Source organism: Pelecanus crispus, chromosome 1 (genome assembly GCF_030463565.1).
Source record: "Pelecanus crispus isolate bPelCri1 chromosome 1, bPelCri1.pri, whole genome shotgun sequence".
NCBI classification, from domain to species: Eukaryota; Metazoa; Chordata; class Aves; order Pelecaniformes; family Pelecanidae; genus Pelecanus; species Pelecanus crispus.
Window position 1 is genome coordinate 128021806 of NC_134643.1, and position 142724 is coordinate 128164529.

The following is a 142724-nucleotide window of genomic DNA, read 5'->3' on the forward strand; positions in this document are numbered from 1 at the left end:
ACAGCTAACCATAGCAACTATATTCAGTGTGTGCTGAATTTAAGTGGAAGGGGTTTTTTTAAGAGGAAAAAAGGGGAGGTAGAAAATAAGAAAATTGGGTAACGAAGGAAATGTTCACGGTGAAGTAAGAGAGATGCTGGAATACTGAAAAGCTGGAGAAGACAAAGGAGAAAGGGCTCATTCTTTCTTTTGCAGTAAGAGAAAGACACAGTTTACCATTCCTGGCTTTGCCCAGCTATTTTGATAAATTAGTGATAAATTAGCTTGATTCTCTGCTGCTTCTGACTCTGTGTTGATGACCATAATATAGAATGATTAGAGTCCTGTGTTCTAATATTAAAAGCTATTGCAGAAGATCTATGGCACTGTATCCCTTTAGTTAAAAGCCTTTATTGGTCTGTTTACCTCTATAAAGCTTGCTTCATGTTGAGTAAAAGCATTAGGCTGCACCTATGCATAATTTGTCTTCCACCTGGGAGACAATGTATTCATTTAATGGAGCAATCAACGGCTCAGCTGTCTGGTTTCAGGCACAAAGTTTTGGGTTTTTTTCCAGTGATCATGACATTTCACATCCATAATATGATGCTAATACTTGTCACTGTTAAAAACTTGTTAAATTATCCATAATGCATATATCTAGTGCCCTAAATACTGCTTAAGGATGGTCATGTTGTTTGGTCTATACCTGTTTAAGCTCTCATTTCATCTCTACTGGGTTCTATTGAAAAGGTGACAGTGTTGTTCGGAGTCGGAAGAAACTAGGCACTGAATGGGGCTGGAAACGAAATGCTAAACGCTTTCTGTAAGCAGCACCCCTAACTCCTCTCTCCATCTTCATCATGTTTGTCAGAGCTGGTAATGCTGCTGGAATGGTGGTCAGGCACAGAGTGCACCTTGTTCTCAGACGAGGCCACGGTGAACACGTTTGGGAAAGAACACGTCATCATCATCTTGAATCACAACTTTGAAATCGACTTCTTGTGCGGCTGGACTATGACAGAGCGCTTCGGAGTGTTAGGGGTACGTGGGGCCATGAGCTTTCCCTTCATCTGGAGGACTAGAGGTCTATTTAAAACCCATGAACATACAGGTTTTTTGCATTTGAGTTTCCAGATATAACTCCATCAACTCTTTGTCATCTTAACTTTAATGTCTTTGATCTCATTGTACAAATTGGCAAATGACATTTTTTAATTGTTATTTTTTTGGTTTTCTCCAAGAGTTCCAAAGTTCTTGCTAAGAGAGAGCTACTGTATGTGCCCCTAATTGGCTGGACGTGGTACTTCCTTGAGATTGTTTTCTGCAAAAGGAAATGGGAAGAAGACAGAGATACGGTTATTGAAGGATTAAAACGTTTGGCTGATTATCCTGAATATATGTGGGTAAGTGTCAAGTTCCTCCTCTAGTATTGACTGCTTAGAAGTGAAATGGTGGTGGAGACACTCATGTGGTACTGTAGCCTTACATACTGGGAGAAGTTCTGCTCACTACATTCTTCAAGTGTCATCAAGGAAAACCTGTGCTCTGTTTCAGGAGGTCTTTTGGGATATGCTGGTAAAGTGTTGCTCTGTTTGCCTGTTGGTAAGGGAAGTGATTTGGGAAGCAGTTCAGAAGCTTGCATAGATGATTAGAAGCTTGATGATAATTTATAAATCAGGCTTGTGTAATACTTGTAAATTTTATCTAAACTTATTTTTACCTTTAAAAAAAATAACAGCCCATATTTGACTACTGAATCTATATAACCTTAAGCTACATTTTCTGAGGGAGGCTAAAAAGACACCTAACCAAAAAAGTTTTTTCTGGAGAAGTGAGTGATTTTGGGTGAGAGGGATGCACAGACCATGGATTTTGATAGGAAGTTCTTATTAGTATGTTCATTGATCTGTGAAATGACAGGTTTCCCAAAAAGTCTCTATGAGAACATATGGCAAGCTTACATCTGCTTTTGCAGTTATGCTTTTCCTTTTTATTTTGACATTATTTGAAGTCAAGGGCGAAACATCTATGTTATGTGCAATGTTAAGATTTTACTGCAACAACACAGTGGTATAATAAAACTATTAACTTTCTTTTAACTCTGAATGCAAACCTTTTGGTAAATTTACTGGTTTGCTTTTATAGCAGCACATGTAATATACAGTTATTTGGGTCATAAAACGTTTTAAGAGGCTTTTTGTGCATTTTAAGTGATTTTTCAATATTATCCAGTAGAGCTTGTTAAAATGAATAGTGAAATAGTACTAGTATATTGTGAATGCATCATTCGTGATTTTCTATCACTACAAAGATAAATAAAAATCTGGAGAATGTATTTTAAACTACTTCATTGCTTGAATATATGGATATGAACTATATATATTCTCCTGATTAGTGTTGGGGGGAAAAAAACAAAAAACCCTACCAATTAAAAAATCTCAAGACTGTACTTTAGTTGCAAATCTATACATTTTAATGATTCTGCAATTGGGAACCAAGGACTAGCCTCTAGGGAAAACAACTAGAAAATATAAATGCAAAATGTAGTTAGCATTGATCATTTAAATCAAGACTTCCTGCTTGGTAATTTAAATCATGATTAAAATTGACTTGAGTAAATCAATTTCCTAATTTTTGAGCATTCTAAATGCCACAATTAGGGCTGCCTGCGCAACCTTCCTTCATGAGGTCTTTCTCACACGTGCGCTGCAGCCCACTCTGTACCTGGCTCGCATACTTGGTCCAGAAGGATCACTGCACCGTTGAGTAGAAGAGGGTGATAATTTGCTATAGAGGAAAGAGCTTGCATTGCAGACTGGGGTTGAGATTGCGGTGTTACACTCTGTACCTTGTGCTGTCCTCACCACTTGGTGGTGATGGTTGGTCAGATTTTCATAATGAACGTGCCTTCAAGGGCCAAATGAAGATTGCAGGACCAGCTCCTGTTCTCTCGCTGCACTCTGGCAGGTCTAACTCTGGTGTCTATGGCTTTGCAATTTTAACATTCATTTGACTTACCTTTTGTGGTGCACAGTATGTAGATACACTACAGAGAAAAAGTCAACCACAGTACTGACAAATAGCAGATGTATAGTGATGCATTTGACAAGTCTTTCTTTTGAATTGCAACATTACAGTGTTGCATGATACTGCTGTGGGAGAGCAGTAGCAACCTGCCCTTCTCCCTCTCCATCGCTTGCCAAGGTTGCAGAGGTTTGTGCCTTCAAATGCAGCAGTGTTTTCCATTGCTGGCACAATGGGAATGATGTCCACCTTTCAAAAAGGCCAGGGATAACAGAAATTCACCCTAGGACCCTCAGAACGGCTTTGTCTGCTCTTGGCTTTGCATTGCTTCTGGTCTCTCTCTCTCTCAACCAGAGCAGAGGCAGTATAGAGGCTGGAGAAGGACAGATCGATGTTTTGTGCTGCTTGAAGTCAGTGTGGGAGGATTTCAGTCTTTAATAGTTACTCAGGATACCACAGTCAGAATGGTGCCTTACAAGATGAACGAGGTAAAGGTTTTAGGGAGAGGTACCAGTTTTTATGAACACAACTGACACAAATGGAAAAAAAAAAAATGGGAAAAGCTTTCAGACAAGTCTGTCTTCAGATGAGTAATTCTGGTTGTACAGTGCAAATTTGAAATGGGGTAGCTAGTGATTAATATGCTTTTTCCTTAGGTGGTCGTGTACTGATGTTTGGATTGCTTTTTCTGATTTGTAGATTAGTCCATCACCAGCCAGCCAAAGCCTTCAGGGACTTTTCTTTTTTTAAGTAAATGTTTCAGGTACAACCTTTTAGACTTTTTGTTGCCTTAAATTTGGTACCAGTGTTGTTAAACATAATTGTAAATGAGTTGTGAGGTGGTGCTTATGCCTGATACTTGATCAAATGAGACAACTGAAGTGTGTGCCATAGAATCATAGAATCGTTTAGGTTGGAAAAGACCTTTAAGATCATCCAGTCCAACCATTAACCTACACTACCAAGTCTACTCTAAACCCATCAAGGGTAGACTAGACTAAACCATGTCCCAAAGTGCCACATCTACCCGTTTTTTGAACACTTCCAGGGATGGTGACTCCACCACCTCTCTGGGCAGCCTGTTCCAATGCTTGACCACCCTTTCCATAAAGAAATTTTTCCTAATTTGCAACCTAAACGTCCCCTGGTGCAGCTTAAGCCCATTTCCTCTCATCCTATCGCTAACTACATGGGAGAAGAGACCAACACCCACCTCAGTACAACCTCCTTTCAGGTAGTTGTAGAGAGCGATAAGGTCTCCCCTCAGCCTCCTCTTCTCCAGACTAAACAACCCTAGTTCCCTCAGCCGCTCCTCATAAGGCCTGTGCTCCAGACCCTTCACCAGCTTCGTTGCCCTTCTCTGAACACGCTCCAGCACCTCAATGTCTTTCTTGTATTGAGGGGCCCAAAACTGGACACAGTATTCCAGGTGTGGCCTCACCAGCGCTGAGTACAGGGGAACAATCACTTCCCTGCTATGGATGTATATTTATATTACACGCATTTTCAGTATTCTGCTTGGTTTCTTGTCTTCACAAGATGTCCTTGTTTTTTGCTTTTTGTCTCATACTAGTTTCTCCTGTACTGTGAAGGAACTCGTTTTACAGAGACCAAGCATCGTATCAGCATGGAGGTAGCTGAATCCAAGGGGTTGCCTAAGCTGAAATACCACCTGTTGCCCAGAACCAAAGGTTTCACCACTGCTGTCCAGTGTCTCAGGGGAACAGGTATTGACAAGCTGCTACTGGTTTGCATTAATTGTAATGTTTTGTTCAGTACACTCTGTGTAGCACAGCGTAGCATATGCTATTGTTCGTTACGGCCATTACAATTAGTGAGTTGGCAGCAATAAGCATTCAGCATGTCAGCCGTTGCTTTGTGCAACACAACTCTGATACCAGTCTTAAAAAATAATAAACCTTTCATATATGTCATTGTTGCTTGGTTCATCAAGTTGTCTTGTGTTTTGATAACACACATGGTATGTAGGTGGGAATGTCAGGTGGCTGATACAGATAAATACAACATGTAAACACAAAGTAGTGAAGGACTCTGCTACCTGACATCATTAATGCAATGCTTGCACAAGGCCCTGTTGCTGTCTAATGCAAGGTTGCTGGCAACGTGAATTGCTGATATAACAGCCATATTTTCTGTTTTGTAACAGTTTCAGCAGTGTATGATGTAACACTAAATTTCAGAGGAAACAAGAACCCGTCTTTATTAGGAATTCTTTATGGAAAGAAATATGAAGCAGATATGTGTGTAAGGTGAGCATATAATGATGGAGGTGAGCCCTAAGATGCATGCTTTGGCATGTTGAAGTGTATTCGGATTTTACAGGGTAATGTCATTTGCTGTAGTCCCCTTTTCCTTGCCCTTCGAGGTTCTCTGCAGGTTACAAAGACCTCCCCATTTCCCCCCCGCTTTAGTTTGCTTTCACATGTGACATCATGTGATATCACCCAGCAAGTCAGAGAGTGCTGGGCAGACTTTTTAAGCCTGGGTATGAGCACATTGTCATTACGGGGTTTCCCCAGGTTTTGTGCAGTGAGGGCACTAGTCCACATTTTTCCTTTCTCTGCTGGGAACAGAAAACCAACTGTTCTGCCCCGCTTCCCAGTCCCTTGCGAGTACATGCATAGTATAAATAGCCTGTCCAACATGAGTAGTCTCTTGTAGTAAATGTAAATGGTGTAAAGCTCCTTACTGTGCCAGTTTCTCTGCTTCTCTCACATGGTTTGATTAGCAGATTAGAAGTTAAATAATGCTGAAATTCAGACATTGTATGAATGAGGTGGTACATTCCTTGCATTCCTCATTATTCTTTTGCCTGAAAGAGTAACTGTAACACCTAACTCCATGTGAGACACACACACATGCTTTTTCTTTCTTGCTTTCTCCTCGTTGCCTTCTGCTTTAAAGGCTTCCTTGTGATCATAAAAACTACCAACCCTTTCCTGCTGAATTTCTTCTTTTCCCTTTTATGTTTGGACCTGACAAATGATCTGGTTGTTCTTTCCACAGTTCTTTTGACAGTTCACTTCTGCTCCCCTGGGGACTTCACCCACACTTTGGAAAACATTGCTACATTCTGGTGATGAGGTTGATGTTTGGTTTTCAAAAGGGGGGGGGGGGGTGGGGGTGGGGGAAGCCTTGCTACTTCCCCCCACACCTTTCCCCTCTGGCCATGGGTCTGTGCATTGCAGATGCATGGCACTGGCTCTGTACATTGTCCTTCTACAGGACAGGTGTGTCTTGCCGGAACCTCCAAGGGTGAAAGACTTTGTAGGGAATCACACTGATTATCCATTGTGTTCAAGGTATAGCAGCAACAGTTTTGTGGAAGAAACGCTATCCCAGGGGAGGCAGAGTGCTGCAGCCCTAATGGGGAAGGAAGAAAATGCATTCCAGTTCTGTTCTCAGATACTGCAACTTCCACAACTTTTCAGTCTTTTGGTGGGAAAGAAGGCTGCAGAGGTTATGGGGAGAGAGATGGGAGCACTCATTTGCAAGGGGTTTCATTTTGACTATTTACACTTGCCGGACATATTCTTGACAAGGAAAGTGGACAGACAACTTACCAGCTAGCGAAACAGCTGGTCAGGCAGTTGCCACCTGTAATTCCATACTGATGGCAGATGCATGTAGCGTATCTAGCTAGATCTGGGGTACACATGCATCGATGTACGTCTGTATAATTATACATTGAAGAGCAGCTGCATTCAGTTAGATATCCTATGGCTTACTGATGGAGGTGCAAGTTGGTTTTATTTATTGGTGAGGTAGTAGGAGGAAAGAAGGGAAATGTAGTTTTCAATAGTCATTAGAAGAGGTTTGGGTTCATAAAATTCTGTTGAGGATAATGTTGCCAGGTAAAATCACTAATTGTACCCTATTAAAGAAACTAATGACTATGCTCAGATAATTTTGGTTTAAAATATGTTTGTGGACTGAATCAACGTTCTCAAGATGCTTTTCTATACTTGAAGCTTTTTCTCTGTTTTGGAGAGGAAGCTATGAGAGTAAGGAAACTATTTTTACAGTTTTTTTGCTGAAAATTGAATGTCTCCTTAATGTGCCAGCAGACTTGGCTTAGCTCAGAGAAAGGAAGCACATAAGCTCTTGTTCTTGGTATATGTGTATGCAGTTACCTGTGCACAGGTAAGAAGCTTAGCTCTCTGCAGAGGATCCAGTCTTTCTCCTGACTGGCTCCAGAGAAAATAATCAGCTAAATTACCAAATGTTATTGCTGTGAGTACCCTCTAGTGATGATAGCAATACAGGGACAACTTTACCAGAGAGCTTTCAGCAAATGACTTTTTACCGAGCTTTTATTGAGCATTGTTTATATTAGTTGAGCAGCTCCTCCTGTTAGAGCTAGTGAAAGTAAATCTGTAAAATCTGGTGTTCAATTTGTTTATGGGATGCAGAAATTATTAGAAATGCATTATATATTTTCCTGCTGCTGCAGACTTAAAGGCTTTAGTTCATACTGTGGAAGTATATTCCCTGGTTGAACTGCAGCAAATAAGTTGTGTCTAGGATCACTGTGTCTAGAGCCCTCCCAGAGGTCACCCTTCTGTTCTTACTGTGCCCTGCTGTGAGAGGGCCTTGATACAGTTCAAGTGTTGCCAAAATATGTTAGAGATGAGGGTAAGGTGTGTGCCTGCCCTCTACAAACTGAGCAACTTCTTCCTGAATTGATCTAGGACCAAGATTTGTTCCACTGAGAAAGGAGATGATACATTTGTGAGCGTGTTAGTGGGCTATCTTGGCAAATAAAAGAATGCAGAAAAATGGTTGGCTCCTCACCACTAGAAAGAGGCCCTTAAGGTGCCTGTTCTTGGTGAGGTCAGGTCAGTACCTGGAGCTGGGCAGAATTTTAGTATGCACCCAGAACTGCATACCTTGATCTGTAGGGCTGGAGAGGCAAGGAGAGAGAAGTGCAGTCACTGGAGAAGATCTTTTCCTTAGAATTGGTACAAAGTGAATTTTTAACCATCCCTCCCATTCCTTCCAAAATAAAGTTTTCACTAACATTAATTGTTAATTGTAAATGTAATGAACAATTATGCTGGGATTTGCCACTTTCTTGTCTTTTTCCAGCTCTGGGTGCCTCAGTCTGAGCTCACTGGGAATCAAATGGTGGTGAAGGAAGAACAGTGTGTGAATGGGAAATGCTTGTTTTACTAATGTGCTCTGAAATTGATAGGAGCTTGTGCAGTTTCTTTTGTCTTAGGAATCCAAGTTTTAGGTGGACAATCAAGTGTTATTTAAGTCCCAGTTATTCTCTGCATTTAACACCTCTGCCATCAGTGACGGTATAACCTGTAGCTTATGCCCTTCATTGAATGGAAGATCTTCCCTAGAGGTCAAAATACCTGGATTTTCCTTTAATTCTTTTTTTTTTTTTTTTTTTTTTTCCTTCTCCCCGCCTTTTTTAATCTCTCTACTAAACTAGGAGATTTCCTCTGGAAGATATCCCTCAAGATGAAAAGGAAGCTGCAAACTGGCTTCATAAGCTTTACCAGGAAAAGGTAAACAGCTTTCCTTTCTTTTCTCTCTTTTGGGACTTTCACTGGGGTAGTGTGTTAAGGCACTGAGTAATACGCGCTCTTCCACTGGATGGAGAGAAGAGATGGAAATATTATGTATAATTTGGCAGCCATCCCTCAAACTGCTGAAAGGAGCAGTACAGAAGGAGCCCCTTGGCCGCAGAGAGCTGACTAGTGAATAGGTCTCAAATTGCTGGGAAGCACAATGGGATTCGGAGATACAGCTGAGTTGCAGAAGACTAATGGCAATCCACTGTCTTTTTATATTCTTCAGCTCTCGCATCTCTGTCATACATTTCTAAAAGCTCAATTTTTCCTGTGGGTGTTTTTAGGCACTCAAGAGTGATAACTGTATGCGAGGGACAGGTGGTCCCAGCTCTTAGCTGCAATTGTCCTTGGCTTTCATGTTTCTTCCACTGTCACCTTCCTTCTGCCTCCTGGTAACACCCCTGCAGTGGTGTGTGACATGGTACAGACAGTCCCTGGGATCTGCTGCCGGGGACTGAAGTAGCACATGGCCGGCATGCCTTCAAACAGCTCAAAGCTTTTCTTCGTGTCCTCTCTTTTTTTACCTTAGATGGTTCATTTCTTGACCACAGATTTAACAGTTCTGTGGGGAGGAGGAAAGAACTGTAATTAATGTTGCCCAGCCCTAATTGGTGGATTGTTGAACTTGAAATGTGTATCTTGATTTTTGCGTTGCTTATCTTTGTGGGAAAATGGAGGAGCACAGAAATTTTAACTATCTTGGGCTTTCTTCTGCTATGATGACCTGTGCTGCAGCATTTCTAAGCTTACCCTTAGTCTGTAGGTAGGCAGCAGATTGTTTGTAAGGGTCTTGGAAGTCGCCTTCTGAGTTTCATTTTGTTCATTTTGAACTAATTTGTTTCAATACCTAAGCTCTAATTCACGTAAGGGGAGGGAAGTTATCTTACAAACAGCAGTAGCTATCACCTTCTCCTCCCACCTCCCATTAGCAAGTGTATCAAACTAGCTTGTGCGTCAGCGTAATACAGCATTCAAGAGCTTTAAAAATAAATAAATAAATAAAAATTTTGGGATCCTTGGATCCCACTTCCTGTTATCAGGGACATGCCATCATGTAATTCCCTTGCAAAGAGGCTCTTAGATGGAAGAATTCCTTCTGACATTGCCTGGCTGGAGGATCAGACGTTAAGGTGTATGTTACAGGGGTGGTCTTTCTCTGCTTGGCTCCTGCTTTGTTAAACAGTAAGTGCAGAGCTATGCAGATGCAGCGCAGAGGAGCATTCACTCTGCTTGGCACCATTTCTTGGGCAGAATGCTCTGCTTTCCTTGCAGATGGAGGGCTTGGAGTTCTTGCTGCTGTTGGCTGTACCTCTGTTCAACTTTGGTGTGAGATGTTGCTGGGGAGGGATTACTTATATATGTGGGTATTTTATATATTGATCTTATGGTAGTAGCAATATGTTGTAACTGGAATCCTTAAAGTGCTCTTCCCGCACAAAGGATATGTCCTCAAAAGACTGTTATTGGCAAGGAACACGTTGTGCTTCTCAGCCCTTTATAAGGGAAGCTAAAAGAAAAACAGCTTAAGTGGGGAAAAATAAGCAATAGCCAAACTTGAGCCACCCTTGGTAATGGCTTGAAACCTTACAGAACATTCTTACAAACTGAGGGAAGGCTGTGGGCATGCTGCTCCTTTGAGTGATGTGTTTCATGATTGCATCTCTCCGCAGGCTCAGCTCAGGATGCAAGTGCTCTGTTGAAGTCTTGGGGTTATGGCTAGCACAGTGCTGTCTCTGCTGGTTAGCTTGTGATTTGCCTTCCTCTTCTGGCTCTATATATAGCATTTTTCTGCTGTGCTTTGCTAAATCATGTTGACCTTTGTGGAAGTAAAAACAGGAGGAAAAATAATCCAGCAAAGAGGCAGGTAGTGTCTGAATTGGCCTCTGGCCTGACTCTGCCCTAAATTCCTAGGCAATTAAGGAAAGTGATGAAGGTATTTGGTAGTGGAGAGGCTGGTATGGTTTCAGTTTCTGATGGTGGCCAAGATTGCCTTCAGAGGGCTAATATGGTAGGCTCGGTGGTCAACAGAAATGCCCAAATAAATGACAGCAGATGGAAATGGATGCTGTGTACTCTTCATGGGTATTTACCACAGATGCTGTCCTTGATGTTGACCTAGAGTTGACTAGTCTTGGATTGCTTGGTGCAAACATTATGAACATGTTTTCTTCAATCTTCTCTTTCTCCCAGGATGCTTTGCAAGAGATGTATAATCAGGAAGGCATATTTCCTGGCCAGCAGTTTAAACCTCCTAGGAGACCATGGACTCTCCTAAACTTTCTTTTTTGGGCCACGGTTCTCCTCTCTCCTCTCTTCACATTTGGCTTTGGAGTTTTTGCAAGTGGATCACCTCTCCTTATCCTTGCATTCCTGGGACTTGTTGGAGCAGGTAATAAAAGCAGAGAAGATGCTAAGCCCAGAGTGACATGTAGCAGGATCCATTACCTCCAATAAGTACTGTGTATTATTAATATGAATGAGGCTTGCAGAAGAGTACTTGGAGCTCACTCTGTAGTCTTTATATTGTGTAGCATTTTTATTATTTCAAAAGCTTTAATCCGGGCAGGCTTGCCTTCATATCTTAAGCAGTGTCTATAGAAATCAATAGCAAGTGTGTCTTGTAGCCCATTATTATGGTGCCTGAAGGAGAAAATACTCTTACTGCACACCTTGTCTGTGAATTAAAAAAAAAAAAAAGCAAAACCAGCCAAACAAACAAATACGAAAACCCCAAAACCCCACACCTCCCCAAAGAAAAAACCCTAACACCACCCCACCCCACCCTGCCAAATGGGAGCTGGCAGGGGGGAGGATATGCTTTAGTGTTCATACTACCTGTCCTGTTAATCAGCATAGAAGCATTCATTATACTTTTAAGTCTGGATTGTCCTCCTCTTTTAGTGACACCTGACCTGTGATCCATGTGCAACCTCATACAGTGCACTGCTGGTCTGTAGTCACTGCTGTCTTCAGGATTGGGTTAACTCATGTGGTTCTGCTTGTGTGTTTACGTGTAACTTCCAAAATCCTTGAACTGGTTTTAATATGTGTCCCATTTCTCTGTTATATTTTAAAGCTTCCTTTGGAGTTCGTAGACTGATAGGAGTAACTGAAATAGAAAAAGGCTCCAGCTATGGCAACCAAGAATTCAAGAAAAAGGAATAACTGACAGCTGCAGTTCAGCACATATAACCAGACTATGGTATCTGATTAACTTCAGTTAAAAAACAACAACAGACACTTAGAAACTATCTTTTTCTTAATAACTGATGACTAATATTAAAGAATAAAACTTGAGCCAAGAATGAAGAAGTCGGAGGCATCAACTGAAGAGAACACATCAACTTTCCGCCTGTTTAAGGTTTACTGTAGTCAAACTATGGGAGAAAAATCTGGGGTGGGGTGGAAGAAGAAACTAATTTTTCTTGCTTTGTTGGGGGACTTGGGGGTGGGGGGAGAAAAGAGGGCATTGGCCATGGCCACGTGCATCTTCAGATGACTGAATACACTGGTTTCTGTCAAGAGCACTAAACTCACTTTTACAACAGGAGCCATTGAATGTTTCCTCTTGCTAAAGCCAATGTAATGTTTGATTTCCAACTTTTTTTATTAATGAGCCAGGCAAAAACAACCCTTCTTAAATTAATTGACAGATGTTCATTGGGTTAGAGTCATTTTGGAAAGGCTGTGTTGTCATGGCTACAGATGAAATCCTATTTGTATGTTACACTGATAGTTTTTATTTTCAGGCAATGTCTTAAAACTTCTGTAATGTGAGAGAACAGATAGTGGAGTTTGGAAGCAGTGCGTTATTGATCAGCACATACCATAGAACAGATCCACTAGTATTAAAACAGTATAAAATTCTCATATTTCCTGCTAACTGCTCAAGGCTGTTTAATTTCAAAACATTACTTCAGTCTTGAGTGTTGTTTGTCCTGTTTCACAGCATACATGTATGATAATCTTGAGTCTGTTTGGGCTTGTTTTGTTTTCTGAATTAATGGTGACCGTGGGATTTGGAGTTGTGCAAAGAAGGCAATTTATTGAATTGTCCTGACATTTTCTCCTTTTATTTCTGTTCGCATCTCTCATCACCAAAGTCCAGTTCAGCCAACCTCTCTCAGTAAACTGGGAGGCAGCAGCAGAAATCAGCACAACATTTTTCAAAATGTCTTCTTTTACAAAAACTTGAAAAGGAGAGGTCTGTAGCAATGAGATTTCACATACTAGCATCTCTTGAACTTTTAATGAGAGTTTCGACATTGATTCAAATGGGGCCAGGATCTTACCCTGTGTTCTGTAATGATAGGGTGTGCTGCACTTTCTACTTGGTTGTGCTTTAGATGTTGATGTGAAGTATATTGCAAGGTGAGCTGTGCTGTTAAGCATTAGAAGGAGTATGGGGTCTCTTCAGGGATTTTAAATATCTTTAGTTTTGCTTGTTGACCTTTGGGTTTTTTCACTGAAAATTAGAGATCAGAACCATGGCTGTACCTGTGTCTCTTTTTTTGTTTTTCCCTCTTTTTTACAAACGCACATTCTGAGATTTTTGTAGATTGCTGCTGTATGCATAGCTAGAGAATTACATGTAAACAGGTCGAAACTACCGTATGTTCAAGTCTGGAGGCCACAATATGCATTTGGCTATGCTCAGAAATTGGTGAAATGGGTTGCAGATCTACAGCTGAGGACAGAAGCTGACCCTCAGGGTCTGTATTTTTAACCCAGCTTCCATTAGAATATTTATCTCACTTTTGTAAAGAGCGGATCTTATCAAAGCACTGGTTGTTATTTTCATCTTTGCTTTAGTAACCAAGATAAGAGAGTAAATAATCTACCTTCTTTTTGTTTTTACTCTAGCTGTTGGAACGTAACCTCTTCTCCCACAGGTTTTGCTGTTTTCAAACACTGGAAGAGCAATTTTGTAACTTAGAAAAATATTTTACTTGAGGTCATTAATCACTGTTCTGTCATGCACTTGATTTTTATTTGTGGTCTTTTCAACAAGAGGATTTGAAGGATGACCTACGTTGTCTGTCTCCTGTTCGACTCATCCTCACTGAATCATTGTACCCATAGCCCCAGCATTAGTATGTCATCTTTGTCCCCTCAATAAATCTTCCCTAAGATAGGGGATGCAAAGCTGTTGTAATGTTAGTGGAATTCAGAATATGCTTTGGGAATTGAGGAGAACAGAGCCTAGCCATGACTGTTTTCCTTGCTGGATGTTTTTGTACTCTGTCTTTAAATAGGGTTAGACTTCCAAAAGCTGACAAATATAACTCTCTGACTTTTCCCTGTTTTTTAAGCAGAGGACTAAAAGCAGTGGGCTTTTTTTTTTCTTTTCTTTATTCTTTTCTTAAGTAATTCAGTAATGGATATAATTCTTGCTTCTTAGAAGGATGTTACAAATGCTGTATACTTGCTTCCTGAAGATGATACTGAGTATATATAAATTGTACTGGCTTAGCAGAGTGGGGCTTGCAAAGCAGGCTGACCATTGGCTATGTTTTATAATTATATTTTGAGCAGTGTACTAATGGACATGACAAGAATTTCACAAAATAAATCCCTTCTTAGTGCTGAGAAGAGGGGAAATACTTAAAGGAGAAGGGAATTAATAGCCTTTCTCTTTACGGGAGTCTTTTCTCCTCTTAATGCATGTAACTCCCTATTAGGAATTGTGGGATTAATGCATGTACATCAAGGGGAGAATAATCAGCATTTCATATTTTCTTATCATAACTTATTGGTCATGCTTTATTTCTGAAAATATAATAAATACATCAGTTACTTAAATTTTGCTCTTCGAAACAGACATATCAGTGACCATTTAGAAAATTGAAATATACAGCAATGCACAAAACGGTATAAAACCAACACAAATTTCTTCATTTGGAATTTTATCTCCTCAAATAGGGGTTTTTATACACGCGCGCGTGCACACGTACAGAGAGTATGTATAAATTAAAATGACTGGAAATAGCTGAAGTTAATGTCACTAATGAAGATTAGCAGGTGGCTTGGATTGGAAAAGTAAGCATAGATTTTATATCTTATTTTCTTCTGGTTTAATAGAACATAGCTTGTATATTTGACTACCAAGCCCTTTAAGAGCAATAATAAACAAAAATATATCATGTTTTTTGTCTTTTGCTTTTCAACCATGCTAGGTTTAATAAACTTAAAGCTATAGGAGTGTTTTTGCTCTCCACCTTTCAAAACTTTCATTTATTGCTTGATTGTTTAGACTAAATATCATGTTCTCCAGTATGGACTTGCAAGCTGATTGCCATGGAGTTTAGCATTGACTCCGAAGATGAATGGTTCTCAGACTAATATGGACAGATGCTGCGCTCTTGGCCTTGGCAGCGCTTGTCATTGTCGTGAAGAACAATGAAGTTGCTCTCAAAGTGGGATTTGCAGTTCCACGGTAGCATCATGTTGACCTACGTCTAAGAACCCGGTGGGAGAGCTCGGAGACTGCTGGCATTGTGGCATCTCTCAGTTAGGAAGGCACAAAAAGCTGATGCTGAAGAAGGACCAGATAACTGGTATCCAGAGGTCTTAGCTTGGTAGGGATTACAGTTCTCTGTTGCTCATTGTGGGCCGAACGTGCTCTTGCCATCGACTTCACGTCACTGAGCAAAATATCTGTCTCCAGCACAAAGAGTATGGGCAATGTTCCTTTGTTCTGCTTTAACTTATCTTGAAGGGCTCTACACTTAATTGCTGACCAATGAATACGACTACTACCTTTGTCCTAATTGCCTCGTATTCACAGAAAAAGTGAATGTGTCTGCTCACTTCCACGTGATACCACTTGTCTCCATCTGCTGATGTCTGTATATTTGCTTGCCTGTATTTTCTGCAGATGGTTCAGTTACGACCTCTTAGCTGGAACTTGGACCTTTCTAGTTGAACCAGTGCTACAGAAATCATCTCACATAGCTGGGGTTTTGTTATCCTGCATTTTGGCACTGGTTGATGTGCTCAGTAGGTCTGAAGTGATGCAGTTGTGTTTCAGTTGTGTTAAGCGATAATACAACTTTGCTGCTTCAGGGCAAAACTTTTATTAGGGAAGAGAAATGCTTCCCAGGCCACTTCCCCATCGCTGCTTGGTAACAGGTCCCTCTGGCATTGATGAAACCAAGAGAAGGGAGTTGGGACAAGGTCTTCATTAACAGCAAGTGGGGGTCACTGTACATCTGATAATTGCTAAAGGTACAGTTTCTGTCTGGGACTACCCCAAAATCTGGTTTTGCCTCATGTACATTTTGATTAAAGAAATGTGGGGTTGGAGGCTTTTAATAATGCTGAGTTCACACTGTGCAGAGTGTTTCAGATTGAAGACAGGTAACATTCACATGTTTTGGCATCTTAGAGAAGTCCGTATTAAGAAGTCTAAGGCCAAGGTTGGACAGACCTAGCCCAACTGTGTTTCATTCAGATGCTGGAGGGCAACGCAGATAAAAGTGAAAAATCCATTCCTAGATTTCCTTTGAAAATTGGGTACACTGGTGTAGCTCACAGTGTCTCCTGGATGCCTGTGCACTTATGTCACTTGATGTGAAGTTTCTGGTTCACAGCAGACGATTACTACACATTCTGGTTTTTGCCAGTGGAGAGAAGCCCGTCCCCCTAATAGTAACGCTGAATTTGTACTTTGACCCAGTTTGTCACAGCTACTTGTTTCCATATTTCTGAACTTTTTGATCTGTAATGGGCTGCTCCAGAGCTGAGTGAAGCCGGGATTTGAAGCGGGTAACGGTCATGCTGAGAGCTGCAAGGTGCATCGCTGGAAGGAGGAGCAACACCGCGAGGTGCATCGCTGAAGGGAGGAGGAACGCCGACAGACCTGGCCAGATTCTTGCCCTGAGAGAATGGCGTGATAGCCAGGAGCTTTGCAAACCAGGGATAAGCATGTATGTGGGCAGGCAAACTCTGACTCCAATACGAATGTGAAACCTCCCTGTGACAACTTACGAGGTAATCCTTGCCATGTTCACATGCTTGGGGTCAGAATTTGTCTTGAAGGACTTATCTCCTTGTTACAGATGGCAACTCTTACTCTGCCACGCTTCCCCCTGTTTATCTTGAAGACTAGTTTATCTGATTGTCTCGGCAATCTCTGCATTGAGATCCTTGCAGATTGTTGGGTTTTTGTTTTGGTGGGGGTTTTTTGTTTGTTTGGTTGGTTGGTTTTTTTAAACCTGCTATGGTTTTGAGGGAAAGCTTTCTGGAAGTCAGTGTTACAGGGTCTGTACCACATTTGATAGCCACCAGAAAATGTCATGAAAATATTTCACACTTTGGAATTGGGAAGACAGTGGATTGGCATCTGTAAGCCAAAGGTGTCATGTTTTTCCTATCCTCAGCCTCTTCTAGTTTATCAGAAGCTGCCTGTATTTCTTAATGTTATACCTGTAGTTACAAGACACTCTTCAGTTTTCAAAACTGGGAAGAAAGTTAATTTGTTCATTTTCACTTTTGAGAGTACTTGACTGCGGCTGATTGTCTACTTTTAAAAAGCTTTACATTAGCAGAAGCAGCATTTTATCTTTTCCAGAGGAAATGTATCTTAAAAATAGACCCTTTAGCAGAAACTAGACTATAATAGTACTTTTAAAATATAAATTGGAAGTATTCTGTAGTGGGGGGGCTACCACTACCAATCTGCAGTCACAAGTTTGGTTGTTTTTGTTTGGTTGTTTTGGCTGAGGTGTATATTTTCAAGAAAAACACACTGATTTACTAATCTCACTAAGATCTAATTTGCGAAGGGAGGAAGAGTGGGCAGCAGAGGCTAATTAGGAATAAATTTTTTTTTTTCTCCCCTCCAAGTCATGAACTGGTTCTGTGGACCTCCTTTATAAGGTGCATGCGCATCTGTGCAGCGAGCCAAGCTGTGCCCCTTCGTCTTTTGCTTCAGCTTTGTCCGAGCTGTACCTTGTGACGACTGACTGCTGCTTGCCTCAGCGCCAGGCAGCCACTGTCTGCTGGCGTGTTGCTCGCTCCTAAAGATCACCAGCAAGTACTGTAGCTTTAATGAAAACCTTCTCTCTGAGAAAACTCACCATCCTTAACCTGACTGATTTGTTACAAACTTGTCATTTGGAGGGAAGTGTAAGTACCAGATGATCATTATTAGCCAAATCTAATGAGTAATAAAACTGTATACAGGGTACGCATTTACTGTGCATGTATATATATTTTTGTACATTTTTACAGTTATTTCCTACGCTTGATTTTATGACGTTCAGAAGAGATGCGTCTGAATCTGGTTAAAAACAAGAAGCTATTAAGAAAACCCAACCCTGTCACCTACTGTAGTTTCTACTAAGAACTGTGCCCAAACAACCACGCAGATTTACAGTGCTATGCAAATATTACTTTGTATGTTGTCTCTTAAATTTTGCTTGAGTAGTTCATGCTGTTTTTACTGGGCTTTCAGAAAAAGATTAACGCAAAAGACTCATCTTGTAAAATAAAATAGCTTTGGCTGTGTGAAAGTACTGTATGTTAGAATCTCATTCACGCTTTCAGTTGCTTATTTTAACTGTACGTGATTTTGTACATAATATGCTCGCATAGAGGGTTTTTTAATTGTGCTTGAATGAAAAAGGGTGACTGCCCAGCATCTGGTTTTTTTGCAATGTTACTGAGTAAGTAGCCGATGATGTAACTGGGAGATCTGTGTATTTTTCCTGTTTGCCAGTCTAGTTTTTGTAACTAAACATGCACTAAGGGCTATTTTCTTTTTGTTTTGATTTGGTTTATTTCTATTTAAGCTTTTTGGTCTCAGCCCTGCAAACCGATCCGTGTGAAGGCCACGTCTCTGCAGCAGTAATCTGGGTGGATCGTTTTGTGGGGGCTGGGAGCCTGGGAGTAAAGAACAAGCTTAACCCTGTGGCCATTCCCTGCACTAAGCCCGTCATTGAGAACTGCAGACGGACGGTGCGTTACCGTAGCATTTACAGAGGCAGTACGTAAAGTTTTGCACGGTTCCCCCAAATGACCAGGATGATGGGGAGGGATGTTCCTTTCCTGAAGAATCCTCCAAAATAAACCTAAAGCTGTGCGATCCGAGAAGTTGCGACCCCACCACGATAAACTGGCTGTGTGGATAGATGCTGTTGATGAAACCAATTTTTCGTATCTGACATCTTTCAGGTTTCTATTTTTCACTGGAAGATAAAGACTTTCCCTCTTCCTCAGCTGTATGCCACATCATACACTCCCACCTGAAAGCAAATTGAGACCCACTGGAAGATCACTTGGCATTTTTGCTCCCTGCCCCGTATTTTTATCAGAAGACCGCCCAACAGAAGTAGATCTCTACAATTTCTACCTCTAGTATATCCCTGGCCTGCTTCTGTACCTTCATGGTCCCCTAAGGCATTAGCTCTTCATTATGGTATTTGTGCCTGCAACAACTGATACGCGTATAATATGTTCCTCTGTCATCTTTTTGCTAGACTGTGCAAGTGCTGAGTTCTTGGTTTCTCCTATAGGTTTTCCCTTCCCTGATCCTTTGCTCCTTTGAATATTCCTGGTTGTGCTGAGCTGCCTTAAAATGCCAGATTGGTTGCACTGTGTGTCCCTGTATGGGCAGACCTTTTTTTGGGGAGAGGATGGGCTCCGATTCTAGGATTACACAAGCAGAAACTATCTTTTTTTTTTTTTTTTTCACTTTCCTAGTTTGCACAAATACAGCTTTTCTTATCTCTGTGCCTCCATTGAATCTCAATTCATTTTTAAAGGCCATTGATTTTGGTCTGGAATTTCATAGAATCATAGAATCGTTTAGGTTGGAAAAGATCTTTAATGCTCTATTCCAGAACTACTTTTTTCAGCTTTACGGTGAAAAACACGGGTTGAGTTTTTATCAGTACAGTATAATAAAGAATTCATTTGATTAAGATGGTATGATCCTCAGTACATGTGTGCAAAAGCCAAGCCATGAAAAGCAAAGCCCCAGCTGATGGCAGAGCTCTGTTCCTTAGTATGTGTTGTCTTGCTGTGTGCTACAGAAGGGACATTCCTGTTCTTAATTCTTGTCCCCGGAGGTACCTGCCTTCCCTCATTGCCTATCTAACTGCCCTTCTGCGGGTCCTCTTTCCTGAGCTGCTTTCTCTTGTTGAACCAGCCAGCGTCAGAGATCACAGTTGCACGTACTGGAGAAGCAGAAGCAGTCGGGCAGTGGGGTGTAAGGACAAGGGTGGGTTAATGGGGCAGCATGTCACCACAGTGTTTGATGGGCAGCACTGTGTAAGGTGGCTGTGGAAATGGAAGAAACCTTTGCTACTTGGATGAAGGCACAGGGAATGTTGTTAGGCGGTTTGTTTCTTTACTAAGCTCTCCATGTCGCAGTGACCTTTAGTTTGTGGGAGCTTCTTACATGTCCTGTCTTTAAATTGCAAACACGGTAGGAAGTTGACTGTGGTGGTGGCAGCACTTTCTTGGTGTAGCTCTTCTAGATTCCTTAATTTCATTTATTCCACCCTCTTTCTTCCAATGCTGCATTAATGTATTTTGGAAGACAGCCTGGAATTCCATAAAAGCAATGCCGTGTCCTCAACACCGGACACAACCAGGTGCCGCACTGGGAGCGAGTTCATGTTTTAGATGTGCTGCATTCCTGACTGCAGTTATGTTGGGCAGAGTGCTTTTTGCGGGGACGAACAGGTGTGTGCACTTTCTACATACTTCTAAAACTGGAATCTCTTCCCGAGAGGCTTGACAGACTGAGTGCATCTATGAAATAAAACTTTTAAGTATAACAGATTTTTATAGGTAGATAGAAGATAAGTAACTGTGGTATGTGTTAATTAAATATCTTCTGGATTTTGCCACCCTATGGATTCACATCCATGAACCTGTAATAGTTTGTTTATATAAATATATATATGTGTCAGAGTCCGATACTCTCTGACTGGGTTCTTCTAGATACCTCACATGTGGAGGAGGTAATGTTTATTAACTTTACTTATTTGAAGATAGTTGTTACACAGGTTTTCTGATTTAGCAGCGTGATCAAAATGATACTGAAAACACAACACGATACAAATGTAAGCTACACTTGGCAAAATACAGTCATTGCAGTACACAGTTTGAGCACAATGCCAACGTGATCTCCATTACCGATCTCTGTAATATCTCAACCATCATGATGCTGGGCATCCCCAGTCACCAGTGAGGAGGAGTACATGGGTTGAAGCCAGCTCAAGCCCGTTGCTTTCTTTGAAATTCTTTTGTCAGTTATTTAGTTTTTATATTCTGTGTGGTGCTGAGCTATGGATTCATTCCCCCTATGCTGGTCTGGCTAACTCAGGGAGATCTTTACCAGTTAATCCACTCAACTGTTGATAGCTGTTTATCTAAAACAAAGGCTGTCTGCTGGTCCTCTTTGTGTTGAGCTAAACTCAGCTTGTTTTGCAACAGCTGTGGTCAGTTGCACCCTGCATTATTCACTCAGCTTCATGGGTGCATCGCCCTTGCCCATCTCCACTGAGCCTTCTTTCCATCTAGGGGTTTATTGGTCAGCCACAATAATATCATATCTGATATTGGTATATGATATATGGTGTGATATCAATATATTGTGTGATTGATAGATTCAAGGTCCTTGAATGCATCCAGAGGAGGCCAACAAAGCTGGTGGAAGGGCTGGAAGGCATGTCCTCTGAGGAGCGGCTAAGGACTTTGGGCTTTTCTAGTTTGGAGGAAAGGAGGCTGAAGGGTGAGCTCATTGCTCTCTACAGCTTCCTGAGGAGGGGAGATGGAGAGGGAGGTGCTGAGCTCTTCTCCCCGGTATCCAGTGATGAGATGCATGGGAATCATAGAATCGTTTAGGTTGGAAAAGACCTTTAATGGTTCAAAGCTGCACCAGGGGAGGTTTAGACTGGACGTTAGGAAACATTTCTTTACCAAGAGGGTGGTTCAACACTGGAACAGGCTTCCTAGGGAGGTCATTGATGCCCCAAGCCTGTCAGTCTGGGAGATATTTGGACAATGCCCTTCATAACATGCTTTAACTTTTGGTCAGCCCTGAATTGGTCAGGCAGTTGACTAGGTGATCATTGTAGGTCCCTGTCATGGTTTAACCTCAGGTGCCAACTAAGCACCACACAGCTGCTCGCTCACCCTCCCCCCACCCCTGTGAGATGGGGGGGAGAATGGGAAAAAACAAAAGTAAAACCCATGGGTTGAGATAAAGACAGTTTAATAGGACAGCAGAGGAAGAGAAAATAATGATAAAAGATTATACAAAGCAAGTGATGCACAATGTGATTGCTCACCACCTGCCAAACAATGCCCAGCCAGTCCCCAAGCAGCGATCGCTGCCCCCCAGCCAACTCCCCCCAGTTTCTATACTGAGCATGACATCACATGGTATGGAATAGCCCTTTGGGCAGTTTGGGTCAGCTGTCCTGGCTGTGCCCCCTCCCAGCCTCTTGTGCACCTGGCAGAGCATGGGAAGCTGAAAAGTCCTTGACTGGTGTAAGCACTGCTCAGCAACAACTAAACCATCAGTGTGTTATCAACATTATTCTCGTACTAAATCCAAAACACAGCACTATGCCAGCTACTAGGAAGAAAATTAACTGTGTGGTACAGAGCACAGTTGACTGAGTACGGGTGGTTTTGCTTTGCTGTGACTTGTGCTGTGAACTGCCTTTATTTTTCATCTTGCTGATGTAGGGCAACATTTGCAAAACCCGAATTCAGCGGTGGCTGAGTTGTCTTATGACATCTCTTTTATTTACTTGTCCAATGAATTTACAAGCGGCCACGCTTAGTTGCTCCATTTATGAGGAAAAGCAGTAGAAGAGAGAAACTAGGCAGGGTTTAAGAATGTGTATAAATCTCCTCCTACCTTGGCTGCAATGAAGTACAAACTCTACAAGTATTTTCAGGAAAATGCTATTTCTTGTATGCTCCCCATCAGCTCAGAGCTCCTTGTCAAAGGTGGGAAAGTGCTACGCTCTCCTTTCTTCCCATCTTTTAATTCAGCTGTAGCAAAGTTATATAGACAAGATTAGGGCTGGAAGCTGCATCTTTTAATTGTAGATCTCTACCATGCAGGTACATTTAAAGTATGCTGTTACGGGATGCTGCTTCCAGTCCATGGAGAGAAGGCTCTCGTGGCAGTGGTTCGGGCTCTCCCCTGGCATTTGTGTTTCCCCCATCACACGGGGGAAGCATGAGCCCTTTTCGTGGTGGTTTCCAGAAAGGAGGACAACACTGTGCCTTATTCCATGTGGTCAAAGCTCTCCACTTTATAATCCAGCCATGCAGGACTCGTGGAGCAGAATATGGGCCCTGGAGCTTGTTTGGCCATCAAACATTTCCATTTATGTGGTGACATTTAAGATGATGAGTTTATTTAAGCTGAATCCTGTTTAGACCATTGCAGTGACTGGAGCATGTACAATTGTCTCCTTAGGGATTAGCAGTCAGAAAATAACCCCGTACAGCTGATACGGTTACTCTTACCACTTTGGAGGCAACAGCCAACAGTAGACGGAGGGCTGCAGACCTAACGACCACCCTCTTCTGCACTTTGCCTCTGTAGAGCAAAGCTGGTTTGCAGGTTGCAGAAGTGGGGTCTGCTGTGCCACAGAGCTGAGCCGATCTCCTGAGGCTTCCCGGGGGAAAATCCTTCCCGTTGCGGTTACTCCTCTCTTCACAGCCTCTGCAAGTGTCATGTTTGAGCAAACGAGGCCAACTCTTTTTATGCATAAGTGGGCTTTCTTCTAGCTGTAAGGCATTACTTTAAGCAGTTGTACAAAAATGAGACATAAGGAAAATGCAATTGATGCCAAATGGGCGGACTAAGATCTCCCTCTTTGTTAGGTCTTTTTCCCCGCTTTGCGGCTTTGTTCCTCCCATGTTACACCCAGCACATAATCATGTAATTCCCATCATTTACAAAGCTTTATTCCAACTCCCCCATATTTTAAAGGTCTATATTAAGTTGGTTTTTTTTAAGACATTGAAGGTTTTCAGTACAGAGCATCCATTGGGGTTATAATGGCATAATCTGCCTCTTCTGCAGTATGGGAAGGATGGGGAAACATTGCTTGCTGTCTCTGCCAGCATGCAGGTTCAGAGCAAGACTCACTAACTGAACATGATAAATGAGTTTGCCTGACAAAACCCCTGTTTCTTAGCTGATGAATTTAACGTTAACAGCTCACTAAAGGATGGAGAAGACCTTCTCAAACTGCGAAGAAATGCTCCCGTGAAAGGGCTTTTGAATCTTCTGCTGCTGCGAGGTGCGGACAAGACACAGCCAGGCGCTGCAGAGTGGAGCCCTGTATTTTTGGGGAGGGAAATTTGCTCAGACCAGGGTTAGTTTCCTGTCAGATAGGAACAAACAAACAACATCCCCCCACTACCCCTGGCCCAGAACCGCAGCAAGACGGGAAACCTGCAAACTTGTTATTTCCTGAGACTATGCACTCTTTTGCTGGCAACCGTACAAGAAGGCAGTTGGCCTCTCTAAATTAAGTACTGCACATAATGGAACATAAATTATTCCTGTTAACTCCAATGCGATAACGTGGTTAGGGAGAACAAATTGCACTGAAGCAATATTTTTCTTTTCTTGCTCTCAGAGGGATCTCTCAGTGAAGCAGGCTCTGGAGCTAATATGAGGTCTGGGAATTTCACAGGCACTAATAGGATTAGGCACATGACTTCCTTTTCAGTCTGATGGGAGCCAAGCGTTTAATTCCCTTGGGCTTCTCTGAGATTTCAGCACGGATTCAGAAGCAGCACCCAAACTGCCAGCACACCCAGATTTGTCTCTCTGGCTGTCCCCCAGGCAAGGAGAGATTTGCTAATCCGCCCATCAGAAGGGTAAATGGCCTTTCCAAGGAAGAGAGCTTGGTGTGCAACCTGGGACAAAACAGTAATCGCTCCCACTCAAGATGCAAAACAAAACAAAATATTGTAACTTTGTATAGTACCTTTACAAAAATGAAATAATAGGATTGTGCTCTTCCACTCGCAAGAAGAAACCTGTTCTCATTTACCAACAACTCATTTGGCGGGGGGGTTCAAGCTCAGTCTTACTCAGCTTCAGTTTGGTGCTTAGGGCAAGCTTCACGGTGCCTTTCCGTCTTCAGACACAGCTGAAAAAGACTAACAGAGGATGGTAAAAGTAGTGAACACTTGATTGCAGTGCTACTAGAAGATTGTGGATGTAAGTAGCATCATCCATTAGAAATATTTACTGCCTTATTATTTGGGGGCAGCAGCGGTTAGAGCAAGAATCGATGAGAGATCTCATTGTCCTTTCTCGCCCGTCAATGATACCTTTTGTTTTACAGCTGTCTCAGTAGCTTTACTAAGAGCACCAATGTCTAATAGGATCAAACCCCGAAATAGGAATCTGTGGTGGAAAAAGCCCGTGCTGCCTAGATGTCTTTGTGATCTCAAAACTTATGGTACTGTTGCTTAGTCCCTCTCCTTCTCTGTGAAATCACATATACACTGAAATTAAGAGGTGGCAACTGTCAGTTTAACCCTCTGTGAGGTGTACTGTTATCATGGTAATTAGGGTACCAAGCCTTTTCTTCAAAAGTGAAGGCTAATGCTAACAGAGCAACTTACCATTTGATGGTGGTGTAAGAAAAAAGTCTCCTCCTAATGGGACTCACTCCTATGAATGCTTCAGATACCAAAAACCACCTTCCACCCCCTGGTCCCGTGCATGAAAACATCTGCCGTCTTCATGACGACATTCCAGTGCACACATAAAAGCTGTCCTCTCTCCATCCAAACTCAGGATGATGAGTTTGATTATACCTGTCGTGTCACTGGAGAACGCAGTTCTACTGATCCAGAGCAGGGAAAAAAATAAGGACTCTAATGTGGAGGATTCTTACTCGAATGTTTACTTCTAGGCTTATCGTGATGGCTTTCTGGGCTTCTTCTTCAGACTTCATTATTCTTGTAGTACTTCCATTTTGCCACCCAGGGAGGACCTGCCTAAGGTAAGCTTGCAAGGGAATCTCATTTCTAATTAATATTGTATTTTAATTTAATAACTAATAGCTTTTGACATGCTAATTTTGAAATGAGCTTTCCCTTGATGAATTCAGTGAACAGTATTTAAATAATGGTGTAACTCACTTTAAGATTCCCTTCTCCCATTAATTTTTAATTATACCTTGGACATATGAGCTCTGCCCCAGGCTGGTGTGATGGACAATCAGAGACCCTTATTGCCTAGAAAATCAAATTAGAAATTTTATGGTCTAGCTCTTACCAACTTCATCTGTACTCTTCAGAAGCTAGTCCTTAGCAGGAGGATAAACAAAGAGAAGTAACAACCCACAACTACTCTGTTATGATACACTTGTGCAAAAACCATAATTAGTTTGTAAAGGTTTATTTTATTAATATTTCCTTTAACATGTTTTCTAAAGTGACTTTTAGAAATGACCACGCATCTATGTTTCTAATAGTGTATTAAGAGAGTGTATTGGGTTTGCGTGGCAAGGTTTGGGGTGGGGGGGGCTACAGGGGTGGTTTCTGTGAGAAGCTGCTAGAAGCTTCCCCCATGTTCAATAGAGCCAATGACAGCCAGCTACAAGCTGGACCCACCGCTGGCCAAGGCCAAGACAAACAGTGACAGTGGTAGCACCTCTGTGATAACGTATTTAAAAAGGCGGGGGGGAAACCCAAACCCAAAAAACCACTGGGACACACAATGCAGCTGGAGAGAGGAGTGAGAATATGTGAGAGGAACGACTCTGCAGACCCCCAGGTCAGTGCAGAAGGAGGGGCAGGAGGTGCTCCAGGCGCGGAGCAGAGATTCCCCTGCAGCCCCTGGTGCAGCCCATGGTGAGGCAGCTGTGCCCCTGCACCCATGGAGGCCCACGGGGGAGCAGATACCCACCTGCAGCCCGGGGAGGACCCCACGCTGGAGCAGGGGGATGTGCCCGAAGGAGGCTGTGACCCTGTGGGAAGCCCACACTGGAGCAGGCTCCTGGCAGGACCTGTGGGCCCACGGAGAGAGAGGAGCCCACGCTGGAGCAGTCTGCTCCTGAAGGACTGCACCCTGTGGAAAGGACCCACGCTGGAGCAGTTCGTGAAGAACTGCAGCCTGTGGGAAGGACCCATGTTGGAGAAGTTTGTGGAGGACTGTCTCCCGTGGGAGGGACCCCACGCTGGAGCAGAAGAGTGTGAGGAGTCCTCCCCCTGAGGAGGAAGGAGTGGCAGAGATGATTTGTGATGAACTGACCGCAATCCCCATTCCCCATCCCCATGTGCTGCTCGGCGGGGAGGAGGCAGAGAAAACTGGGAGTGAAGTTGAGCCCAGGAAGAAGGGAGGGGTGGGGGGAGGGTGTTTTAAGATTTGGGTTTATTTCTCATTATCCTACTCTGATTTGATTGGTAATAAATTAAACTGATTTTCCCCAACTCCAGTCTGTTTTGCCTGTGATGGTAATTGCTGAGTGATCTCCCTGTCCTTATCTCGACCCACGAGCTTTTCATTACATTTTCTCTCCTCTGTCCAGTTGAGAAGGGGACCGATAGAGCGGCTTTGGTGGGCACTTGACATCCAGCCAGGGTCAACCCACCACAGTGAGAATGAATAAAGTCATGAATATATGCTGGAGGAAAGGGTTGTCTTTTGACCGGTCTGTACAGTTCCCAGCTGAGAGTGTACAGGTGCACGGACCACAGTGTATAGCTGTTAAAAAACTTAAGTAACAGTGATTTATCTCCTGAATTGTGAACAGGGACCTCTCTGTGACCCAGGTTAAATAAATCACGGTTTCTCCAAGCCTTCATGGCAGGTCATGACAGGTTGCTCATATCTGGCAATGCAGTCACCTTGCTAGCAGTGATACCAAAGCCCCAGTACTTGAGTTGTGCATGGAAACATCCCGTGGTGGTGTCTTACCTCCCCCTTTTCCAAGTATGGCCAGTGTTCAAATTTTTATCTTTCTATGCTTCTAACTCCTTCTCTCAGGATAGTATAACTTTTCTTCTAAGGTCTTTGGTCTCAAAAGGAAGCCCAAAACCACCTTAGGGTGTGACTGCCCTTGGACTCTGCCTTGGACTCTCTCCCACTTGTACTCTTGGCATAAATGAGAAGGAAACTCCTCATACAAGCCTTCTCTCTCTTGAGGTAGGATACTCGCTTTCAATTTTCATGCAGTAAGACCTGACTGTCTAGCAATAGCTACTATGGCTGCACACTCGGCAGGGCTGGATAATATGAAAAAGGGGTCTGCTAAAGGAGCAGGTTCAGAGGTGGGTGATACAGAGAAGTGGCACCCATGAAATGCTGGAGAGCATGCTGGATGCTATCAGTTTGGATCTTGCCATTTAAGACCAGCTAATTTGCCTTAGTGCCTCCCTGCTGGCCATTCTATCGTTCCTCTTTTACAGCTCAGGTCCGGGATTGACATTCTGAAAATACGCCAGAGCTACAAGAGCTCCTGGGGTTTGAGGGCCTTCTCTATCTGCTGGCACCTGACCTCATTTCTGCCCATGCTGGAAGTGTGCTCGTTGAAAAGTTGTTTGGCTTTCAGCAGAGCTGTAAAAGGCTCTACGATCACTGCACTATTACTAGTTAGTTTCTAAATAAGTTTAAGTGACTTGGGAAATGGATATAGATGACCTGCTAGAGGAGAAGAAAAGCAGGCAAGTGATGGCTCAGCTACAAACATGACCAGGTTGAATTCCTCTGGTCTTCAGGATTAGCTTGGAGTCAGAGCTGTCGCATCTACTTTTTCTTCTTCTTTCTTTTATTTTGTTTGTGCGGCAGAGGGGAAGAAAGCACAGTTGTTTGTACCATTAGACACCTAACATAATCATCCTGATAATGATGTTCATACTTTCACACTCAAAGTCCATGCTTAAAATTTCATACTTTGAACTTGTTGTTCTTTGCCAAGGTACATAAGTATACTTGTAACACACTAAGCATTTGATCTGTGAGTTCAAATGCCCTTCTTGTACCTGCAAGGTGAAGCTGCCTCTGATAACTCAAACACACTGCTATTTTGTAGCATCTTCCTTGGATGAGAAGGATTTTTGAGACCTATTCAAAGCAAGCTGTTTGGGAGAGGAGGGAAGTCTGTCTTAAGGAGTACTAGGAAGCGAGGCATTGCCAGGAAAGGAGGTTTCTTTGAGTCCTAGAAGATGAAGACTGATGTTGAAAAGATTATGAAGCTTATGTTCGAGAAACAGCATTCTACTGATCCTTCCTTCCAGGCTAGGTAGCATCTCCCCCTCCTTGCTCCAGCTGCTCTGCCCTGGCTTCCTGGCCAGTTTTTCTGTAGACTCCTTCCTTAAATGATTTCTCTTTTCTTTTCTCGCCACTTCTTCAGGCTGTTAGCTTTTCCTGACCCTTCTTGAAGGTCTTTCATCCACATTGCAACCTTGTCCCTCTGGTTTGTCTTGGTGGTCATTTAGGGTTTCAGAGGAAGGACACATGCAGCTCTTCAGTAAAGTTACTATCATTTCCTCTGCATTCCCTGTATTTTCATAACTCTGGTGATGGGGGTCAGTTCACACAACACAGCATTTTCGGCTGCAGAAACACAGACAGACATCTGTGGATGGAATGAAAATGCTCTTGAAAAGAGCTGGTATGGATATGGATTCCCAATATTGGCCTTGCTGCTATTAAATACATTTCAGTCAATGATTCTTTCCCAATGATATGAGACGAAAAGCCAAAATTCTGATTCTTATGTACAGCTAATAATTTGTGGCTGACATACCAATTTAAAAAGACAAGGTGGCTTTTAAAGTGTTCATTTTGAAAAAATAATTCACTTTACAATATTATAATAGAATTTTCCCAAATGTAAAAATCTTAATTTTTTTTCTGTGTTTCTGCAGGTGGCTGTGAATTTGTGAAATTAGTTAATTAAACCCAGAGTTTCCTACGGAAAACTCATTTGGTTACAAATAATTAACTGACTGCATTCAGAAGTGTTTTATTGGTTATGACCCAGAGATGACAAAAAGTATGCCTCCAGCATTAGTTTTTACTTGCCTTCATACACATATTCGTTAATCATAGAGTGAATCAACTGTATTTTTTTCTCTCGTAATACAATAATGTGAAAAAACATTGCTAAGCTAATATCAAATGCATATGTCAATAACTTCTGGTTTCAATGTTAGGATCACCTTAAAATCTCAAAGTCTAGGCAAAGAAACGAAAGTACTTAAAGTGTAGAGGAATGACTTCAATCAGTTATTTAATGGGCAAACACATTGTGTCTCATTTTTACAGGAATTTGATGAACAGGAACTATCTGAAAATACATCTAAAATCACTGTCTGTTAACACACGTTCGTGCCTATGTGCAAAAGCGCTGTTCACTCATAGGCCACAAGCTGGCGGCACAAGACTACGCAGTTTGGTGCCAGTTTTCTGACTGCTGTCTGCAAATTGAAATGAAAACATAAAACTATACATCTGCTTCTAGATCTGACTCCTCAAGTAATTCTTCCTTTGGGCTAAGGCTTCCTTCATTACTTGTATAAAACTTAGTTACAGTTAATAAGTAGGTTTTTTAAATCCCGAACACTGTACAGAGTGAATGAGAAGAGCAACTGCAGGCCATCTCACTGGAAGTCCACAAATTCCAGTATCAGTTTCTCCCAAAACGTTCATTACCGAGGAAAAGGAAAGAAATCCCTACTAGCAAGGACTTCTGTTCTAACCTAATCATTGGAAAAAATATCTTTAAACTTTTCCCATAGGTAAAAGTTGATGCTCATCTTGAAGAAGGAGGGTTTCTATGGAAATTCCTTCTGATTTTTTTCTGTCCAAACCTTGCTACTGTCCAGCTAATGATAAAGTTGAACATTCAAATATTCATTCTGCCTACGAAGTTTCTCTTCTGTAACCATTTTCAGGTCAGACACGATTTGAACTTTTGGTAAAATACCAGATCTGTAAGCTGTCTCCTGCCATTTCACCCAGAACTGTTCATCTGCCTGCAGGCTCTGTTTTAAGTAGTGGTGATAATATGTCAAACTCAGGGTATTGTTTCATTACTACCTCTGGCATAATCCTACACTAAGCCATCTTAGGGAAACCAACCCAACCAGTTAAATGACTGGTTGTTGTAAAAACAAGAAGAGTTGGGCATGGTGTAACTGGTACTAATTTTTGTACCTACATTAAAAAGCTCTGGGAAGACCTCTTGAAGACCCTCCATGTAATTGAAAGTTGGCATAATGACAATCTAAACGATTTAGATATTGCACTGTGCCTGGCTGGGATAGAGTTAACTTTCTTCATAGCAGCTCATATAGCACTGTGTTTCAAATTTGCGGCTAAAATGGTGTTGCTAACACACTAAAGTTTTGGCTGTTGCTGAACAGAGCTTGCACAGCATCAGGGCTTTCTCTTTTTTCCCACTCTTCTCCAGTGAGTAGGTTGGGGTGGGCAAGAGATAGGGAGGGTACACCGGTGGGACAGCTGACCCCAGTTGGCCAAAGGGCTTTTCCATACCATGTAATGCCATAATGTCACGCTCAGCAGTAAAAAGAAGAAGGAGGGAGATTTTTGCCTTCCAAGGTGGCTGCTGTTCAGAATGGCTGGGCATTGCTCTGCTTGTGGGAGGTGGTCACTGATTTCCTTTGCTTCATTTTCTGTCTCTTTCCTCCACCTATTAGACTGTCTTTATCTCAACCCACATATTTCACTTTTATTCTTCCTCTTTTCTCCCCCTGTTCGGCTGGGGGAGCGAGTGAGTGGTTGTGTGGCTGCTGGCCAGAGTCAACCCACCTGTTGTGGTTCAACTTGGCAGGCAGCTAAACACCACAAAGCCGCTTGCTCACCCTCCCCCCACCCCGTGGGATGGGGGGGAGAATGGGAAAAAACAAAAGTAAAACCCATGGGTTGAGATAAAGACAGTTTAATAGGACAGCAGAGGAAGAGGAAATAATGATAAAAGATTATACAAAGCAAGTGATGCACAATGTGATTGCTCACCACCTGCCAAACAATGCCCAGCCAGTCCCCAAGCAGCGATCGCTGCCCCCAAGCCAAGTCCCCCCCAGCTTCTATACTGAGCATGACATCACATGGTATGGAATAGCCCTTTGGGCAGTTTGGGTCAGCTGTCTTGGCTGTGCTCCCTCCCAGCTTCTTGTGCACCTGGCAGAGCATGGGCAGCTGAAAAGTCCTTGACTGGTGTAAGCACTGCTCAGCAACAACTAAACCACCAGTGTGTTATCAATGTTATTCTCCTACTAAATCCAAAACACAGCACTATGCCAGCTATGAGGAAGAAAATTAACTCTATCCCAGCCAAAACCAGGATACCACCACACGAAACAGAAAGAAATGTTATAGTGTGGTCAGATGTAGAGAATAAAGATACGCTTTTTCATGAAAAAATCCTTAGTTGGGGGTCATCAAATAGGAGCAGTGGGATATGTGGATTAGAGGGAACAAGGAATTTTACATTCACGACTGTTACTGCTAGCAAATACTGGGATCCTAGCATCTACCATGATACTCCTGGGCCTCCATTATCTTAAAGGCTATCAGGCAGTCAGAAAAAACCGGAGAGAGGGAATCCAATCACACCATGGACATTGCTGGTTTTGTCTTCATCCTGATCAAAGCCTGGCATAGGAATTATATTTTCCTCCGATCACACCCTTGCCTGCTGGGGATCATTTCCCTTCCTCAACACCATTCTCCTTCTGTTTGTCTTCTTTTCTCTCTCTGCCTCCCCACAATAGGGCAGCTGATATCATCTTCAGACTCAGCAGGAAGATTTTCAAACGTGCATTTCCCCCTGCAACAGTCTTTCCATCAAAACATAAGGCAATTAGGGATACAATTTAACTGCTTTCCTTCCTTTTTCCTCCTTCTTAAATATTTGAAAGAATTTCAGCACAGGTTGTCCCAGTAGGGACCTGAAGACTGACATCATATTTTAGGATTTAGTGTTATAACAATGAGCCGGGGTTTAATTAACCTTCTAGCCCTTTGGGAGACCTGAGACAGAGGATCCAGTTCCTCACAAAACCACTGCTGCTTCTCTTGCAGTTATTGAGCTCATTAATCTTTCTGATACTGTACTTCAGACTATAGTTATATTTTACTTTGGTCAAGTTGAAGTGCTAAATATTTTACAGAGATAATGAAATTCCTCATCCTGCCTTGCAGAGAATATAATTTAAACAAACCAGAAACAGAAGAGCTGAGGGAAAAAGAAGGAAATGGAAATTGAGGAGCAGAAAAAGGTGTGGGATATGTTGCCTTCCCATGTTTGCCCGACACCTGCACCATGTGGGTTTGTACTTCAAAACATATGGAATATGATAGAAGGGGGCAATGAGAAATTTAACCCTTTAATTGTTTACATTAACCACTGTACAATATACACATATGGCACATGTGAAACCAGTTTCTTTCTCTGGAACAATCCCCACCTTTCAAGCCAGACTTCATTCCTCCTCCAGGAGGGAGAGTTCCCAAAAGCCACAGAACCTGCCCATGAAACTAGCCTAACCCAAAATGAGCCATGTAACATGATTCATGTTGTACTGATGGGATTGCCTGATGGCAGTGACTACTGGGTGTATAAATCTTTTAAGTAATCAGTAAGAACAAACATTACAGCAGAACTAACAGTTAACAACTGCAACCATGCAAAATTTTGATGGAGAAAAATTTAAATTCTCTACGACACCTTATAAATCCTATTGCGGAGAGAAGTTGTGAAATGAGGGCAAAGTGACCTGGCTGCAAGATCAGAGTGCATCTAGAAAGTAGGAAGAATAAACACCAGCTATTGCTATTGAAACAGTTAACAAAGTGCAATTAAACAAGGTTAGCATGAAGAGCAGCATCTGCATTTTCAGAAGTAATGTGAGTTTGTGCGCCTTCTTTTCAGAGAGAGTCCATTTTTTCCCAAGGTGTTTTTTTCCTGCTAGTGTGTTCTCATGCACCCAGAGCCCTGTTCCTGTAAATATCCATCTAAGGGAATCGATGGCATGTGCTACAGCCCTGTTCAGCCAGCACGACTCCGCTGCCTTCGCACAGAAGCCGGACTGTGGAGTAAAGAGGAAAGGAAAGGCCAGTGAGCACTTCTGTCCACACCAACTTGAAATTTGGAGGAAGGTGAGGTGCACGCGGAGTTGGAAACCAGAAATCTCTTCTTGATCTAGTAACATATTGTCCTGGTTTCAGCTGGGATAGAGTTAATTTTCTTCCTTGTAGCTGGCATAGTGCTGTGTTTTGGGTTTAGTATGAGAATAATGTTGATAACACACTGATGGTTTAGTTGTTGCTGAGCAGTGCTTACACCAGTCAAGGACCTTTCAGCTTCCCATGCTCTGCCAGGTGCACAAGAAGCTGGGAGGGGGCACAGCCAGGACAGCTGACCCAAACTGGCCAAGGGGATATTCCATACCATGTGATGTCATGCTCAGTATATAAACTGGGGGGGGTTGGCCGGCAGGCAGCAATCACGGCTTGGGAACTGGCTGGGCATTGTTTGGCAGGTGGTGAGCAATCACATTGTGCATCACTTGCTTTGTATATTATTATTATATTGTTATTATTATCATTACTATTTTACTTTATTTCAATTATTAAACTGTTCTTATCTCAACCCAGGAGTGTTTCTCACTCTTACTCCTCCGACTCTGTCCCCCATCCCATCGGGGTAGGGGGAGTGAGCGAGCAGCTGCGTGGTGCTTAGTTGCTGGCTGGGGCTAAACCACGACACATATATGCAATCTTTTCATCCAGTCATACGGATGCCCCCTAGATTAATTTGCTCCTTTATACTGCACCTCCAAGTCAAGACCTGTCCCAGTGGTGACCTCCTTAGGCACTGAGCCTACTGCGGTAATAGCAATGACGCTGCTGATACTTAGGAGGAACACTTGCACGGGCTCTGGCTGGCTATAAACTACCTCAAGTTCAGCTCCTCCTCACCGATTCATCATTTATAGTGCAGGTATAATTCTGCTCTGCTAAGGTGACTAGGGAAAAGTTTCAGGCACCTGATACCCAACAAACTAAAACAGTGAAGAAAATTTGCCGATTGCTTTGCTAAAGAGAACATTTTGTATGTGTGAAGGTAATTTTATCTTGCCCAGCACTTAACGTTGAAAAATTGGAGAGAACTGTAGCACCGTGATGGCCTCGTGTCTACAATACAATCGGGTTTGGTGGATACAAAATCAATGTTCACTTAAGACATGCATGATTTCCAGTAGAGACAGATAGTATTTTAGACAGACAGAGGAAAATTCTAATTGCAAGTTAAGTGATCCCTTTTTCCCTTTTCCACATTTCCCCCCCAAAGGAAAAATTCATCCACTCATTTCAAAATGCACGGTGTAAGCACATGGTTTTCAAACTCCTGATTTCCAGATGCTTTAATTTTTCTCTGTATAGTTTGCTATTAAAGATCTAATTTTTATTTCAGAGACTAGTCAACAAATTAACTTTCCAATATTTTTTGGCAATTAAACACCTGAGAACACAGTGAAGTTATTTTCCTTAGTCTTCTAAATCTTCTTGCCTTGATTAATGTCTCTCTTTTGTCTGTTTCTTTTTTTTGTGGCGGGAGAAGGTGTGGGAATAAACCACAAATGCAGACATATTTACTTCACTTGTTATCAAAAACAGCTAGCGAAGCTAGGAGAGGTTTGATGGGTTTGTTTGTTTGTTTTAAGAGAAACAGCTATACTGCAGCTATACAAACTAGAGAAAGGAGATTGAATATATGTGAAATTCTGTGGTGATTAAAACTTTAATCCAATGAACTCCTGACCTTAGCTCTAATCTCTGAGAAAAGGGGACAAGCACTCTACGGTAAGGGGAGATTGTTGGAAGAGATTCCTGCTTATTTGACTTGGGTTTGCCTGTTTTCCTACCTGCATTGTTTAGGACTGTGCAGGATGGACTATTTGACAGATGCATGAAATGAGTTGCTTTGGAGCCTACTGGAAGGAATTTATCAGTTTTTGCACATGCATATAACAGTGTTTTCTGTTTCAGTAAATCACATATTTGCCACATACTTATTACTTATCCTGTAAAATTATGTATAAGTGCTGTCAATTTTAAAATAAAATTGTGCCATGAGACATCTTGACTCTTGCAGCACAAAAAAAAAAAAAAAAAAGAAGAAAAAATGTAACATTTTATTGTGCTCTGTGAGATTCTTAAAACTTTTGGCCTTGTAAAGAATTTTGTATTTGTCTGTGCCAAGGAAACAAGTCTTGCTATAACCCAGGTGAAAGAGAAGTTCTATGCAAATGCTGATGAAAATACTCAAAGAATTGGAAACAACCATTAATCCCCAAAGCAAAACAGGAGAGGTAAACCTGGGAGTATTCATCTGCAGTATGGGATGAAACATGTTACAAGGATGCTGTAATTATTTTTGAAACGACATTATAAGCCCAGGAAATAGGGTTAAGGTTTTACTGAAAGTAAGTTCTAAACAAATCGCCTTCTGGAAATACTTGGACAGAACACCCAAACCACCTCAGCACAACATCTCTGTACAATAAACAGTTACGATTAATACACAGATTATTTATAGTCCTACCTTACCTTACATTTGGCTTTACACAGGTACGCAGCGTCTTTCATTTTTTACCCCTCATGGCAGACTACTTTCAGTATGCTGTTTTATACCTTATTTACTTCTATTTGAAATAGTAAGTCTAAATCCTCTAAGTTTAGGGTTCTTGATTCTGAAGAAATGGCACATGACCAAGGTGAACAGTGGGTTTATTAAAAATGCATCAAAAACATAGGATCTCAGTCTACAGTAAAACAAGAGTCAATGAGTACTATAGTCTAGTACAAACCAATTAGATCCAACAGAATTGTAACAGCGTATTATTTCTACACATTTAAAAAACCTACAGTATAAACCCTTAAACTTTAAGGGTCATATTCACCGATATACTCTAACTGCTATGCATTGCTCTGGAACAGAAATATACTTATGATTGCACCTCTTTTGCATGAGCCAGTTTTGCACTTGCATCTCATTCACCTCCACTTATTCACCTGCCCACGCTATGTGCTCTTTTCCGTTCCCTATAATCCTCCCCGACTCACACTCCATACACACAACCCCTCGCCCTTTCTCCCTCATGATTCCATGCTCAAAGAACGCACCTAGTGAATTATAAGACCAGGCATCTGTTGCCTGATTCACTACGATCCGTAAAGCACATCTTCAAGACGGCCTGCAACAAAAGTGCTTAAAGTATTTGAAAATATGATCCCTGATGCAATTACTCCCATTTAACCAGCCGAGCTGTAGGCTCTAACAGACCTAGGCTCTGAAGCATGAAGCATGTGCTACAGAGTCCTGCGAGTATGTCCCTTTTCTTTTCCTTACCTGGGCAGAAAAGGACAAACCATAGCTCTCCATGCTGCCACAGGGGATTATTCGAAGGTGGTGAGCAGAAGCTTAAATCCATTTGTGAAAATTGGCAGCGCACCTGTGACACGAAACGCCCCCCCCCCGGTTTCTTCTAGGCCCAGAGCAACCAACGCCACCATTTTGCCCTCCACCGCAGGGACGGCCCAGCCAGGGCAGGGCCCGGCAGGCCCCTCTCTCCCTGCCTCCCGTCCGGCGGGCTTACAGGCCTTGGGCCGCTGCTCACGAAGTCCACCGGAGCCTGACGTTAAGTCCTGGAATAAATTTAAAAAGATTCACCTCCTTCACGCCGGCTGTCAGTGAACGGGGCAGACGGGGCGGCGGGGGGGGGTGTCTCTTTCCCGCAGTCGCCTCAGGGCACCCGGCAGCGGGGCCGGCCCCGGGGGCGGCCAGGTAACCCCTGCCTCCGGGCCACCTGTGCCTTCGAGCAGCTCAGACCGACCCTGACGACTCCGCCCGCCCCAAGCCCGGAGCGGCGGCCAGCCCCCACCCCGCCGCCCCTTCCCCGGCGCTCCCCACCCCCGCGTTTACCCTTTTTTTTTTTTGTTTCCACCCCGTTTTGCGGGTGGTTACCCCCCGCACGGCCGCGCTGGGCCCGGGCGGCCTCGCCCCTCACCGGCGGGCCGCGGCGCTCCCCGGAAGCGGTAATGCTGAGCCGGTGATCCAGGAAGCGGATGAGCTCGCCCGCCTTCCCCTCCGGAGCGGCGCTGCGGGGACGCGGGGAAGGGGGTGGGGGGAGGCGGGGGGGGGGGTGCTGCCAGCAGGCCCCGAGGCGGAGCGGCCCGTCCCAGCTTCCCGGCGGGGCGGGGAGGGGAGGCGGGGAGCGGCGGGGAAAGCGGCGGCGGCGGCGTTTCCATGGCGCCGAGCGGGCGGGGGAGCCGGGGCTGAGGACCCCGCCCGCTCATGGACCCCGCCGCGGCGGCGGCCGCCGAGGAGGAGGGCAGGGAGAAGCCCCCGGTGATCTACACCATGGAGAACAAGCCCATCGTCACCTGTGAGTGCGCACCGCGCCCCCGGACGGGCGTGAGCGGCCGGGGGGGGGGTAGCCATGGCCGTCCGGAGCGGTGCAGGGGGGCCCTGGCCGGCGCTGCCCCTCCGGGCCCGGGTGCAGGGCGGCCCGGGGCGGGGTCCGGCGGTGAGCCGGCGGCGGAGCCCGGGGGCTGTGCGGGGCGCTGGCACGGCGCGGGGGGCGGGAGCGGGGCCGCTGTGGAGGTGCCGGCGCTCGGGGCCGAGGGGCAGGGCGCCTGCGAGGGGCTCTGGTGGCGGGTTTTGCCTCTTTACTGGTGATTCCCCCGCGTTGTAATGGCAGTGGACAAACTGGGGTTTGTTTCTGTGTGTTTCAGGGCCGTAGTAAATAATAAAAACGAATGTCATGCTCACAGGTGCTTAGGGGAAGAGATTGATACATGGCAATAAATCTCAAGCCCCAAACTCCTTGCCAGCGAGCTTTGTGTAGTTCTGCTCTGGGTAAGAGAAGTCAGGAGGAGTAAGACACCCTCTGTGTTGAGGAGAGATCCCCGCTGATGGATTCCTGCTGATGGATTCCCGCTGACATTATAATTTAATGTTTAACTACTGTGCTTTGGTTTCATCTCTGAGACAAGTTTATTTAACAAACCGGACTGTGGGGTTTCCAGCGATGAATTGGTTCTTTTCAGGTGTCAGAGGCAGGCAGCTGGGACGTGTGCACCCTGGTCCCGATGTAAAGCGTGAGCTCCTGTGCTCTTACAGGTGTAGAGGGTCGCACACAAAGTTCGCTTAAAACAAGCACGTGAACTACATCCATAGTGCTCTTAGTAAAAAAAGGTGAATGAGATCAGCGTAGAGAATTCGGCTTTTTTTTTTAAATAAGAAAAGGTAACCAGTGGCTGTTCGTTCTTAGTCAGAAGTATCTATGTCAATGACATAACAAACTACATATTTGCACTTTATCAGTAAAACACTGGGAATGCTTTATGTGCGTGTGAAATAGAAACTGTTTCACAGGTTTGTGTTGTCTTACTACAAAGTACGCATCTATTGAGGATTAAGGTCTTAGACTAATATTGGTATTTAGAAAAAATATCCAACTGTAACCTCATAACTATATAATTATGGAACTCTGTGCATGTATATTTTCTTCAAACTATTTTATAAATGTGCTTTTTTTCTTTCTTAAACTTTTTTTTTTTTTGGATGCGGTTCATAAACTGAAGTCAGTGGTATCTATGTTGAATCTTCTGTACTTGCCTACTTCAAGACTTCTGAAATCCATTTCACTTAAGGTTTAAAGTCAGAAAAATGTAAATATTGGAAACATCTGAAGGATATTGTTGCCTTCCTTGGTGGTGTTATGCTACTGTTCAGGCTGAGATGGATTGTTTTTTAGATTTTCTGGCTTTATTTTGTATTCAGAATTGGAGAGTCCCTTTGGGGGGGGGGGCGGGGTGCATGTCAGTCCTTATCGCTCCTGTATGATTTGAGTAAGTAATATATCTTTCAGTCTGTTGAAGTACATGGAGTTTTACTTCAGGCTTGCTTTTTTGTTTGTAAATGCCGAACAGAACTCTGGCCTCTTTGTGCAAGGAAATTTTCAAAATTCCAAGTATTCCTTTTCATCAGATTTCAGTCAAGCCCAATTATCTGGTATTGAAAATAACATTAATTTCATGTAGTGAGTGAGCGTACTTTATGGTTGCAAAATGTTTTGGACTTATCACCATACAGTATGGTAGCAGCACACTTACAAATGAGATATGAGGTGAACATTATGTATCATTTGCATGTCCTGCTCCTGGACTAAAGGAAACATTTCTGGTGCTGTGAACAAGTGTGACAATAGTATCTTACTGGTATGGACTAGAATGGCTTGGTCGGAGACAAACTAATTCAGAAAATAAGGCTAATTGAGCAAAAGTGCTCAGAGATGACCTCTCTGGTGAATGTAGTAAGGGTGATTTGCTACCATTTTTAAAAGAAAACATTTGCTTTTAGTGGGGAATGCGTTTTGCTTTAGCTCTTTTAGTTTCCTTTTTTCTCTGTCCAGAGAAGTGGAGTACTTAGAGGCTGTAGTATTTCAAACAAATACATTGAACAGAAATTACTTACTTGAAGGAAAGCTCTTCTAAGCATTATATTGCCGGTGATTTATGAGGAGGTGAAGCTTGGTCTTACAGGGAAAGAATTGTTGGCTCGGTATTGGTTTGTTGGAAAATGCATTCAAAGCCACGATATTAGAAGCTGTTCAGCAACTCCAGTTTATCTTTTGTGGTTCCGATTTCAGGCAGTTGGAGTTGTCTGGGATAACTGGCCCACCTAGCAGGTGCGCGTGAGGAGAAAACAGACCTGCAAGGGGATGATGAGTTTTTGATTATATGAAGGAAGAGTGAAGATTAAGTCAGGTTGTGTCTCAGAACATAAGTATTTCCTTTTGCTGCAAGATTTAGATTAATGTCTGTCAGGTAAACATTTGTATCATGAAATACTCCTGTTAACTCTTAGGGATTACTCTTAATAAGGGAGAACCGAAGAGAGTTCTGTTTGGAATGAAACTTATTTTTAACACTGCACATATCAGAGATGTTTTGTAAACAAATGTTTTTATCTGCTTGGAATAAATTTGACAGCACTCTGAAAGGAATGCTTCTTTGGTAAAGAGAGTTATGCTTTCAAATCTGTGAGTTAGTCTGTGTTGTAACAGTGGTTATTTGCTGTACTGGTACAATCCTGAACTCGGTACTTTATTACTCTGTGTACGTACAGGCCTCAGCCCATAGAATAAAAGTGGCAGTTTCCACGTGGCTTTGGCAGTTTTTGTCACTACTCTTTTCATGTTAGTACTGTAACTTAATAGTGTTGTCCTCAGGATTTGTTTGTAGATGCATTGGCCTTTACTGGCAAAACCTCACAGTTTTAATAGAGGTTTAGATTAATAGAGTTCAGCTAGGCAAACTGTCTAACCGAAAACTTCTAAAGACATTTTCTCTAGGCAAACAGACAACCATGTTTCTAAGTGTGGAAAAAGTAGTATATTCACGGAAGGATGCTCTTCCTTTATGTTTTTTTCCCTTTTCTCAAGATGGCACCATCCCATGTAGTATTAAATCATTCTTGTCAGTTAGGACCGAGTACCATGATGACTCCTTTCCTAATTAGTTTGAATCAAGTTTTCATACTGTCGGTCTTACTAGATTGCAAACCCATTGGGGAGCTTCACTGTTCAGCTGTGGTTATGCTCGCTCTGGCACGTTACCTTGCAAACTCTCAATTCAAGTTTGTAGCAGTTTATCTTCATTGCTGCCAGGCCTTGTATGTTTACAAGTCATTTTGAGTCAGCTTTAGTTTTCTTACTGCTGTAGAAATACTATTTTTAGCATCATAAATTGTTTTTTATTTGAAGAGGCAAGCTGAGCGTTTGCATCAGACATTTTGAACTTGGGTAGTTTCTTTGCAATGTTGATTTGACATAATCTTTAAAACAATGCAGATTACTCTCCTAGGAAAGTAAACAATATTGCTTCCTTCTCATGAGTCCTATTTGAAATTTTAATTTGAGAAAGTCTTTGGAGCTTTAATAGAATGTTCTTGCACATATATATCAACCAAGTGTTCTGAGAAAGAACTCACCCTTTTGTAGCTGGTTTGCACTTAAATTATTAGCTCTATCTATATGAATAGGAAGTTGAAGACTGAAGACACTCCTGCTAAATTAAGTAATTAATAGGTTTTTCAGAGCTTTCCTACCAAGCTGTTCTTTTGTAATTATCTTGATGCAGTTGTTGAGTATTTCTTATCAGCTTGTAGTATCTGTTTATATATTGTGTGTGTGCATATTTGTTCTCACTGTCAATACTTTTAGTACAATGAACTTGTATATAATCTTTGGAGAGTATGGGATGCGTTGCTTTCATCTGGTCTGTGTTCAGAATGTGCTGTGATACAGCAAGAGCAAAACCATCAGCAAAATCATTGTAGGCCTGAGAATGGAAAACGATTGCAAATATCTGCAAGAGCAGCATAAACTGGAAAGGTTAATAAAAGTAAAGGGGGGGCGGGTCTGGGAAGAATTTTACATCTTTTTGGAGTGAAAATAAGTACTTGCAGTTAAGAATATTGTTCTGGGACCGGAAGAACTTAATTCAAAAGTTGTTCTGTTACTAGTAGGTAGATGTAATAAAAAATGTGTCAACAAGAAGTGGCGTGTAGCCCAGGTGATTAGAATGATTTGCTGCTAGTGAGACCCTTTAAACAACTATATCCTATAAATGCATTTTCCCTGTTCTCAAACAGGACTTCTGTCTGCATTGTAAGTCATCACTATCGTGTAGTTGATCAAATATTATTCTGTACTTCAGTATCTGATTACATAAGTCATGAGAAGAGGCAGCATATTCTTGTTAGTGTTAACCCATTTTTTACAGATTTAGTAGTGCAACAGCAAGTAAAAATGCAAAGTTTCACTAAAAGCATTTTCTTCTACAGGCTACTAGGGAATCAGCTAAGGCTTTTATATAGCAATTAAGCTGTCTTGTGTTTTGGTTTTTAGACCTCTTTTGAACATGAATCTGGGTTGGGGGGGAGGAGGAGCTTTAAAAGAAACAAATACAAAAACCCCACCAGCCTTCCAAAACTTCAGGTGGATCCACTTATGATAGGCTAGTGAATTATGAAAAAAGATTTACAGCAGAACTTTTTACCAGTAGAAAAATAAGTGGGATCAGAAGGGTTAGCTGTGACTGATATTTGGGCATAAAAACTAAACAAAACCACACCGAAGTGTAGTCTTTACACTGAGCTGTTTTAAAGGTAATTGAACTGTTTTATCTCAATTGACTGGGTTTGTCATGGGTATCAAAGAAAAATATTTGTCTGCTGTAGTCACTTGACTGCAGGAGTTTTTGTTTTACACTGCCTGTGTAGTTACTGGGTTGGGATAATTTCCTCTAGAGGAAAAAAATTGTGGGATATTCAGAAACTGCAGTAACAAAGCCTGTAAGCTTCTAAGAAACTTGGAAAGTGTTAGAAAAAAATAGATTCTTGGGGATTTTAGGCAGGCATCAAACTAAAAAAATGTCAATATTTTATGGTTCTTTTGTATCAGACAGCTGCCACAAAAGGCACGTGTTCCTCTTGGGAGTCCTGGTAAAGTGGTCATTCTGGTTCTCATATCATTCCTGTACAGATTTGCAGCAGAACAAGTGTCCTAGACAGGGATAGAGGGATGGCAGGATGGCTGCGTTGACTTGATCTACCAAAATGTCAGGGAAAAAGACAAGGAGGAAAGAAGAGAGAAGAGAAAAATATGGGACCAATAGCATAAAATTTTAAAAATTAGTAGTTTGAACATTCATGTTTTCTTCTGGAGTTGTAATGACTAGGATACTCGGTCACCTTTGCATTACGCTATAACCTAAACAAAGGGTGTTTCGGTATTACGTGTCCATTTCAGTTCTCAGTTATTTTCAGGATTTTTCCCCAGGAGTAGGTTTATGGTTATGAGCTGCTGTATAGCAACACAGTCTGTCCTTGAACAAACGATACAGACGTTCTTTACTTGGTTTACCTAACAAGTTTTTGCAGCCAGGTTCACAGTCGAGATTCATTTGAATAAGTTTTGTTCCTCGTTTGCCCGACCTGGCTGTCTTAACGTTTTGGATGTCAATTTGGTGAACATCAAGTCTTTGAAGGTCATAGAAATGTTTTTAACTTACACTGTCTGATTCGGTGTTTGGTTTAGGCTTATCGTAAAACCCTTTTAAGGTTCTGCTGCTTTATTTGTATTTGATTCCTGGACAGATACCTGTTTGTCTTAATTTGTTTCCGAGGCATTTAAATAAGTGGCAAAGGGCGTGCCTTCTGAACTTTGTAATGTGGAAAGAAAGGAAACATGTGCTTTCTCCTTTCTTCCCTTTCTCCACAAGTGTTTCTGTTTAGTGTCTATCATTGGAGCATTACTGCTTTCTATTATTTTGCTAATTAAAATAAGTTTTACCACTTCGTATACAGAACCACCCTGTAATTGGAGTGGCATCGCTTAAAGAATTACTGTGTTTTTTCTGAATTTGCTGTGCGTGGTGACATCCAGATGGGAAATAGATTAATACAGTGTCATGGTTTAGCCCCAGCCAGCAACTCAGCACCACGCAGCTGCTCACTCCCTCCCCCTACCCTGATGGGACAGGGGAGAGAATCGGAGGAGTAAGAGTGAGAAAAACTCCTGGGTTGAGATAAGAACAGTTTAATAATTGAAATAAAGTAAAGTAAAATAGTAGTAGTAATAGTAACAATATAATAATAATAGTAACAAGGCAAGTGATGCACAATGCAATTGCTCACCACCCACCGACCGATACCCAGACAGTCCCTGAGCAGCGATCGCTGCCCCTCGGCCAGCTCCCCCAGTTTCTATACTGAGCATGACGTCATATGGTATGGAATAGCCCTTTGGTCAGTTTGGGTCAGCTGTTCTGGCTGTGCCCCCTCCCAGTTTCTTGTGCACCTGGCAGAGCATGGGAAGCTGAAAAGTCCTTGACTAGCACAAGCAGTACTTAGCAACAACTAAAAACATCAGTGTGTTATCAACATTCTTCTCCTACTAAATCCAAAACACAGTACTATGCCTGCTACTAGGAAGAAAATTAACTCTATCCCAGCTGAAACCAGGACATACAGACATACACAATATAAAAGCTGAGATGGGTGCTCCAGAGGCTATGGATTAACAGTTTTTTCTGTTTAAAAAGGGGGAGGGCAAGTATTTTAATAAAACGATCAAAAAGACTTATAAGATTTATAATACAAATTAGAGAAGTTGTAGAATACATTTTAAAATTGTACATAAATATGTATAAATTTGAAATATTATAAATCTAATTAGATTGATATTATTTATAAAATATTTGTATTAGACAAACTTAAAATGATAAAACAAAAGATGCACACTTCTTATTGTGTTTTAAGTGATAAAGGATGACTGCTTAATGTTACTCCTTAGTTATCATCTCTATTGGGATATTTAGGTCTTACTTAATTCTGTTGATTCTAAAAAGAAAAAAACCCTTCTCCAGAGGGCTGCATGCTTTTAGTAATGATAGGATTCCAAAATTACTTTTCTTTCCCATTTACGCACATCCTTCCTTCTCCTTTTCAGCTGTATCTGATCATCCTTTACACTTTGGCTAGGAGTGTCTTTCCTCCATTACTGAGGATCCTTTGAGTGAGGGCTTAGCGTTGAGATCCATCCTATGAAATGAATTTGCTGTGATACAGTTGTGCTTAGGCATCCAGCCACATTAGTCTGTTTTGTGGTTTTTGTTGTTGTTTTGGGTTTTTTTAAACCCCCAAAACAACCACCCAACCAAAAAAACCCAACCAAAACAAACACACAACCTCCCCCCCCCAAAAAAAAAAAAACCAACCAAAAAAACAAAAACCCAAAACCCAGCAAAATCTTTGAAGCAATTCTCAAACCTTTGTGCAGACTTTTGGGATTTGCTGTATGTTTGAATTCCAGGGTTACTTGTGTTTGTAGAATATTTCATTCAAATTCATAGAATTCAGTCAGATAGAAGCAAGAATTCCTGTAGTGGTTTTGATTTGTTTGTTTGGGGTTTTTTTTTTTTTTTTTTTTATTTTGGAAAGTAGATCATGGATGCAGCAACTACTAATGCTTCAGAGGCATATATAGAGAACAAAATGAGACTTCTACCATGCTCAAAGTCTCTTGAGTCATAGGAATCTTGCACAACACCATTCCAAAACTAGAGTGATCTTTCAGGATTTTTTGTTCTGTTATTTGGGAAGGTTATGCTCTTACTTGTCTACTTGCTGTGAGGTGGTCCAGTCCCTCCCCACAGTCCAGTAGCAAGCAGTTAACAATTTAATGTGCATCTTGCCAATCTTAATGGTCCTTAAAAGTCCTTACTACTAACTAGTCTTGATGTTTCTCCTGTGTCAGTGCTGTGCTAGTGTTGCCTGCCAATAACTTCATTTTAGTGTTCATTTTTTTAGGGTCTAGGTGAGCAGAACCTGAAATGTTTTAGCCCTTTGGGTGTTTGTAAGATGTGGTAGCAGTGTTTGGTCTGTGTTCAAAAGATAGCCAATATATTTTGCATTGAAGGTCTGTTCTCCCTTTTCTTCTAATCCTAGAGGATAGTCTTGCCTTGATCATAAAACACACTCTTAGGTGTATTTTATATGCCCTCAAAACCAATGCAGGAGGAAAAATTGACTGGTTTTAAAATGAATATACCTTTCTTAAGCTGATAATATGATGTGGTTGTCTGGAATAGCAGGGTGCTTGAACATCATTTAGGAGTTTCCCTCTGTTCTGGAGCAGACCTTTGTACTCAGGATGTTGAATTCTGAAACTTTTTTGTGGCATACATTGGATTTTTAGGTGCAGTATAGAAAGAGCACTTCGTTATGCTCCAGAGGTAAAATATGTAGTTCGTTCTTTCAGTCAGGCTCCAAGCTTCGTGGGCTATCATTTTGATGTGGTCATCATGCTGTTGCTAAATCACTAAGCCTTATTTCCCTTTCTATGGGCAGTAATGAGTTGCAAATCAATAAACTGTTCTCCATGGCCTAGCTCATAGAGATGTTGTAACTCAGTATGAGACAGCATTAACAGTATGGCTAACACTTGCTTCCGTGTTCATTATAGACATTTGTTTATAGTCTTAAATAAGATTTGGTATGGTACACTTAATTCAGACAGAACAGGATGAAGATGAAGAGTCAAGAATAAAGTGTTTAGTAGCTTTCTGGAGACTTAAGGCTAAAGCACTAATAGTAGAGTGGGTTTTTTTTGTTTGTATTTTGTTTTTTAACTGTGCTAGTAAATGGTATCACTGAATAACAGCTATTGTGGTCAGACATCAGAAGAGCTGGTTTTGCTTGTTCTGGCATTTAATCAGACTTTTACAATTTTTTTATTTTTATTGTGTGGTGGTAGAAGTATGGTAGTGGCTGGTAATCAAAATAGTATATATGAGAAAATTGGGAAAAGGTGAGCGGACTAGAAAAGGGTTCCCAAGATAAACTAAAGCATGCTAAGCTACAGTGGAGGTAATGCCTGGCTGTGTGTCAGGAGATGCGATTGAGCGGTGGGAGGGAGAAGAAAGGATGTCAGGTTCTTCTCCAGCCTTAGCTCCCTATTCCAGAAGAAGGTAAGAAGGTCTTTCTGTTTAGATTGGGCTGTACAATGGCAGATGATTGTAAAACGGAAATAGGTGGAAAACTACCAGGAAATAGCAGAATTGCCTATATGCCTGTTAAAATCTTAATTGGAAAATGTAGCTCTTTGGCTCAAGAGATCCTGGGGAAGGGCAGGAGGAGGGGCAAGAGTCTCTGTAGGAGGAAATAAAGGATTTCTTATGCAGCCAGCCAAAGATGAGGAAGTACAGGGAAAGGAACAATAGCTGTGATAACTCAGGGCAACATGCAAATGAGAGATTTAATAAGCAATACCATTAAACTAGTATGGGCCAGCTCATTCTCCCAAATTTAGAGAGTGCACATGACTTAACAGATTTTAGAGCTATGATCAAATGCAGTGGCAAATGTATTTTTGACCTTACTCCCTTCTCGTATGGATGTGTCTGTTTGCCAGACGTCAAATACCATGTCTTCTGTTCAAGTATCATGAAAGACTGTTTGGACATTATGTATGGTCCATATGGTCCATGGGCTAGTATGGTCAACTGGTCAGTTTGGATTCAAACATTTCTGACAACGTACCTTGTTCCAGAGTTTACAGTCTCCTTGCTTGAAGATGCTGATAACCATCAGAAGTTGGAAGAACTTACTTTAAGCCTATCTTTTCCTTGTCATGTCCTCCCTGTACCCAAAGAAAAAGAACAGAATTTAAGAACTGATATTCATAGGCTACTGATAATATATTTTTTCAATATGGTAAACCCTACTTTTTGTTCCATCTTGTATATAAGTAGCTACTGCAGTGGTGTTGCATTTAATGCAGTTCTTCAAAGCCCAAGTAATTAAAGCTTAACCACAAACCTGTGTGTCAGCGTAAGGCCAGCTCCAGCAGACCTGCACCATGTTAACAGACACGTTTCTGAAGGCAGCAAGAACAGCGTGGAAGGCAGAGCGCTGCTTTGTGTTAACAGCAGCCCCAGAATAATGGGGAGAGAGGAATGAAACCCAGTAAAGCACAGAACATGTGCTAATGCTAATTTTCTCATGGTAGGCCCAGCTACAGAAGGGATGTGAACCACTGTCCAACGGGTCTTGTGGTTTGTGAAGGCCAAATTCTTGAGGTTTTTTAAGTATACTTTGTTTAGCCAATGAGTCCGGCTTGTTTAGTTTTTAGAGTTGGTCCAGCTATATGGATGATACTCTCTTTGGTATATGGATTGTGTAGCTATGTGGAAAATCGTAGTAGGAAGTTATAACAGTATACATATTATGTGCCTTGTTGAAGTGTTGTATTAAGTCGCAAGAGCATGTGATTTAAAAAAGTCTAGTTCGGTGCTAGACTCCAGTTTCCACAGAGCAGACAAAACTAAATATTTTTATTGAAACAACAAGCCGTCAATGGTATGGCTTATTCATCTCTCTTCTATAATTTGCACACGATAATAGATTAATGTCTTTCACTTTTAGGTGCTGGAGATCAGAATTTATTTACTTCCTTATATCCTACACTTTCTCAGCAGCTTCCTAGAGAACCCATGGAATGGAGGAGGTAAACTTATATTTTATTTTTTGATACTATTTCAGTGTCTGTTCTTAGACTTGGAAAGGTGTGTGTGTGTTGTGCTCTGAGGACCTTTAACCATAAATTGAGTTGAATATAGCAACTGGCTTGAGGAAGGGAGAACTTAGATAATCAAGGTAAATGTTGTTCAGGATGATCATTTCCACTCATCTATGTTGAACTTTGCCTTAAGAAAAATGATAGTAATGCTGTGTTTTTCTTTTTGGTTTTGTGGTTTGTGGGTTTGTCTTGGTGTGTGCTTTGATATGCTTTGGCAGCCATGTTCTGAAAGTGACATGCTTGCTTCTTAATGAGAATATAGGTGGAACTTATGTGGAATTAGATGTACTTTCCTGCAGAAAGTTTGGTATGGCACACTGTTTTCTGATTGGAAAAAAATATTTTGGGAGTTTTCTTATTTGGAATTTCTTACTTTTGGAGGTAACAGAAATACAGAAAATCTTTTAATGAAAGCTGAAAAGCTTCTGGCTCCTGTTCTTGCAAAAAGGAGCCTCTGTCTCATTTCAGGTGATACCAAATTTTAGATAACTTTATACAAACTGCAGTAAGCATAGTTTGTGAGTTTCCAGTACCAGAATATTTCAGTTTATTCCTCTTCTCCAAAATACATGTTCATTTTTGTATTCTGCTATGTATGTCTTGTCCACTAATTTCAGTTTTTAAACTTTGTAGGTCTTATGGCCGTGCTCCGAAGATGATTCATCTAGAATCTAACTTTGTTCAGTTTAAAGAGGAGCTACTACCCAAAGAGGGGAATAAGGCCCTTTTGACTTTTCCCTTTCTTCATATTTATTGGACAGAATGTTGTGTAAGTATTAGGAAAACATCATGAAAACCTGAATACTCAGATTTAGAAATGAAATTGTTTTGACTTTCTGCTTATGCACTCTGGTATTTTTCATTTGCTTTTCATGCTTATTTGAACAATTAAGTCTGCACTACATAAGCATACATACCCAATATTATTGGAAGCAAAACTTAGTCAGCTTGAGTACTTTCTACCATAAGCAGTATTTCCTTGTAATGATGCTTGACGCTAAAAGGACAGGCTTTTGAGTAACCTATTTTCAGTACTTTGTCACAAAAAAGCGCAGGATCTAACAGTGTTACTGCAGTAGTACAGCACACTTGCTTCATGATAGAGAAATGTGGCCAGAGTATTTCAGTTATGATTATTAACAAGGTTAAATCTTAAGATATGTATTTTTTCTTTAGGTCATTTTCCATATGTCGGGTATTAGTACATGTCAGCAATCTAAACTGGGCAAGATTTGGAATGTCTTAATCCTGTTTATCTACAGTTCACTGCTTTTTGGTTGGCCTCTGTTATGAATTAATTATCCAGTCGAAGGACAAAGGTGACATCTGATCTGTGACCAGTCAAAAAGTATTCAGAACAGCCTTAAGAGTTGTCTGAACTGATCTGTTTAAAATGAACCCAGAAGCCAGAAAAGCACCAAACAACGCTTCTGTGTTTTTTTTGATTTTTATGAAAAAGCTTTTAAACAGATTAAGATTTGAACAGTGCTAGAAGGCACAAATATCACCCTTATGTTACTATGTGAGCTTTGTAATTGCAAACATGTTTTTGTTGTAAAGTTCAAGAACGTGTAAAATGAGTTTAAATTATGTTTTAAAAAGTCTTAATTTCAGTAATCTAAAGAATGATAATATACCAAATACTAAGATTTATTTACTGTTAACCAAGATACCAGAAAGAAATTAAATTCAAAGACCAAAACCTTATTATACTTTACCTCATTTGATTTCTTTCAGTAAATGAACTTGTTGTCACTAATTCTATTTGATATGTATTTCTGTTTGTCTTCTGTTGGAACAAAATTTGCCTTTTGAAATTGTTCAGAATGTCTGTTTGATATGATGATTCACCACTTCTCATCCCAGGACACGGAAGTGTACAAAACTACGGTCAAGGATGACATCACCAAGTGGCAGAATGTTCTCAAAGCTCACAACTCAGTGGACTGGCTAATTGTGGTAGTTGAGAGTGATGCCAAGAAAAAGAACAAAACAAATATCCTTCCCCGAACCTCCATAGTAGATAAAATAAGAAATGACTTCTGTAACAAGCAAAGTGACAGGTAAGCATTCTTTTACTTGCAAACATTTTAACCTTTTGACTAGTGTGCTAGTTTAAAAACCCAACTCCTTATGTAACAGGTTCCTTGCTCATGTAAGGACTTTCTTTGATGTCCAGCATTCAAACTGACGGTACCATAAGACCTATGCTTTGAGGAAGACTGACGCAAGCCTTAAAGGGAGAAGGTTATTTTCAGTTCTTCCTGGATTTGTGGTGGCTTTGAAATGTGTTTCAAAAAGCTTTCAAGTATCTTCTCCTGGCTGAGGTTTAAGGGGAACAGTGTAGTAATAATCAGTGTTTAGAATGTCAAGGTTTTTTGTTTGCTTAGGTGCTTGCACAAATGTTACCAGAATTACAGGTAGTGGGAGTGAGGTGAGAAGGGAACATGACGCCAATAGGGCTTATTTTTTACCATTGTACTTTCTGCCTTTCACTTATCACCTTTTCGCTATGAGATAATTGACCTAAAGCCAGCTTCTTCAGATGTTTTTATTCTAAGGAAAATAATAATGAATATATGAAACTGTTTTTCCTTTCATTAAAGTCAACGAAATACACAAATCTTAAATTGAAACCAACTTTAATAGATCCTGTCTTCCTTATTCTGAAACATTGCACTGAATCTATTATATATTACATTGTTTCTTTTGGCCTTAAGAGTTAACTTTAAACAGGAGATTTTCCCTTTATGAAAGAGTGACAGGATAACCACTTGAAGTTGAAAAGAGTAGATGGAAGCACTCATTGTACCTTGGTATGAGCTGACAGTGACCGGCAGGTCAGCATGTTATAACACGCTGTACATTGGCAGCACTTTCTTTGTACCTAGACAGTGCTTGGTATATTGCAGGATTATTTGGGAAAATAGTTTGAACAACTCCGATTGTTTGCTTTTGGTTTCTAACTAATTGATTGGCTTGGTTTAATCATTTTGCCATAGGATAAGGTGATTTTTCTAACCAGAAATGGTGTTTTACTTGGATGAGAGATTTTCCTCCCTTTAGAGATATAGGTAGTGTTTTGAATGTTACTAAATTGTGATAAAAAAACTGAGGAAAGAAAATGCTCTAAAAAAGGCTGTGAAATTAATGGGATCTGTTTATTATTTATTTTTCTGAGAAAAGCGGTGGAAGTTTTAGCATATAGGATGTGTAAAAACAGATTGAGATACTGTAAGAATATATTATGAAGGATTATTTTAAGTGACTTAGGAAAGGCTGTCTATATGTGATTTAATGGATCTTGATTTGTATCTTGCATAATCCTTGCCAGGAGTAACTATGATTGCCGTTCTGCTGATTGGTATCGCTAAGCAGACCTTTTTTGGTGGATAGATATAGCATTACTTATATTTAGGTAATTGGAATAATGCATCCATTATTTACTTCAAAAAAAGGAAAGCTTTATAGTACTCATTTTGTGGAAAACACTTAACTCTTCTCATAAACTATATCACAGACTTAAACATACATGGAAGAGTTTTTAAAAGAGCCACCAAAACCCAACCAAACAAAAAAAACCCCGAACCCCAACATACCTGCCCCCAAACAAACAAACATAACCCCCAACCTTGGTTTTTACCTCTGATTAGTGTTGAATGAAAAACTAAAATTTGTTTGTTCTGAATCTGTCAGGTATGCACAGTATTCGGCTGTGCATTTATATGTGAATTTTGTTTACCTCCTCAAAAATAATTTTTATCAATCTCTTCACAGATGTGTGGTACTTTCTGACCCTTTGAAAGACTCTTCCCGTTCTCAGGAATCTTGGAATGCCTTCCTGACCAAACTCAGGACATTGCTTCTCATGTCTTTTACCAAAAACTTAGGCAAGTTTGAAGATGACATGAGAACTTTGAGAGAGAAAAGGACTGAGCCAGGGTGGAGCTTCTGCGAGTATTTCATGGTCCAGGTAAGAGTCTCTTTTTATTGAAGAAAGTACTTGAGTCCTAGTTTTAATAATGGCTGCTTTTTGTTGTAGTTGGCTTTCTGGTACTGTTAATGTTCTGCTCATTCTTTGAGGGCTGGGGCAGGAAATATGAAGACTGGTATAAAAGCAGCATTTTTAAATATTGTTTGCAGCAGGTTTGTGTTACATTTGAATACAGTGCTATTACAGAAGCAGAATCTTTTCAGGCTTGTCAAAGTTTTACGAACCTCAACTGAAGCAAACAAATCGCATTTAGAATTGTTATAGTAGTTGCTCTTGAATTTTGGGTAAATGTGCCATTACTGTGCCAGCGCAGACACTCAAACTTGTAATTGGTATTTAATATGAATGTTGCTATGCTTTCTTTGTTTAGATTATTATCAGGATGTATGGAGGTAATTTTTAGAAAAGTGTCTGTTTTGACGTAATCCCCATAGACAATGCCTTGAATTCCATTTTTTTATATTTCTAAATACATCTTTGTTTTAGCTGGCATAGAGAAAAGCAAGAAACCGTTGTTTGATAGAATTAAAGGTCTTGATTCCTTTGGAATTTTCTGGTCCCTGTACAGTGCCATTCTCCATACCAATTCCACCTCATCTTCATGTCTTCTTTGACTTCATGTGTTACCTCTTGCGTATGATATATCTAATTCTCAGACTTTTCTACTTTGGCTCTCTTCTCTGTGTACAACTGAACCTTTATTGATACTGCAACTGGTGCCTCCACAGTGTAAACAGAGGGGAAAAATTATTACTATTATGGGAGATGAGTCTTCAGCAATTTTTTTTTTTTTAAACTCGAACTTTTAATAGATGTACGAACAATATCTTGTGGTGAATCAGGATCTGGATACACAACAGAATTTACTGGCATAGCTGTATGACTTAATCTTCTTTTGTGAACCTCCCTGTGTTAGGAAGAAATGATGCATCTGCTACAATGCATCTGCTACAATGGCAGGTTTTTCTATATGTGTGAATACTGGCAGGGGAAGAATGGTGGAAAAAGTAGTTCCTGGAGCTCTGTGTATGGATGGCGGCAGGCTGTAATACTAGGTATGAGTAATATCAGTAACATGCTCCTTGTATTGCTTGTGTGTCAAAAGGAAGAACTGGCCTTTGTCTTCGAGATGCTGCAGCAATTTGAGGATGCGCTAGTGCAGTATGATGAACTGGATGCCTTGTTTTCTCAATATGTTGTCAACTTTGGGGCTGGTGGTAAGTGTCTTAAAATGTTAAATAGATGTTAAGTGTATTCATTTCTAAACAACCCAGTGCTTTGGGTACCACGTGTGTACAGGGGAGAAAAAGATGGTACATTGCAGCGAAGATGCACTAGGCAGTTTGTGCTCTTGTTCTGTGCTGTATGCAGACTCAAGTGTACATCAATTATAGTCTATTATAAAGTTTTGGTTTTCATCTCTGAGGCTTAGAAGCAATTTTTAATGAAAACCTGCATTTTGCTCTTACTTGATGATCATTACAAAGGGAGCCCTGAAACTCTGTAATTACGTAAGTATCGATCTGGCTGAGACACAGTTGCTGTTTTCACAGCTCACTGGGAAGTTATTCAATAAAGAGCTTCCTAGAGAAATGCATTCAGGTTTGCCTCAAATTACATGAGACATTCGGTAATCACTACAAAACTGAATAGAAATATGTGCTGAATCTGCACTACAGAAGATTTAACTTTCTCTTCAAGAAAAATTGCTGTGCAAGAAGTATCAAGTAACTTTGAACTGAAGAAGTATCAAATAACTTTTAATGAGCTAAAGCATATGTTGTTATGTAACAGCTTTAATCAGGTATGTGTTATGAATCTGCTAAAAGTACAGCACAGGAGTAATTGCAATGAAATATATTCTTCCTGACTGAACCTGATGCTATACCTGAAAGCGGGGGCATATCTATCCATGATTCCATGATGGCTGAGTAAGAAATACTTAAGTGGGTAAAACTTGTTTGTTTTGAACTTCAGGTAGGCTTAATTGCTAAGAAATACATTACAAACTGATTGCCACTATACTAATAACAAATATGCAATTAAGACAAAATGCCTACAGGGTTTGAATGTTTTGAAATTCAGTTATCTACTTAGCTGTGGAAGTTCTGCTGGTTTTCTGTTTTGTTTTAGAAGTTAAGACATTAAGTCATTTATCCCTATGATGAACTTTATAAAGAATAAGCCAGCTCGCAACCTTTGGAGGGAGGAAGAAGAGGCTTTGATAGAAAGCAGTGGTTGATTCTTGGATATTAACTTTATTTACTTAGATGGTGCAAACTGGCTGACATTTTTTTGCCAGCCAGTGAGGAGCTGGAATGGTTTAATTCTCCGAAAACCAATAGACATGGAGAAGAGAGAGCTAATTCAGAATCAAGAAGCTACTCTACTGGACTTGCGTAGCTACCTATTTTCTCGCCAGTGCACGTTATTAATCTTCCTGCAGAGGCCATGGGAGGTTTCCCAGCGAGCGTTGGAGCTTCTTCACAACTGTGTGCAAGAACTCAAGCTATTAGAAGTGAGTCAGTATAATATATTCCATTATGTGAATGATTTTTTCCAATGATGATCTAACAAGATTTTTGAAGTTTAGGTGTTGGTGACCAGAATACAGTAAGCACTGACTGTGAGTTATCAAAATGATGCTGTAATAACAGATTGTAAAAATGCTACAGTTGAATGTTTCATCATGAGGATGTCTTTGGAAATGAATTCGGAGACATCACATCCAAAAAACAAACCTGTATTTAGTTAAAGTATTCTAGTCTTCACCTGGGAAGTTAACTTCTTAAGCTGGTAGGTAATTTGTCTGCTGCTTTCCTGGATTTATTACGAATCTCTTGAACTATAGTTCCCATCATTTAAATCTATAACACTGTTGTATTGAAGAAAATAAGGCAGAGTGGTCAATATGCTGATATGCAGGCTAGTAGTCTGTAAGAAAAAGCAGTTTTGAAGTAGAAACAGTATCTACAGTAGGGCTTCTTACTGCCATGCAAGTTAATGTTGCTTTGATTGCCTTTTGTTGTTCTTTGTGATTCCTTTTGGTGCCCAGTAATGCTCTTCTGTGTTATGCATGTGTCTCTGGCTATCTCATCCAATGACAGAAGAAAGAGATAGAAACAAGTGACAGCGCTCAAAGCTTTTTGTCATTTTGCATGCTTCCATGCTTTACCCCTCCTCCCTCCATACTTTAGTTTCTGCTGGTGTTTTTTAATTCTCTAAAGAGGCTTTATCAGGGATGTTGTATGCTGATCATCCTCCATGTATGACCACAGATGTCTATGAATTGAAGTACATCTTTTAAGAACGGTGTAGTGTGCATGAGAATGTTTCTGGATTTCACCTTGTGACTCATCCACGTCCTTAATCCCGCGGTTCTCTGTTAGTTTTATCTGTGTTATTATAACAGTAGCTGCTAACTTTTGCATGTCTGACATTGTGGTAGTAAGTTCCATAAGTTCCATCTGTTCATCTCATTTAAAAATAGAAAATCTGCTTTGGATGCTGCTGACACCTTCACGTATTCTAAAACTTAACATGTAATTCCCGTAGCTAGTATGTTTTGTGTGTGCATTTTGTGGTTGTTTTTCTCTTTCCAAAATAAGTATGTTCAGCCTTCTAAATGTCTGAAGGTACTTCCTGCAGTTCCCCTTTTGCTCCACCCCAAGTCTGTCCTGTGCCTCCAGAGTTTGAGGCTCTTCTCTGCACTCTCTTATTTCTGCTGTTTCTGTCGTGATGTAGCGATCCAAACTGAATGCAGGTGTTCAGGCTGTGAGACAGTGACACTTATTTGTGCACACCTTGTAGTCATCCCTGTTGTGATTGATTTTCTTAAAACAGGCAAACCTCTTAGTGTGGCTTGACACCACTGAACACATAGCGGAAATCTAAACTACTCTGTTCTTCTGATCCTTCTCTTCCTGAAAATTCTTTCAGAATCTAGATTTTTTTTTTTCCCCAAAGGCATTGTGCCTGCATGTTGAACTTTCCTATCATGCTAGTCAATTGCCTAGTTTATTATGGGTTCCAAGACTTTCATAGTCTTTCTAAAAGGAATATTTTTGCATTGTTTATGAACAGGATTTTGAGACACCATTATTGTGATTATATTCCAGGTCTTTAGTTATGCTCATCTTTATCTTGATTCTTGAAATATTCTAGCATCAAACTCTCCTGTCTTTATCACGTCCTGACTGATAATCCCTTCTTGGTCCCTCCTCTCCCCCCCCTTTCTTTCTGTGTGGTTATTTTGTTTGGTTTTATCTCCATTCTTTAATTAGTTGTCCATGACAGATGTCTTTAACCTTTGATTAACAAACTTATTGTTGTAAAAGAAACTTAGACTAATTTCTTTTTTCAGGTTTTTTAATCTGCTAGCTAGTGTACTTTTAATTTCAGTCTCAGTTACATCTGATGTCTCCTTAGGGAAGTTGTAGTATATTTTTCCTAACTCTGCTTTTCTTAGGCTTAGTTTCCAAATTCTCGGAATTTTTCTGAGTACTAGTACCTATTAGTCCTCTTTTACTTCTCTTTCATCTTGGTGAATGTATCAAACCTAGTTAATATAATCACTGTTTAGTTGCTTAGCTGTCCTTGGTTTTATATATATGTATAAAAGTTATTCAGGAGGTAGTGAGAATTGGCCTGTTTTTTGTGTATTCTTAGAATAAGCTCTTCCAAGAGGCTCTGCTACGTTGTATCAAGAAAAGTATTTTGCTGAAGTACTTTCTCATCTGATTCATGCTGATTTTCCCAGTTAATTTTATCTGTTCATCTTCAGGTCTCTGTTCCTCCTGGAGCTTTGGATTGTTGGGTATTTTTGAGTTGTTTGGAAGTCTTACAAAGAATAGAAGGCTGCTGTGATAGGGCTCAAATAGATGCAAATGTTTCCCACACAGTTGGCTTATGGAGCTATGCCACTGAGAAGGTGAGCAAATGATGCGTTGCAGTTGTGGTGTTAGAATTTTGAAGTAGATGATTTGTTTCTGTGGAACAGATTTTGCACTTTTTGTTGTGGAATTTAATATGGGGTTATGTATATTGTCTTGGGTCTAGTCTAGGTGAGAAATCCAGGTTTATATCCACTTTTTCCACTGTCAGATGAGGCCTGGGAATAACTAGGATGTGTTCACCTCTTTGCCTGGTCCCCTCCCCACCCCTCCCCACTACTTTGATAGTGACTGGCTAATTAAACTCCAGAACAAACTCAGTCTATGCCGACTGAGAGAAGGAGCATGAATTTCAGTTACAGCAGGAGAAGCTGCCCAGGTTTGGATCATTTACCATTATAAATAGAGATTGGAGCAATCTGTTTACATAGTTCATTATTTCTTCAGTATGTTAGTATGGTAGTAATTGACTCATAACTTCACTGAAGGTGTTACCCTTGGCGGCTTGTGAAAGAAGCAATTAAGTAATAATTTGCAATTTTTCAGTTAACACCCCTTACCATAAAGTAGAAATTGTAAAGAAGTGGCCTTTTCAGTTTGGTTAAGCCCCCTCCCTAATCACATGAATGCCTTTTCAAGTTCCACTTATTCCATTTCTATGAAAGAGGTGGTGTCTAAGGTTGCTAAAGGTGGCAAAGTCCAGAAACTACTGAAATAGCATAGAGTTTTATATTGATTTTGTAGCCTATTGAAAGCAAGCATCTGGTTTCTCTTATAGCTAAAATCTCTGGGTTATCTGTGTGGACTTGCGTCAGAGAAGGGACCCAATTCAGAAGACCTTAACAGAACTGTCGATCTGTTAGCAGGGTTGGGAGCAGAACGCCCTGAAACAGGTATTATCAGGAATGTACGCATTCTTTCTAATAACTGGCATTGTCTTAAACACGTAGCATACAAATACATCAGTAATATTAATTTCCAAGTATCCCTACATGTAAATAAACTTTGATAAAACTCTGTTATCTCATGAGTTCTTTTAATGTGTGTCTAGTACTTCAGATTGTCAGTGCATCTCCTTACTGTTGCAAGTATAAGTTTTTCCATCAATGCCCCATTTATCAGTGTTTAGGTAAATAGTCTTGAACAGTTCTGGTTTTGAATAAAGTTTTTAGTACTTTCAGACAAGTATTAAAAATAAAATTATTTGAAAAAGCATCCTTGATCTGATGCAAATAGATAACCTGCAACTGGAGCTACAAAGTGATATTATTTGAGTTGAAGTGATATTAAGTGGCTGAACAATCAAATTGATTTACTCCTTGTGGATTTTATCACTCGCAAAGATATTTCTGAAGGGAAGAAGCTTTCAGATGTTAAATATGCTAGAACAATTAGTATCTGTGAAGCATTAGCTGACAGGCTGACACTTCACGTGCTCTTGCAGGTATGATGATGTATGTATGATTCTTAATTCAGTGCTGTGGTGCCTATTGTATTTATTTAAAATGGGGGCTTTTTTTCTTCTAGAAATATTGACCCATATTTGGTCTGGCAAAGACTTTTAAATTGAGCAAGCTACTTCAGAAAAAAACTTGGTCTTGCTAACCGCTTTCCTTTGAAGTACATTGTTTAAAGTAGTAAAATGTCTTTAAATTACAGTATACTTCTGTCATGCTGATTTATAAATCCAGCAGCGGGGAACTGTGAGAATATTAGCCTTGCACAGTATGGTCTTTAAGTACAATTGTGTGTGTTTCTAGGTTGAATAAATGTGATGAAATACTGTGTGGAGAAGTTAGTACAGTTACTATATTGCTGCTTGCCTTTACCCTGCTACCCTGGACATCACTCACATGTGCATGCGCAGAGTTGTGAAACAGCCTTTCTTGATCTTATTTTAGAGCCTGGGGAAGAAACTCATGATCTGTCTCTAAGTTAGTGACGTTTCCCACATAAAATTAGTTTTAAGTTTTCTCTCCACTTTCTACAGAAGGAAAAAGCAGGGTGTGTGTGTATTATTAAAACAGGAATGTATTTGTAAGTGACACCTCTTCCGCTTTTTTCTAAAGCGAATGCATCACAGAGCCCTTATAAGAAACTTAAAGAGGCCTTATCATCTGTAGAAGCTTTTGAAAAACACTACTTAGTAAGTATGAGTTTTGGTTATTTCTGTTAGTTTTGTGTGTTTACATTATAGATTGAATAGGGCCAAATTTTCAAACCTGAGAAGTTAACATTCAGAACGTAAATCTGTATTTCTGTACTTTGGTATCAAAGTTATTGCTTACACACTGAACACAACAAGGCTGATTTGTTTTAACAACTGGAACCCTGCGTGGGCCCCGAGTTTCAAATATTTGGATTAACCTTGATGTTTACAGTTATGAGTTGGAGGTTATTATCTGTTAAGTATGTATACTTAGTTACTAAAAAAGCCAATGTCACGGCTGTCATATTCTGCTATCCCAAATTCAGAATTAATTGAATTCCCCAGAAGGATATTGATGTGTGATTTCAGCTTCCTTTTGGGTGGTTTAGGCTTGCATCTTGCAATGGGTGTTACATGGCTTAAGTTACACTGTTGAATTTTTTTATATAAACTATGGGACATCTGTGGATAATAGGGGCGGAGCTGGCATAGATTGAAACATTAGAATCCTCATTGTGCTTTATTGTGCATGTTTATTTCCTGATAGCTCCCTTATTGAGGAGCCATTGTAATGATCTTCTGTTTTTTTTATAGAAGACTTGAAACAAAAAAATCCTGACTGTCACAAGAGTGTGTTTTGGTTTTGGGGGGGTTTGTTTTGGTTTGGTTTTTTTCCTTAAATAATTTTCCTCTGAAATTTCTTATATTTGCAGTATTACCATTAAAGTTTTCTGGGGAAAAGTTGGAGGAGAACTGAGCAATTTTTTTTTTTTTTTAATCTGAAAACTAGGTGGTATTTATTTTTACAAAGTTTTATTGCAAGAAAAAGTCTCAAAAGGTTTTGGCTGAAGATACTGTGTTTCATTTTTATAGTTCATTTCTTTATAAGACTAATTGGATAGCTGCACCAAAACTAAAATCTTCAGAATTGCTAGCTGCTCTTACATATTCAGTTCCAACTTGCACATGAAGATCTCTGCTAAATTCAGTAGTATCTTCCTAAATTTAAGAAACTAAGTGGGATCTGCAGAGTTTGCCAATGAAAGAATTGCCATTCCTGTTTATGTTTCTGATGGCACTTTTATGCAACAGAAGTTCAGATATCGGATAAACTATAAAACATTGTTTTCTGTGTAGTTGTCACATAAATATATACAACTTATATATACCCATATTTTTTCCCTGTATTCAGTGGAGAAGAACACAGAATTAATTAAAGTATCCAGACACAAAGATAGTTTATTTGCATTTAAAATTGTAATGAGTCTGGAAGGTAAAATGCAGCTTTTCAGACATGTTGAAAGCAAGAAGTGATGAGCTTTTATTACCAGAAAAGGCTTTGTTCTCATTCAATGGCTAGTGTCATGCAACAGCTTCAGAGTTTTTTCACTTTAATTTTGGGGGAATGTGGCTTTTCATTTGTATGTTTAGCTGGTGCCTAAGTCCTCTCTGGTTATGCTGAGCTGTTAAGGAGTGATCACTTAGCTCATTGTAGGATATTGTTGTGAGTTCTTAAAGAAAGAAGTGATTCTTCTAGGCTCCCTGTAAGAAACATCAGAAATGGCCTAAGAAAGGCTTCGGGAGCTCATTTTAGGTCATTTTCCTGCCCCATAGGAATAGATGCTTTCTGACAGATATTGCGCAAAATATTTAGGCAGTTGGAAGCTCTTAAGCAATTTGTTTTGGAGGATAGAGTAGTTCATAATACACTAAGTGAAGGAGAACGAGCTTCTGTGGAAGGCTGATGACAGTCTGAAAAGGCTGCGGGTTTCTGAATAAGATGTGAAGTGTTTTTCTGTATCTGGCCAGAGATGATTATATACTTGAGAAAAAAGTTTGGTGGTGGTATACAGGGTGTGTTGTAACTGCTAATTTTGTGAGAAAGATTTGTTGCTGCTATTACAAGCTTAGGGTAAGGTGAGGAAGGTGACATAGACAGTGTGGCTGCATTGGAAATTAGGCTTAAAGATGACTGAGAAACTTCAATTTGGGATTGCATAGCTTCAAGCAAAATTCTTTTAAGGCACTCTCGTGAAAATACTTATTCTGATTGTAACTTAGCATTTTGCATTTAATTGTATGTTTACATACTGCATACTTTGATATACTTCATGGTATTATGTGCAGCTTTAGTGAAAGAATTATGTACCACATTCTGTATGTAGTTGATTTGGTTTTGAAGTATTAGTTGTGAGTCTCTGGGGCAAGCTCTAATATTGTTCTAAATATGTTATGCTGTGGTGTATCCTGGAATGATACATCACACGTTCCTGCAATGATAATATAATGGCCTATAGTCACTGAGAAATAGGTACTTTCAAAAGAAGACAGGAGGATTCAAGTGTAAAGAAGTGCTTGAAACTGCATCTCATCTATTATTTCGGTGGTTTTGAGTTGCCTTATCTAATTTTTAATAGGCTTTCTTCTTCTGCTTCTTTATAACACAGATATGGGATAATGACCAACTGTAGAAAAAGTGAAGATGACCTGTTACAAACTGTTCTATATTGTGTGCTGGGACAAGGGGAAATCTAAAAAGTGACTCATTCTGGTCATTTTGTTTTAGTAACTTAGTTACTGGCTATGAATTTGTGTGAAATACCATATAGCTACTAAAAATACATACAGCTTATAATAGTTTCTTTTCTTTTAAACAGGATCTGTCGCATGCCACCATTGAAATGTACACAAATATTGGAAGAATTCGCTCAGCTAAGCTTGTGGGAAAGGACTTGGCAGAGTTTTATATGTAAATGGATGTTTAAAATGTCTTAAATGCATTAGCTTTGAAAAGTTTTAATATAAACCTTGAGGAAAATACACTGTATTTAGAAAGGAGTATTAAGAAGTATTTTTTAAAATGTAAACATACCCTAAGTTTCAGGCTGTATTTCAGCAAAAAAAAAAAAGAAAAAGAACACCAGCAATTTCTTTATATCAAACCGTAATTCTCACCTCATGATTTAGTACTCTTACCTTTAACTGTCTTATGTTCTTTGGCTTGATCCTTTCTTCTCCTGCGAGAAGAGGGCAATGGGGCAGGGGGAGGAAGGAGATAACTTTGCATTTACTATGGCCTGCTTTGTAACATGGCTTCTGACGTGTTTCAAAATTTATAGTTATCTTTACAAAATATGTGTATGTATATACCTAAGAAAAGCTGGAAAACATGTTCTTTGCAGAGTAATCAGTTTCATATTTGAGGTTATGATTGAAAAATATTTGTTTCGCCCAATGTGAAACTTACAGTGATTTTTATTCCTAATTCCCAAATACATTTTTTGTGTTTTGTACTGTTAAATTCCACTAAAGGAACCTCCTACATTCGTTTTCTCTTTCATTTTTTTTTTCTTATTTAGAAGATTTGGGAGTCCTAAGTGGTTTTTTGGGAAAACATGTTTCAGCATGATTGTCACCTGTGTTGACTTAAAGCAGTCTGATCTTCTAGCTGCAGCACATTCTCCTAAATTAACTTAAATTTTCACCTGAGGGAATAATGTTAGATTTAAAGACTACCATGGAACTGCTGTGTAGTGATAAAATGCTATTTTCATTGAAGCATTTTCCTGCTTTTAAAAATGCTGAGTAAGTGTATTTTTAGTTAACTGTCAGAAGCTTGAGATGGCTTTTGTCGCATTTGTGGGAGGTACTTTGACCTCACCTGCTCTGACTTGGGATAGATCTGTATATGAAGCCTTTCATTGACATGGTGTATTTACACTAATTGCAGTTCTGCTTGCTTAAGTGAGTCGTATAAAGGTAGGCCAATATGTTGACCTGTTACCAGCAAAATAAAGAGCATAATGGTTCACTGCATCGTGTTCTGCATTCATATGCAAAGTTCCTCTCCCATCCCCACTTTCTGAAAATGCGTAGAGAGTTTTCATGGCTGCAAAGGTTCTTATGTCACTCTGTACTCATTCCTTTATTTTTAAAGGCGGAAGAAAGGTCCACAGAAGGCAGAAGTCTATCTTCAAGGAGCACTGAAAACTTACCTTGCTGAGGGCTGGGCATTGCTCGTCACACATACAAGAAAACAGTTAGCTGAATGCCAGAAACACCTTGGGCAAATAGAAAAGTATCCTCTAAAAGGCAGAGCCAGAAAAATCAAGACTGGAGAAAACGATACTTCTGATTATTTTTCTGACATATCTCTAACTTTTATTTAACAGTAGAGACTGCCAAACATCAGACAGCTGAGTTATTTCTTGTTTCCATTGTTGTTGTTCATTTGGGGAGGGTTGGGTTATTTATTTTTTCATTTTTACATTTTTAACATCTGGTTCACGTAAAACCTTTTGCATATGGTTGCTGCTCTCCGTTTTAAATATGGCTAGGCTCTAGAGAGTGGTGCAACATGGATAGTGTGAAGTTTGTCATTAGTTCAGCAGATACCGTAGAGGGTTTTTCATGGTTCTGTTTGTACTTCATCAGTATGGAAGTTTTTATCTGGTACTGTTTTTTCATTTGGTAAATATGGCATTATAGTGTCTTCCTATATTAAGGAGCTTAATTTCTGGGCTTGCTTTCTATAACTGCTACCAACTTTTTCCTGTATCTGGAAAATGGTGACTTTTCCCAGAAGTTAAAACACAGGCTTGGAAGATGAGTATTTTGTGTGTTTGGTGTGGTGTGTGGTGTTTTAATATTTTTTGCTATTATTTATTTTTTATTTCTGGCCTTGATATTTGCTTCAGAAGGAGAGTAGGAGTTGTTTGCTTTTAAGTTGTGTAAAAGCTCAGTCTTCAATGTGTGAATGAAATCTTCTCTGTAAATGCCACATAAATGCTAAGTAATACTTTGAGAGAATGATTTGTCCCAATCCTAATGTTTGACAGGCTTCAAATCCTTCACTATGATACTCTTCTGCATTATTTTCACACACCAACTCTATCTGCTACAGCTGTATTTATTTAAATATTAAATCTGTGTTGCTGTACTCTTGCTACTTTCAAGATAAGAGGGGTGTGTGTAGGGAAAAGTCTACTGACTGGCCTTGGGTGTTTTGTAGTATTTTGGCATTAGGAATAGCACAACTGGAATTCTGCTTTTCATTTTAGCCTCATATGTTGTTGTCTAAATTTGGTAGCTAAATTAAGTAACTGGTTCTAATCTGAACTGTTGTGCTGCATGCAGGATATTATGTACTATAGCAAAATGGCAAATTTTCATTATTTTTTTGCTGGTTTAGGGGAAGGGTACTGCTGTCATTGGTGCCATAGTTATAAATGGAATTCCTCTCGGTGTTCCAAACTGGGCTGGTTAGCTGAACAGACTACTGTGTGCAGGACAGTTCTTGTGGAAATTGCAAGGAAAGACAGCTTTCTTTTTTTGAATGGTCCTTCTAGCTTTTTAAAAATTTGTTGGGTTTTTTTTTTGTTTCGTTTTTTTCTTTGCCCAAGAAGCTCATATTTTAGTCTCTAAGTGACAGTACTAGGAATCTTACTGTAGCTGAAAATCAGTTGAGCTAAATTCAAGTTTGTAGTGTATTTTGAGTTTTGTTCTTTTTCTGTTGTTTTTTGTTTGTTTTTTTTAGAACTAGACTTAGACATTATAAGGGTCTGCCTCCTTTGAAAATTCTTACATCACTTTTAAACACTGTTAAATTTTTCTGCTGTAGTGGTCTTAAAGAATCTGAGCCAGTAACATTGCAGTCTTAGCTAAATACTTAAATGAACATTTGTATCTCCAGCACTCAAAAATATAGAATGTCTTATGATGTAGCTATGGTAAGTGATGCTGTAACAGCTGGCAGATTCTCAGCCAAGTAAATTGGAATATAATCAAATACTCAAGTTATTTAGTTCTGAACATTGGGCAGTGTAATGCAACACACTGGGTCTTTAACTTGCATGCTGCATTTATCTGTTGATGATAATGAATTTTCTATGCTCACTGATCTTTTTAGATGGGGGAAGATTACACAGGTTAATAACGGATCATATTTTAGTAGGTCTGCAATGTTCTCAGATGATAGTAAATTTCCATTGTTTCTTTTCTAATGGAAGAGTGTGGTGCTGATAACAGCAGATTGTATTAAAAGATTAGAAAAGCAGTACTTGAACTGTCTCTTTTTCGGTCAAATTTCTGAATGTTGTAGGTTTCTACCTCATGTTTCCTTAACTTTGTTAGTTATCTTCAAACAAGCAGCCTTTTAGCTGGTGATAGTCACTTAACAGAAGATGAACGCAAGCGCTTTTGCCAAGAAATACTAGATTTTGCCAAGCAGCAAGCAGAGAACCAAGGTAAGTCTGGTTCTTAAATACTTAAGCCGCTCTAATCTGATCTTTCCCTAAAGGTAGATTGGAAGGCTTTTTCTGATTGTTTTCATTACCTTGTGTATAAATTCTGAACCAACATGGTTCTTCTTATAAAAAAGTTTTTATAAAACTTCTGCAAGAATTAAGACTAGTCAAAGATGAAAGGGTAATTAACATTTTCATCCCAAATACCAGAAAGTCTTTGTTTTCCTTCACTTACTTGTTTCTCTGCTTTGACAGCTCATAATTTGTGTTGTGTTGGGTTTTTTTCAGTTCCTAACTTATCTTTGTCTCTACATTGCCGGCACGTGGATGGCAGCTCTGTGATGATACTGCTTTGGTTTTGATGTTAGATCTGTTCTCATACACTTGCAGCTTATTATTTTGACCATCCTACCTCTTCTCTTTATTATTCCTGCTGCTTCAGTAATACGTTGTCCTCAATAGTAATCATAATTCAAATTCATACAGAATACTTCCTGTAGATCTGAAGACTTCATTTTTATGCAGAAGTTTTTCTTGATGAATGGACGTACCATAAGTAATGTGTTATTTTAGACTTGCTTCTTAATTAAATTTTGGTACTGCCTCAGTGTTGGTTTTTGGAATCTGGAAAAGAGCATGAAAAACCCTTGTATGGTAAAACTGATGGCTCAAGGCACCAGTCCAATAATTAGTTTCTTAAACTTGTACTTGCTCTTAATTTATGTGCTCTGGGACGTTTGTCACTTTATGCTACTGTGTTTGTCTAGAACACCTTATGTAGTAGTGAAATGTTAAACTGCTGCTTCAATGCTATCTCTTAGTTTAGTTGTCTTTAATAGCCTGAGTACTAAAATTGTAGTAGATGTCACTGTTAGAAAACAGATTTCAGCATCTTTAAGTCTCATTTCTGTGCAAGATAAAATATGAAAGTATTGATTTGTTGTGAAAGGATTCATTGTGAAAAGTTGTTGATCTATTCAATTCTAGGGGTTAAATTTTTAAGAGAAAAGATTTGCTGATCTCCGGCAGCACGGGAGAAGAATAAAATCCCTATTTTTATCTTTCCAGGTCAAAAGGTTATATTGCCTATGCACTCCTTTGCACAGTTGAAAACTCTACATTTTGACCCTCCAAATGCTGTTGTCCATGTGGGTGGAAAGTTGTCTATTGAGTTGACTTTGCAGAGCCAAATGCCCATCCCTGTCCAAGTGGATCAGATTGCCATCCATGTTCACTTCAGCATTGAAAAGAATAGTTACAGAAAAACGGCTGAGTGGCTCACTAAGCACAAAACTTCCAATGGTGTTATCAGCTTTCCAAATGAAGTTGCAGGCTTTCCTTTGTCAAGAAACAACTTGCCAGCACTGGAGCTGTACGAAATGTATGAACGGAGTCCCTCGGATAACTCTTTGAACACAGCAGGAATTATCTGCAAAAATGTGCACATGCTACTACGAAGGCAAGAGAGCAGCAGTTCGCTGGATATGCCCTCAGGAGTGACTTTAGAAGATGGGGCTCATGTGTTGAAATGCAGCAACTTAATACTGGAACCAGGGGTCAATAAAATAACATTCAGTACTCAGGTATGTTGTTATAGTTGAGTGAATGGAGCACTCATGAAAGAAGAACTAAAAGCACTGGCTGAGGAAGGGCATAGTGCTGGCAAGTGGTACCTGTATTGCTTCTTGTTACAGCTTGGGTGATGCCATTCCCCTTGTGGCTTTCTTTTTGTTGGTCTAGACCTTAATTTCCCTTGAAAGAAGGCTGTTGTCTCTGTACAGGTGACTCTTCTATTTGCAATCATTTGATTCCGTCTTCCAAAACTTATTTTAAACATCTTGATTATTGCTGTCAAAAATTAAATTGATAAATTCATATACAAGATAATGTACTGCTCAAGAAGTCTGCCTTTGCTTTTGAGCTCATTGAGAATAATGTTTAAAAATGTTGGTGGGAATGCATTTTCTAGCCCTCAGTAAGTGACTGTGTGGTTAGATTTGGTTGATACTCTGCTCTTCACTGTGGAGGGTGGTAGAATTTTTTTTTTCACTTAGTGGATGTAGTAAACCTACTGCAAGTTTGGTGTGAGAAGTAGTATGACAAAGTTAAGCTCAGCTTCAAATATTTGAATTTAGAAGATGTCAGAATTAAAATCGCCCCCATTATTCATCTTAATCATAAGGAATGAGAAGGCAAGAACATAAGGATTCTCTGCTACAAGATGACTAAACTTGCATGAGCAAACACCTATGAAAGTAGAGTGTCACCATCTAAATGCCACCCTCAGAAAATGGATTACAGTCCTGCTTCTGCCATATAGTGTTGTGTATGAAACTCCCTCAATTCCCGACTAACACATATATTCTATGTCAGCTTAATACTTAGAGTAGTCCTTTTTTTCCTCCCATTCTTTCCCCAGCAAGCTAAGTACTCTCAGTAATAGCTGAAATATTTAAGGACAGTAGTGCTTATCCCTTCTGTTCATGTTGCATTACTACCAGGTGCATAGCAACTGGAAATCAGCAGGCCTTGAGTACCAGTCCTGTTGGTTGGTTGGTTGTGGTGGTGGTGGGGTTTTGGTTTGGTGTGTTTGTGGTTTTGTGTGTGTTTGGTGTTTTTTTTTGTTTTTGTTTTTTTTTTTAAACTGCCATTCATTCTGTGGCCTTGTACTTTGCTGATCTGTGGTTTGTTCGCTTGTTTTAATGAAATGGGGAAAGGCACTTACCTGCCAACTTAGTCCTAGGAAGTGAAATGGCAAGCATTTTCAAAAGCAAGACTTCACCATCTGTTTGGCATTCCAGGAAGAGGAGCTTCTGGCCTCAATTATCACGGTGTTCTGTTCTTTGAGTTTCTTTAAATACTTTCCATCTCCCTCACCACCTCTGTAACCCTTCACAGGGAAGTATTTAGTAGAGTTCAGTGCTACAGTAATGAGCATCAGAGTAGGGAAAATTTGAGTGAGAAAATGCTGAGAAATTCAGTGCAGTATCTGAATGGTTAACAAGAGATGGGGCAGCACAGTGAGGAATGCAACAGGTGTTTCGTAGCTTCTTCATTTTCTGAGCATTATCCAGCCTGTATATTGGAAAGGATATGGATGCTATGAAGAGAGGAAGTGTTTTGCAGTCACATATGGTATATATATGCCTGCTAGCTTTGCCGTTTTCTAATTGGTTTAGATTAGCTTTGGTCCCTTTTTGATCCCCTTTTTTAACTAGTTTTGAAATAAGAATCTACATATCTGGTTTTGATGACTAAAAATTGATAGCTAGACAGAGCTGTCCGGGAGGTTTCTTTAGCATTCTTAGCATATTCTAGGTGCTCCACACCTGAGATCTTAACTCTTTTTTTTTTTTCTTTTTTTAATTGTTAATTTCTATCTTGTCATAGAACTTTGTTTAGAGTGAAGCTTTCTATAGGCTCACATACTCTGCCTTTCCGTTCCTCCAGCACTGGGGCAGAAAGCACTACAGAGATGCGCTTGGTACATGTGCGCATGCACATTGTGGAACCTGTGTGGATAGCGGGTATCTCAAGATGGAAGTTGAGTTCAAGTCCCTGATGATACAATGAGAAATGGCAATAATGTCATTTGAACTACCTACTGAGCTAATTTTTTAGGTTTCTCATTCTTTCAAAGGATTGGGACAAATTAATGGGATTTGGAGATGTCTGAGGTCTTGGTGGCTGCAAATCTAGTTTTTCATAAAATAAATTAATGTGTATGTGGAACTGGATTTCAGTTGAAGGAGCTGTACTAGAAGAAAGCTGTTAGAGACTGTTCTGAGCAGGCATTTTGGCTTAGTGGCATCAAGAAGCAATCAAACCACAGAAGAAGAGATGTGGATAAAAAGCTAGATATACCTTTGCTTTAAATTTGCTTTGTTCTGCATGCTTCTGGTGGCTCTTAAAGGATGGACAGCCTTAGGCTTATAACTTTCCTATTTTCCCAGCCTTGCTTTCTTGAAAGAACTTTGCATGGGAAGACTGCTCATTGTGAATCCTACTTATCTTTATACAATTGTTCAAAGCATGACTTATCCATCCTTAAAGGGAAAATCTGAATATGTTACAATTTTGACAGTGTATTACTAGATAACATAATGAAAGCTTCTCTAGATTTGAGCTGCAGTATTTACAAAATACTAAAAATCCATTGTCATTGTAGTAGTATACTGTGTTCCTTCTACTTGATTACAGAGCTGGCCAGAGGATAGAAACTGCTACAGCTTCTTTTCTAAATTTTCTTACAGTAATGCTTAATTGCACTACTTTTGGAGAAAGAGGAATGACTGTGCTTCCCAGGTGCAGAGGGAGTTTGATTCTTTCTGTAGATCTTAGACTGATGATTAGCATTATTTATGCTGATAGCAATCTTCCAGTGTATTTTTTCAAGCTTTAAAAAAGATCAGGAAGCATTACCTAAATTCTTCAGACACATATTCCCATCCCACATGGAAGTTTAAAGTATGTGTATATTATGAAAGACTTTACTCATGCTTTTCTGTTATAAAGTATTCAAGGGATAAAATTTAGTGACTTTACTGTCAAAATGCATAATACTGATTTCAGTCAGGATTTGCTTTGTAAATAACTGTGTGAGATTTGAATGTTAAGTTGTTACAGCTTCTCTCCGTAACTTCTAATCTTATTCTTTAGATGTAATTGTACCCAACATAAATAGTATTACACTGGGTAAAATGGCACATGGAAAAAGAAAACATTTCCCATTCCCTAGCAGTAGTAGCTAAGAGCAAATGGAATCAAGAATAAATATACTAGCAGATGTTACAGATTTTCTTTTTCTAATGTTATCAGAAAACATCCAGAATCCCATTATTCAGGGTGGGGGAAGAGTTTGAAATTAAATGTGTATGTAAGCATTTTTGTAAGCATTCACACAGGGTGTGGGGTGGGGAGTGTGTGAAATTGATAGCTTGGGCTGAAAGCTGTGCCTTATATAAATGTTGTAGGATTTTATGAACGTTAGCCAACTAGGCACTTCGCTGCTTGCTAAATATCATTTCAGTACTCAATAAATATAATTATATTTTAATATATGCGGCACTTGTAGGGGTGGGAAAAAACAACCAACAAACAGGACAAACGGCACCTCAAAACAACAATTTGACAGCATAGCTACTATGTTAGTTATTCAGATTATTGGTACTTGTTACTTGTGATGTTTTTTCTTGAATCAGCGAGCACTCCAGGGCTTCTATCTTAATGGGGAAAAAGGTGCTCCTTTGTGAAAATCTTGTCACTTATGCAGAGAACAAGTCTGTCGTTTTAATTTACAAATGCAAAGTATCTGATAAAAATGGGCTGAAAACATGCTGTTCTTTAGTGGAGGGTTTGTTCTAGAAGTATTTCCTAAATCGAAAAATCCATTCAAATGTTTTCTTCAAAGGCCAAAGAACCTGGGACATACACACTCAGGCAACTGTGCACTTCAGTGGGGAAAGTACAGTTTGTCCTTCTTCATGTTTACCCGATTGTGCAGTATGATGTATATTCTCAGGAGCCCCAGCTAAAAGTGGAACCGATGACTGGTAGGTACAGTTGCTATGCTGAAGTTGTTTTGATGATTTCTGTTGTAGTCTCGTGGGACTAGGTAAAGTGTTTTCTGGCCTGAATGTTACTCAGGGTTTTTTTTGCCTTACTCTCAATTTTGAGTCTAAAATAAGTTCTCACTTTTCAAATTATCCATCAAGTATGCTCTGTCAATGATGGCTAGTTTTCAACAACTAATTCCAGTGCTTGGCTCTGAAACATTGTAGTGCACTTTTGAACATGAATTTGAACGTATAGTGTCACTTAAATACCAGGTATGATTTGAGCAGCCACACTGATTAGGAGAAGTATATTAAATATCTAAACTTGTAATTGACTGAGGTCCTTATTGGTTAGTTCTGTGACTCTGCAGGCTCTTTGGTATTTATGAGAAATATGTAAGAACTGGATTCTCTACTAGAGGTGATAATATAAACTTATCAAAATATAATACTGCATACATCCACTGGTTTCATGGGCGGCTGAGCGTTACTTGTAGAGTTTATTAAAGTTTGTAAGTGGAAGTTAATAGTGATTTTGTGTTCAGGCTATTAACTGAGGCAGTTGAGGAGTTAATATGCATTTTGTGCTATCATTCCAGTTACAGGGGTGGCGAAAGAAGAACAGGCATATTAGGTATTTATCAAATTAGCTACCCCTATGAAATTGATGGTTGTGATTCAGATATTTGAGAGTCTGTGTGCATACTGGCATTTTTGTTATCTTGATTATGTAAATACAGCATGTGGGGTATGACTGGCATTGTAGCTGCAAAAATATAAAGCTATCTACAACCTGGAGAACTTAACAAAAAGCTTAGTAAATTTCTTGGGATTACTGTATTTCACTGAATTCTTTGCTGCCAGAGCTACATGGTATGTGAGCCAGCTAGTCTAAGCCATCCAAGAAATGGTGGTTTTGGTCACTCAAGTTGAAACAACCAGTTTCTCCACACTGATGTATCTGAACTAGGTTTAGTGTCTTGCATAACACCCAAAACCCCACACTTTTAAGTTACCCTAATGTGTGACAAGTTGCCTGGGAATATTGCTATCAAGCCTTAGCAGTGCATTGTAACCATCTACTGGTGAGCACTGGAATCTGTTAATAATTTCTGGTTTCTTCTTCAGATAGCCTTTTGGCTGGTATTCCCCAGAAGGTGAAATTCACAGTGACTACTGGTCACTACACCATGAAGAATGGAGATACTTTGCAGCTCAGTAATGCAGATGCCATGCCTATTCTGTACCATCCAGAGAGCAAGGCAGTGATCTATTCCAACACCAGAGGTAAGTAATGAAGTAAAAATTAATAATCTTTAAATGGCTGAAAATTCAGTAAACCTGAAGTAAACCTGTACTTACAGTCTTAAGCACACTGACGCTGTCTTTTTCAACAGTTGTTATTAAGAACAGTTCTAGGGACTTGCAGCTGAATACTTCAGTGCAAGAAGGGTCTTAAACTTTCACCCTCAAAGTAGTAATATGAACTTTTCAGCAAACTTAGCTGGACAACTTTTACCTTCATTGATGAAATTCAGTAGGCATGGTGAAACTGCTGCTGAGGTGAGCATCTGTCGTGATTTCCAAGTGAATCATGGTGATGTTTTATTACTATGTGGGCTCTATTTTGACTAGACCGGTTTTATTGTGAAGTAGTTGTAAGTAGGTTTTTACGTAGTGCTCTATGTAAATGGAGCATTTCCTTTGGCTGGTGTTTCATTTAAACAGATGACATCCTAGTTCCTTTTTTTCTAAGCGGAAGTACTGTAGAGTCTCCTAAGTTGCTCATTTTACGTAAATGGGAAGAACAGTCTTGACAGACTTGATGAAATTAAGATTAAAATAGACTATACAGAGGCATCCCATGTGTAGTATTTTAAAGATGGATGATGAATGGTGACCAAGAATACTGATGCATGTGTGTTCAATAAGTTGTAAGTTTGCTTGAAGTGAAATTATGAGACTAAGGAGGTGCAGGACATTGTAAAAACTTCAACAGGTGTCATACAATGGACTGAACTAGCTCTTCAGCTAGTTTGAAGCTTGTTATCAAATTGTCCTCTTAGTTCTTTCTTGAACATTGGAAGGGAATACTGCATGGAATGTGGTGGTTTCCTTCCTGCAGTTTAAGAAGGATAGAGTGTTACTATTGGGAAGTTGTGAACAGCAGTGATACTGAAGGTGTGTGGATTATAGCTCATTTGAAGAGGTTACCATGGAGTTATTTAACATGGTTTCTTGTTGCTGTTTCTGCAGACATGGAGGTCTTGCTAGGAAGTGGTTATGGCACCACGTGTTTTGCTATGACGCTTAGCTTTTTAGGCTAGTTTCATTACTTACAGAGTGAAATGAAAATTGGGAAGGGTTGAACGTGTTTTAAAACTGCTTTTTTCCCCATTCTACACAAATATAGAAAAGATCTCAGAATCATCATTAAGGATTCAGTCTTCTGAAAAGATAACAAGCATCAGTTTGCCAGTAGCTCCTGCATATCATGTGATTGAATTTGAACTAGAAGTCATGTATTTGCCATCAGCCACAGAACCTGCAGTGGAGAAAGAAAATACTACAAATAAAGAAGTTCACAGAAAAAACAAAGAGAAGCAGAAACAGGACAACTGCATGGCTACTGTTGACCAAAAAGTAAGATGTAATTTAATGTTTTTATTATGAAATCTATTTGATCACAGTTTTTGACATACTGGGTTTTTTAATTTTTTTTTTCTTCTTCCCCTTCTGGATGTATTAGATGTAGACACTTGCTGAGAAAAGTTTTGCTTAGAAATGAGAAGAAAAGCAAAATTGTTATGCCAAAGACCATTACGAATAAGAACTTTCTTCCATTTTTCCTTTAGGTAACCATTGATTGTCCTTGGTCAATTTACTCCACTATTATTGCATTAACATTCTGCATACCTTTTAATGCCAAGCATTCCTTATTGTCAGCTGGCAAACGGTAATGTACTCATTAAGTATTTATTGTTTCTTTCTTCTTACAAAATATGGAGCTGGAGTTTCATAAATAATATTTATAGCAGCCTTTTTTTTTAAGTTAGGCTTTTGTTACCTTACACAGCTTCCCTCTGGAAGCTTGTGCATTTCCTCTAGTGTTCTTTCATAACAATAAAACAAATTTGTGGTTTCAGCTATTTTGGAAATAAGACCACAAGATTAACAAGCTAGCCTATTTCTGTGTAGTTGTTTTTGTTTAATATAAAAGAGGATGTCTTACAGCCTTGTTTCTACAGACTCGTAAGTATTGAGGAAAGGATTGAAAGAAACAAATGTACCTGCCATTCTGTTTTTGCTTGAGCTGTGCACTTTGAAAACAATTTTATGGACATGTACTCTTTCAGTGTAACTATTCAACTTTTGTTGAACAAACTGTGTCATGTTTTTTTCAGGAAATACGTGCAAGTCTGTGTACAGAATTTGTCAGAACTCTGTTTCCAGCTTTCAGACAACAGCCTAAAAAATTCTGCTGACTGTACAGATTTGCAGCTGGTACCTCTAAACCCTGAATCTCAACAGGTAAAAAGATTCACTTGGTGGTTTATGAGCTTGTTGGCAGAACAGCTAGATGAAAGTTTTTGTTAGTGAAATTATTAACACTTCTGCACATAGATTTTGTAGTAAGTAAGGCTGATAGCTGATGTTAGGTCAGACCTTTGTAGTCCTCTGAATAACTTTGATTCTTAAAGATCCTTTAGAAGGCATTTACACCTCAATCTCAGATTAGATTCTAAAACTTGCAAAGATTATTAGGTAAATTTTCAAACTTGTCCATTTGCCTTATGCAAAGCACTACATACCTGCTTGAACAAAAGCTATACAAATGTAATATCACTAATATCACTGTTAACATTTAATTTGTTCATCTTTTAGCTGCAGTTTGTCATCAGGCTTTAGGAAAAAAATCAGGTAGAGACTTTTCCAATTAAATAGAGCTGTAAACTAATTAAGTTGCAAAACAGTCCCGTGGAAGTTTCTTTCAGCCTTGTCTGAACATGATACTAAATTGGTCATTCTTGGTGCCTAGGAAAAGTATATACAAACATTATTAATATCTTTATTAAATTTGACTTTTGAATAAAATATTTTTCACATATACTTGAATGTGAAGTGTTCCCCTTTTGAAACATTAATTCTGACAGGGAAATGTATCCCTCCTTTTAATTAGATGTGTTGTTAAAAAAATTCACTATTAGTTATTTTGGTTGTGTATTTTCCCTAACGATTTATTTAACATTAAACAGGTGATTGGTTTTTATAAACTATAGTAATGCCAGAACAGACAAGCATATGTATGTGCATTTCCACTTCTTTCTCAGAGGAAGGAAGGAGCTAATACTACCAACATTCTCTTTCAGGTCATATACAGTAAGCAATCAATATTCTTTGTATGGGAATTGAAGTGGACAAAAGAGCTTCCTCTCTCCTTGCAGTGCCTGTTTTCAGTCAGCTTCTGTCCAGCTACCTCTGAAGAACAGTCTCTTACCCTGAAGCCGTTCACTTATGAATTCCAAGTGGAAAATTTTTTTGTAAGTACTCTTCCCAGTACAGCATATATTAACTGAATATGGTTTCTAACATATGGAAAGGGAAGGTCAAGAAATATATTAGAAAACTTTTGTTTACATTGATACATTGATACGTACTTAGAATCACTGGAAAGCCAGTTTGTTGAACGATAGAACTGAAGCCTAAGATGATATGGTGGAATCATATACTTGCCACTGGAAGGTGGTGGTGGGGGAACCATAACACTTGCGCAAGCGTCCTTGATCTTGGTTCATTTTTTAATGTGTTTTTGTCTTCCTGGGCTTCTGCCATGGAGACTGTCCTTAGATACTGAGCTGCTTTTTCCCTGCTGGCTTAAGACTACGCTCTCCAAAGCAAATTGCAATTTCCAAAAATTCTTTGGTACTGAAAGCATTTGAGTTGTTTTTTGTAGTGCTTAGGATGAGCTCCTCTAATGAAATATTTAGGGTTTTTCTAGGCAATTATCTTAACTGTTTCTTCTTTCCCTTTATGGACAAACTTTTTATTCCTTTGATCAGCTAGGAAGCTTATAGGCGAGATATAACTTCCTATTAAAGGAATTCTATCAACATTATTTAATCTCATCTCTAAATTCAGTCTTGTGTTACCCTTTTAGATGCTTGAGTAAAGATTAGCAACGTGAGAAGACTCTCATTTGATTAAATCCTTTTGTCTGCTTTCAGTGTTGCTATGTTTTCTACCTGCTTATTAACAAACTGGCATTGAGCAATATTTTAGGTATTTACTTACTGGCATGTAACTAGCATTGGTTGGCACCTGTATCAGCATCTTTCTGGAGTTTTCAAAGAGAACTAACTGTGTTAAGCAGTGGGGTTTTGTGGTAGAAATTTCATTTTGTAGTAACTAAAAATTAGCTCTTTGATAATGTGAGCACCGTTATTCTGGGGACTATGATGGTAAGAGCGATGAGGTAGTTCTCCTGTGTTACTCAGAATTTGAGTGATGGAAAGTGAGGAGACAAGAAACTAGTAAAAGTTTGTTCAAATAGTATGAAGATTGGTATCCATTTAGGAGCATTGAAAGGTTGAGTTAGAGCACAGGAGTGGAGGGAAAAATGGTGTGCTCGCTGCTGCTATCAAAAATAGATTGAATTGAATTTGGTTTGCTTATTTTCTCAAACTGAGCAAGATAATGAAGTGAACATTACTTATAACTGAATCTTGCATTAAAAAGATCTAGTGGATGTTAAATGTAAAGTTAAGTTTGTACTGTATCAATTGTCCAGTTCAATTTAAACACAAGTAAAACACCCCTTTTTTCTTGATAACAGCACTGTTTTCTTCCTGACAGACATTGTATCATGTGAAAACTGAAATTTTTCCACCATTGGGGGCAGAGTACTGTAAAACAGGCTCACTCTGCTCTTTAGAGGTGTCAATCACCCGACTTGTTGACCTCTCAGAGGTTGACAGAGATGAAGCATTAACAGAATCGGATGGATATTGCACAACAAAACTTATGTATGAAGGTAAGAATATTTTTCTTAAGCATATTGACAAAATTCCCCAGTGTTGTCTTGATGATGACATCTGCCAGACTTTCTATGGCATATATTCTTGTATTGTGAGTATGGCCGCTCAATAAAGCGGTTTTCATTTTGCTAGACTGAGAATACTTTATTTTTTCCTCATTAATTTGTCTTCAAGTGGAAGAAAAATGCTGTTCAGACTGGATAGATTCTTGCTTGAGGCCCAACTGTGTATGGTTCCTTTTGTGTAGGGCTGTTTTCTTACTTTGCACAGCTCTTCACACATAGAAGCTGGTGGGCTTATAGATGTTGCTAAAGTACTGATTTTAAAAGTGCTCTAAAACTATACTGAGGGCTCTTCATTTTTCAGAAGAGATCTTTATAGTGTTTGCTCTTTACTCTTGCAGTTGTTGACAACAGTAGTAACTGGGCAGTCTGTGGAAAAAGTTCTGGAGTGATATCAATGCCTGTTGCAGCTCAAGCAACTCACAAAGTCCACATGGAAGTGATGCCACTGTTTGCTGGATATCTTCCTTTTCCTGATGTCAGATTGTTTAAATACCTCCCTCACCATTCTGCTCACTCCATGCAACTTGATGCTGGTAAAGCTATCTTGACTACATGGCTACTTACAGAAATGATTCTGCTTCTCCTGTGTTCTTGTGTAAAGAGAAAAGCAAGGCGAGGAAGTGTATTGACCAAGTACTCTTAGGTGTCTTTGTAACTTACCTTCACTCACAGTTCTGATTTGAAGCTTACAAAATGTTGCTCTAACGGGAACTTTGGATTTGGGTTGCAGCCTTAATCTGTGAGGAGGAATAATGAACGCATTGTTTTCTTATATTTCCTTTAAAGATTATTGTGCAAATGAGTTGCCACTGGAATATAATCAAGTGAAAACTATTTGATAACTCTCTAATCCTGCGGTTTCATTGTCTGGAAACTGCACATCTACTGTGTGTCTTCATTAGCTTTGAATTTTTTCCCAGTTTTTGAAAGGATTAAGGAGGAAATAAAAGAACTGCTGAAAATCTGTGTGGCATATAAACCAGATTAGATGAAGAGTTTAAAGTGCCACAGCCACCTAGAGTATTTATCTGTACTGTTGAGTAGTCCCAGCACTGTAGCGAGGATTCACTCGTGCAAGCAACTTAACGTTTGTCAGCAGAGCTCCAGGAACTGCCAGTGTGCACCCTTCTAGCCTGTGACAAACGTGAGGTAATGCTACTTAAATTTTCCTTAGAAACCAATATAATTCACTGTGCTACATCTGCTGCTGGCCAAAAATGTGCATAGACTGTTACCTCAGCAGAGATGATCAGTAACTGTTAACATGTGGTAAGTTGACTGTGCGTCTGAGCTCTGACATAATTTTTAAGTTGTTTCATCACTCCATAGAATGAAACTGTGGGTTTTTGTTTTAAACAGATAGCTGGATTGAAAATGATAACCTATCTGTGGACAAGAATGTGGATGATCAAGCTGACAGCAGCAGCATAAGGAGCAGAGGTAGCTTGCATTCTGCAGCTAGTGGGGAACACAAAGGTTTGCCAATGCCCCGGCTGCAGTCCTTTTCATCTGGTCAGGTCTTCAACTGCAGCACGGCTATGCAAATACTTGTCATTCCCAGCAAGGACGACCATGTTCTGGAAGTCAATATCACGTGACAACTCGGTATGAGAACAAGGAAAACAAAAACCATTAGAAACTGGATATGAAAGCACTTTAAAGGATTATGACCTGATTAGTCTTTGTTGTAACATTCTAACTCTAAGGAGACCTATGGCACTCAACATGTACTGGCCATGGAAGCACCAGACAATTGTATCAATTTAAATGTACAGTGAAGCTTGTGTCAGCTAGTTTATATTGCCACTTCAGTATGTTTTGTGTAAGCTATTGGGTTTTCTCCCTTCAGTCACATCCTGCATCGCAACACAGGGCAACAAAAACAAAAAAATCCAAATATTTGGACCACTTTATTTTTGTCTGGCAGCTGAGAGATTTGTTTCATGCTTCCTACATATTTTAGGATTTAGCATTGGATGATAGAGTTATCCAAATCTTGGATTTTTATGTAATAATTTACAGGCTTTACCACACATGTGCCAGAAACACAACAAAGCCTACAACAGCACATTCACTGGTGTAATAGTTGCTTTTCTGTTGGATTTTTTGTTTGTTTGATCATCGTTAATTCCTGCCATTGCAATTTTATATTAAACTTCCATCGTTTGCATATTTAGATGCATGGAAGAGCTACTGTTATAAATAATCTTAACTGAACAAAATTCCTTAATTTTTTGAGGCTTTCTCCTTCACAGAGTAGACACTGTGATGTCACATATTATATGATTTTTTTGGGGGGTGGGGGTTGGGTCATCCTCTTGCATAGTTCTTACCAAAGAAAGATATTGATAGAATTTAATAATAAATTATTTGGCTTACTGAGTTCCCAGATTAATTTCTTTTATTACCATTTCTAAGTGGCTTGGTTTGCTGCCCCAATTTTTAAATTGGGGCAAAAATTTCAGTATGATGTGATACTTGAACAGTCAACCTTTCATCATAAAGGCTTAGTGTAGATTAGAGGCCAGACTTCCTCATTCATGATGGAAGAAAGAGGTTGGTTTGATACAGGAAAGCTTGCAGATGTAGAATAATTGTGAAGCAAAGTTAAAACATGTAACTTAAAGAATTTCATTATTTATATCTGAAATGTAAATACAAAAAATGTAAACAAAAAAAAGTGTAATTTTTGTGAATGTTGCAAATCCACCTGTGACTGGAAAAATTACAACTCCTTCTGATGTCCTGCTTCTGATATTGAAACTTGTGCATTTAATGTGAGAATGACCTTTTCTACTTGCAGATCTATAATGGTGCGTTGTCAACAGACTCCACAGAGGAAAACTGTCCCATATCAAATACTTGTCAGTAAAGCTAAAGTGAGGAACTGCTCATTAGACAAGTTCATTGTTGGTATTTTTTTCTAAACTCAGGTTCTGCTAAATTATAAAGGGGAAGGAAAAAAACAAACCCCTTTCCAAAAAGAATTGCAATTAAGTCGAAAAATGAATAGGCACCCTGCACTGGTCTAAACATTTTTATTATTTTTTATTTTTTAAAAAAAAGGTATGTCTAAATAAGATGTATCAAGTAGACCTGCTAGCTGAAAATGTTCTTGTTATGCATCTTCTTTCTGTGAAGGAATGCCCTTTCTCTGTGGAAATCATACCATTTTATTCTGGATAAAACCCAAAGCATCATTTAGTGCGAATGACTGCTGGGATTCTTTGACTGGAAAAGGTAACAAGTTTAGTGACTTTGACACTGCAGGTATTATAATTAATTCCATTTTCATGGTTTGCTATTAAATCATTTTTCACATTGTTCTGTAATATACTGTTAGATTAAACACATTGTACTAAGATTGTTTAATGAAATTGTAAGCGTTACAGTTCTAAATATACATGTTTTAAAAAGAAATCCACCGTCTCTGCTGCCGTGACTTCTCCCGTTTTCCTTTTGTTGAAGGAGTGATTGTTTCATCTATTTTAGCCAAAGCTACTTTAACGGAAAAAGTGTTTTCTAAACTTAAACAAGCTGATGTATTTAGAATAGCGGTCTAAAGCGTGCTCTTAGCTTTCTGGAAAACAGCTGCCGGGGAGCCGCGTCAGGCCGGCTGCTGCTGCGGCTGCTGGCGTTTCGAGTAGGCCCGCTGCCGCCATGGGCGCGCCGCCTGGGCCTCTCCCGCCGCCTGGGCCTCGGTGTTTATTCACGCTTCTGCTCCGGCTCCCTCAGATCCCGTCGCGGCCGGGAGCCGCGGGCCCTGCGGCGCCGTCCTGACGGGAGACGAGAACGGCCGAAGCAGCGGACGCGGCCCTGCCCGCCGCAGAGGCCGGGTGACGGCACGGGCTGCGCCAAGGGCTGCAGGCGGAGAAGGAGGAGACCAATAATACCGACCGGGCCCAAAGGCTGGGCCCGCCGTTCCGGCGGCGCGTCCCCTCCTCCACCTACTAACGCCGAGGGGGAAGCCGGCCTCCGCAGCGGCCTCCCCCGCAGCGCCCGGCCCCGGCCCCGGCCCCGGCCCGGCCCCGCCCCCGGTGGGAAGCCGCCGCTGCCGCCGCCGCCTCCTCCCCGGGCGCATGCGCGGGATCGCCGCGCGCCCGCCCCTGCGCTGCCGTTGATTCCGTGGCTCCGCGTGCCGGCAGCGGCGCCAGGCGCTCCTCACGTGGGGCCGCCGCCATGAAGTTCGCCTACCGGGTGAGTGCGGGGCGGCCCCGGCCCCGGCCTTCCTCTCCCCCGCTCCTTTAACCGCTCGCTCTTTCTTTTTCCCTTCCCCCTCCCCTCGCAGTTCTCCGGCCTGCTGGGCACCGTCTACCGCCGCGGGAACCTCAACTTCACCCGCGATGGCAGCGCCCTCATCAGCCCCGTCGGCAACAGGATCACCCTCTTCGACCTGAAGAAGTAAGCGGGCCCCAGCCGTCTGCCGCCTCCATCCCCCCTCAGGCCCGCCGGCCTAGCGCTGCGGCCTGCCCCCGCCCGGGCCGCCTGCCGGAGGGGGAGGGGGAAGGGCCTGGTTCTGCCAGCACCTTTTGGGGGGGGCGGGGAGAGTAAAGCTTACAGGAGGTTGCGGAGCCCGACCCGAGGGCGGCACGGCGGCAGCCAAGTCCGCGTTGTCCGTAGTGGGAGCGGGAGGGAAAGAGAGGGAGAAGGGTGCTCCCTGCACCGCCGGCTCCCGCAGCCCTGCGGGAAAGGACGAGCGGGCTGTGGGGGTGCAGCTGGCATGGGCTGGGGTTCTCAAGAACGGTTTTCCTTCCCAAAATGTCCTCAACGGTTTCTGACAGCGTTAAAAGGTAAAAACCTGCCTAGGAGAAGAATTCTCAAGGTGTTGCACGGTGCAGATTTTCTGTACGTAGGTCACGTCTGTGGGGAGAATAGCATAAGTAGTATGTAAAGATGTGCTTTAGAAACGAATAAAGAGGGGAAAGAATGGTTTGCATTTGGTTTAGTCCTATGGTTTCTTTGTATGCTTCTGTCTTGTACTGTCTTTCATCTATGGCAAAGCCTAGACTGTCATCATCTGCTTTTTCCTATAGTCCAGAGTTGTAACTGATGTTCGTTATACTGGGTTTCTGGTCAGGAGCCAGTCCCTTACATAGTTGATGTTTATGGGATTGTGGCAGCTAAAGGAAGTTGTGAGAGTTTTACATCTAAGTTGATTCAGTGGCTTTAACACAGGTATCAAACCCTATTTCGTTGATACCGAAGATGACTCTGATTTCTATATCCTTGCACCCAATTTACTGTTTTATCTTTTTCTTGCAGTAATAAGTGTGAGACATTCCCATTGGCTGCACGGCTTAATATTGTCTGTGTGGGGCTCTCTCCAGATGGAAGTCTTGCCATACTAATTGATGAAGGTACTTTCATAAAGGAGGCATTTGTTTTATAACATAATGAAATAAAAATACAGCCTGAATAGGAAAGTCTGTATTGCTAGGTACTCAACCTTAACATAAATTAGAAGTGCTCTGCTTTGAAAATTATGGTAGAATTTCAGGGGAAGGTGTCTTCATTTACAGAATTTAAAAAGAACTTATTTACAAAATTTAGAAAGTGACTTGTATTTTTGATTGTATTTTTCTTCTTAACAATATTAAGCATATTCTCTTGAAAAGTTTCTGGGGAGGTTCTGGATTCCTCCCAGCCCTGCCCTCTAAGGAAAGAATCTAAGCTTGCTAGGGTTATGGTTTCTTTGGGAACTGGACTATTTCTATGATACTTTCTTTTTCTGCCCTTACAGAGGGAGCTGCCTTGCTTGTCAGTTTGATCGGTAAATGTGTGATACATCACTTTTATTTTCACAAGCCAGTTCACAGTGTCAGCTTTTCACCTGATGGCAAGTAAGTAAAATGTGCATGCTTTAGAACAAATCAGCAGAAATTATCTCATAAACTCGTTGTAATTATTAAGACATTCTGACCAATCTGGGGATGATACCTGTTGATTAGCATAGGTGAGATTTTGAGCAGATCGCAGTCACTTTATCTGTAAAGTTGAGAGGGGAAGAAAAGAGAAAAAACAAAGCCTTGGAAACAGATACTAGCTGGAAGGTTGCCTGTCACCGATGTTGTCCGTCTATGGTGGAACGCTTGGAAACATAGAAGATTTGCTGTGAGTCTTAACTGTTCTCATGTATCGTAGGTGAGGTCAAAGAGCCCATGGCGGGGGGGACAGTCAGCGCTCCAGAGTTGCGTGATGGCACTTGTTGGTGGTGCAGTTTCACTGCTGAGTTGGGTTAGTCTAAGACAACTGTGCTATTGAAAGAGGAAGTTCTCTGAATCGAGCACCTCTTTTCACGTCCCTTGACTGCATGGTTACTGAACCAAAGTGTGATGACATAAATGTTAAGAGCTATCCGAAGGGTGAGAGGAAAAAGTGTGGAGTTCCCCTTTTGGTGGCGTTTCTCAGTTGGATTGACTTAAAGTGATCATGAATGAGTTTTTGCTTGAAAGTTTGAGAACACAGTTCTGTGTTAGGCAATTATACTGGCAACAGGACCGGATTAGAGGATATGTGTAACAGGGATGCAGATGCTTTGTGTTTGTGAAAGTACTCAATATATGGAGGTGAAGAGAGGTTGAAATAGAATATCCTGTTTGGAATGTTTGAACTTTTCCTTCTTTTGTGAGAATTAGAGAATGAATATTTCATTATTCCAACTTAAGTGATTTTTACTGAAGGTTTTCTGTCTTATAACGTTTAAGGTATGCCTATGTTCATGAAGTTGGGGGATAATAGCAACCTGCAAATTTTCTGTTTTTAATTCAAAAGCAATCCATATTTACCAATTCAGTAACACAGAAACCTTTTTAACATTGTTTTGTTTTGTTGTATTGCAGTCTGTGCTGAACAATTGTTTGCTTTAACAGCTTCGTGTGTGATTGTACTTTTTTTTCTGCCATACGACAGGAAATTTGTGATTACAAAAGGCAATGTTGCTCTTATGTACCATGCTCCTGGGAGGAAACGAGAATTTAATGCGTTTGTTCTGGACAAAACTTACTATGGTCCATATGATGAAACAACTTGTATCGACTGGACTGATGATTCCAAGTGAGTTGTTAAACTAAAGCACTGTCTACCTGCTCACGTTGTTAATATTTGTATGCATGTTGCAGTCCATTTTCTTGGCTCTAAAGTATTGTACTAGCTTTAAAAATTCTTTTTCGTTCTTCTGTTTCTAATTCTATCTTGAATTTAAAAAAAAATTAGAAGTAGGCATACTAGGAAGTATAAAATCTGCATGCATTAGGGATCAACAATGTGTTCTTGCTTGAAAATGCCTAGTTATCGATAAAAGGAATGTATCTCAGGAATGTGAGCATGGTTGACCTTTTGAATGTATTTAATCCCGTCTACCTTTGCTCGAGTTTCCAACCTCAGTTTACAACTCTGTTGTGTGTAAAATTGCTTTTAAAGTCGTGACTGCTGTCTTCCCATTCAGAACATTCTCCACCCAGTGAAGAGTTTTGCAAACCAGTGCTCTAATTCAGATTGTGTTTTCTTTTGTAGGTGTTTTGCAGTAGGGAGCAAGGACATGTCTACATGGGTGTTTGGAGCAGAACGATGGGCAAATTTGATCTACTACTCACTTGGAGGGCATAAGGATGTAATAGTAGCCTGCTTTTTTGAAGAGAACAGTCTAGATGTATGTATAATCACACAACATTCTTGAATTTTAATATTAAAATAGTTGAAGCAGAATCTTACCTGTAGGTAAGGATGCTGGCTATTTTGATAATATCTCAGGATTTAGAAAATTAGTAAATAAACCTGTCTCAACTCCTCTGCTGTGATCAGGAGTTTACAATTCTGTGAGCATTTGAAGATGTAGACTTTAGAAGGAGAGTAAGTTATTTAAAATTGCTCCCCCCAAAAGTTACAGTTGTAAATATGAAAAAAAAATAATTAGCTGTGATGTCAACTGATAATCAAATTGCTTTTTCAAAATTCTCTGAGGGCAGGTAAAATAAATCACCAATTTCTCAGAAGAAATGAATTTTTCAGATCAAAGCACCTCGAATTCTAGAGGTTTAAGCAATACGGTATCCTAACGATAGAGTGCAGACTTGTGAACCCTTCTGTGATTCTATATTCGTATCAAGACAGCAGTGTACAAAACATAGGTATTACATGATAATTGTACGTTTGTGTGTTTGTATTCTAGCTGTACACAATTAGCCAGGATGCAGCTCTTTGTGTGTGGCAGTGTGATACAGAGCTCGATGGTTTGAAGCCCATGCCCCCTAAAGATGCAGCTAGGGAAAAGAATGCAGCAAAAAATGATGAAGAATTTACTGAAGAGCCAAAGGGTGAAGAAATTCGTGGAAAAGCCAATCCAAATGAACAAGAAACTAGAGATAAAGTTAAATATTCACGTGTTGCAAAGTAAGTGATTTTCAGTTTTCCGAAGGCAGAGTTGTTATGGGGCTTTACTATATTGGGCTTTTTTCACCCTTTATCACTCATTCCAAGCAGTATAAAACTGCCCTGGATTTAGTAATTTACCATAAATCCCATTTTAAACAGTTTCAGTAGAACATCTGTTTGTCATACCTTGACTATATGAAGGGTGATACCCTTCACCTTCAGAATAACAAGTCACTGTAATTTTAATAAGAAATTATGTTTTAGTGTTTGAAACTCAAAAAGCATAAGGAGATCTTTAGTACAGTATCCTCTAAGTATAGAGAAGAGATTGGTTGACTTCAAGAGGCGACAGCAATGTTTCATAAAGATAGTTCATCAGCCTCTTTGGTAAACTACTTGGAGATGCCTTCCTGAAGGCTCTCCCTATCTGTCCACATCAAAGGAGATGTGGCTTGCAAAGAATAATCCAGTTTTAAGATAGTCGCACTGTTTGCTTGAAGAAAGATAATGTTCATAGGCAATCTCTTTGTCAGTGGAGTGAGGGAGAGACAGGATGCATGTAGGGGCCAGTTGGGAACACTAGACATCAGGCTTCCGTTCTCAGTCTTTCTGACTGTAAAGGAAGCATAAAGAAAGTACCCCAACCCAGGTTGGAATTAGCCTCAGGGACCATTGTTTCCAGGCTGAAGGAATTTGGAGCATACAACTGTTGGGTAATGTTCACATGCTCTTTTGTTTAACTGTCATGTGGTGCTTATCTGTTTACTTCCAGTAGAGGATTTAGCTACAAAGAAACTGGGAAAACTTTCTTCACCATGCATATAATAATTACGACTGTTGCTTCAATTCCTTGCGCTGTATGAGGACTCGTGTATAGAAGGATAACCAGTGAATTCATGAGTCACCCGTATTGGCATTAGATGATCAAAAGGAAATGCACAGTGCAGTTCCTCTGAGATGAACTTTTACATCCCTTTCGCTGCATGTGATCAGGTGTCACTTCTGATAATCAGATTACTGTAGCAGCTGTAAACACTGAGGAAAAGAAGAGAATTTGCTTTCACTGGCTATGTAACATATTTAGCAATTCCTGGAACTACTGCTTTTTAGTTTTATTGTAGGATACCTCGATCAAAATAGTTTAGCTGTATTTGAAATGTAACTATAACAGCATGCTTTTCTTTTGCATTGTTTGCTGCTTATTTCTTTGATGCCAGGTATTTTTTCAATAAAGAGGGAGACTTTAATAACCTGACATCTGCAGCTTATCACAAGAAAACACATCTTTTAGTCACTGGCTTTGCCTCTGGAATCTTTCACCTCCATGAGCTTCCAGATTTCAATCTGATCCACTCCTTGAGGTGAGGTATGGGGTTGTGGTTGTGTTTTGGTTTGGTTTGGGGGGGGGGGGGGTACGTTTTTGGGGTTCGTTGGTTTCTTTGAGAGCACACTGTGTTTAGTAGTGAAGGAAGAATAATCAGAGCACAAAAATCTTCAACATGAGTATCTATTTAGTATTGTAATTTCTGGAAGGACAGAATCATAGTTAGACTTAAAATACCATACCACTCTATTATAGCTTATTATGGAAAAGTGAGGTCTGAATGAGGAACTCCTGAGTAGTTAGTTGTTGGCTATAGATTTCTTCAATGCTTTGGACTTGATGTTGTCAGTTTCTTTGTAGAAAATAAAGATGGTATCTGAGAAAAAAAAAAGTTCTGCATATGCAAAATTACATGTAAATTATCGCCAAGTTGAAAAATAAAACCGTAATTCTTTTCCATTGCTGTATGATGCTAGCTAAAGAACGCATAATTTTTCTCTACAAAAAAACATTTTTTTTTTTCTCGAACGTGGGGAGTTTTACCCTGTGCTGGCAAGTATGCCTGGGATGTAGATACTCTGTCTTCATTCTGAATAAGGCAGTATTGTCTGTCTGATGTTTTTGACTATAATAAAGGAAAGAACATGTATGCTGCTTTTGATGTTACAGTGATACAGAAATTCAGTAAAGTAATTAAAGAACTTGCTTGAACAGAGGAAATAAACCCTAGTTTTGAAGTTTTATCACGGAAGGCATGAAAACACAATTTTTTTATTCACTAATTATCTTATTTCAGTATTTCAGACCAAAGGATAGCTTCAATTTCTATCAACTGTACTGGTGACTGGATTGCCTTTGGATGTTCAGGTTTGTAAATTTTTTTGGTCTCTGTGTTTTGTGGCTTGCATTTGCAGAGTCTCATCACTGTATTCATAATTCTGGTTAATTCTTTTCATGTGTGTATAGGTTTGGGTCAGCTCCTGGTGTGGGAATGGCAAAGCGAGTCCTACGTGCTGAAGCAGCAGGGACATTTCAACAGCATGGTTTCGTTAGCATATTCTCCAGATGGACAATACATAGTAACTGGAGGGGAGGATGGGAAAGTAAGTGATGCAGTATCACTGAAATATGAACTTAAGTCTTACGAACATAGTAAGCAACTTGAATTTCATGTTATGTAGAAAGCTCAGTTACTGTAACAGATACATATTTTTCTTAATATGAAGTCATAATTTTTTGTCCTCACTTTAAATGTTTTGATTCTTCTCTCTAGAGCATGTATATAGTTTGATTTGCTATTATGGTATCCTCTGCAAATCACATCACTTAACGCTTTTTAGCAGATCATTTTTTAATTATTATAGTTGCAGTCACCATACAGACAAAAAGATCTAATTCATCAAATGTTAATTTATGTACGCTTGTGGTGGTTGCATGATATTTTGGGATGAATGAATATCAGCAAATTTGTGCCTTTTTAGTAAGTGTTTTTGATGGAAAATTAATTTCAAATTACTTATAAAAGTGCGATTCCTAAACAGATTTTTCTGAAATGTACCATTGCAGAAGCCCGGTATTTAAAAGAAAAATTAGCTTCTCATGGTTGGCTTGTATTGAAATGGCAGGATAGGTGTACATTTTTTTTTTTTTTAAAGGTGTTTTGTGGAGCACATAAATGGGACAAAGATAGCATCTTCTTTCCTATCAGAATTTCTGAATATCAGAAAAAAGACCTGCCATTTCATGGCTTCTGCAATTCAGATTTAAAATTGGCCAAACCCTAGAAGTCGCAAACTGCAGATAGCTAAACACATAACATTTTTGTTTGAAAAAAAGAATGAAATTGAAATAACATCTCAGTTGTAACTTCTGGAATGGCTTCACAGTTGGTTTTGAATTTGACGCTTGCTTTATCAGTAGGCAGTCCAAAGCTTGGGAGTCTGAGGTACTCCCCAAATGCTATAGTTTTCTTTGAAAATTAGCTTTATTAAAATTTTTTTTAGTCTGTCTCCGCTTAGATTTTCATGTTGCGTATGTGTCTTTAGGGGTTTAATGATAAGCTGTGGCCCTGCTTGTCTCTCTTGCACAGAATTCCTTACTGATGGTTCTGAAAGTCCTTTATGATATTGCAGAGTTTTAGGACTGACTTTTCTTTACTATTCTGCTGCCTTACCCTTACTTTCTCTCTGAACTGATGATGGAGATGCTAAGAAGGCTTTTCTTGTTTCTCTTGCAGGTGAAAGTGTGGAACACTTCAAGCAGCTTTTGTTTTGTCACTTTTACAGAACATACCAGTGGTGTAACTGCTGTAACTTTTACTTCCAATGGTTATGTCATTTTGAGTGCTTCTCTAGATGGAACAGTGCGTGCCTTTGATCTACACAGGTAACTCCTTATAAAGCTTTTGTGTCTCATGTAGTCTTTAGCTTTCACCCCCAAAATACAGGAAACCACTGATTGCTTGTTTTATGTTGAAGTTGCACAAATGCAAGTGCTGCTTTATTATTTCTGGTTCAGCCTTTGATTCAAATTTAGATAGTAATCAGGAATTCTGTCACTTTGTCCAGTGTCTGCGAAGAAAATTCTGGAAGCACTTTTCTCAGAAAAGCTGGAAATCCAGTAAGATTATTGTCTGGCTCTACTACTCATGGGGAGAAGGCATCTGTCTGACAGAATATTTGCCATAGTTTTAGTGTTTGAGCCATTATAATGCAACTGTATACAGAACTGGATGTGTAAACAAGCCCGTGTTTTCTAAAGAATGGACATACGCTATGTGATAGAAGAAAGATCTTCTGTTTGAGTATTTTTGGCTGTTATTTCTGCAGAGATAATAATACCTTTTTTGACTCTTGGAATCATGCTGAGGCATTGCATATAATTTTATACAAAGTATTTTTTCTGTAGATAGCTTAAAAGACTTTAGAAGTAAAATTAAATCCTTTTTTAAATACATTCGTAAAACACATGTTTAAATCTACCTAAAATGTTCGCATAATTTATTTTCACATTTACAACAGATACCGCAATTTCCGTACCTTTACATCTCCACGACCAAGTCAGTTCTCTTGTTTAGCTGTGGACTCCAGTGGTGAGATTGTGTCAGCTGGTTCCCAGGATTCCTTTGAAATATTCATCTGGTCAATGCAGAGTGGGAGGCTGCTGGATGTAAGGACCTATGATGTTGGAGGGCTTGAATTTAACACATAATATATATCATGATGATCTAAGTAACTTTGGGATTAGTTGGAGGGTTTTAATACAACATGAAGTGTTTTGTTATATTTATAATCAAGAATTGGACCTACACTATGTTACTCTCAGCAGTTTTTGATTTATTGCATAGAGGCTATCCCAGATTTGTGTGAGAAACAGTTTTTAGGATTTTGGAGTAATGAGCTTTTGGAGTAATGAGCTCTTTCTAGCTGATGAAGTAACGCCAGTATTGCTGCGCTAACACATGGGCATGAGAGTCTTTCCTTCAGTAGTTGTTCAGAGATGTTCTTTTCTACATATTTTCTGCAGGTAATGAAGAAATCATAGGTGCTGTCCTAAGATTGATATAGATTTCATGGACAGTTTTGCTGGAGCAGAGCAGGGGCATGATTTCTTGTGTAGGTTTTTATTGTGTTGGGCGAGAAAACTTAAGTTAAATCCCCACTGTCTTGGTGCTGGTTTGAAACTCATTCTCTTGAGAGTAAATGGCATAAAGGAGGAACACTACTTCTGAGCAAATCAAGCTCATTTGCTATTTTCAGTTCTTAAGCATTATGTGCATCTTGTACAAGTAGATGAAATCAGCGATTCAGGTATTTAATTTGGCATAGCTGTTGAATACAGGTCACTAATAGTAACTCAGCAGTGGATCTCCAGGGTTTTGAGTTTAGTTCCTTTCCTTGTTTTCTTTTGAGGAGTATGAGCTCCATGCCATAAAGATTTGTATTATTCTTATTCACAGTTTTTATTAATGTTTTTTCTTAAATGTTTTCAGCTGCAGGACGTACTGAATTCTCAGAGCAATTACTTGCTTTTTCACAGTTGGTCTGACTGTTCTGATTTGGGGGGGAGAGAGGGGGAAAATGCATTGTACTCCTAAGTCTTGGTCTCTAAAGAGACTATATGTGTGCATAAGAGTGGCTAGCACTTCTGTGAATTTTTTTTTTTTAAACTTCTGAAGATAAAAAGTTGAGAATCACTAATATCTATCTATCATGCTGCATGTCCAAAAGTGACCCTCAGGCATGTTGTGGACAAGTTAGGCATGGTTTCATTGTTATATTTAGAGTTTACTGAATGCAGTCTACATGTATTTAATTTTTTTTCCACCAAGTTCTATTTTATCTTTTCTTCTTTTATTAGGTTTTATCAGGTCATGAGGGCCCCATCAGCAGTTTGTCCTTCAACCCAATGAAGTGTGTTCTAGCTAGTGCATCTTGGGATAAAACTGTCAAGTTATGGGATATGTTAGACAGCTGGAGGACAAAGGAGACACTAATATTGAACTCAGATGGTAACTTTTGTTTCATCTTTTATATCAAGTATAAAAATATTATCAAAAATGTTTCAAGAATGAACAGCAGAACATGTCAAACACAGACACTCATTCTTGGTAATGAAAACCAAAGTTGAGATAGTTCTCTACAGTACTCGGTTAACAGTGCAAGAAATCTTTTTTTTTTATTTAATACTAGCTCTAGCCTTATAATTAGCTAAACATTTGTCTGTTGTCCAGAGAAAAAGTACAGTCATACTTGTTACTCTTAAGCTTTTTCTGGTGGTTGAGGTAAGATCCTAGAGAAATGTAGGGTATTTTCTTAGGAAAAGATCTGACTGCATTTTTAAATGTTAATTACATTTTTTGCAGTTCTTGTTGTTGCTTTCCGTCCTGATGGCAAGGAGCTTGCAGTTGCTGCTTTGAATGGACAGATAACATTTTGGGATCATGAAAATGCAGTGCAAACTGGCTCAATTGAGGGAAGGCATGATCTTCAGATGGGAAGGAAGGAGCTTGATAAAATTACTGCCAAACAAGCAGCCAAGGGAAAGTAAGTAAATGAGATTGCAGCGAAAAGAGGGCGCCACACTGGCGTTTGCTTTTGAATTGCTTCTTTCCGCTTGGTTTTTACGTGAAGATTTCAGCAGAGTGCATCTGCTGTTCAAATATTTTGGTTCTGATGTTGGATTTTAAAAGATGGCCTGACTTGACATCTGGATGGATCCTTTTTGTCTTCTGCTGCATTCACCCACTGATCAACATCATTCTGAGCATGTTTCATCAGTTATAAACGTGGGTTGCCAACATAATATTAAGCTTTTCATGACATGTTGTTCATTGGCCAAATGTGATAGGTTTTTAAGTGGATATCTTGTTATGTAGGTACTAGTATGTAACTACTAGTGTGTAGAAACTGTTACATTTTAAAAAAAATGTAAATACGCTGTAGGTTTTATCGCATGTTACTATGCATGTGAAGTAATGTTTAAAGGCAAGTTCAATTTGTGCTGTCAAAAAGCATAATACGGAAGTCATGTGTTTGTTCTTTTTCCCTTGAGCCCCTCTTTTTTTTTTTATACTGCTTCCCCTCAAAACAAAATGAAATGAAACATTGACTTTTTGAAAAAAAAATTTATTTTTTTGTTGATGAGTTCTCAACCATCTGTTTAAAACGTGCCACGACATTGGTTTATCTCTAGCTCTTCTGACCATCCTTAGTGTTGTGTAGGGTGTGGTTGAGAGCTCATTCTTTGAGCTGCGATTCAGAATCAGAAGTATGGAAGTACTTCAGAAAGCTGTTGAAGTTCTAAATTGTCTGTGATTCATAGTAAAGCACGAAGTACTTGTTTGTGGTAAATGGTTTTGTGTGTTGAGTACATATTGTGTGAATGAAGATCTCCACTTTTTCCATGGAATGATCTGTGTCTTCACTCTGTACTCATGTCTTCTAGCTCGGATGTGGAAGTGAAATTAACTACTTTTTCTTTTTCTTTACTAGATCTTTTACTACTCTGTGTTACTCAGCAGATGGTCAGTCTATTTTGGCAGGTGGATTGTCAAAATTTGTCTGTATATATAATGTCAAGGAACAGATCCTTATGAAAAAATTTGAAATCTCGTGCAACTTTTCTTTAGATGCAATGGAGGTATGTGACCACAGGAGTCAGGTTTTTTCGTTTCCCCTCACCACCCCCAAGACTTTGGTTTTGGTGTAACATCTCATTTAAGCGGGATTCATGAATGTTTTGTTAAGCATGGGTTCATTTTCTTCGCTTTATGCAGGAAAGTGGTAAGGAAATACTTCTCAGAAAACAAAATTAATTCCTGACATTCAGCTACCTAAAGTCTTGCCAGATTGCAATGTATTTGTATTGAATGACCAGAACTCTCAAGCATAGTTAAGTCAGTTGGCACTTAACTTAAAGCTGAAGAGAAAATACGAAAATTTAAATGATCAACATTTTGTACTAAGCTAACTTTCCCTGGGTGTCAGTTGCTTGTGTTAGCAAAGAAATGAAGGATTTTATTGTGGACACAGAAGAACATCGCTGACCTACACACACTTGGTTTCTGAGTATTGCCAAATGCAAAATTAAAGTCCTCTAAAAGTAAAGTGAACGATGAAAAGCATCAGAAGCAAAAAATTCCAGTAACCCTTCTTAACATCCCCTTACCTGGAAGAAAGGTGATTGTGCCAGTGTTCATGTCAGACTGTATTGGACTGGTTCCAGATACAAATGACTGCTGTCAAAGAATTGTGAAGCAGCCTTTGTTTCTCTGCTGCCCTGTTGTGCTAGTGTAGCTCAACATGCGGCTTAAAAAAGGATACCAGAAGTGAGCCACCTGGAACAGAATCCTGGATGGGATGGGTGTTTAAAAATGGGGGGTGGGAATGCCCCTGAAACATTTGCATAGCTGTCTGGCTACACAGTCCTTACATTAACACAGTACAGTTACAGAACCCAAAGGGGGGGAAGAGTAGGTCTGCATCTGAGGAAATAGTGCATCTCTTAAGTAGAACAACAGTGTAATAACATGAAACTGCAGTCTTAATGAGTTATGCTGTTCTGAGGCCGTAAGACTGAAGCAACCTAATCTGCGGTTTAACACTGTTGCCTGCTGTTGTGAAAGTGTCAGTTTTCTCTATGATTTTGGAAGAAGGTGCAAAGAAACAATCACTAACTCCTGAATGTTATGGAGAATTTTCAGTTAATACAGATGTTTGAGAGGAGGTTCGGTGCAGTGAATGGAACTCTACATGTTTTTCTAGGAGTACTTAGATCGGAGAAAAATGACAGAATTTGGCAGCATGGCTCTGATTGATGAAGGGGCTGGAGGTGATGATGGTGTTGCCATTCCTCTTCCTGGAGTAAAAAGAGGTAAGGCTTTTGGCTTTGCTGTCCTGTTACTAGTTTTACGTGGATCAAAACCTTTGATGTAGAGTCAATACCAGATAAGAAGGGTTTGAATTGTTCAGCTCAGTTTTGAAGTTAGGATTATCTGAATGTTCTGTAGCTGCAGGGCTCTGTTACACAAATGTCCAGCTGTTGTATGGGTGGGCCCTTTTGCATAGTAGAAGCAACAGGAAACAGGAGGTACTGTGGTCTCCTGGGTATGGAACCCAGCAGTCCTGATTTCTTTTTCAAAGTGCAAAATTCAGTCCCGCCACTTACTTTAGCTGTAAGATCTCTTGGACTGTCCCTTACTTATCCTGTCTTTAACTCTGCCAGGTTTTGGCATGTTCCACATTATTTTTCCAGCGTAATGATAACAGCATAGTTAGAGCTGATAGCTAGACTGTGAACTTTTACTAAATCACTTCTAAACTTCACTTTTAGGTGACATGAGTTATCGACACTTTAAACCAGAAATAAGAGTGACTTGCCTGCGATTCTCTCCTACAGGTGAGTATTGACAATTAATGTAGGATTTTTTTATTCCATATAAAACAAGAAAAAGATTGTAGAGCATTGGAGGAGTAATAATGAAGTACAAAAGCCTTGGAGGTGGTCTGTCCAGATGTTACACAGTTTCCCATGCAGTGGATAATTAGGAAACTTAAGTGTATGTCACTGTCAGCTGGTATTTTTTACAAGCATTGTCGTTGCTGACAGGTCCATCAGTGATGCATGGTTTTCAGTCTTATCAACTTGTAAGCAATGAAGAGTCATCTCTTTATCATTACTCTTCTGTTTCCAGCCTAGAAAACACAGCTTTGTTCTTAGATATTGTTACTTCTCTTCTAGGACGAAGCTGGGCAGCCACCACCACAGAGGGTCTTCTTATCTATTCACTGGACTCTGGGCTAATGTTTGATCCTTTTGAGCTGGATATTGATGTCACACCCAGCAATATACACAAAACACTGCATCAGAAGGAATATGCTATGGCTATCGTCATGGCCTTCAAGCTGAATGAAAAGAAATTAATTCAGGAGGTCATGGAGGGTGTACCTAGCAATGAAAGTAAGTGGATCTTCCATGAAATTTGACTGAGATAGCTGTTAGCAGAGATATGTAAGCCAAAGAAGTTGGAAGTGTAAAGGGCAGAGTTTATCTTGACGCGGGGAGGGGGGGGAGTTATAACATTGATATTTAAGGACTTTCTATGGTAGCCGAAGACTAAAGAGGAAGGGATGGTCTTCTGTAAAAAAGTAGACTCTTTGGTCTTAACATATGTTTTAATTTTACTGCATGCTCATCTAGTGACTTTTGAACATGGAATTTGATCAGGTCTGGATATGCTGGTAAAGCTTTTGGATGTCAGTTTCAGAAGTAGCTGATGTTAGAGGGGCACAGCAACTTTAACCTGAGTTGGCAGTGTGCCTGTGTGATGAAGGCAGTCAACTGGATACTGGGCTGTACTATCAAGGATGTAGTCAGCAGTTTGAGGAAAGCGATTAGTTGTCTTTATTGAGCACTTGTGAGACCACATCAGTGCCATGCCTAGTTCTGGGCTCGCTAGTATGAGAAAGACAGTGATACTCTGGAGCATCTGGTGGAGGGCCTGGAAAATGATTGGAGGGCCAGAGTGCATGCCAGCTGAGGAGAGGCTTAAGAGAGCTGCGTTTGTTCGGTCTTTAGAAGAGAAGGGGAATATTTTTACTGTTTTCAGGTGCCTGTTAGGGTGTTAGAAAAAAGGCAGAACCAGAGTTGGAGTTGCACAATGATATGACAAGAGGCAGCAGACCTCTTGCAGCATGGAAAATTGCAACTAGATATTAAAACCAGTAATATATTGGGGGTAGTCAAACACTGCAGCAGGCTGACAAAGGGAGACAGTGGACTCTCCCTTCTTCGCAGTGTTCAGCACTCAACTGGATAAAGCTCTGTGCCAGCTCTTCTAAATTAGTCTCGCTTTGGACTGCCAAAATTTGGAGCAACTCTGCAACTGTCAGCCCTTTGAATTTCTGATGATTTTTGTTCCTTTAGTTAAACAGTGTTTGTGAAATTCATCCCTCTAAACAAATGTAAATATGGCCCTTAGAGGGCTGTGTTCACGCAAACCAAACAGATTATCAGTTAAGTGCCAGCTCTTTCTAACAAGAGACAGATGCTTTCACAATTGTGACTTGTCAGAAACAAAAGAAACAGGTAAGATGTCAACTCAGCTTTAGAGGACATTACTGAAGTCATTCTTTAGCACCTGTTTCATCATTTTGATAACTAATGTGCACATTCATTAGCTATATATGGTAGACAAGACCTTAAAAATAAACTTTCAGTAATGTATTCTACTTAACTTCATTAACAGTTCCGTCATAATAACTCTGAAGTATATTTTTCTTACCTTTACCTCAGTGTTGTTACCCCAGTAAAAAGGATTTATTTCCTTGCAGTGTTTCACATGTAACAAATAAAAATTCCTTTTATCTAGTCAAAACATGCTTGAGTCTGAAATCAGATGTGTTACAAGCCAACCGCTTTGTAGGATTTTCTTACGTTATTCCCTAGGTAGCAAGCCTGATAATTATGCATGTCAGGGTAAATCACCTTTTGCATACCTGCGTTGGCATAATGGTGTTTGCCTCTGGCTGGCAAAACTTAGTTCTCTTTTACTGAAGTTAACCAAAACTCCATGTACACAGGCAACGCTGGGTAAGCAGACAGATGCCAAAACCTCAGCAGCAGAGGATGAGGCGTGGAAATTTCAGGCGTTGTAATCCACTGTTAGCAGAATGAATGTGTGCCTGTTTCTTTAAAAGTGGGAAACTTTTTTCACTGTTTAATGTTACCTAGGCCAGTGGGGTTGGCTGCAGAGAATAGGAGTTGGTTATTTTTGAGAGAAGTTTATATATCATGAGGTCATCATAGTGATATGTCAGATTATTTTGAATGCTTATAAATCATGCTTCTTTGTGCTGTGCAGTTGCTAACAGCATTCAGATGCTTCCTCTGTGAGCAGGCAACTTTGCTATCTTTTCACATATCCTTTATTGCCTCTGATTATTATGCCTAACTAGTTCCACTGAATACAGAAATTCGTATGAAGCAACAAGACTTCAATAAAGTCTAGTTACACCAAAAGAGGAGGAAAGGGTGGAAGTAAAAGTTCTGAAGCAGAGATGGTGGGGAGAGTATTCTGGTAGGAGAAAGAACTGGGAGGTGGGGAGATTAAGGGGTTTTTTTTATAAATGCAGCAATGATTGGAAGGCTCAAAGAGGAAAGACTTGCCTCCTGCAAGACTGTGGTACTGTACCCTGGAATACAATATTAAATATCAAGTAGTTGCCAAGACAGTGTTTTCTTCTTCTTCCCTATATGCTTTCCTATGGTCTCTTTCATGTTATTCCAAATAGTAATTCAACTCTGAATGACTATGGGCTTTTTTTTCTTTTTGCACAGTTGATGTTGTCTGCTCATCACTCCCAGACCTGTACGTGGAGAAAGTATTGGAGTTCCTGGCCTCTGCATTTGAGATATCTTGTCATTTAGAGTTCTATCTTATTTGGGCTCATAAGTTGCTCATGCTGCATGGACAGAAACTAAAAACAAGGTGATATGTTGTGAAAGTCAAAAAGCTGAGAAGCATTTTAAAAAACCTTGTTATTTTGAGGTTTTTAATTAACAGTTACTGACATGGTAGATAGATACATATACAACAATTGAAGCTACTTAATTTACATTTAATACAAGTACATTTACTATTATTTAAATATTTACATTTATTTACAAAACAATACAATTTTACTAACAGTGTATATGATAGAATTGGAACGCATAATAGGATTTGTGAGGATAAATTGCAAAAACATTTTTCAGATATTACAGGTAAAACTGCAGACCTTGCTTACCCTATAAATGCATAAAGATTTCCAGAGTAATAGGATTTTGGCAATTGTGTTTTTAAACAATTATGCATAGTAAATATACCTGAAAGATAATGTGCAGGTACTGACTGCATTTTGTAGACTGAGCTTGTGATTACAGCATGCACTTTCAGCTTGTTAGGATTCTGCTTTCCTACATAGTTCTTTATAACTACACGTGCCTGCCATATGAATTATATTCAGCCCACCCGTAGTATTGAGTTTATAGACTTCTGGGAACAAAAATAGGCAAATTTACAAATTTAAAAGGCTAAGTGAGGTAATCTGAGAGGGAGTCCTTGCAGGTTAAAGAAACGGTGCATTTTGTAACTCTTTCCTTGCTTCAACATGAGTATTAATGTCTTAGTTACTGAAATAACTGGAACAAATTTTCTTTTTGTTGCTGATAAAGCAGAAGAGGGTGATGTAAAACAAACTCTTCCTTGTTCAGAAAGTATTGTAGTAGCTGGAAGGAACTGTCATCATTACAGCAAGCAGAAATAGTTCTTGAAGCTTCAGTGTGACATTAGAAAAAAACAATATTTCTGGCAATAATATTACTTGAGTATAATCATTGAGGGCAGAGTCAAAAGCAAAAAGCTTCTGTTTATTTAGTATTATCTTAAAGTGTTAGTGTTTAAAAGTTAACATGTATGCTTGTTAAAATTTTGAGAATATAGAAAAGTTCTAGTTTTCCATATGTAAATATAAATTGCACTGCAAGTTGCATGCTTTCTCCGTTCAAGGTCAGCGAAGCTGCTCCCTGTGATTCAGTTCCTTCAGAAAAGCATCCAACGTCATTTTGAAGATGTTTCCAAACTGTATGTATTGTTACATTTGAAAGTTTAAATCAAAACCCTGCACAAAAGTGTGGAGTAATTTGGGGGATAGTAGCATGGTATTAGAATTTTTGAGACAATCTTCTTTTAGAGATGTTTTTATTTTTGGAGAAAAATGGAATCTTGTTTCTAACATGTTGCTATTTATTTTTACAGCTGTGAATGGAATATCTACAATATTAAATACGCATTGGCCATTTCACAACAGCGGGGCATGAAACGTCTGGCAGAAGAAACATCAGTAGATGAAGACAACTTGGATTCTGACAGTGATTATCTTATGCAAGAAGTTCATAAAGACAATCTTGGTTCCTAGTTACTCTGCATATGAGGGGGAAAACCTCAGACAAAGTAATTTTGTGCAGTGGTATTCACTGAGAATGAGTGGCCCTCATAGTGGCGTATTTTAACTCTTTTAACAGTGTGGGTGGAGTTACATGTGAGTTATGGAAGTGGGTGAAATGTAAGATAGACCAAGCATCATCCATGGTGTATTTGGTGTACCCTTTGGCCGTAACAGCTTGACAGCACTGATTTCTTGTTTCATTGATTTCTTTTTTATTGTTCCTGATTTCAAGTAAGACAAAAATGTATTGTTTATCAGTGAAGTTAGAAGTATGACTGGAAGAAAGGCATTCTTTATTAAAAACGCATTGTACATAGATTTAAGTATTGTTGAGTTATTTGTAACGCGGTCTTGTCATACTTTGTGATGGACTCTTCTTTTTTATCCTTTAAGTCATTCTTAGTTGGAGGTGTGCTCCGCCTGCCATGCTCGGGCTGGGCGGACCTTACGGCTACCCCCCCCCCCCACTTGCAAAAGGAACCTGGTGCTGCTAAGCTTGTGTTCAAACCAAGTCCCAAGGATTTCTTGCCGTGCGCGTTTTACTTTTTTTACTACTACTATTATTACTACTAAGTGAGGTGGGGGGGAGGGGACCTCCCCTCCTCCAGGGGGCGCCCCCGCCGGCGCCGCCAAGTGCGCCGCGGCCTCCCGGCGCGGCCCGGCCCCGCGGCCCGCCCGCCTCCCCGCACCGCCGCCCGCTCCCGCCGCCATGCTGGCCTCCTGCGGGCCGGCCCTGTGCACCGCGCTGCGGCGCGCAGCGCCCGGCGGCCTCGCCGCCTTCCACTGCTCCGCTCGGCGCCGTCGCACCGCCCGCGTCGCCGTGGTGAGTAAGGGCCGCTGCGCTGCGCCGCGCCGGGAGGAGGCCACGGCGGCCGCGGGCTGGGGGGGCCGGGGCGGCGCAGCAGCTCGGAGGAGAAGGGGGTTTTACTGCCGGGCTCTCCCCATGCGCCCTCAGCCCCGTGCCGACGGAAGGGCCCCTCTGCAGCTGCGTTCGCGGCGGTGGCGGTGGGAGGGTTTGGCCTGGCGTCGGGCTGAGGAAAGACTCGCTCGGCGGCCGCAGCAGCTGGAAAGCCTTGGGAGAAGCTGAAATTGAGAAGATAAAGCTGTTTAGAATTGAGTAACTTGGAGGAAGCCAGACCAGGAGTGGGAAACACATAAAAATTGGCTTCTGTATAGTTGTTATTGGCCTGGAGTTGAGTTCTAAGGAGCTGAACTTGAAATAATTTACGGTGTAATTGGGGGAGGTGCTGGCAGTGTACAGGAAAATATTTAAACTGGATTATGCCGTTCTGCACGAAGGAGGTAAAACATGTTAAAAATACAAAAGAAAGTGAGGAGACGGAGGAGCTACAGGTTGCCAAAAGAAAATTTAGGTTGTATATAGCGTCTCAAGTGGATACACAGTTCTTGAGCTCAGTGGGCAGTCTCTGAAGCTTGAGCTTTGTACAGTCTTGGCAGCATAAAATGTAAAGAAATAAGAAGGCGTTACCTGCATGAAGAAATCTCTTTGGGGCAGAGTTGGTTCAGGAATGGGCAGAATGCCCATGTCTTAAAATGTCTTAATGTCTTAATTGTCTAAATGCCCAAATGTCTTAAAAGGTAACTTACCATGAATACTGTCATTTTAGCAAACAATAGCTTTTTAAATAGAGAGTGGAAAACAAATGTTACTGTTGGTATTAGTGTCATAAATTTCTCATTATGGTAGAAGATAGATTTGTCACCAAGCAGGTACTGAAATAACAGGAGAGGATAGTGGTTTAGTACTTTGGTTTCACTGAGTTTCAAAAACCTTTTAAAAGTTGCTTACAGAAGATAACTTTAGCACAATTGCTTGTATGTTTATTCAGTCTAAATTAAATGAAAAATAAAAAGTTGGAAAGTAGAAGGCAACTTTTAAATATCAGAGCAGCAAAATTGTAGTTGGGATTAACATGGACAGAAACACATTCATGGATCTTACTCATTTGGTGAAATGATGGTAGGATGTCATGCCTGTGAGAGTAGAGGACTGCATATTGTGATCTGAAAGCCCCTTCGAGTCTGATGTGTCTAAGACATTTTCAATTGTGAGTTTCTGTTCGTGTGTCTGAGATTAAAAACTTTCAAGCTTCTAAAAACCAAGATAAAACCAGGAGAGAGTAAAGTTAATAAATGGACTCTCTTTAACTGATTTTTTTTCTTTGAAAACAAACCACCGAACAAAAAAACCCCACGAGAGTTTATATATATACTTTCAGGAACTAGATAATCCTTTGGGTTTGGTTTTGTTTTGTTCTTAGAATCTCTCTATTTTTCCTGGGGTTTTTAAAAATTCTTTTTCTCCTTCTACTTTGTGAAAGACTCTCCACCCACATAAGGATAGCTGATTGCTTTGTGCTTTTTATTCTCCAGTGTGTATAAACAAACTGAAAGTGTTATTGCCATGGTAATAAGGAAATGTATGGCTATTATAGCATAATTGGATTAGAAGCGATTTAGTTATTGATCTCTGATGTGGATCCTCAGACAAAATGCAGCAGCAGGTAAAATAATTTGTCCTAAGTGCCACCTTGAAGTGCACTTCTATCCCACTTCTGTTTGATGTGCAACTGGATGAGAAGGGATTTCACACGGATATGGACACTTCATAAGTAGATGTATGATACTCAGAATAACCCATTGTGTGCACAATAAAAACATACCTAAGGATATCACATCAGTTCATTAATGCTAAGGAATAAATGCAGACGCCAATAAATAAATATTACTTATTTCTGAGACTTGTCTGTGATGAGTAGCTATAAATAGGAAATGCCAGTGCTGCAGTATGTCAAATGGCGACACCAGTGCTAATAACATGATGTTAACTGGCTTAGTAAAGAGCTTGTTGCTAAGTTGTTTTTTTGGGGGGGTGGAGGGAGGTTTGTTGTTGTTTGGGTTTTTTTAAAATCTTACGAGGCTTGTGAGAGATCACGTAGAAAGTTTTGTATCACCTGAAATACTCTGTTGATTTTCTTACTGCAGGTCCTGTCTGGTTGTGGTGTCTACGATGGCACAGAAATCCATGAGGCCTCAGCGTAAGTTGCTTTATGAAACTGTAGGCTCCAAAAAAGTCTCCTTTACATTACAGCAGTCCGTTTAATTCAGTTGTGCGTGCTCTGGCCATCAAAATTGACCTGAAAGAGGTATGATGAGGCTTCACAGTTTTCTCACAGCATAACTGGGAGCTGCACAGTGCATGTGATGCCAGAGCAGTGAGTTTGAGAGAGACTGTCTTTCCTTCAGAAACAGAAATTCAGAGTTCCAGAATCAATCTCAAGAGAGTTAAGTAGAGACTTCATTTCATAATCGCATTGAGTCTGTTCCTGGGGCTAAATCTAACACTAGAATTGTTAATACTCAAGTTGAATTATTAACTCTTAGTATTCATTGCTAAGAGATGTTTCACCTAGAACTGGATTAAGTGCACACATGGGTATGTTAATCATGGGACTCTTCCATAACACCTGGGGACTTGCAGTGACTAAGGAAGTTTTTATTGTTCCCGGTTGCCTGCATAAGAGCACTGAACAAAGAAACTTATCGGTAGCTCACCTGACCGTGCCTCCAAACTGAATTTCTGTTCTGCTTTGCACTTTGGTGTTACATACAGGGATTTTGCTCAGTATGCTTTGATAGGATGTGTAGTTTTGCTCTTTCAAAATCAGGTGGTGGAATATTGGTAACAAGACTTAGGGGCCAGATAAAGCCTCTCTTCTAAGGTTTTCAGCATGTTTTATCTCCGTTTTTGTAGCATACTGGTACACCTTAGTCGTGGGGGAGCTGAGGTTCAGATGTATGCTCCAGATGTTCCTCAGATGCATGTCATTGACCACAGTAAAGGGCAACCAGCTGAAGCTGAGTCAAGGTAAAGTCTTGTGTTTAATGTGTTTTCCATGACTGCTGAGTCTCAGTCTCTTAGGCGTTCTTCAGACATAGCAGCCTGTAACTGCACTTGTAGCACTTTGCTGACTGGCTTTAGTAGCTTTACACTAGCCGGTATTTTGACTGGAGAGAAAATACCAAATGAGTTTTCTGGACTCGCTTATATACAGTCTCTTCATGACTGTGTTTCCCAGTAGTAGCATTTCAGAAGCATTGATAGCTTCAGTTATTGAGTACCACTGTTCTTCTTGCTTCCTCCCTTCCTCCCCCTCCTCTTCCTCTGCCAAAACTTGCTTTATGCTCTTCTGTGCGCAAATGCTTAATTCGTCTCATTGTTTTATTTCTGGTTCTCCAAGGAACGTTTTAGTGGAGTCTGCAAGGATTGCTCGTGGTAAAATTGCCAGCCTGGCTAAGCTTACTACAGCAGACCATGATGCTGTGATATTCCCTGGTGGATTTGGAGCTGCTAAAAACTTGTGAGTGCCAACTAAGCATTAGACTCCTCAACTAAATATTCATGATCAACTATTCATAATCAACTATGATTCACACAATAAAATCAGGAAGCAATAAATGGCCTTATTTACTACATACGTAGTAGATAAGTATGCCACATTTTAAATTTTCTGAACAATGTTGGTGAGAATTCTGGAGTTTAGATAATTCACAATAAGTCCTTTTTCCCCCACCCTTGTGGTGATTCTTTTTGAGTCTGAGGGAAGTGAAAATAAAACTTCAATAGTTTCAGGTGTTCCTAGTGTTATTATTCTGTTTCTTCATGTCTGCCTACCAAAAAGTCCCTTCTTGCATCAGTAACGATAAAACAACAGCTAGCTGGAAAAAAAAAAAAAAAAAAAAAGTTAGCCATGTGGAATACTGATTATCTTGTTACTGACCTGCCATTTTGTTGGCTTTGAGAAACCTGATTATTATTTTTCTTTTCTTCTTACGTATTTTTCTTCTTTGAAAACATTGTTGTTCCACTTCTTAGTAATCCTAGAAAGCTGATTTCATAATTCTTATTTCTAGATGTTTATATCAGGTAAGGAACTATATGACATACCAAAGCCTTAGAAGTGAGTCATTCTGGCTAAAGCACTGCTGATCAACTACTGAAAACTGCAAGCGTTTTCAACCACCTTTTAGAAGCTATTAAGTTTGTGATGACCCTTGAGAGCCAGTCTTAGGGCAGACAGGCATCTCTACTTGTAGGTTTATGCTGAGGTATGTATAAAGTTTCTTGTTGTGGCAGATCTACCTTTGCTGTTGATGGGAAAGATTGCAAGGTGAACAGTGAAGTTGAACGTGTCTTGAAAGACTTCCACAAAGCAGGCAAACCTATTGGGTACGTATGATAGTTGGAGGGGCATTTGTTCGATAGTGTGAGCATGGAGACAAAGTATGTTTTGTGGAAATGTGCAGCTGTTATCATTGGAACTAGAAAAAGCATCTTCTGGTTTGTATTGGTGGCAGCTTATTTTTTTAAATGTGTTTATCAAGATGCGTGTGTGTGTGTAGGTGTTTGTCAAAGAAGAGGCTAAGAAAATGCTGAGTGGAAGTTGCCTTGTGATATCTTTCGGATTTGTAAGACCATGTCCATTTGAATCTTTCCAGTTATGACCAAGTTTTGAAAGAGTGCCATTGTAGAATCGCTCTTACAATTCCTTTTGTTGCAGTCTTTGCTGCATTTCACCAGTGTTGGCAGCAAAGGTTCTCTCTGGTGCTGAAGTAACTGTGGGCCATGAAGAAGAGGAAGGTGGCAAGTGGCCTTACGCTGGGACTGCAGGAGCCATTAAAGAACTGGGAGGAAAGCATTGTGTGAAAGACGTAACTATATCCTTTCCTGTTAATTTTCACATCGAGAGACAGTTTAGTGATGTGTCATTACAGTAATGAATACATGCGGGATCTTTGCTTTTCCACTTAGGGTTTAGTGGGAATATACAGTGTATAGCAGATAGCATGTAATACAGTGCATGATTACAAAACATTGTCTTCTGTACACAGCTGTGTAGTTAGAAGTTGTTCTCAGTCGTTGGCATAGAACTCCCTTGGACATGCGTTAATGCAGGAAATGCCGAGTGAATTTGCACATGAAACTGGCATGAGTTACATTTGGTCAGTTCTCTTTGAGATTTTTCTTCTTTTCCTGAAGGCTAATGCTGTAATCGAACTGTACTCAGAGACATTTTATTACAGTCAGTAAGTTTTGTAGGTTTTCTTGTGTTTCTGAGTGCCCGCATTCCCATAGATTGCTCTTGCAGTCTTTGTATTTCTGGCAAAAATAGCTTCTAGTATCTTGGATTACAGGTTGCAGCTGCCTTTACAGCTGGACAGTATAATATATTTGGAGGTGCTTTTTTATAGGACAGTGGGGTTGTGAGGTTTTGTCAAAGATGCTTTATTTTGCAGACAGCATCTGCAAGTGAGACATAGGCTGTGTTTTCCTTAACTCCCTTTTACGAAGCTCACGTGGATACAAAAAACAAGGTGGTGACTACCCCAGCATTTATGTGTGAAACAGAATTACATAATATCTTTGATGGCATTGGGGCCATGGTAAAGAATGTGCTAAAACTAACCGGCAAATAAAAAAAAAAACTTCAGAAATGTTTAAATGTAGGGTGTAGTATCAAATATGATATGGACCAATGGAAACATTTTCACCTGCTTGTCCTGTTCACACTCTAGTGAATGCTGATACGAAGCTGATTTGATTCCCAGCTGCAGGGTTTTCCATGCCCTTTCTGAGAGAGAGGCTGGCAGAAGGGCTTACCGAGTACGAGCAGCCTGGCCTGAGACACAGAGCATTTTCTTGAGCTTTTTCAGCTGGAGAGAGCTGTGCGGAAGTATTCTGAAACCAGTCCTCCCGATGCACCAGTGTCAAATCATTTCTGTGCGGGCAAAAAGAGACTAAAGGCCCTTTCAGAAGCTGAGGGCAGATGTGTTGTAGGGGCATAGCAGATGCAGTGGCAGTGTATCTAGTGGGTAAAGAAAGGGAGTAGAGAGGAATTAGTGCATGGTTCATGGTTTATGTGCTCAGGCCTGTATCTGGGAACTAAAAGCCAGGATCAGCTGTGGAGGGAATAGACATCTTCCACATCTTAATTTTAGCTTGGTATTAATTAAAAGATTAATATTTTGTTTTTCCATTTCAAAGAATCCTGTTTTCACAAAGGAGTCATTCTGAATATCAATCAGCAGCAGGGTACATCTTAACTGTCACAACACTAGCACTTCGAAAAATTCATCCATTGGCCCATTATAACTAAAAAGGTGTTGAAATGAAGGAGAAAACATCCGCTGATATGACGCACAATTTTTAAGGGTAATACCCATGTTAAAGTAGTTGCATGACAAGCAGTGAGTGGAAAAAACAATCTTAAATTATCCGCACTTTCCCTGCTTTAGGGTAACAAAGCTTTCTCCAAAGAAGTATTGAATGTCTGGAATAATGGTGCATAAATAAATTAATTTCTGCCTTTATCTCATCCGTGTCCCTTCACTTTTGTTTGACAGCTGTCTCTGATAACTTACACTGGTTGATACATTCTAGCAGTTTTTCTGCTTTTCAGTTCTATTAATGTCTTTGAGATGTTTTTTCCATGTAGAATCCAGAAGAGTCTCTTTCCCCCTTCCAAGTTATTTGTCACCTTTCTATTCAGCAGGAAGCAACATTTCTCAAATTAAACAAAATGACACCCCTTACCTTGTATTAAAGTTCCTTTTATATGACAGACATGCTGAAGAGAACCCGTATTTTTAAGGGAGAATTGTGTTTTTCATAGATGAAATCTACAAGCCTTAGATTAAGTTGGAGTATGGTAAATACCGTCTGTGGCTGAAGACTTGCTACGGATGTGGAATGACATTTTCTATTGGAGGGAACAAAGAGGAGGAATGAAGCTTGAATATGTGTGGTGGGCATGGTCAGCTTGCGCAATCAGTGTTCATGGTATAAGCATTTTTGATTCTGGAGCCTCTTAGGATGTGATTAATTTTTTGACCCTGAAAAAAAAAAAAAAAAAATCACATTTGGACTTAGAAGATCTAAATTTGTGCTTCAGAGATGGCACTGTTTTCTTGGGAGATTTCATGGAGATCTCTTGTGCAGATTGCCAACTCCAGTGTGGTTACAAAGAAATCATACACAGAAACCAAGTCATTATGGCAGCAGGCATGGTTCATAAAGTGGATTTTGGACATATTCTGAAATATTTTTGCTTGTGCATCATATTCTTTATGACTTTTTCAGTATCAAGGTGGTAAGAAACAGAATTTAAAACACTGCCACTATGTAATTCAGTGCAAGTAAAGACTTTCCTCCATAAGCTTTGCTTGTACGTAAGTGGATGTTTTTAATACCAATTTTATACACAGAGGCTTAGCAGAGTATGGGAGGTCATTATTCATATATAATGTAGTGACATTTTAAAATGTGTGTCTTTCCTATATCTGCAGGAGTTTTAAAAGAAATTGGTAACAAAGTATCCCAAAGCAGAGGATGGTACTGAAATCCCTGGGGTAGAGGGAGAACAGCCGCTGCCTGTGCTAATGGTACCTTCCTCTGCTGTAAGAGCAGAGCCGATTTGAGCTCAACGTTTCCCATCAGGAGCTCTCAGTTAAATCTTTCCATTAGCTCCCCTCACCACAGCACAGTTGTGTGTATGTATTTAGGGTTTCTCATATCTGCAGTTGCTAGTAAATGCAGCTGCGGTGGCATAAAGCTATCTTAGATTCAGGTGTCCTGAGGAAAAAGATTTTTTTGAAGAAATTGCTGTTCTTATGCAGTGACCAGCTGTTGCAAGTTGGTTGGTGGATCATCCAGATGTTGCCTCTTTTTGCAGTCCTCTGACATTCTTTTTCGAATCCAGATGCCCAAATAATTAAGGCTACTAATAATCTACTGTGTACCTTTCTAAGCAGATGCCGTGGTGGTCATGTGGATCCCTGACCCGGTGGCTTCCAGGTTGGATTATCACAGTAGCACATGCTTAGAATCAAGAATGCAGATTGAAGCGCTCACCTCATTTGACACGACATCTCATCTGCTAAATAACAGCAATACTCTAAAATGATTGTCTCAATATCAGTGACTGTTTGAGGGCTAGGGCTGTGAGTTGTAATGAGAGTAACTAAAGAACCAGCTCCTCCTCAGTGCCTGAAGTGTTTTTCAAGGTAGTTACAAAAAGCAAGCTACCATACAGTGTTGTCAGTGATAGGAGCTTGGGCGTTTAGTGGGGATGGGACAAACAGATATGCCCTGGGGAAATCAAAGAGCAAATTTTATTTTCAGAAATAATCACATTTTAGAGCATCTTTGTACCCTCCTTTTTTTCCGTCATTCAGAGAGAACATTTTTTAAGGGAGAAAGAATCATGTGCTGGAATTGCCTTTCATGTTTTTTTATTCTCTCTAATTTCAGAGCAATGTGCTGACTACAAACCTTTGCTACGCACATTTTAATTTATTTTTTTTTTAAATTAATAGAAGGTCTTTTAACTTTGGTGGAAGATGTAAGATTGTCATCTTGGCTTTCAGCCAGCGTACATTTGGAGGGAAGTTCCGTGTGCGTTTATAGAGATTAATAGAGGCATTGGTCTGCCAGGCTGGGTTTTTCCTTCCCTTCCGTAGGGCTCTTTGGAGCTGCTGAGGGGTTTGCTAGTTTCAGCCAAGTGGATAGAAGTTCATGATTAATATGTAAGTGGATAGAAGTTCATGATTAATATGTTTTGTTAAACACTATCAGAAATAAGAAGTGAAAGAATGTGTATTCTTCAAGCCTCCACAAGGAGGCATGCAATATCCGGCGTACGGATCCTGCCATTTTTTATCTTAGGAAAGCATTTAAGAACTTTTGCCCTGGTGAAAGGGAATGGCAGTAAATGCCCCTCCTGCTCGTGTTGGTTTTCTGGTGGCGTGGTGGGGCTGGCTTGCCGGGTGTGAGGAGGAGCCGTTACCTCGCCGTTGCGTTTCTGCCTGCCCCATTTTGCCCGCATCGACGCTGACACGCCGAACACGTTACGAGGCGTTTCTCTGCGGATTGTTGCAGCGTTCACAAATTTGGCAGCGGTGGAACACGTTACGAGGCGTTTCTCTGCGGATTGTTGCAGCGTTCACAAATTTGGCAGCGGTGCTGTTCTTCCTCTAAAAGCAGAAGTGAGAGTGAGGGGCTGAGATTCGCTTTTCGTTTTTAGCCTTCGGTTTGCGGCGGCCACGGAGACCCCTTTGGGGTGAGCAGCCTGCCAGCAGGGGGCGCTTTGCGAACGATGTTCCGGGCAGGATTCGCCTTCCCCAGGCCCAGCCTCCCAGCCGCTGTTTCCTGTTATGACATGGTTGTGTTGACCTTTGGGATGCATAGAGGGAATCGGACGCATACGGCTTCCTACTTGTTTAACAGAAAGAAATCGGAAGTCTTAATTCCATCGCAATGAATGCAGTTGTTCCGCTGTCTCGTTAAGACTCATTTCTTCAACGCAGGGGCTTACTTATCCCCCTGAAAGTATAATGTCAAACATCCTTACATTAAGCTCTGAAGCCTTCCTGTGATATCATTATCACTGATAAATGAGGAAAAGTGTAGTAGAAAGTCATAAAAGTACACAGTGAGTTTTTTGTTGGGGTGGGGGTCTTTTCTTTTTGTTTTTTCATTTTGTTTTGTTTTGTTTTGTTTTTTTTTTTCAAATAATAATGCTATTATAGCCAAAGGTGACCTATAAATGGGGTTTATAGGGAGGACTTCTTTTGCCAGGCCAAGAAATACTCCTGGAAGAAAACACACTGTTTCTTCAAGGGTCTCTGTGTTTGCAAGCTAGCAGTATCTTATATCTGTGTGTATACGTATACAATTGTTTCTTTTTTCAGAGTAGGAGCTTAGATAATCCTGCATCCTCAAATAATTGAGAGTTGTCTGCCTTCCAGGGCTTGAGTCTTTTGTTTGAGCTGTTTTTCTTCCCTTTTCCCGTGGCTTGCAGAGGCTGAGGGGAAGCTTGCTTGTTGTATGGGTCAGCCTTAGCCCTCAGAATAATTAAGGAACTGATATTTAGTTATCTTTTCCAAGGTGATTTCAGTGGTGGTCAGAATCGCTGTGAAAAGAGATAAGAGGGGAAGAGAAGGGACTAAACTTGGACAATCCCAGAAGCTGAAACAGAAGTTACAACGAGGACTGCATTACCCATAGCAATATGATTTCCTGCTGCGTATTTAAAAATAATCACCTTCCACGGTTATTTTAAGTATTTTGTTCAACTGCTGAGTATCATGCTGTGTGAATGACTGCCCTCAGACTTGGGTGAAATAACAGTGAAAATTCTGCATGAAATGTATTACATTAATTTCTTGTTGGTGATCTGTATGGGCCATTTCTCCCACATCATATGGAACTGAGAAGAGCTCAGCGAAAAGCGTTAACCAGTTAAACTGACTTCACTGTAAGCTTAAATAAACTACAAGATGAGGAAATGAACTCCTTTTTCTCTCTCACCGGTGTCACTGTCAAACCTGAAAAAAAGAACTTGCTTTTACAGCCGTTCTTTTGCAAGAATAATGTACAAGTGTCTCTTAAGAATTTGTTTAATGTCGCAGAGTATCGGCCTATGCTCTTGCCATAGGAAATACATAGGTGTGGGCCACCACAGTACTAGAAGTGAGAGAAGTGGAGATTCCTCCTTAAATGTGTGAATTGTTTTAGTGCTGCTTTGTTTTCAAAGCTATCCCACTCGTTCACAATGAAACTCTGGAAAACACAAGAAGTATGTGCTGCTCGTGTTCTGCACATTGAGTGGACTGTAAGACAGACGCTTGCTGTGTCATCACCCAGGCAAGGAAGGACAAATCAAGGTCTGCTAGTCATTCAAACCTTCGCTTGCAGTCTCCCAGGAAATCGGAATGGCGATCGTATATTACTACTGGGAATGGCATTAACTACAGCTCTAGGAAAATATAATAAACAGGGACGTTTAAACATCCCAAGTGCAGCTGCAAATCTGAGTCATAAAAAAGTAGGGTTGTAAGCAACGTTTAGAGGTCATCCAGTCGTCTTCCCCCCACCCTTCATTCCTCCTGCCTTCATCTGCTCATGTGCTTAGTGTGGTTGATGCCAGTTTGCGCAGGCAGGGAGAATCACTTCTGAGGGTGAAAGACGCAGGCGATTGAAGGAATTGGGCATTCCTCGTAGGCATCAGCCAGCACCATGCCTGTTCTTAAAGGTACGATGGGGCTGTCCCTCTGCAGCAGTGAGGCTCTATTCTAGCCCTTCACGCCCACATAAAGGTATTTAGGTAATCATTCATTTGCTTGCCCAAGAAATGCAGCTATATAGTCACGCAGCTTACACTTGTGAGTGGAGGCGCTCATGTTGTTTGTGTGCCTCAACTCCTTTTGAAGAGCGGAGGGCTGCTTAAGTAGCTAGTAGATTTTAGTAGTCATACGGTCCTTGAGATGAGGGCAAGCAGTTCAGACTTTTGGGACCAACAGACCCGTACAGATGCCTCCTTTTGGACTTTCTGATTGCACAGGGAGCCTAAGTAACTGTAGGAACAACTGGAATACAAATAAAGAACTCTTGGAGACCACATGATTGCTCTCATCAGGGATTTTTTGAGGGGTGTGTGTTAGGTTTTTGTTTTTAATGAACTTTGTTTTGAAAAATACATGGAATCTGAGACAAACATTTGGAGGGTAGGACACAAAAATACAGTCACAGTATGTACAATTCTTATATTCAGATCTTTCTGTGAAGTGGGGCCCCAGCTGTACCCAGGGTAGCCTAAGTACCAACTGAGCTTCACTGCAGCAGCAGCACAGGCTGCGCATGGGATTTTCTCTCTCTTCCCCGCCATAGGGAGAGGGCCCTTTGTTAAGAAAGTCAAAGGTAACTATCTCCTTTACCCCAATGGATACCATTCTAAGCTCTATTTTATTCTGTTCCCTTCCTTGCAAAACCAATCCTGTCTTTCCTTTGGAAAGAGGGTCGAACTGCTCAAAATCAAAACAACTTTAGGTACACCCTTATGAGTCACTTCCCTCTGCTTGAGGGCTCAGCCAGGAGTGCAGTTCAGTCGCCCCTGTTCACCAGCCTGGGTGAACAGTTCTCCAGATGCTTCTCAGTTCTGTAATATGGCGGTTGCAGCAGCTCTGGCCTGAAACAAAACTTCCGCGCTTTCTTGCTATTGTTGGTATGCAGGATCCTTTCAATCTTAGTTTTACACAGGACATCTATGCTACCTGAATTGAACATTTCCAGAACTAAACCCATTTAATCTGCATAGGTATCAGTTACAATTATTCTGACCAGTTTTGAATTCTTTTTTCCTCCAAAGGTACCATTTTTAAAGAAGTAACGTTGTCACAGTAACAATTTCTTATCGCATGGTTCTAGCTTAAGAATCCGGCTTTGGCACGATGATTACATTTACCTTGCTGTGTTTCATGACAAAAAGCAAAAATACTGAATTCAGCCTTCTAAAGCTTTTGGCTTATTTAGAAGTGGATTTTGTAATAATACATCACTTACTTCCTCTATGTTGATGTTTTGTGAACTTTCATCATCTTACTCGGTCAGCTTCACCCTTCCGCTAAAGAAATACTACATTCCTTGTGGAAAAAAAGTTGTTACTGATAGCCTATGACGCTTAAGAGTAAAAATAGAAGCTAAAGTTCCACAGGCTCAAGTTTCACAAGGTTTCCATCTTTACGTTTCACAAAATGTGAGCATCCTCCTACTTCCAGTTTTTATCTGACACAGAGGGTAATTACCCCTTCTTGTCCTTTCAGTTCTCTTGAAGGACAGCAGATGAGATCTTGGGCAAAAGATCTCAGTAGGGTCAATTATAATGTGACCTTGTAGTTTTGTGAGTCTTTTATCCTGTCATTAAAGCAAAACCACAAAATCCAAAATAAAATGTTCATACCGGCAGCACTAGAACTGGGTGCCAAGAAACAAATGAAAAAGCAGACTTGCCCCCTCTGAGTTTTGCCGCCTTTGGTTTTGTGGAACACCAAAATGTGGGACATAAACACCTAGTGCTAGGTCTGGTTTCAGCTGTTGGTGTTTCTTTCACGTGGCTGTGGAACACTGTTGTCACGCTAAGCCTACAGCGCTGTTCTGCCCAGCGAGGTCCCCTGGAGAGGAGAACTTCCCAAGGAGAAGGCTGACTTCCCCAGTTACAAGTGCCACACCCCCAGTGTGACCAGGAGGTGGAAAGAGAGGGGAAGCATAGCCAGACGTGGCACATCAGCAGGGCTTCTGGAGGAAATCTGACTCCGTCCTGAAAAATTAATAAAAGAAGAAGTTGGCACGTAACTCGTGGCTTGACGAGAAGTGTATTTGAAGTTTGTGTGATGTATTTTACATTAATGCATTGATAGAAGATTGTTTGTAAAATCATGTGTGTGTTGGCTCATTTTCAAAATTCTTTGTGTGTGTGTGTGCCATCCAGAAAAAACAGTCTCAAGGTACTGTGACAAATCATTTTTCCTTCTTCATAGAAAAGGCACAGACAGTCAGCAACAATGAATACAACTTCCTTTTCTGAATGACTGAGAATACTTGTTTAAAATCCTGATAGAACAACAGAACTAAGAGAGTATAAAATACATTATCATTCTGCCTACTCAGGGTGTGACGTAGGCGTTGTGATTAAGAGTCCATCGGATTATAGCAAGTCTCCTGGCCTCTTGTGACCTCTTCCAGGCCCAAGCACTTTCATTTTTCCCCCAAAAAAACTTAAAACGAGTTTTGATTGACCCAGAAGGAGTCTTGCAAGAAACCCAGAGTGACAGTAAAATTAGGCTCTTTAAAATAATTATGAAAAATAATCAATCCATCAAATAAACAGAAATGAAGCAGAAGCTTCAGATCAAAGCTGTTTCTGTTTTATATAAAAATATTAAATATCTGCTGATCTGGTTATGATGACTGCAAAGTGTGAGAACTATTTCTGCACACAGTGTCCTTGTTCTCAGCAGGTTGTTTAACTTAGAATAAGTTCCCTTCCAAAAAAACAACTAATACAAAGCAGATTGTTTTCTTCCCTTTCTTAAGAAATTGCTGAAAATAACAAAAATGGGAGCTGCAGCTGATTATTTTCTTTAAAAGAAGTTGACAACAAGAAATATTTTTTGCAAAAAATTAATGTTTCAAAAGTTAGGCTTTTGTTCTTTCCTCCATCCCCAAGCTCCCTAAAATCCAGCAATACAAGAACCTTCAGGTGTCTGAAGTGTGTGATTCATTTGTTCTCCTGTAGCAAAGTTGAAACACTCCCTCTTGTCCCAATCACTTTTTTTTTTTCAATGAAAATACCTTTTCATGGTAAGAAATAGTTCGTATTGACGAAAAGTTGTCAGAAAGTTTTTGGCCGAGTCAAACATATATACAACTATCTCCTTTAAATACAGCCTACTGACCTTTTGGTTTTGAGAAACTACTGCATTAAAAAGTTTGACCCTTGGTAATTCCTTATGTCTTGTGGAAGATAACAGCTAGAGATACTCTAGGTCCTGTTCTGTTTGCTTTTATAATGTTATGATGTGGTGCTGTATCACTGAAGGCACATGATACCATATTGAATTTAACTTCATGGTTTTTAAAGACCTTTAAGCCAGCTAGAGGAGCTATCTTAGGTCTAAAAAGGATATTTCCTTTAATTTTTCAAGTTGTTTATTGCTCATGAAGTACAGAGCTGATTTTTTTTCTGTGTGGCCATGAGATAAAACACCGGAACATTTTTCTTCCTTAGTTTCTATTTGACTTTATTGCTGCTTAATCTGTCTGTAACGTCATATTGTAGCTGAACTTACTATGTTAACTGTAATGTAATTGTTGTTACGTAATGGATTATATCTTTCACTGAATAAAATACAAATTGCAGCTATTGATTTTTATATGACAAAATGTTACAGGCTTGATACCAATTTAAGATTCTGTAGAGCTAATAAGAATAATTTGGCTTACAAGCAGCGTTTTTACGGGAGAATTTACTGACGATGGCATGTCAGCGCTGGACAGCCCTTCTGTACTGCGTTTGCTCCAGAAGTGATTACAAATGACCCTAATATAGTTACTTCTCTGTAATGATTAAACCTAGACGTTAACATCTGCACTATACTTCAGAATTGCCTTTGGATGAGATCCACTCTAATTTTCCCAGAACAGCTTATTGGAGTCATTAATTGTGTATTTTTGGAATATTTATTTACAGAAAAGGACCCCCAAAATCTCTTGATCTGGTAGTTCCTTCATACCAAGGTAATTTACAAAGGCCTTAACTCCCAGAACCTCATGGCTTCCATGTTACTTGGTTTTTATTGATTTTTATGATGCCTATAATGGTGAGTAGCTTTATGGACTGGTGGCCGCTGGCACTCCAGTATTCTTTTTTCCAAAGTCTAGGTCTGTCTTAGTGGTGGAGATATTTTTCCCTGTCTGGGACAACTGTATTTTGCTAGACTTAGTGAAAGAGAACAAGCACCATAAGTCTATTGGACTTTCTCCATTCAGCACATTTTACCAATCTTGCAAATACAAATTAAAGCACTGGGTAATCACTTAGACACTTAGCAAGTTAAGGAGTATTGCCTTACCGGAAGGGGAAGGAACCTCCTCAGTGCTAGATGGAGCTGGAAAAAACCACAATAATCAAAGTTATTTGTTTGAGCCTAGAACAGAAAAAAGGTACTGATAATTGATGTAAGGGTTAGTTGTTTTTTCTGAGAAACAATACATTTGTCAGACTGAAAGTTTAAATATGATCACAGAATTAAATCAAAGACACCTTACTGCTCCCAAAAATTAGATGATGAAAATGTTTTGATTCTGCATTTCAAACCACTTTTTTTCATTTTGAAAACTGCAAAACATTTCACTTTGAAATTTTCTGAACAAAAGTATTTCCCTTTACACTTTAAAAACATTTTTCTCTTGAAAATGATGTGCATTAAAACAAAGCTACTAAAGTGTTTATATTACTTCCAGCTGCAAGGAAAAAGGTAATTAGCCACTGCTTGTCTTTCATCTGAAAGGGTATATGGCCTGGACTTTGGATCCACTGGCCAGAGGTGAAGTTAATCCTGCTTCACAGACCCAAGTGCAAACAATGAAATAAACTCTCCTGTTCCTCTGGGACAAGGTGGATCCAGGACAGGATAAAACCATAAATAACCAAATGCTTAAAAGTTGGGGAGACCTCACTATTTATTAACATCTCCTGCAAAGTGAGGAGGGGAGAGGCAGGTGGCTTGCCTTCAGGAGTCCTTCTGCTTCTGTGGATATGCTGTGCTGAAGCCTAACAAAGATGCATTTATTTTCTCACTTCCAGCAAAACCAAGGAACAGAGTGAAACTGAGTGAAGATTTGCTTTAAAAATGGAAGTCATCCCAGCTGATGGCCATATATGGCTTGTCAACAAGAAATGCTGCCCTCAACTCCCTCCTCCTGAACTAAAAAAAAAAAAAAATCTTACCTGATACAATAAGTGTAATTTTAGATTTCTGCGTTTTGAGATAATTCCCAGTCTGTCTGTAGATGCAAGTATATACAGCTGTGTCCAGTAATTGGACATTGGAGAGCTTTAAGGAAAAGTTGCCGTGCTTCATCTGGTCCAAAAAAAGACTAGTTCTGCCATGGTACTGTTTGTCCTGGAACTTCAGCGAATCCTGCCCATTGTGAAAAAAGTGCACTACGACAGACTTTTTCTGCCAGTAGAGCATTGAACTGGAAAGGATCAGCTCTCCAGGAGAGGTGGTGGTGCAAGGCAAAATGACAGTTTCTCCAACAAATGCGTGGCACGTTGTGTCTGGTTGACCTGGAATAAAAACCAGACAACTTTCTCAGTGCGCAGCAGACCTAGGTAGGGACACCTGGTTTCCTATAATTTGGCTTCATTGCATCATTATGGGCTCTCTTCCTCCCGCTTCTTCTGCCTGTGTCCTCCTGCTCCCAGCCAGGCAAGAGGCAGCATGTGCTATGCCAGGACTGAGGGCCATGTATTGCTCAGTGCCCAGCCAGCTGTGCAGCAGGACAGATGTTGCTGTGTGCAAGTTGCCTTCACTTTGTCAGTGTGGGTGCTGCTTGAACTTGTCTCCTTAGCGGGTGATTTTTCTCTCACCTTCTGGGGATCTTAGTCTTTGAGATCAGATGTCTGATTTGGTTTTAATTAATCGGTAAGTTCACAAGAGGAAAGTGAAGATGGGCAGACATGATTAAGCAAGTTTTGGTTTTGTAGGAAGCCTGGCTGAAAAAAGAAGCATGAAAAGGCTGTTATGTTAGCAAGAGAAAAGTCCTGGACGAGTTTGGTCTCCCCCAGCTCCCATTGCTCACCTATCGGATCGTGGCTCCTGATTTGTACATAATGTGCTAGAGGCCCCTGTCTCCCTTCCCCTGCGACACCTTGCAGAGGGTCTGACAGAACAGGGCTTTTTTCTGCAGGTCTGGCTTGGTGCACTTCTGCTAACACCTGTCCTGTGGCCCCTCCTACTCTTTGGCATAGTTATTCTCCCAGTACCCCAGAAAGAAGGTCTGCCATTCCCACTTTAGGTAGATGACTTTTCCAAGGCCTTGGGGAAACAGATACTTTGCACGGGTGGCCTGGACGTCGGGCAGAGAGGTTACCAACCTTACCAGCCAATTCCAGTACGTGCAAGAACGGGGCTGAGGGTAGCCTGCTGGTGAACAAACAGGTGGACAGGCAGGGCAGGAAGCCAGCTGCATCTCACTTATGCACATTTAATAATTTTGATACTAATTATTTTTATAAATTCTTCCAAGTTAGTTGAAAGTATACTAAAACTTGCATAAATGGGGGGAGTCTGCCACTATCATGTAGGACAACTCTTACTAGATTGTGGTGTTGTATTTTCTAGGGGAAGACTGGGTTATGGAAGAAGGTTTCTATGCATTTATAAAGCATAGACAACTAGGTATTTTCAGCACAGAATGTGGGCTTAAATTAAGACTTTGACCAAACCTGTTTCATAAAATGATTTTATAAATTGAAATACAAATGAATTAATTTGGATGGAAAACTCATCCCCTGCAGGGAGCAGAACAAAAGCAGCATGAGTCTGCGATTGTGCCAAGAAGAAAAGCTAAAATTCACTGTGAAACACCTCAGTCTGTTTTCATGGCCAAAGTTCTGTGAAGCATAAAGGGTAAGTAATCAGCCTAAATACAGAAATAAATGTTCTTGGTCTCAGTGTGGTCATACCTGTGCTCTAGGCCTGCACCAGCTTTGTGCATATATTGGGCTAAAGACCAGAGAGAGTCCCAGTTCTCCCTTGAAGTCACTGACATCAGCCAGGGCTCAGCTTATTACATGCTCGGGCCTTTGTTTCCATATTAATCAGTGTCAGTTTTGAGGCATTTGGTGTCACATTGTGTCCATCCGGACAGACATTAAAGCACAAGGAAAAGTATAATTCAGAAAGCTAAATTGCAGAGCCAAGTAAGTGTCTTCGATTATAACTCTATCACCAGACATCTGCTTTCCTTAGGTTTTCAGATTTTTCAGCTGAAAATCCCAGTCCGTTTTTGCCCAACAATGTAAACTTTTAGCTGAAAAAACCAACATATTCCCAGTGCTATTTCTGGTTGTCGGTGGAAGGAGATTCCCCTTACTGCATGGAGAGCTCAACCATTTTCAGACTATCAGTTGCTGACCAGGTTTTCCTTCTCAAGGGGAACCTGAATTATAACAGTATCCAAACAAGGGTGCTATTTTATTTATAATCAAGCTCAGCCTCCGCTGTACCGTACCCTTGCTGCCACAGCACGTATAACCCTACGTTCCCCAAGGAGGCTGCCTCAGCCCTGCAATTAGTGACATACCCAGGCAGGGCCATCAGCTGTACCCAGCACACCTAGAAGGGCCACTGCCAGCTGAGGAAGGGCAGCAGCCCAAGACCCATCCCTGAGCTCTTTGGGCCTGGGGAGCCGAGTAAGGCTGTGCTCAGCAGAGTCTCTCTGAGGCAAGGCCATGTCTGAAAGCGGACTGCAGTTATGGCTGGCCATGGTTAGCTAACCATAGCGGGGAGATGAGTGTGCCTGAGGCTGCTGCAGGTGTTTTGTAAGCCCTGGAAGAAGTGAGCCTCCAGAAGACCTTTCTGGTGGGAAGAGTGCTGTCCAGGGGACGCCATTAGGAGAGAGAGTGCTTGCACATGGATGGAGAAAAGATAATCCTGAAATCAACAAAACTTGTAGCTCTATTCAGAAAAATGGACAATAAGCATTTGCTTAATGAGCAAAAGAGGGAGAAAGAGTATTGGTCCTATCCCCTGATGCGGTGACTTCTAAATTTGATAATGGTTTTAGAAGTGCATCTGTTTGCTTTTTCGCTCTTTACTCTTCTTTTTCTGAAGATGGAGGACAGCAGTGCCCAGCATATCTGAGCCTAGCACAACCATTCCTTTCCTGCACGATACAGTGTACAAACCTTATAATGCTTTTGATGACTTTATGAACACCCATGGGGTTCAACCCATCCTGCCCTACACTGCTTTCAGCTGGTAAAACCAGGGCAGCAGGAGGCAAAAAAGGAGGCACTGATGAAGTTGCCTGGGACAAGGACCAGGTGGCTGAAATCTGGCTGTAGTGAGGTATTTAACAGCCTACAGCTGCATGAGGTCTTTTGTAAATGGGAAGAACGGGCTTCTAGGTACAAGTCAAATAAGTGTGCTTATGGAAGCCAGTCTTGAGAAGAAGAGTTAAAGCCATGCTGAAGGCTGGCGATGCTGTGTTAAGCTTCTTGCTGAGGCTACTGATGTGCCAGGAGGTGTAGAAGCAGAGAGCTTCCTGGCCAGAAGACTGAAGCAGCCACGCAGCGAGCAGTGGGGATGGTGGTAGCTGCTGCTGGGGTGTGTGAAGTGGGGCGAGTAGCGCTCATCTGATCTACCCGGTAAGCTTTGCATGTGGAAAGTGCAGTTCTTTACCTTGGAAAAAAAAAAATGCTTGTTGGCACACAGCTTTCACTTGTAGTTGTAAGACTCAAGTGTAAGGTGAGGTGAGTTTATTTTGCAGATTGGTTTCTTTAATGATGTGTTTTAAATATTGCCCAAATGTTTAAGACTATCAAGGTGAAGTGGAGTGTGCTAATTTAACCAGTTTGTAAGATTCCTATAATGAGAAAACACTGCTGCTTCAGTATCCATAGTGTGGTGCAGGGAAGCTCATAAAGACTGGGAATTTTTATTTCCCCCTCCTTTCCCCCCCAAAGATTATCTATGCTTATTAATTATATATTGCTTGTAGCGGAGGAGTCTGGGATGCCAGTAGGCAATCTAGAGTTTATGCGTTATGGAAAGGGGCCTGGAAGTGGAAAGTTCTTGAGTGTGTCTCTCAAGTTCACTCTGGTGATATTAGTGCAGTTCTGACAGTAGACAAAGTAGTTCAATAGTGGAAGTAATGGGTTAAGCAGAAAAATATTCCAGTGTTAGAAACAAGGCAACAGGGAATTTCTTGTGTTTATGAGTACTTAGGAGCTCAAACTGAAATGTGTTACCCTGACAAGGTAGTACTGTGTGATTCCTTACAGGTTCATGTGTCACCTACATGCAGAAGTATTTTGGGGAGGGTAGGGGGCTGTTTGCAATCCCAGTTGCTTGCTCAGAAACAACAAACTTGAATTCTCCTCTTTTAGGGAGGGTTAAAAAATAAGAGTCAAAGGGTACTCAGATGGCTCCGCATGCTTGCAGGTGCACTCAGCTACTGAAAGAGCACTTCTTGAGTGGCAATAGGCTTTTTGTGCTGGTCTGTGGAGACACATGGAAGTTTTCCCTAAAAATGTCAAGTTGTGTTTCTGGAAGAGAGAGGGAGACTAGTTCCAGATGAAGTGTAACCTCCTGAACCACTGCAGCATCTGGTAAATGTAAGGCACTTCTGGGCAAGCAGAGGAGTCTTGACCACACACAGAGGTCTTAATATTGCTGAATTTAAGCCTCAGATAAGGAAATTACAGGGAGTTGCCCCTGAAGCTTGTAGAAGACTCCTTCACCAGCACATTCTAGTGTATCTTTTTCACAGAGAAGATCGTATCTAATCTATATAATGTCAGAAACCCCACTCTGCTAGAACTTGGCAGAGCATGTGCGCAGATTCAGGGAAAGAGCCTGCTGCTGGGCTCCAGTCCTTTCACTTACCTGGTTATGCCTCTAAGATAGCCCAGCAACTTAATGAGTTTATATACAAAACCAGATGCAAGGCAGCTGGGGGTTGTAAAGGATGAGATTCCAAGTCATCCTTAACATAATGTAAATGGTAGGGTATTTTTAAGGATGTGGGTAGGATAAAGTTTATAAGTAAGTATTTGTGGGCCTGAAACACCTTAACCTTGAAACCACTTCTTTCAGATATAGAGGTTTATCTGAACGTTATTACCTGTACTTGCAAACCTTAGACTCTGATGAAATGCATTCAAAGCAAAGCATGTGTTTGTTTTGTTTTGCTCCAAGATTCTCAGTTTGCAGTTTGTGCATTCACATATAAATACTTCCGCAAACTCCTAGGTGTGTATTACAGTATATTTACCTCTGGGTAGAGATGCAAACAGTAAGCAGGCAACCATCCAGAGAACAGTCTCCCTAATAAAGTGAGAGAGAGAGAGAGAGAAATGCCAAATGCTTTGTTAGAATGCTAGAGCAGAGATCAAAGACCTTGTCTCTGGCGTAATTTATGCCCTGTTTCACAACTTCTTCATCTGTGAAGAGAATTTGGATATGAAGCTGGACGGGTTAGAAACCCTGTCTTTGATTTTTCATCTAGTCTTGGTGTAGATTGTATGTCCTGCCTGTAGATCTAAGGTTTCTCAATAGTTGTAATGGGATGGGGCTTCAGTCGCAAACGCCAGACCCATACTTCCCACTTGCGTTCTCATGTGAACAAAGGTAATTGCGTATACGCAGTCATAGTTTGCTCTTGAGATTATTTTCTGTTGGTAATGAAATGAAATTCCCTCTGCCCTCAAACTTCAGCTGCTTTGCAGCACAAGAAAAACGTAGCTTACCATTTCATTTTTGTGCCTTCCCAGCCCTTAGGAATCTCTCCCTGTTGCAAGCTTCACCAGGCGCTCCAGCTGCTACTCTGTTTCTGCAAAAGCAAAAGAGTGAAAGGCTCTTAATTTTTGTTGCTACTTAGTTTGCTGTGGTTCAGTCTGGTTTCTTTCACTCTGTATATATAATACATACAGTGTATTATTATATACAGTCTGTGTATATGAGTGTATACAGCAGTGTGTATTTACACTCTGAATACACTCTTACAATACACAGAGTGCATTTATTTTCATGTGTAGGAGGGGTGCGAGTCACAAGCTGTGCACTGACTAGCCCTGAGCTTTCAACCCAGTGAAGGGATTCTTGTTCTATAGCCAGCTGAGATCAAAGAAAGTGGTGAAACCTAATGGGTATTGTGTTTATCAAGAGGTGTAGACACCATCCTTCAGACTACCAAATACCACCTAAGCTGCATATCTACCAACAAAATACAGAGATGGCTAATAGGCCTACAGGGAAAATGTTGCTTAAAAGAGTTTCTTCTCTGAGGAGGCTGTTAAATCAGGTACTTTCTCAAAGTGTCTGGGGGGGAGCTCCAAAACATGTGGGTTTTTGGCTTCCCCTCCCTGTCCTTATAGCATCTCTTAGCTTAAGGAGTGCAAATATCTGAGTGATCATTCCTCCCCGGTGTGCTCCAGAGATAATGCCAATGGTAGAAGTAGTGGTTTAGGCAAGGTCCTCTTCCCACTGAGGCAGCTCTGTCTGGGGAAGGTGCTGGTGCTGTTCTTCTGCCTCCTGGTGCAAAGCTGCATCCTGGGGTGAGCAACACCCAAGAGCTGGATTTCTGTGTTTCTCCCTCTCTCCTCATGGCCAAGCCCTGGTAATGCTTCATTTACCAGCCCCTTCCTGATACTCAGTGCAAGCCATCTGCCATCTTTGGCTTCTTTGACATTAAAACTAGTGTGTCCTGCATGTTTTTGATTAACTTCTGTGGTTGCCTCCTTCCACATTGTAATGGTTATTGTTTCAAGCAAGGGTATAAATTTATGCAAAGTGAGTTTATTCCATATGTGTTTCCTTCCTGCCTGCCTTTTGTAAATGAAACTGAGGCACTGATGGCCACTCTTATCTGCCTGACTAGTTCTCCATGGTGCCCCATTGAGTTTATCCTCACTCTCAGCTTTGTTCAGATGTTCCACTCCACATAAGGCTGCTCTGCAAAAATACCAGGAGCAAACTTATCCTGCAGTCTGGCCTGGCACTGGGGCAAGAACGAGGTGGATCTGGAGGGACCAGCACTCCACACCAACTTGCTGTTAGGCAGCAGCAAGGTCTCTTGCCTGGCTGAAGGAGGGCAGCTTAGTAGCTGGTGTTCTCCAGCTGTGCTCTGTAGTGGTACTGTGGCTGTGCCCACTCTCTCTGTAGGTAAAGGGGGTCCTTATGATATCTCCCTACGCAGAAAGAACTAAAAATTTGGTAGGTGTGGCCAGCTAACAGGTCTGTGTAAAGCTGCAATTGCAGCAGACAGAAATGACCCAAAAGTCAGAGCTCCTAGAAGTGATGTCATTCTTCTGGAGTCAGTCATTTTCTAATGGTTTTGACTCTGACTCAAGAACCACATGAAGGTGGTTGTTCCAGCCCAGACATCTTGTTTGTGTCTCAGGCTTTGGCTGGCTTACTCCCACAGAATCCCTCTGGGGTTTCTGGTTCTCACAAAAGTCTTGGACTGGGGAGGAAGTGGGATCAGACCTGAAATACCAAATTGCATGTGAATGTTGAGCTGTCTTGCCATCCACATGCTTTTGTTACTTCCCTACTGAAGTTTAAGATTGCGCATAAAGAAGGAGCAAGGCAGGTCTTGTTTTAGGAAGCAGTATCTAACTGCAGGAGTGCTTCAGACTGGTCTAACTGGAGCACCTGAGCCTTAATTTAGCTTAATCCAGTGTTGTGTAATTGAAATAACATTCCTTTCTGGTTTGAGTTGACTCTGCTTGGAACAAAAATGCTTACACTGAGCCTCCAGAAGGATTGTTGTTGGTACACTAAGGGGAGATCTGTTCCCGTCTGTGCAGTTCAGCTGGTGTAAGATGCTTCAGACACCACATGGATCAGCATTTAAAATAATTAGTTTCTATTTGAAATTTCACCTCCCCCCCCCCCCCCCTTATTTTTAAGTGCTGCTTTAAATGAAATGGAATAATTTTTTTCTTTGTATTTTTTCAAAGTTGATCCATTTACTGTTCATTTTAATGAACAGATTTAAGGAATTATTTAGGACTTATTTTTCAGAGGTTAAAACAGTTAACTGAGTAAGGCTTTGCAATGAAGAATCACTTCCTGAAGAATTAAAATACTAATTAATAACTTTTTAACACACTAAGGCATGCAACATAATTAAAGTACATGATTAAATTGCAAAACTCTGAACTTCTTGGCAACATCTCCGTCATCCAACTTTGCATCATGTGTGCAAGGCTATTTACTGAACATGTTAGCTCAGCCTGCAATAAAACTAAATTCATCAAGTAGGCAAGGAACCGAATGGTTCCCAGTGTCTGTAGGACAGCAGGACTTTGTGTCCCAAAGTAAATCGATTCAAGTTTTCTCCTTCCAACGCAGGAAGGGTGGAGATGAAAAAGTGTCTAAATGCTACTGTTGAAAGCTTTACGCTCTTGGAGCACTGAAGCTCTCCCTTTAAAATAAGTTAAGAAAATGGTATTTTCTATAAGTGCTCTGTTAACCCTGGAAATAGCATTGCTGTGGTATATTAAGGACATTCCCCTGTCAACAGCTCTGCTGGTCAGGACAGCTCGGGTAGCAGGAGGGGAGAATGCCTTGGTTAGAGATGCCGTGCATGAGTCAGGGGCCCATGTTGTGTGCAGGTGGTTTTTTTTTTTTGTTGTTGCTTTTTTTTTTTCTATTGCCTGCAGAATTCAGAGCAAGGTTTATGGCAGCTGTTTGATCATCAGGGATGAATGATGTGGTTGACATGCCTGAGAGACAGGATGCCATCCAGAAGGACCTGGACAAGCTTGAGAAGTGGGCCCATGTGAACCTCATGAGGTTCAACAAGGCCAAGTGCAAGGTCCTGCACCTGGGATGGGGCAACCCCTGCTATCAATACAGGCTGGGGGACGAAGGGATTGAGAGCAGCCCTGCAGAGAAGGACTTGGGGGTACTGGTGGATGAAAAGCTGGACATGAGCTGACAACATGCCCTTGCAGCCCAGAAAGCCAACCGTATCCTGGGCTGTGTTAAAAGGACCATGGCCAGCAGGTCAAGGGAGGTGATTCTGCCTGTCTGCTCTGGTGAGACCTCACCTGGGGCACTGTGTCCAGCTCTGGGGCCCTCAGCACAAGAAAGAGATGGACCTGCTGGAGCAGGTCCAGAGGAGGGCCACCAAAATGATCGGAGGGCTGGAGCACCTCTCCTGTGAGGCCAGGCTGAGAGAGTTGGGGTTGTTCAACCTGGAGAAGAGAAGGCTGTGAGGATACCTTACTGCAGCCTTTCAGTAGCTAAAGGGAGCCTATAAGAAAGACGGGGACAAGACTTTTTAGCAAGGCCTGTTGCGATAGGACAAGGAGTAATGGATTTAAGCTAAAAGAGAGTAGATTTAGACTGGATATACGAAAGAAATGTTTTACAATGAGGGTGGTGAAACACTGGCACAGGTTTCCCAGAGAGGTGGTGGAGGCCCCATCCCTGGCAACATTCCAGGTCAGGTTGGCTGGGGCTCTGAGCAACCTGATCTAGTTGAAGATGTCCCTGCTCACTGCAGGGGGGTTGGGCTAGATGACCTTTAAAGGTCCCTTCCAACCCAAACTACTCTATGATTCTATGGTGCAGCTGGAGCATGACCCACCTGTGATCATACAGTGGGCAGCAGTTCTGGTGGCTGAGCATCCAGGCCATGGTACCAGAAAAAACAGCTGGTTTTGGTGATCAGTCCAGCAACTGTTTGTAGCCACAGTGCATCTGTATACTTTCACTGCAAAGAATGATCAGTTTGGGATCTAGACCAGTGTCCTGGTTTTGGCTGGGATAGAGTTAATTTTCTTCCTAGTAGCAGGCACAGTGCTGTGTTTTGGATTTAATAGGAGAAGAATGTTGATAACATGCTGATGTTTTTAGTTGTTGCTGAGTACTGCTTATGCTAGTCAAGGACTTTTCAGCTTCCCATGCTCTGCCAGCACACAAGAAGCTGGGAGGGGGCACAGCCAGAATAGTTGATCCAAACTGCCCAAAGGGCTATTCCATACCATGTGATGTCATGCTCAGTATATAAACTGGGGGGGGTTGGCCGGGGAGCAGCGATCGCTGCTTGGGAACTGGCTGGGTATCGGTCGTCGGGTGGCGAGCAATTGCATTGTGCATCACTTGCTTTGTATATTGTTATTATTATCATTATTATATTGTTATTATTATTATTTTACTTTATTTCAATTATGAAACTGTTCTTATCTCAACCCAGGAGTGTTTCTCACTCTTACTCCTCCAATTCTCTCCCCCATCCCATCGGGATAGGGGGAGTGAGCGAGCAGCTGCGTGGTGCTGAGTTGCTGGCTGGGGCTAAATCTTGACAACCAGAAAGGACCCGGGAACTGAAAATCTGGAGAAGGATCATGAGAGGCTGTTATGGGATGATGGGCTGAAGTAGAGTGCTGGCCAGGGCAGGGAGGGAGATGCTGAGCTGGAACCCTTTTCGTGAGGAGGAAGTACCTCTGTGTGGTGACCACCGAGTGTGACACTGATTTAAAAGTTGTCATGGATTAAGTGGACATGAGAATTTGGATATCGAAGGGCTTGATTTGCTTGCCAGCTCTTTCGTTTTTTTTGCTGGATAAAAAACTGGCTGGGTGGCTGAGCCCAGTGGGTTGTGGTGAATGGAGTTAAATCCAGTTGGCGATGGGTCACGAGCAGTGCTCCCCAGGACTCCGTTTTGGGGCCAGCCTTGTTCAATATCTTAATCAATGATCTGGATGAGGGGATTGAGGGTGCCCTCAGTAAGTTTGCAGATGACACCAAACTGGGTGGGAGTGTCGATCTGCTGGAGGGTAGGATGGCCCTGCAGAGGGACCTGGAAAGGCTGGATTGATGGGCCGAGGCCAGTTGTATGAGGTTCAACAAGGCCAAGTGCCAGGTCCTGCGCTTCGGTCACAACAACCCCATGCAATGCTACAGGCTTGGGGAAGAGTGGCTGGAAAGCTGTGTGGCCGAAAAGGACTTGGGGGAGCTGGTTGACAGCTGGCTGAACATGAGCCAGCAGTGTGGCCAAGAAGGCCAACAGCATCCTGGCTTGTATCAGGAATGGTGTGGCCAGCAGGAGCAGGGAGGTGATTGTGCCCCTGTACTCAGCACTGGTGAGGCCGCACCTGGAATACTGTATCTGGTTTTGGGCCCCTCAATACAAGAAAGACATTGAGGTGCTGGAGCGTGTCCAGAGAAGGGCAACCAAGCTGGTGAAGGGTCTGGACCACAAGTCTTATAAGGAGCAGCTGAGGGAACTGGGGTTGTTTAGCTTGGAGAAGAAAAGGCTGAGGGGCTACCTTATTGCTCTCTACAACTACCTGAAAGGAGGTTGTAGTGAGGTGGGTGTTGGTCTCTTCTCCCATGTAGTTAGTGATAGGATGAGAGGAAATGGGCTCAAGTTGCGTCAGGGGAAATTTCTTCATGGAAAGAGTGGTCAAGCATTGGAACAGGCTGCCCAGAGAGGGAGTGGAGTCACCATCCCTGGAGGTGTTCAAAAAAACGGGTAGACGTGGCACTTTGGGACACGGTTTAGTGGGCATGGTGGTGTTGGGTTGATGGTTGGACTGATGATCTTAGAGGTCCTTTCCAACTGTAATGATTCTATTCTAGTTTTTACTTGCCTTAAAAAATAATCCAGCCACCAAGCTAGGAAACATGAAATTACTACTCTACCCTTAATCAGTTTAGTGGTGGACTTGGTGGTGTTAGGTTAATGGTTGGACTGGATGATCTTAAAGGTCTTTTCCAACCTAAATGATTCTATTCTATTCTATTTGCCAATCTCCAGTACTGGTTGAGTAATACAAGTAATGCAGCTGGGCACTGAATGAATGGTGATACAAGTTGGAACAGGCACCAGCTGGAGAAGACACTAGTAATTCTGAAAAGATTAGCAAAAATCATCTAGCAGATGAATGAAGGCCACTGCCAAGAAGAAAACTGCTCTTTATGCACCTGGCAAAGCTTTGTAGCTTAGTCACCAATAGTTTCTTCAAGTGTGGTTTCCCCCCCGCCCTTTGTATGCCTTTTTGCCTTTTGGTACATGAAAAGCTGGACATGAGCTGACAACATGCCCTTGCAGCCCAGAAAGCCAACCGTATCCTGGGCTGTGTTAAAAGGACCATGGCCAGCAGGTTGAGGGAGGTGAATCTGCCTGTCTGCTCTGCTCTGGTGAGACCTCACCTGGAGTACTGTGTCCAGCTCTGGGGCCCTCAGCACAAGAAAGAGATGGACCTGCTGGAGCGGGTCCAGAGGAGGGCCACCAAAATGATCGGAGGGCTGGAGCACCTCTCCTGTGAGGCCAGACTGAGAGAGTTGGGGTTGTTCAACCTAGAGAGGAGAAGGCTGCAGGGAGACCTTATTGCGACCTTCCAATACTTAAAGGGGGCCTATAGGAAGGATGGGGGCAATCTTTTTAGCAAGGCCTGTTGTGACAGGACAAGGAGTAATGGATTTAAACTAAAGGAGGGTAGATTTAGACGAGACATAAGAAAGAAATTTTTTACAGTGAGGGTGGTGAGGCACTGGCACAGGTTTCCCAGAGAGGCAGTGGAGGCCCCATCCCTGGCAACATTCAAGGTCAGGTTGGACGGGGCTCTGAGCAACCTGATCTGGTTAAAGCTGTCCCTGCTCACTGCAGGGGGGTTGGGCTAGATGACCTCTAAACGTCCCTTCCAACCCAAAGCATTCTATGATTCTATGGCTTTTGAGAAACAGATTTACGTGAGCTGACTCTTGTTGCTGATGCTTGTAGGAGGACGGGGGACCTTTCTCCCCGACTTCGTAAAATCCTGAGAGCATCCTGACCAGAGAAATGTTGCCTTATTATTCCTTACCTGCATCAAGGCAATTTTCTGTTATTTCTTTAAATGCTCTCCACTCATGTAACCACACAGTCCTTTTACCTTTAGGTGAAAGCTAATAAGTGAGCTTGCAAGCGGAAATTATGGTCTGGCTTCTTAGAGAACGTTCTTATGATGCAACAGTCTGTACCGAAACTGGGTGATTACTTCTGATCTTATCTGAAAACAACCTGTAAATAAAATGAGGCCTCATTTAGATACCTGTCCTATAATTAGTTCAAGGAAAGATATTTAAGACATCTGAATGAAGGACATGCTGGCATGTATCAAAAAATGACAGTGGCTTTCTCTTCTAGGCTTTTAGATCTTTTTTAAATAAATTACCCTCATTTGAAAGCAATTCTCTGGGGATTTGTGAGCAGTGGCAGGTAGTGTTTCCATAGCTAACCGCTGTGTGATTCTCCCTCTCAGCTCAAGGCGGTGGGAAGAAGTGCTCTTTGCCTTCTGAGGGACTGTCTGGAGAGTCAGGCTGCAAAATGTGCCGTGGTGGCAGCTGAGTCTTGGAGTGGGATGCTTATCTTCAGGTACACTGTAGATACTTATCTTACACTGTAGATGCTTATCTTCATGCACTTTTGAGGGCGGCTGATCTGGTTTTCATACTTGTTTGTTTTAGCAAAGTTTATAGCTGTTTAAAACTCTCTGAACTTGTCCTTATCTGCTGTGCGCTGGAGCGTTGTGTACTCTGTCCATGCTCTCTCTCTTACCTCCCTGTGCTCCAGTCACACCATTTATGCTGTGGAGGTGGCTTGTAGTGGGTGGAGTGCTGGATTTGGGCTTGCTTACTTTTCTTCCTGCTGCTGGAATTTCCCATTGCCTATTTAAGGCATATCGTGGGCCACGGGTAGTCTCTGAGGTCTGAAAGATTGTTATCGAATGCATATCTAATCTGAAAAGTTACTCATTCTCAGGGATAAAGAATGAATAACGTGATGGTGCATGACTTGCCCCCAGTGGAAAGCTGTACCCTGTACAGAGTACTGCAGCAGGAACTTACCTTCCCCTGGCTTTGAATAAATAGTTTTGGCAAGGAGAAATTAATCCATTCATATAGAAATAAAACATGTAGGGGAAACAGAAATTACAGTTTATATCTGATCAGAGCTTCCAGGATTCAAACACACTCGAACATCTTCCCGAAGGTTTGGAGGCAAACAACAAAACTCTGGATGTGTCTGGCCAAAAAGGGAGTGTGCATGAGCTAGCACAATTTATCAAGTGGAATGCTCAGGAAATTAGACTTTATTCTTAATTTCAGAATAACCTTTCTAAATAGCTCTCAGACTAAACTGAAGTTGTTTGTGGCTTTGCAAAATGGGAAGAGTTTGGGTGGCTCAGGGGACTGATGCTAAATGTAGCACGTTTCATTTCAAGTTTCGGAAGGAAGGAAGCATGCTTTTGGTATACAAGTGAGCAGAATTCAACACGGATCAAATGATGCTACAGTCTTGTGGGTATTTAGTGGTTTCATGTTATGTTTGGTCTGATTGAATTCTCAGGCAGTCAAGATCCATGCCATCCATGTTTCTCGCTGTCATTTCTGAGGAATTTCGTATCTGTTATCTGCTTGATTCCCTTGGGCGAACGTCAGTCCAGGGACTAGAAGGATATCTGTACACAGCTCCCGGAGGGATGTTGTGTCACTGCTGCCTGTGGCGTCTGTGTTAGGCAGTTTTGCATGGCAACTGTCTGTAATTTTTGAGTAGTGGGCTCTTACCCCATTCTCTTAAAACATGCTTTACCCTCTGTGTAACATAACTTTTTGTGCTAGATTTAGCAGTTAGGTTTTCAAGAGAACACTACTGCTGTGTAGAACAGCAGGGCAGTGCCTTTCATTTGCTTTCTTTCTCTTGGAAAGACTCTTGACTTGGGGAGCAACTTCTGTCCCCTGAATCCCTAGCAAGCATTCCCTAACCCCACCAGCCTTGCATATCATAAGTTTTCCTGGGTTTCCGAGTGCTGCAGATTTGATGCTGTGTGGGTGGAAGCTCAGGAAGCACAGCCTAACCATCATATGGTGTAGCCTGCCCTTTGCCTGGCCTTGTGCTTACTGGGTGAGACTTATTCCCTGTGACTAGTGGTGTGCGGTGGTCTCATGCCCTTTTATGAAACTTCTGAAGAGAAACCAGAAAGTCATTGTTCCTTTTTGTAACGTCTTTCTGACAGCTCCCCCAAAAGTTCCTCTTTTTCTCAATTCCTTTTCACTCTTCTGAGAGTTTCCACTGCTCTTTATCTACCAGTTCCAACAAAATGTTTTTTCGCTTCTGATGAATAAATTCTTTTCAAGAATAAAGAGCTCTTCTTTCAAGACATTGCAGTTACATGAAAAAGGCATAGATGTATGGGGTTTTTTGTTTTGCCTTTTAGAAAACTGTAGCCTTTAAGTAGCTCACAAGTGGCGATGCAGGAAGAAGCAAGGGTTCCTTCAGGTGAATCAATATTGTGTATTTTTTTCTGACTTTGGGGGCAGTTCCTGTCTGATTATCTGCTTCTAGCACTCTCTGGATGATGTTTGGTTTTACTGTTGTTTAACCTCTGAAGATAGAGGTATTGTAGTGTAAGATGTTAACATGGAAATTTTTCATTCTTCACTGTGGGTTTTTTTGCTCTGGCATCTGCTCAAACTTACCCTTAAATCAGGGGCATTACCTGATTCTGGAGCAATCTATTCAACAACCAAACAGCTAAGCTGATGCTTAGATTTGCTAATGTGAGGAGTCCTGGAGACATTATTAAGTTAACCAATGTCAGTAAAGATGTTTGTTTGGATTGATACAACACTGACCAATATTAATGTTTCCGAAGTGGATGATCGGAAGCTAGTTGTGAAAATGAGACCTGGTTTTGAAGAGAGAGATGATCCAGTTTGGGTGACTAGTACCGCTTTGGAGTAGAGAGCTCAACTTCTGTGAAAGTGGCTGTCAGTGGCTGCCTACTTATTGCCATAACCTCTAAAAAGCTTAGTTAGCCCTCTTACTGCCTGTGAGTGTGTGTGAGGTTCTTGCTGGCCATAAGCTGAGGAGAAACTTTTGTAGACTGTACTGGCGTAGGAGAGACGATGGGTGAAATAAAGTTATCTTGCTGCCCTTCCTCTGGCCCTCTCAAGTACCTAAGCTTTTTTTTTCTTTAGCCAGTATGTCAAGTGACGTGAATCCCTGTGTATAGCTCCTCGTAAACCAGATACAGGCAAGAAGAACCAAAATGGACTAAAATACATGGGAAGCTCTTGCATGTTATTGGTATGGTTGACAAGTATTTCTCCTTGCTCTTCGATGTCTGTCTCATGGCCTTTACCTCCCACTTGTAGTTATGATTTGCTTTAAAGGGTTTTGTGCCATCTGGATTAGACGTTCCCTATGTGAAATAATTCCTTCTCATGGAAGGACTGGGTCATCTAATGCTGCTGTTAATCTGTAACTTGTAGAAACATCTTTACACTGAAATGTCTCCGCCTAGATTAAATTTCTGCAAAGAGTTTGCAGCCCCATCATTCACTGGGCTAAGCTCCTCAATTTGCATCTGTGTTGGAAATCTCATGATTATTTGAACTCTTCCTTTGTTACTAAGTCTCTGCAGAAGGACATGGACTCCCTGGTACATGCAGAGCTACACATGTACAGAGCTGGTTCAGGCTTCTTGGAAGAGCAGGCTAAAGAGGGTATTTCTGCTAGAAATCGTGGAAAGGACAGAGTGGGGCTAGTGGCTGGCAAAGAGATGGGGGTGCTGCCTTCTGCTACAGAGGGATGGGCATCACAGGAGCAGCAGCTGCCTTGTGCTTCCCAGCTCCAGCCAGCCACCAGCCCTCTGCTTCAGCAGGGCTCTCAGTGATTTAAGTGAGAGCGTGTTTTGCCTGCGTCTCAAGCTGGGCCTGCTCTCCTGCAAACGCTGAAGCAGGCGTGTGGTCTGACCTCTGCTCTCTGCCTAACACCCAGGTTATCTCAGCAGTCTTTTGATTTCTTCCACTGCTTACAGCTGGTGAGTCTCCAAAAGCTCATGAACATGATTCCTTTTATCTTTGTTCTCCATCCCATCTCTATGGTATCGTGACAGAGTGCAGCTGAAGGGCCATAAAACTTAGGGAGGATATAACTCGATAATAATTGAGTTCCTAAACACAAAGTAAGAACAGTATTGAGCTATTTATATTGTAAATATCCAATGCAAAAAAAAAATCTTTTTTTAAACTGATAAACTGTCAGCATTTAGTGTAATAATTTTGTAAGTGTGTGTGGTGATGGCTTTAGCTGTGTCTTTCTCAATGTATTGTCCATTTCACAAGCGTTTTCTCTTCAATCAGCAGTTATCTTTTGCACTGAGCCAGGATTATAAATCCCCCCTCGGTAAATGTTATCAGTCCAAAGAAGGAAAGAGGAAAACTTCCCTCCCTTTGAACTTTCAAATTTGTATAGTGGATAAAGCCTGGTCACAGGGACAGGAAGAAAGGGAAATTCTGGGGGACTTTCCTAGGAAGCAGAAGGGAAACTATTTCAGGCTCAAGAGAGTGCTTTGAGCTGATGGGGTAGTCAATAAAATGTCTGTATTACTTTTGTTTTATGCCTTGTCTAAGAGGAAGTATTACACACTAATGCCAGAGAATTTCCATTCTTCAAAATTACTTTCCAGCTCAATACTGTAAAAGCAGGGAAAATCCTGGCCTGCAGATGCTTATTTTTGCTGGCAACAGTTGCCAGCAACAGGCTCAAGGACTACCAGCTGCTTTTCTGGATTGTGAGTCCTCTCTCCTCTTAGCTATTTTTAATTTGCATATTGTAGAAAACACCTTTCTTCAAGATGAGATGATGTTGTTAGTGATACATATACACAATTCCACTAAGACACAATAATCCGTTTATTTTTTTCTCTATCAGACCTGTAACCAGACAATACATCTCCTCCCTGACTTGTAACCCTACAATCAGTTGGATCCATATTTCCTGTCAGGTGAGAAAAGGAAGAAAGTTGGATGAAAGATTAAGTTCAGAAAATATTTATTGTTGTTCTCTAGGAAGGTGTTAAGTATTCATCAACAAAGTGGTGAGCTTCACAGGTAAACGAGTCTAATCAGTAGCCTATGCTGTTGCAGTTGCTGCATTGGACATGGAAACACTGGGAATCATGGGTCTGAAAATGGAAGCTCAGGATGCCACGGTGAGAGGAGAAAAAGCAACTGAGGTTAACCAAGGCTGGTGTAACTTGTCTTGGCTCTTCCCCAGAGAATGATGTTAACTTGTGACTGAACTGACCAAGCCCTGTGCCGGGCGCCTTTCTGAGAGTTTGTAGCCTAGAAGACAAACTCTATGAGTGACTCCACTGAACAACAGGAACCACCTGAATCACATCCTGGGCTTTTCTACTAAGCTACAAAATGCAGTTGTTTGGACATGCTTATAAGCAACTGTTCATCATAAAGTCTTTATAGTCCTGCAACAAATGCTGGGGCCAGTCAATGGTATTAATAAACTCACTGATGTCAGAGCTACTGAACTGAAAGGAGCTAGTCTCTGCCTGAGCTGGTCTCTCTAGGAGCATTGCTCTGTTAAAGCAAAAGTGAAGGTGTCTGGGTTTTATTTGTGATTTGTTCTCTCTTAATTGTTGCAAACAGACTTGCAGCTGCAGTTTGTGAGAACTTTTTGAGGAGGAACTGTTTATAAAACAAGTTTCCCTGAGAGTAATTCACAGCATGTACCCAGTACTACCTGTGTCCTAACAAAGTATCTCTGATATTCCTTTTGTTATGCAAGGAAAAAAAGGTAAGTACAGCGAATGTAAATAACTTAGAAAAGGAAGAGCTATTTTCTTCTTCAGGAGGCCATCTTGGCCTTCACCATAGTTACCCAGCAAAAAGCATGAAGTACTTGTGGAATAGTTTGTGCTAGTAAAAAGATTAAGTCCTAGTGGTTCAAGGGCTCTTGAAGCAGTGACAAAAATAAGGCTGACGGTTGCCAAATATGACAGGCTTAAACCCTCCCCCCTCCTCCCAATGGAATTGCCTTCCCAACCCCTGCTTTTTGAAAATATTTACAAAGCTGAAGCCTACACAGTCTTTTAAACCCAGCTGCTCTAGTATCAGAGCAGAAAGTTTCTGGTTGTATGTCTGTGTTACAAGCACAAGAATATTAATGTCCAATTAACTTCTGTCCATCAGAGATGGTTGCAAATAGGATCCTAAATAGGACCCCTAAAAGTGTCTGTAAGCACTTCATGCTTGTTTTGCTAAGCTGTAAATAATTGTTCCAAGCAGAGAAGTCATACATAGCTAATGGGCTGTACACACAATATACAATGTAGGGTTGTGTTGAGAGAGCTAGGTTAACAGTTGGACTCAATGATCTTAAAGGTCTTTTCCAACCTAAACGATTCTGAGATGCCCAAGTTATTTTGCCCAGGTGTTGGAAGACTGTAGACTATTGGCTTGATAGCTGAGGTAGACTTGTATGATCCAGTGGGGCACTTCTTATCTGGGCAAGAGCTGCAGAGTGTAACTCTCATATTTGTCTTAAACACAAGGAAAGAACTAACTAGAACAGAGACACTAAGAAGTCCAACTGATGTTACTACAACAGCAATACAGGTGATATTACAAAGGACGTCTGAAAAACAGAGAGTTACTAGCAGTCAAGTTGGAAATGCTTTGTGTTGGATGTTGTATTCCCTAGTAGAGTGTCTGTGTTGAGGGAAGACAAACTATTGTTCCATAACTGCTGAAGAAAACTTCACAAAAGTGCATGGAATAGGCAAATAAATTCTGGCATGGATTTTCTGATGTCTCCTGCTGTTAATACTTTTGCTCTCTAACATATTCTCTGGACTCTTACAAGAGCTGACTTTACAGGGCTGTCTTGGTTTTGTTTTTTTCTCTTGCCTTGAGAGCAGCGCTAACAGTGTCTCCTCTGGTTGGGGTTGGTGGTTTGGTTTTTTTTTTGCTTATTTTTTAAAGACTTGTCAAAGGGCTACAAGAGATGTTGGGTAGAAGAGGGAGGAATTAGGCAGGTGCTTTGCTTGATCACATAAGCCTTAACTTTTCTCAAGAAATCGGGTTGTATACTGTTAATTGCATCTTCATACAATTGGCTGATACTGATCTTTCTGGATTGTGAGAGAACAGAAAAGATAAGCCAGTCTTTGAACTTAGAATCATAGAATCGTTTAGGTTGGAAAAGACCTTTAAGATCATCCAGTCCAACCATTAACCTACACTACCAAGTCTACTCTAAGCCAATCAAGGGTAGACTGGACTAAACCATGTCCCAAAGTGCCACATCTACCCGTTTTTTAAACACTTCCAGGGATGGGGACTCCACCACCTCTCTGGGCAGCCTTTTCCAATTCTTGACCACCCTTTCCGTAAAGAAATTTTTCCTAATTTCCAACCTAAACCTCCCCTGGCGCAGCTTGAGCCCATTTCCTCTCGTCCTATCGCTAACTACGTGGGAGAAGAGACCAACACCCACCTCAGTACAACCTCCTTTCAGGTAGTTGTAGAGAGCAAGAAGGTCTCCCCTCAGCCTCCTCTTCTCCAAGCTAAACAACCCCAGTTCCCTCAGCCGCTCCTCATAAGGCCTGTGCTCCAGACCCTTCACCAGCTTGGTTGCCCTTCTTTGGACACGCTCCAGCACCTCAATGTCTGTCTTGTATTGAGGGGCCCAAAACTGGACACAGTATTCCAGGTGCGGCCTCACCAGTGCTGAGTACAGGGGCACAATCACCTCCCTGCTCCTGCTGGCCACACTATTCCTGATACAAGTCAGGATGCTGTTGACCCCCCTGGCTACCTGGGCAAACTTTACAACACTGCATAATTAGATATCTTCTCCAAGAATGTCAGGTAACCATTTGGAAGGCCACCCATAACTGAGCAGGTGGTTATGACTATGTAGTTGCAGGGCCAGCCTTCTCAAATCTTTCTCTGTCCACATATCCTAGAGCCATGACATAAATGTTTGGATTCGTAGTTGTGATAATTCTTAAACTGTTTACTCTCAAGATCTTCTGATAGTCTCTGCTTTAGTGATCTCTTGAGGTGCATATTTACCCAGATCAGAGACAAGATTCTAGTTTTCTGTCATATCATACACATTCTGAGAACTGTAAACACTGGTGAATAGCCATGCTTTCCGTAAGCGAGAGCAAGACGTGTAAAATATCAGCTGAAGGCATTGTGTTTCTGTATATGTGAGAGATCATTGTTGTCTTTGGGTTTCTCTAACTAAAAACTCCTGTTACACTTGTTTAAAAAAAGACTACTTTCCTTTATTCATTTCTTGAAGAAGATCCATTTAAAATCATAGGCCAAATACTTTAAAGTAGTATTTATCAATGTGCAGAGTATAGAGGCAGGACCATATCTGGCTAGGTTCTCTGGCACCTTGTAATATGCTGTGGATATTTTGTTATGTTTGAAGGGTTGTCTAGTCTTGCATGTCTCAAAGTACTTATGAGTGTTTTTCTGATACAGTCAAACCCTCCTAAAACACAATATTATTCAGTGCACAGCTGTTACTGCTAGAGAGAATGGTTGATTTTTCTGCTTTGCCATCAGATTTTAGGGAAGTAGATGCTTCTAGGGAGATGTCTAACAAAGATGTAGCCAGAAGGATTTTTGTCACTGTAATATGTCACTTGCTTTTAGTCTTGACAGATGTAGTAACTGAGCAAGTCTTCCTACTGCTGCTGGGAAAAGATATGCTCCCTGGGCCACCCCTGTTTCCCACAGCTGGGCTGCCTGAATCCACATCCTCTCTTGCCACTAACACTTCATGAAAAGCCATCTTTTGGAGGCGGTTAAGCCCGAGTTCTGAGTGTTTGCGGTAATGCATGACAAGACTTGGGCCCTCAGAAATGACTAAGCTTGGAGTCAAAACTATACAGAAACTTTTATTTGGAAAGACAGGATTCCTTCTCCCATTTGTATTTGCTTACTAGTAAAAAGAGCTGATGATCTCTCAAGGTCCCTTCCAACCCAAAGCATTCTATGATTCAACGACAGCATAAGTTGATTGCTCTTTGACGATGGCAATGCGGAGATTACCTACTGCTTACTCAAACTGCGTCTTGTAATTTCAGTTGGGGAAGTGGGGACGAGAGTGTTTAATGGGACTTGCTGTGCAACCAACTGCATACTTAACTCTCCCAGGAAAAGGGATGTGATGTCCTCACATAGCACTTTGTACTTTCCTAATTGATCAGATACAGCATTGTACTTAGTTTACTGGCAGCTGCCAAACATCTGAGGGCTCATTATAGTGCAGGCAAGCAAAATATTTTGTTTGGATCTTTAGAGCACTATTAAATGGCATGAAACATTATGGCTGCCCTTCTTGTAGACACAAAGGTCTGTTGTTTGTGAGAATGTGTAATGGAACAAGCTTCCCCCCCCCACTGGTGCTGACACTTTGTGAGAGTTAACTAGCAATTACTAGGTGTGATTGGTACTGTGCTTTAACCGATGACTGTTAAACAAAGTAAAATCTTACAGGTTGAACACAAGGGAGAAATCATTCGTAGAAAGCACTCAAACTATGTAAACTAACTGGCCTAGTTTTGAAGCACTTCCTCTGAGCACTCATGGAAATCTTCTCTAGATGTTAACATGCTGATCTCATGCGTGCAGTTCAAAGCCCTTACATCCCTGTCTTGCTACCAGATGGGATTCGAAGAGCCTCATTAGTTACGTATCTTACAATGCCTCAGTTTGAGGACCTCAGAGTTGACCTTGGCACTTCTAGGACTGTTTATTTAGAGGACTGAACTAAGAGTGCTACATGTTGGTCTTTCATAATCCTTTAGTCAAGCTGTAAACCGTCATTTGGGAGATGAAGTTGAGGTGGCAGCTGGAGGACAGTGAACTCCTTAGAGCAGCTCTGAAGTGGAATACAGAGGTTTTAGGACCTGATGCAACCCTATTTCTGAGCAGTTGTTCAGGGGAGGCAAAATGGCTGAGGATTAGCTTTACAGCCTTGCAGCCCTGCAGGCTCTGGAGCCACCTGAGATGAAATACTTGCCCTGGCCTAAACAGGGTAAGTCACGGGGTGTCTCTGATCTGCACCTTGCTGGTAGTGAGCTGATGGTGGTCTTAGCCATGATTTGTGTTACCTCAGCTGTGCTCTATTTCTTACAGCTGCTGCACCCCAAAATCTCCTGTACCATGGGCCACAAAGGCAAGGAGGATTGGAGCTGCAGTAGCACTTTTACACCCCCTGGAGATGACCCTTGACACAAGGACTATTTCTGGGTAGAAACGTGTTTATGCTTCTCAACAGAAGAAAACTAAGGGAAAATGGGAACCAAGACAATAAAACTGAATTTTATTCTTATTGTTAGGCTATCCTAACTTAGATCATTCTCTCCCTTTTGAGGTGTGGAACAGATCTGTAGTTGGGGTGAGGTAGGGACACACTGCCAATCATGTCAATCCAGCAGAGTTCTGCTGGCTTAGATCAGCTTGTGCATGTCACTTTGCATCTGAATCAAGATGTCCAAGTTCAGCTGTGAAAGCAGTAGGCAGAAGACAGCTGTAAATTAATATAGTGGCTTCATACTATGAACACCATGAATCTTGCAGCTGCAGCAAGGTACTCAAAGGGTGAAATTAATTGTGTGGAGGATAATCTTTGAGGACAGAAGTTTCCCATGAGGAAATTCAAAGAACCCTCAGCCAGACCTGCCATACAACCCTGCTAGCTCTTTAATTAGGTACTCTCCTTTTGGTTTGAGAATGTTAAGGCTTCATCCAGACTGTAGTGCAGCCACATCCTGGTGACATAAAAGGAGTCTGTGCTCAGTAAGATGCTGCTGCTCTCCTTGGCCTTAATGGACCCTAACTGTGGGCCCAAAAGCTCTTTATGGAGTTAGGTTTCCCCAGAGTATACTTATTGGGTGGATGACAATGCTCTAGTACAAATGAACACACTCTTTTCCACTTCATTCCTCTGTGAGGAGCAAAGAAATGGGGGAGGAGGTAGTAAAATGAGTGTTATAGTACAGGGACTTACATGAGTTTTAGTCACAGAGGAAATGCTGACCCCTGACTCTCTAGCTTGGCACAGCTATTTCCTAGCCTGCCTTGCAGAGGAAGTCCTTTCCTCAGGGAAACCTTTTAGCCTCAAAGTTTTTAAAACTTTTTTCCTTCCCTCTCTCCCAGCAGAGAGACTTGGAACATATAAGCGAAGCAGCATGACACAGGTACCCCAGGGAGCTCTCATTCCCATCCTCCTAACTGCATGCTGTTGGAATCTTTCTTGTCAGGAAAGATTCCTTCCTCATCTCAAACAAAAAAAAACTCTGTTTAAAAAAAAAAAAATTTGCTATAGGAGACAGTAGAAGCTCTAATATCTTCTACTCTATAGATCCTAGCACAAAGGGGCCTCAAATTCCTTCAGGGTCATGCTCTGCTTTCAAAAATCTCTTGGAAATACAACTCCAATGCAGTTGCTGCAGGATGTGCAGATGTCTGAGCCAGCTTTTAAGCCACCACTGTGCATTTTGCTAACAGATGAGCAGCGTGAGGCAGCACAGGAGTCGGAGTAGGCAGTAGTTAGTGTGGTTAGCCTGTGCCAAGCACTGCGCTGCCCCAGGCAGCTGACTGCAGCACTGCTAACTAGCTGTAATTCTGCTAGCTGCAAGGAAAACTGAGCTTGCAACCTGAGTAGTCAGAAGCATTGCTATAGGTGAGCGAGTGAGGAGTGCATGGGAGTGAATTAACCATAGAATGACCCTTGCTAGATATGTGGTAGAGCTGGAAAAGTGGCGACACTCCCTGTCACCATCTCCTCTCACCTCCTGGGTTTCACAAATGCTTTGGGGCATCTTTTTGCTCCCCCGCCCCGCTCCTTCTTTTTTCCCCCTTTGGAAATGCTAACCATGTATTTCTGGTGGGTGGAGGGGAGGAATGTGGCTATTAGATTCCTTCATCATAGCTATTTAAGCGATATGTCCTTCTCTGGATAGTAAAGTGCATTTGGATAAGAGGAAATTGTCACCTTTCAGGAAGTAAGAGTTCATGGTAACTGCAAGAGACAGTAACTGCAAGATGTGTGTTTTGGGTGCAGTTCAGTGTTGTTTGCACTGTTCATTTGCTGTAAAGGGGAAGAAAAAGAGTGCCAGCTCCTCCAAAGCTGGGTAGCTGAAACATGCTGAGTCTGCAGAGGTACACAATAGTCAGTTTGTATGCATGCAAGGATGCAGAAGGCAAAATGCAGCAACTCCCTACAGACCCTGTAAATCTACTCTTTGAAAAGAACAAACAGGTTTAAGCTGGGCTGCCTCAGCAAGGGAAACATAGGGAGTTCTGGATGCTCTTCCCTTTTCTGATGTCAAAATAAAATAATCCTCTTTTCAGAAACAATGGCAAGAATCTGCTTGGCTCTAGCTCAGATAGCTCTCTGTGGTGACAGCTGACGTTGCTCTGGCAAGGCTACTGAGAAAGGAGCTGAAAGCAACTTTGCTTTTACAAAAAACTTCTGGTTCAGAACTTAAGCATGTGGCAGTGTAGAATATGGGGAAACTTGGATGTTAGGAAATGACATCTGGGAAGCCAAAGGTGAAGAGATCATACTTCAAACGCACTTAGTTGAGAAATACATTTGGACTCTACAACCATCTAACTTTATTCATAAACTGAGGGGGAAAAAGAAAAGTCAAGCAAATAGCAGTCTCCTTCATCTCATTATGCCTAGTCTTTCGAGGAGCCTTGTAAGGAAATTGTAAGTGAAATAAAATAATACAGAAAACTGCACAATAATACATGCACAAGGAGGCATGAGAAGAAAATACCTGCATGCACAACTAAGTTGTAGAAATAATT

The 142724-nt window shown here is 40.8% G+C and overlaps 4 protein-coding genes across 7 annotated transcripts in view; all 4 read left to right on the forward strand.

The window, feature by feature from the left end:
- Window positions 1–11777, forward strand: part of AGPAT3 (1-acylglycerol-3-phosphate O-acyltransferase 3) — a 15543-nt gene extending 3766 nt beyond the window's left edge. The window contains exons 2-8 of the mRNA XM_009491444.2: window positions 854–1023; window positions 1224–1385; window positions 4580–4733; window positions 5174–5276; window positions 8471–8546; window positions 10803–11001; window positions 11689–11777. Coding sequence (XP_009489719.1) covers window positions 854–1023; window positions 1224–1385; window positions 4580–4733; window positions 5174–5276; window positions 8471–8546; window positions 10803–11001; window positions 11689–11777 — 953 coding nt within the window. The remainder of the gene's footprint in view (window positions 1–853; window positions 1024–1223; window positions 1386–4579; window positions 4734–5173; window positions 5277–8470; window positions 8547–10802; window positions 11002–11688) is intronic.
- Window positions 11778–37951: 26174 nt separating this feature from the next.
- TRAPPC10 (trafficking protein particle complex subunit 10) lies at window positions 37952–80700 on the forward strand. 3 transcript variants are annotated; one of them, XM_075719134.1, is made up of 23 exons: window positions 37952–38042; window positions 48653–48734; window positions 49440–49575; window positions 50673–50869; window positions 52584–52779; window positions 53906–54017; window positions 55071–55318; window positions 57584–57730; window positions 58471–58585; window positions 59762–59838; window positions 62499–62590; window positions 63779–63919; window positions 65974–66086; window positions 67155–67669; window positions 71497–71638; window positions 72770–72928; window positions 74055–74284; window positions 74497–74597; window positions 75046–75172; window positions 76012–76182; window positions 77495–77672; window positions 78080–78274; window positions 79101–80700. In XM_075719134.1, exons 1-23 carry the CDS (start codon window positions 37952–37954, stop codon window positions 79337–79339), a joined length of 3804 nt encoding a protein of 1267 aa, XP_075575249.1. In that variant the 3' UTR covers window positions 79340–80700. The 3 variants fall into 3 exon arrangements, with proteins under 3 accessions (XP_075575249.1, XP_075575260.1, XP_075575268.1); XM_075719145.1 differs by having other exon boundaries at window positions 38014–38042; window positions 65989–66086; XM_075719153.1 differs by lacking the exons at window positions 37952–38042; window positions 48653–48734; window positions 49440–49575; window positions 50673–50869 and adding an exon at window positions 51037–51053.
- Window positions 80701–81919: 1219 nt separating this feature from the next.
- Window positions 81920–100091, forward strand: PWP2 (PWP2 small subunit processome component). Its single transcript, XM_075713504.1, has 21 exons — window positions 81920–81938; window positions 82030–82142; window positions 83004–83098; window positions 83482–83581; window positions 84651–84794; window positions 85254–85389; window positions 85909–86129; window positions 87329–87472; window positions 88232–88302; window positions 88402–88538; window positions 89672–89820; window positions 90456–90603; window positions 91795–91945; window positions 92300–92480; window positions 93429–93576; window positions 94701–94809; window positions 95269–95334; window positions 95677–95895; window positions 98275–98425; window positions 99485–99559; window positions 99734–100091. Exons 1-21 carry the CDS (start codon window positions 81921–81923, stop codon window positions 99891–99893), a joined length of 2736 nt encoding a protein of 911 aa, XP_075569619.1. The 5' UTR covers window position 81920; the 3' UTR covers window positions 99894–100091.
- A 541-nt stretch (window positions 100092–100632) lies between these two features.
- Window positions 100633–107315, forward strand: GATD3 (glutamine amidotransferase class 1 domain containing 3). Of its 2 annotated transcripts, XM_075720044.1 has the most exons (7): window positions 100633–100746; window positions 102930–102982; window positions 103699–103812; window positions 104186–104305; window positions 105082–105174; window positions 105506–105662; window positions 106293–107315. In XM_075720044.1, exons 1-7 carry the CDS (start codon window positions 100633–100635, stop codon window positions 106419–106421), a joined length of 780 nt encoding a protein of 259 aa, XP_075576159.1. In that variant the 3' UTR covers window positions 106422–107315. The 2 variants fall into 2 exon arrangements, with proteins under 2 accessions (XP_075576159.1, XP_075576168.1); XM_075720053.1 differs by lacking the exons at window positions 100633–100746; window positions 102930–102982 and having other exon boundaries at window positions 103235–103812; window positions 106302–107315.
- The last annotated feature ends 35409 nt before the right edge of the window (window positions 107316–142724 follow it).

What these genes read in the sequence shown, in the direction of transcription:
- GATD3 (XM_075720044.1), top strand. Translation starts at nt 100,633, where the DNA reads ATGCTGGCCTCCTGCGGGCCGGCCCTGTGCACCGCGCTGCGGCGCGCA. An exon ending in GCACCGCCCGCGTCGCCGTG is followed by an intron (nt 100,747 to 102,929) that starts GTGAGTAAGGGC and finishes TTCTTACTGCAG; the next exon opens with GTCCTGTCTGGTTGTGGTGT. An exon ending in AAAGCAGGCAAACCTATTGG is followed by an intron (nt 105,175 to 105,505) that starts GTACGTATGATA and finishes CTTTTGTTGCAG; the next exon opens with TCTTTGCTGCATTTCACCAG.
- PWP2 (XM_075713504.1), top strand. An exon ending in CTGGAGGGGAGGATGGGAAA is followed by an intron (nt 88,539 to 89,671) that starts GTAAGTGATGCA and finishes TTTCTCTTGCAG; the next exon opens with GTGAAAGTGTGGAACACTTC. An exon ending in GGACAGAAACTAAAAACAAG is followed by an intron (nt 98,426 to 99,484) that starts GTGATATGTTGT and finishes TCTCCGTTCAAG; the next exon opens with GTCAGCGAAGCTGCTCCCTG.
- TRAPPC10 (XM_075719134.1), top strand. Translation starts at nt 37,952, where the DNA reads ATGGACCCCGCCGCGGCGGCGGCCGCCGAGGAGGAGGGCAGGGAGAAG. An exon ending in CACCTTGGGCAAATAGAAAA is followed by an intron (nt 63,920 to 65,973) that starts GTATCCTCTAAA and finishes TAACTTTGTTAG; the next exon opens with TTATCTTCAAACAAGCAGCC. An exon ending in GATCTATTCCAACACCAGAG is followed by an intron (nt 72,929 to 74,054) that starts GTAAGTAATGAA and finishes ACACAAATATAG; the next exon opens with AAAAGATCTCAGAATCATCA.